At 46.7% G+C, this 121,896-nt stretch overlaps 1 protein-coding gene across 1 annotated transcript; it reads right to left on the bottom strand.

Annotated features, from left to right (window-relative positions):
* Positions 1-206: 206 nt before the first annotated feature.
* Positions 207-86,324, bottom strand: GLMP (glycosylated lysosomal membrane protein). Its single transcript, XM_085639438.1, has 6 exons — positions 86,118-86,324; positions 77,766-78,023; positions 61,043-61,243; positions 47,803-48,021; positions 33,230-33,510; positions 207-3,901 (listed from the first exon to the last, which is right to left on the bottom strand). The coding sequence occupies exons 1-6, from the start codon at positions 86,205-86,207 to the stop codon at positions 3,733-3,735; spliced, it is 1,218 nt and encodes a 405-aa protein (XP_085495564.1). The 5' UTR covers positions 86,208-86,324; the 3' UTR covers positions 207-3,732.
* Between the last annotated feature and the right edge of the window lie 35,572 nt (positions 86,325-121,896).

Raw genomic sequence — 121,896 nt, 5'->3', positions numbered from 1 at the left:
TCCAAACTTGCATTCATTAAGAAAAACATAAAGCACATGCTTCAGTCTCAGTCTTTATATCGTCTTAGAAAATATCCTATCTAATGACTGCATCATGGCCATCCACTCCCTGTGACTGTTCTATAATGGTATATGTACACACAAACATGAGACGTCAACTGATTCTGCATCTCTCCATAAGAACAGACTCCCAACATAACAGTCTGTTTTGAATGTGTGTAACATGTTTTTATTTTTATTTTTGGTAACATACAAAGAGATTTCCAATGATATTTGTATTTTTTTAACATACAAAGAGATTTCCAATGCTAGTATACAAACTTAAATCAGTAATCCTTTTAATCAATAAAAACAAACATTGTGATTGGCAACCAGGGCAATTCTTGGTAGTACAGCCTCCTCTATCCTTTAGCCTTCAAACAGAAACATTACAGAACAGAACATAAAGGCACCTCTGTAAATATTTAATTTTAAGTTCTTGGCAATTTTACCTGTTTCTTAAAATACTGATTTAATGCTTACCAAGGAATTCACTACATCAGTACTACCCACTGGTCACAAAATATGCACAGACCCTGATGACCTGTTCTAAAGTTTGTAGATAAATTGGGTTATGCTAAATGAGTAGGGATGCATGCAAATCTTGAGGGGGCTGCAAAGAAAATGGCATGGGAAGAAAGAGTGGTGTACAGAGAAGAGGAGGAATGTATATACTTATAGAGAATTCAAACATGTGAAAGGGATCAGTACTAATAAGGGAGGGCTGGAACATTAAGGGATCTGCTCAACATGTGAGAAGAGAGATTAAAGCAAATAGACAACAGGCGTCTTCCCAGGACACTAAGGAGTGTGCTGAGAAACAAGACACAGGCATTTAAAGACATAAGGCGCGTACAGACAGATAGTATCAAAACATTGGTTAAATACATACAAGTACAAAGAGAGCTGGGGTTGTGCATAATGACATTCACAGCTTGTTTTCTAAGGAAGCTCCAGTGTATTAAGGAAAATGCAATGAAATCCTACCTGAGACAAGTCCCTGTCAAAAAAGGTCCCAATAAGAAACATAACTTATATTTTGAAGAAAATAAACAATCAACACTATGTTAATGACAAACATCCTAAACAAAACGTGAGGAATGTGGACTGCGTTGCCTACACTGCCACCGATAATACCATGTTTTATTAGAACAATAACATGAACAGTCAATGATTAAACACAATTATTCAGACTCTGCCCCGGATAAATCAGCTGCCTAGCCTCAAAATCCAACATAGTTGAATCCTCCAAAAAAGCACTGGATTCACTGATGGGTTTACCAATCAGAATTATCTCCCCAAGATGTGCGCATGTGTATCCTAAAACCCACTGAATGCTAGCAATGCTAGGCCTCTCTTCACAAAATAGATCTTTCAAACAGTCCCATTCTCAACCAATCATTTGGCCTACAGAAATGTGGCTAAACTGAAGATTCACAATTTGTTACACGTCTATCTTTTTACACTTTGCTATACATTGATTGGCACAATAACTATACTGCTCCAGCCCTACTAAAATGAAGAAACCTTTGAAATTTCCTGTAGACCAGGATGCTTCTAAGGTCATGCAACAATTTAGCCTGATAATGAAGACTATAGAATTAACAAATTACACTTGTCAACTCTTAACTTGAATACAATGGATACCCAGTGCAGACATGAAGAAGCACAAAAGAATTAGATGAGAAGGAGCCTGGTTAGGTTGTGCTGGTTGCAGAAATAGAAAAAAAGATAGTTAATGTACATTGGTTGAAAGAAAAGGGCAGTCCATGTCATTTATGCAGTTAGCTAGGAGTGATAGAAATCTACATAGAATGTGGGAATCCTTCTAAAATTCATGAGTACAGAATATTGAGCACAATCTGGAAACAAGGGGGAATATTCAAATCATGTGAACCTCTGAAAGACCCCTACCAGGTCATCTTTATTTCCTTCACTCAAGTAAATTTTTAGTCCAAGCTTCCCAAGTACTGCATATTGTGGGCCCCTAAATTATATTGCACACAGGGCAATAATGCTAGCCGACCAAAAACAAAGCAGCTTTTGTCGAATTACAGCCACTTGGGAGTTGGACCCCAGAACAAGATTTGTTTGGTGCTTCTCAATGAAGATGGATTGCACCTTCAGCATGACCTGACCATAAAGGGTTTAACAGCAGTTTTCTTATTAAAATAATCTAATTTTGAGGCTAGTTTAGATTATAACCGTTTCCTAAGGAAGGATGCCTTTAAAATGAGCAGGAGGCACGTCATTTATAGTGGCAGTCCCCTCTTGAGGCATAGGAGCCTGAATCTAATACCTTATCTTCACCACCCTGCATGTTCCCGAAAGTCGAGCTTCTGTAAACACTCAGCATAGCTACTGAATATGAATGACTTGAGTGCACTGTTTTAACTTCAGAAACTTCCTCGCCCATTTCCTCGTAGGCCAAGTCGCATAAAAATACAAAACTACAGCTGTCCCAAAATTGTAAACAAAGGGGTATAAGTGCAAATGCAGGGTTTTAAGTGTCAAAGCAAAAAGTACCAGGACAGTGAGAGCAGCCACAAACCTTACTTTCCGCAAGCCGGTGTTCACTGCAACTGTATTATTAAACATGGGTTTCTTTATTCCAAACACAGGGTGATAACACCCACCTTATAAAAACCGATATTCCAATATGTAACAAAAGAGTCACTAGTATGAATAAAAGCTGCCCTATATTTCTTTTGTGACTAAACAGGAGTTGCTACGTCAGAGGTGAACATTGCAAAGGAATATGCAGCAGCAGACTGTTTTGCTGCTTCGTGGAGCAGAGAAGAGAGAATGTTCAACATGCAATGAGATGCAGCAGAAATGATGCACTTGTGCTCAAAGGGAAGACCAATCAGTCTGCACCTTGACCCCCAAAGGACAACGGTTAATCAGTGCTCAGCAGCCAAGTGGGCAAGCAGAGGCATACTGCCTTCTGCTTCTCCTGGGGCTGGGAGTCTCTAAACAAAAGAGCAGCCTATATGTGCACACATTGAAAATATATACATTTTTAACAAGGAGGATTGCCACTGGATTTTATCCTGGTCATGTGCAACCATTGCAAGACACCTTAAAGGCCACTAGTGAATCTAGGAATGAATGTATTAATAAAGCAGTGTGGGACTTTCATCCAGAGTTCTTTACTGCAGGGAGGGGAAGAAACATTTTAAGGCAGGCTGCGCGCGCAAGATCACCCTCTGTCCCCGATACAGAAGGTGCTCCTTTAATTAGCAACAAACAAATAAACAACTCTACAGAAAAAGGGTTTTCACTGTCCACCGGAGGACAGTTTTTATCCTGATGATGGCTACGCCACTCTTGGTGCCAGGCACTCAACAATCCACTTTCATGTCCATTTTCTAGCTCTCACTTTATGAAGATAAGCATTTCACCTTTTGGCTTTGTTACAGATCCATCATGTATCGTTTGTGCTTGGAGAAGAGGAGAGGCTTTATGGATTTAATGCCAACGAGCTTAGAAACCAAATTAAGACTGGAGTAAAACACCAATACAATAGGAAACCGGTGATGTGGCGAGGGCGATGGATTCAGCTGCTGAGACCTTGAACACCTTTTTTGGATACTAACAAGATGAAGGCCCCTGCGCCTCTGAAAGCCATTTCTAGCCCCTGCTTGCAAAGGCGACTTGTTTGTCTTGGGGTTTGGCTTTCTTTACACCAGCTTAGTTTATTGGCTCATAGTCAGAGTAGTGTTTTTTCTTCCAGATGAACACAACAAGGCCTCCGGCCAGAAGCAGCAGTACCGGTGTCCCCAGGGCGACTGCCATGATACAGATGACCAAGATGGAGAAGGACTCCTCGGGTGGGGACCCAACGCCTACTAGAGTTGACCTGCAGAGAAGCAAAACCCATACCCATTAGAAAACTGCGGCATCAGCAGAAGTTCATGCACAAAATATTGATCCGACATACTGGAAAAGGTCTCCACTGCATTCTGAGAACAGAAGCGTTCTGAATAAAGCACAATCTTCAACAAAACTGAAAGAACTGAAACTCTTACATTTTTACTCTAACCTTATACGAGGGTATTTATTGAATTCGAGAAGAAACAGGATTATCTTAGGAGTGAAAAGGTGGCAAAGAATCCATTTTGTAACTTTTCCTGAGTTTGTTCTAAAATCTGAATGAACTGTCCTTTTCAGCTCTCTGCACATCAGGGGTACTCACCTTCCTTCCAAAATCTTAAGAAATGCCCCCTCTAAAGAATACTGTTCTCAACCACAAGAATTAGGAGTGGAAATTGAATTAAAAGAAATTTAGATTAAATAATAAGGTCAATGTTATTTTTCCCCTGCCAATCCTTGTCCTTGGGCACCGTCCAATTCGACTCTGGGTATCACAAAACGGAGTGGCGCGGCTCGAAATGATTTAATTAACTAGTTATGCAAGCATTTTAAGACTGTACCCTGCATTAGGACACCGGTCCTACCCGGGGATGCTAACGTTTGCAGCACTGGTTAAAGCCCTTGCCAGTTCACTTATTTAGCAAGCATAGGAAAAGTCAATACCATTTGCATACGAATGAGAGATATTGGTTTTGTCAATGTTTTTAGCCATGGAGTGAGGCATGCCATACAGATGATGCAGGGGGCGGGTGCATGGGGCAAGCCACACAGCTGAGGCAGGAAGGGCAGGTGGGTGGGGCAAGCCGCACAGATGAGGCAGGAAAGGCGTGCGGGTGCAAGGGGCAAGCCACACAGATGAGGCAGGAAGGGCGGACGGGTGGGTGAAGCCACACAGATGAGAAAGGAAGGGCAGACGGGTGAATGGGGCAAGCCACACAGATGACGCTGGGAGGGCGGGCGAGGGGGTGGGACAAGCCACAGATATGAGGCAGGGAGGCTGGGCGAGTAGGGAAATTCACACAGATGAGGAAGGCAGAGAGGGTGAGTGGGGTGAGCCACACAGATGATGCAGGGCAGGTGGGTGGGGCAAGCAACACAGATGAGGCAGGGTGGGTGGCGCAAACAACACAGCAGAGGCGTTGGTGCAAGCAACACAGATGAGGCTGCAAGCAACACAGATGAGGCGAGATGGGTGGGGCAAGCAACACATGAGGCAGGAAGGGCGGGTGGGGCAAGCAACAGATGAGGCAGGGTGGGTGGGTGGGTGGGGCAAGCAACACAGATGAGGCAGGATGGGGGTGGGTGGGGCAAGCAACACAGATGAGGCAGGAAGGGCGGGTGGGTGGGGCAAACGACACATGAGGCAGGAAGGGCGGGTGGGTGGGGCAAACAACACAGATGAGGCAGGAAGGGCGGGTGGGTGGGTGGGGCAAACAACACAGATGAGGCAGGAAGGGCGGGTGGGTGGGGCAAACAACACAGATGAGGCAGGAAGGGCGGGTGGGTGGGGCAAACAACACAGATGAGGCAGGAAGGGCGGGTGGGTGGGGCAAACAACACAGATGAGGCAGGAAGGGCGGGTGGGTGGGGCAAACAACACAGATGAGGCAGGAAGGGCGGGTGGGTGGGGCAAACGACACAGATGAGGCAGGGCAATTAACACAGATGAAGCAGACCAGGTGGGACAAGCAAAACAGATGAGGGAGGGCAGGTGGGGCAAGCAACACAGTTGAGGCAGCAAAGGTGGGACATGCAACACAGATGGGTCAGGGAGGGTGGGACATGCAACACAGATGCAGCAGGGAGGATAGGTGGCTGAGGCATGCAATGCAGATGAGGCGTGGTGAGAGGGAAGCAATGCAGAGGAGGCGGGGTGAGTGGGGGAAGCAACGCAGATGGGGTGGGGAGAGTGGGTGTTAGAAGCAATGCAGATGGGTTGGGGAGGGGGGGTGGAGGAAGCAACGCAGATGGGGTAGGGAGGGAGGAAGCAATGCAGATGGGGCAGGGAGGGAGGGATGAAGCAACGCAGATGTGGTGGGAGGGGGGAGGCAACGCAGATGGGACGGGAGAGGGGGAAGCAATGCATGTGGGGCGGGAGGGATTGGGGAACAACGCAGATCGGGAGGGAGGGGGGAAACAACGCAGATCGGGAGGGAGGGGGGAAGCAACGCAGATCGGGAGGGGCCAAGCAACGCAGATGGAGCGGGATGCAACGCAGATGGGGCAGGAGGGTGGGTGCAGGAAGCAATGCAGATGGGGCAGGAGGGTGGGGGCGGGAGGCAACGCAGATAGGGCGGGAGGGTGGGAGGAAGCAATGCAGGTGGAGCGGGAGGGTGAGGGAAGCAACGCAGATGGGGCGGGAGGGTGGGAGGGAAGCAACGCAGATGGGGCGGGAGGGTGGGGGAGAAGCAACGCGGATGTTGGGGAAGCAATGCAGGGTGGGATGCAACGCAGATGGGGCAGGAGGGTGGGTGCAGGAAGCAACGCAGATGGGGCAGGAGGGTGGGTGCAGGAAGCAACGCAGATGGGGCGGGAGGGTGGGGGAAGCAATGCAGGTGGAGCGGGAGGGTGAGGGAAGCAACGCAGATGGGGCGGGAGGGTGGGAGGGAAGCAACGCAGATGGGGCGGGAGGGTGGGGGAGAAGCAACGCGGATGTTGGGGAAGCAATGCAGGGTGGGATGCAACGCAGATGGGGCAGGAGGGTGGGTGCAGGAAGCAACGCAGATGGGGCAGGAGGGTGGGTGCAGGAAGCAACGCAGATGGGGCGGGAGGGTGGGGGAAGCAATGCAGGTGGAGCGGGAGGGTGAGGGAAGGCAACGTAGATGGGGCGGGAGGGTGGGAGGGAAGGCAACGTAGATGGGGCGGGAGGGTGGGGGGGAAGGCAACGTAGATGGGGCGGGAGGGTGGGGGGAAAGGCAACGTAGATGGGGCGGGAGGGTGGGGGGGAAGCAACGCAGATGGGGCTGGTGGGTGGGGGGGAAGCAACGCAGATGGGGCGGGAGGGTGGGGGGAAGCAACGCAGATGGGGCGGGAGGGTGGGGGGAAGCAACGCAGATGGGGCGGGAGGGTGGGGGGAAGCAACGCAGATGGGGCGGGAGGGTGAGGGGAAGCAACGCAGATGGGGCGGGAGGGTGGGGGGAAGCAACGCAGATGGGGCGGGAGGGTGGGGGGAAGCAACGCAGATGGGGCGGGAGGGTGGGGGGAAGCAACACAGATGGGGAGGGTGGGGGGAAAGCAACACAGATGGGGCGGGAGGGTGGGGGGAAGCAACACAGATGGGGCGGGAGGGTGAGGGGAAGCAACGCAGATGGGGCGGGAGGGTGAGGGGAAGCAACAGATGGGCGGGAGGGTGGGGGGGAAGCAACGCAGATGGGGGAAGCAACACAGATGGGGCGGGAGCGTGGGGGGAAGCAACGCAGATGGGGCGGGAGGGGAGGAAGCAACGCAGATGGGGCGGGAGGGTGGGGAGGAAGCAACGCAGATGGGGCGGGAGGTTGGGGAGGAAGCAACGCAGATGGGGCGGGAGGGTGGGGGAAAGCAACGCAGATGGGGCGGGAGGGTGAGGGGAAAGCAACGCAGATGGGGTGGGAGGGTGGGCTGGAGAAGCAACGCAGATGGGGCGGGAGGGTGGGGGGGAGAAGCAACGCAGATTTAGGGCAAGCAACACAGATGAGGCAGGGAGGGTGGGGCGAGCAACTCAGATGAGGCAGAGAGGGTGGGCGGGGCAAGCAACACAGTTTAGGCAGCGAAGGTAGGACATGCAACACAGATAGGTCAGTGAGGGTGGGACATGCAACAGAGATGCAGCAGGGAGGACAGGTGACTGGGGTATGCAACACAAAAGAGGCATGTGCATGCAGCGCACAGGAGGCGGGGTGGGTGGATGAAGCAACACAGATGGGACGGGGAGGGTGGATGGGGGAAGCAACGCAGATGAGGCGGGGAGGGTGGGTGGGGAAGCAAAGCAGATGGGGCAGGGAGGGTTGGTGGGGAAAGCAACGCAGATGGGGCAGGGTGGGTGAATTAACACAGATGGGGCAGGGTGGGTGAGTGGGGGAAGCAACGCAGATCGGGATGGAGGGAGGAGGGAAGCAACGTAGATGGTGAGGGATTGAGGGATGGAGGGAGGGGGGAAGCAACACAGATGGGGCGGGAGGGTGGGGGGAAGCAACACAAATGGGGCGGGAGGGTGGGGGGAAGCAACACAAATGGGGCGGGAGGGTGGGGGGAAGCAACGCAGACGGGGCAGGGTGGGTGGGTGGGGGAAGCAACGTAGACGGGGAGGGAGGGAGGAGGGAAGCAACGTAGATGGGGAGGGATGGAGGGAGGGGGAAGCAACACAGATGTGGCGGGAGGGTGGGGGAGGCAACACAGATGTGGCGGGAGGGTGGGGGAGGCAACACAGATGCAGCAGGGAGGATAGGTGGCTGAGGCATGCAATGCAGATGAGGCGTGGTGAGTGAGGGAAGCAATGCAGAGGAGGCGGGGTGAGTGGGGGAAGCAACGCAGATGGGGTGGGGAGAGTGGGTGTTAGAAGCAATGCAGATGGGGTGGGGAGGGTGGGTGGAGGAAGCAACGCAGATGGGGCAGGGAGGGAGGGAGGAAGCAATGCAGATGGGGGAGGGAGGGATGAAGCAACGCAGATGTGGTGGGAGGGTGGGGGGAAGCAACGCAGATGGGGCGGGAGGGTGGGGGGAAGCAACGCAGATGGGGCGGGAGGGTGGGGGGAAGCAACGCAGATGTGGTGGGAGGGTGGGGGGAAGCAACGCAGATGGGTCGGGAGGGTGGGGGGAAGCAACGCAGATGGGGCGGGAGGGTGGGGGGGAAGCAACGCAGATGGGGCGGGAGGGTGGGGGGGAAGCAACGCAGATGGGGCGGGAGGGTGGGGGGGAAGCAACGCAGATGGGGCGGGAGGGTGGGGGAAGCAACGCAGATGGGGCGGGAGGGTGGGGGGAAGCAACGCAGATGGGGCGGGAGGGTGGGGGGAAGCAACGCAGATGGGGCGGGAGGGTGGGGGGAAGCAACGCAGATGGGGCGGGAGGGTGGGGGAAGCAACGCAGATGGGGCGGGAGGGTGGGGGAAGCAACGCAGATGGGGCGGGAGGGTGGGGGAAGCAACGCAGATGGGGCGGGAGGGTGGGGGAAGCAACGCAGATGGGGCGGGAGGGTGGGGGAAGCAGCGCAGATGGGGCGGGAGGGTGGGGGAAGCAGCGCAGATGGGGCGGGAGGGTGGGCGGAAGCAGCGCAGATGGGGCGGGAGGGTGGGGGGAAGCAGCGCAGATGGGGCGGGAGGAAGCAGCGCAGATGGGGCGGGAGGGTGGGGGGAAGCAGCGCAGATGGGGCGGGAGGGTGGGGGGGAAGCAGCGCAGATGGGGCGGGAGGGTGGGGGGAAGCAGCGCAGATGGGGCGGGAGGGTGGGGGGAAGCAGCGCAGATGGGGCGGGAGGGTGGGGGGAAGCAGCGCAGAAGGGTGGGGGGAAACAGCGCAGATGGGGCGGGAGGGTGGGGGGAAGCAACGCGGACGGGAGGGTGGGGGGAAGCAACGCAGATGGGGCGGGGAGGGTGGATGGGGGAAGCAACGCAGATGAGGTGGGGAGGGTGGGTGGGTGGGGGAAGCCATGCAGATGAGGTGGGGAGCGTGGGTGGGGGAAGCAACGCAGATGAGGTGGGGAGGGTGGGTGGGGGAAGCAACGCAGATGAGGTGGGGAGGGTGGGTGGGGTAAGCAACTCAGATGAGGTGGGGAGGGTGGGTGGGGTAAGCAACTCAGATGAGGTGGGGAGGGTGGGTGGGGGAAGCAATGCAGATGGGGCAGGGATGGTCGGTGGGGGAAGCAATGCAGATGGGGCGGGAGGGCGGGGGGAAGCAATGCAGATGGGGCGGGAGGGCGGGGGGAAGCAATGCAGATGGGGCGGGAGGGCGGGGGGAAGCAACGCAGATGGGGCAGGAGGGCGGGGGGAAGCAACGCAGATGGGGCAGGAGGGCGGGGGGAAGCAACGCAGATGGGGCAGGAGGGCGGGGGGAAGCAACGCAGATGGGGCAGGAGGGCGGGGGGAAGCAACGCAGATGGGGCGGGTGGGGCAGGAAGGTGGGTGAAGCAACGCAGATGGGGCGGGTGGGGCAGGAAGGTGGGTGAAGTAACGCAGATGGGGAGGGTGGATGGGGAAGCAACGCAGATGAGGTGGGGAGGGTGGGTGGGGGATGCAACGCAGATGGGGAGGGTGGGTGGGGGAAGCAACGCGGGTGGGTGGGTGGGGGAAGCAACGCGGGTGGGGCAGGGAGGGTGGGTGGGGGGGAAGCAACACCGATGGGGAGGGAGGGTGGGGGGAAGCAACACCGATGGGGAGGGAGGGTGGGGGGAAGCAACACCGATGGGGAGGGAGGGTGGGGGGAAGCAACACCGATGGGGAGGGAGGGTGGGGGAAGTAACGCAGATGGGGCATGAGGGAGGAGGGAACCAACGTAGATGGGGCATGAGGGAGGAGGGAACCAACGTAGATGGGGTGGGAGGGAGGAGGGAAGCAACGTAGATGGGCCAGGGAGGGGAGGGGGGGGGAAATAACACAGGGTGGAAGGGTGGATGGGGAAGCAACGCAGATGGGGCAGGGAGGGTGGGGGAAGAAACGCAGATGGGGCGGGAGGGTGGGGGGGAAGCAACGCGGATGGGGCGGGAGGGTGGGGGGAAGCAACGCGGATGGGGCGGGAGGGTGGGGGAAGCAACGCGGATGGGGCGGGAGGGTGGGGGAAGCAACGCGGATGGGGCGGGAGGGTGGGGGAAGCAACGCAGATGGGGCGGGAGGGTGGGGGAAGCAACGCAGATGGGGCGGGAGGGTGGGAGAAGCAACGCAGATGGGGAGGGAGGGTGGGGGGAAGCAACGCAGATGGGGAGGGAGGGTGGGGGGAAGCAACGCAGATGGGGAGGGAGGGTGGGGGGAAGCAACGCAGATGGGGCGGGAGGGTGGCGGGAAGCAACGCAGATGGGGCGGGAGGGAGGGGGAAGCAACGCAGATGGGGCGGGAGGGAGGGGGAAGCAACGCAGATGGGGCGGGAGGGTGGGGGGAAGCAACGCAGATGGGGCGGGAGGGTGGGGGGAAGCAACGCAGATGGGGCGGGAGGGTGGGGGAAGCAACGCAGATGGGGCGGGAGGGTGGGGGGAAGCAACGCAGATGGGGCGGGAGGGTGGGGGGAAGCAACGCAGATGGGGCGGGAGGGTGGGGGGAAGCAACGCAGATGGGGCGGGAGGGTGGCGGGAAGCAACGCAGATGGGGCGGGAGGGAGGGGGAAGCAACGCAGATGGGGCGGGAGGGTGGGGGGAAGCAACGCAGATGGGGCGGGAGGGTGGGGGGAAGCAACGCAGATGGGGCGGGAGGGTGGGGGGAAGCAACGCAGATGGGGCGGGAGGGTGGGGGGAAGCAACGCAGATGGGGCGGGAGGGTGGGGGGAAGCAACGCAGATGGGGCGGGAGGGTGGGGGGAAGCAACGCAGATGGGGCGGGAGGGTGGGGGAAGCAACGCAGATGGGGCGGGAGGGTGAGGGAAGCAATACAGATGGGGCGGGAGGGTGGGGGGAAGCAACGCAGATAGGGCAGGAGGGTGGATGGAAGCAATTCAGATTCGGGTCAAGCAACACAGATGAGGCAGGGCAATTAACACAGATGAGGGAGGGCGGGCGGGGCAAGCAACACAGATGAGGCAGGGAGGGCGGGTGGGGCAAGCAACACAGATGAGGCAGGGCGGGTGGGGCAAACAACACAGATGAGGCAGGGAGGGTGGGCGGGGCAAGCGACACAGTTGAGGCAGCGAAGGTAGGACAAGCAACACAGATAGGTCAGGGAGGGTGGGACATGCAACAAAGATGCAGCAGGGAGGACAGGTGGCTGGGCTATGCAACACAGAAGAGGCATGAGCTTGCAGCGCAGAGGAGGTGGGGTATGTGGGTGCAACGCAGATGAGGCAGAGAGGGTGGATAGGGAAGCAACGCAGATGAGGCGGGGTGGGTGGGGGAAGCAACGCAGATGAGGCGGGGAGGGTGGGGGAAGCAACGCAGATAAGGCGGGAAGCAACGCAGATAAGGTGGGAAGCAACGCAGATAAGGTGGGAAGCAACGCAGATGAGGCGGGGAGGGTGGGTGGGGGAAGCAACGCAGATGGGGAGGGTCATGGGGGAAGCAACGCAGATGAGGCGGGAGGGTGGGTGGGGGAAGCAACGCAGATGAGGCGGGAGGGTGGGTGGGGGAAGCAACGCAGATGAGGCGCTGTAAGCAACACCGATGGGGCGGGAGGGTGGGGAGAAGCAACACCGATGGGGCGGGAGGGTGGGGGGGGAGCAACACCGATGGGGCGGGAGGGTGGGGGGGGAGCAACACCGATGGGGCGGGAGGGTGGGGGGGAGCAACACCGATGGGGCGGGAGGGTGGGGGGGAGCAACACCGATGGGGCGGGAGGGTGGGGGGGAGCAACACCGATGGGGCGGGAGGGTGGGGGGGGAGCAACACCGATGGGGCGGGAGGGTGGGGGGGGAGCAACACCGATGGGGCGGGAGGGTGGGGGGGAGCAACACCGATGGGGCGGGAGGGTGGAGGGGGAGCAACACCGATGGGGCGGGAGGGTGGGGGGGGAGCAACACCGATGGGGCGGGAGGGTGGGGGGGGAGCAACACCAATGGGGCGGGAGGGTGGGGGGGAGCAACACCGATGGGGCGGGAGGGTGGGGGGGAGCAACACCGATGGGGCGGGAGGGTGGGGGGGAGCAACACCGATGGGGCGGGAGGGTGGGGGGGAGCAACACCGATGGGGCGGGAGGGTGGGGGGGAGCAACACCGATGGGGCGGGAGGGTGGGGGGGAGCAACACCGATGGGGCGGGAGGGTGGGGGGGGAGCAACACCGATGGGGCGGGAGGGTGGGGGGGGAGCAACACCGATGGGGTGGGAGGGTGGGGGGGGAGCAACACCGATGGGGTGGGAGGGTGGGGGGGGAGCAACACCGATGGGGTGGGAGGGTGGGGGGGGAGCAACACCGATGGGGCGGGAGGGTGGGGGGGGAGCAACACTGATTGGGGTGGGGGGAAGCAACACCGATTGGGGTGGGAGGGTGCGATTGGGGCGGGAGGGTGGGGGGAAGCAACACCGATTGGGGCGGGAGGGTGGGGGGAAGCAACACCGATTGGGGCAGGAGGGTGGGGGGAAGCAACACAGATAAGGCGGGGAGAGGGTGGGGAAGCAACACAGATGAGGCGGGTGGGAGGTTGGTTGAAGAAAGCACCACAGTTGAGGCTGGGATGGAAGCAGCACAGATGAGGTGTGGAGGGTGGATGGGGGGAAATCAATACAGATGAGGTGTTGCGTAAGGAAGCAACACAGATGAGGTGGGAAGGCAATACAGATGAGGCAGGATGAAGCAACACAGATGAGACTGGGATGGCGGATGGATGGGGGAAGCAACACAGATGAGGCAGGGAGGGTGGTGGGTGGGAAAATCAACACAGATAAGGCTTGCAGGAAGCAACACAGATAAAGCAGGATTGAAGCAACACAGATGAGGCGTATAGAAGCAACATGGATGAGGGAGCAAGGGTGGGAGGTCAGTAGCAACACAGATGACGCAGGGTGGGTGGGCAGAAGCAACATATGACACAGGGAGGGTGGGTGGGGAGATGCAACACAGATGAAGCAGGGAGGGTGAGTGGGGCTAAGCAACACAGATGACGCTTGGTTGGGAAGAAGCAACACAGATGATGCCTGGGGAGAAACAACACAGATGACGCAGGGAGGTTGGGTGGGTGAGTGGGGAAAAACAACACAGATGAAGCCGAATGTGGGTGGGGGAAGCATCACAGATGAGGCAGAGAGGGTGGGGGGCAGGTAGGCAACACATATGAGGCAGTAGGGGAACCAACACAGAAGAGGCAGGGTGGGTGGGGGAACCAACACGTGGGTGAATGAAGCAACACAGATAAGGCCTTAGGGGAAGCAACCTAGATGAGACAAGAATGGTGGGTAGGGGAAGCAATACAAGAGACAGTGAGGGAGGTTGGTGGGGAAGCTCCGCATAAGACAGAGAGGGAGGGTAGGAGCAACACATGACGCTAGGAGCAATGGTGGGTGGGGGAAAGCAACATAGAAGAGGCTTGGGAGGGAAGCAACACAGATGAGACAGGGATGAACTAACACAGAGGAGGAATGATTGAAACAACACAGAAAAGGTGGGGAATGGGTGGGTGAAGCAACACATATGAGGGAGAGAGAGTGAATGGAAGCAACATAGATGAGGCTGGGAGTGTCGGTGGGTGGGAAAAGCAACACAGGAGGGCAGGTGGGTGGGTGGAAGCAACATAGATGAGGCTGGGAGTGTCAGTGGGTGGGTTAAGCAACACAGAGGAGGAAAGGTGGGGGTTAAAGGAGGGAAGCAACATGGATGAGGCAGGGATGAGCCAACACAGATAAGGCATAATTGAGCCAACACAGATAGGGCAGTGAGTGGGGGGGTAGCAAAACAGATGAGGCAGAGAGGGTTGTGGGGGGTTTGAAGCAACACAGGTGAGTCATGGGGAAAGCAACACAGATGACACTTGGGAGGGTGGGTGGACGGAATCAACATAGATAAGGCAGGCATAGAAGCAATACAGATGAGGTAGGCTTGGAAGGAACACAGATGAGGCTTGGGGAGAAGCAACACGGATAGAGCAGGGATGGTGGGAGGAAGCAACACAGATGAAACCGGGAGGGTGCATGGGTTTTGGGAAGCAACACAGATGAGGCAGGGAGGGTAGGTGGGTGGGGGTAAGCAACACAGATGAGGCAAGGAGGGTAGGTGGGTGGGGAAAGCAACTTAGATGAGGTATGGGCGCAAGAAACACAAGTGAGGGAGGAATGAGAGATGGGGCAAGCAACACATACGAGTCGGGGAGGAAGGGCATGAAGCACACCGAGTGTGGAGAAGTACATGAGGTAGCCAGCTGGTAAAGATACACTCTGGTAGAGTGCTGAAACACAAAGAAAAAGTAGTGCCTAAAATAAAGAGAAGCAGATGAACAAGTAATGTGTCCAAGCTAGCAGGAGGGAAAACCATGTGGAGAGGAATGAAGACTACAAGCAACTGACCAATAAGAAGCAATCAAATTACAGTGAAGTCAACCAATTGGGGCCTCTAAGCCCAATGTTAGAAAATAAAAAGGTTTGAAGAGGCAACACTTGCACTGTCTAGGTAAGACCTAAAAATGGACTCCAAGGAATATTTTTGTAGCAAATAGCAGAGGGAATGGCGTCTAGTTTTAATACTGGGGTACAGGCTTCGAAGTAGGAGTCAAAGTCAACATAAAATGAATTTTAGATTTCTTTTAAACTCAGTTTCTATCTATAGGCAAAGTCCTTAACAATGGAGAGCAGAAGAACAAGTTACTTACCTTCGGTAAAGTCTTATCTAGTAGAGTCTCGATCTAGATTGTTACCTTTGAATAATCCTCAGACGTCAGACTTGGATCTGAAAATTTTTGTGCAGTACCCATGCGTGGCGGTAGGGGGCGTTGTCTGCTGCGCCGGAAGTGACGTGCACGGTGCCTATAGAGGTGCCAACCCAGCGCACTGATGTCTGTTACTTTTTGCGACTTTCCACGGCAGAAGCATGGAGCCACAAAGTACACTGTCCACTGGTGTGGAATACCAGGTTGCTGAAAGGAGAAAGCCCTGTCCCTAGGAATCCGTTTGGAGAGCGGGGAGGATGAGTGGGTCAGTAACAAATCTGTGTCTAGATAGAGTCTCTACCAGATAAGGCCTTACCGAAGGTAAGTAACTTGTTCATCTGATAGAGACTTCTAGCTGCAGACTCCTTACCTGAGAATAGATACCCAAGCAATACCTGCCCAGAGGTGGGTCTGCGGGCCAATTTCACACAAGGCAGTTCTGCAGGACCAAACGGGCAAAATGCCCATCCCTACTGACCGGTCTGTGCAGGCAGTCGTGCTTGGTAAACGTGTGCAGGGAAGCCCTTGTTGCTATTTGGCAGATGTCCAGGTTTGGAACTCTATGTGCTAACACAGTGGTAGCAGCTTTAGCTCTGGTGGAATGAGAATGCAAACCCTCAGTGGGTTGTTTCTTAGCCAATGCACAGCCGATTTTGATACAGAGAATGATCCATCATGAGATGGTTCTCTGACCCTCCGTGCAGATGTTACAGCCACGAGAAAGGCTGTCTTGATCGTAAAGAGCCTGAGTGGACAATTGTGCAGGGGCTTAAAGGGAGCACACACAAGGAAAGTGACAATGAGATTGAAGTCCCACAGGGGCATAATAAAGGGAGGAGGTGGAAACAAATGTAAACCTTTCAGAAACCTACTTGCAATAGGAGATTTGAAGAGGGATGGCTGATCAGGCAACCACATAAAAGATGAAGTAGCCTCGAAAAATCTACTTACCCAATTTTATCAGGTCGAGCTATTTTTAGCACCTACCAGCCCCATCTTGTGAGTGAGGTTAGGCTGGAAAGGAACAGGTGTTCTGTTTATTCAGAAAGTGAATAAGCAATAAAGATGCCATTAAATCTTGTTTTTAATCTTTACACATTTGCTGTCTGAGGTCAAATGTCAGTTTGTCTTTTAACTAATAGTTGCTTGGAAAATTAAATTTATTTTTCTCTCTCTTATTAGAGTTAGAGGTTTTTGTCAAGTGTGCTGTCTGAAGAGGTCAGTTATTCTATAACACATAACATTTATATAAATAGCCTGTAAATCAATATTAATATTACAAATATTTCAAAATATATCAGGAATTACAATAGCACACTTTTTTTGTAATTAAGATTTGTGACGAGTTGAATAGGAGCAAAACAAACCAGAACACAAGCCAGAACACTTTACTTGGCGATGTGCACATGACACATATTTGCAGAAACTATTTCCAAACATTATTGTTTGTACACTATATAGTTTTATCAGTAAAGCTGCATGTCAGTATGAATGTTTGTAGCCATTTCAATGTAAAATATTCTGATTACAAATGACAGTGTGCTACCACTTCATGCTTCAGTTATGTATTTAAAAGTGAGTTTTAAACATAAAACAATCCTGCCCCCACCCTGATGACAATGCGGTTAATGAACTAAGAGGCAAGTCAGGGGTCATGTGTATCCTATATGTGGCTAGATTTTTATTATATATGGAAAAAAAGTTTAGTCTATTAAATCAAACAAAAGAGTTTTTTGTACAGCAGACATGCTGAACTCGCACATCTGATGGTGCTCTCATATGAGATAATGAAAAAAATGGAGGCTCAATGAATTAAAATATTTGCCCACGATTACATCATTTGAAACCAGTTTATGGGTCAAGAACATTACAAAAGGTCAAGTAGATTATTTAAGTCAGTAGACCTGCAGGTCTAGTAACATTTTTATGATTTTTCGAGGCCTGCTCAGAGTGCCCAGAGCAGAGTCCTGCTGGGCAAGAAAAAGGATGAAAAGGAGAACATGAGAAAGGGGGGCAGAAAGGGGATCTATCTGTCTTTCTGTACACCATGCCACAAATTTTCCCCAACGACTGGTGTTTACCGTCTTGGTGAAGGGAAGCCTGGCTGCCAAGATAGCGTTACAGACTTCGGGAGGAAGCTGTCAACTGTCACCGCTCAATCTCGATGCAAGAAGGCAGAGCGTTTACAGGTTTGGGTTTAGAACCCTCCACTGCTGATCCTCCCGAAGGGGCTACCTGACCGGAGGACCGATGGTCAAGCTCAACAGCTCGAAATACCAGACTCTCCGTGCCAAGTCTGTAAGCACAAGGATGAGGCCGGTCATTCCTGATCATCTTAAGGACTCTGGGCAGGAGTGGGATGGGCAGAAAGTCACACAGGAGGCCGGAGCTCCACTCGAGATAAAAAGACGTCTCTGGGCGAAAGCTGTCTTGGAAACTCCAGCACGCAGAACTACTGACATTTCATGTTCTGGGTGGTGGCGAATAGATTTGACCAAAGATATCCCCACTAGTGAAAGAGACATTGCACAACCTCCGGTTGAAGATGCCATCCATGATCCACTAGGCAGCTGCTCTGACATTCAGAAAGTCCACCAGATGTTGAGCCACCAGGAAAATGCCCTGATGTTCCAGCCATGTCCAGACATGCAGGGCCGCTTGATAAAGGATCCGCAACCCCACCCCGCTCTTTTTGTTGCAGTGCCACGTGGCAGTGGTGCGGTCCATGAACACCTGCACTAGCCTTCCCTTGTTGAAGGAAGAAAGGCTTTCGATTCCAGCCATATCACTTGGAGCTCTAACAGGTTGATTTGGAGTCCGGATTACACCGGAGACCAAAGGCCTCTGATCTCGACCGCTCCCAGCCGCCCCATCCCAGGAGTGACATCTGTCACTACAGTCAGATCTGGTTGGGGAAGGGATAGTGGTCAGTCACCTGACCCAATTGTGGTTTGTTAACCACCACTGCAGATCCTTTACAATTGCCTCTGAGATATGAACCAGGTCGGAGAGATTCCCCTGATGCTGCGCCCATGGAACTTCAGGTCCCACTGCAGAGCCCGCATATGTCAATGGGCATGTGTCACAAGCAGGATGCAGGAGGCCATGACGCCTAGCAGCCTCAGAGTCATTCTCACAACAAGCGTTGGCATAGCCAATAGGTCTCGCTTTTGGGACCTTATAAGTATTTAGTTATGCAGCACAATATCCTTGGTGCAACAACATCAACTGTTGCATGGGTAAACACTTATAAGGTCCCAAAAGAGAGACATATTGGCTATGCCAATGCTTGTTTACATAGTAACTGTTGAGTATCAGCTACGTCCTACTCCCAAATAGACAGCTAGCATGTCAACCGATCAGAGTGAGAGAAAGAGAGTGAGAGAAAGAGAGTGAGAGAAAGAGTGAGAGAAAGAGAGCGAGAGTGTGAGAGAAAGAGAGCGAGAGTGTGAGAGAAAGAGAGCAAGAGTGTGAGAGAAAGAGAGCAAGAGTGTGAGAGAAAGAGAGCGAGAGCGAGAGTGTGAGAAAGAGAGCGAGAGCGAGAGTGAGAGAAAGAGAGCGAGAGCGTGAGAGAAAGAGAGCGAGAGTGTGAGAGAAAGAGCAAGAGCGAGAGTGTGAGAGAAAGAGAGCGAGAGCGAGAGTGTGAGAAAGAGAGCGAGAGCGAGAGTGTGAGAGAAAGAGAGCGAGAGTGTGAGAGAAAGAGAAAGAGAGCGAGAGTGTGAGAGAAAGATAGCGAGAGCGAGAGCGAGAGAGAAAGAGAGCGAGAGCGAGAGAGAAAGAGAGCGAGAGCGAGAGAGAAAGAGAGCGAGAGCGAGAGAGAAAGAGAGCGAGAGCGAGAAAGAGAGCGAGAGCGAGAGCGAGAAAGAGAGCGAGAGCGAGAGAGAAAGAGAGCGAGAGCGAGAGAGAAAGAGAGCGAGAGCGTGAGAGAAAGAGAGCGAGAGCGTGAGAGAAAGAGAGCGAGAGCGTGAGAGAAAGAGAGCGAGAGCGAGAGAGAAAGAGAGCGAGAGCGTGAGAGAAAGAGAGCGAGAGCGTGAGAGAAAGAGAGCGAGAGCGTGAGAGAAAGAGAGCGAGAGCGTGAGAGAAAGAGAGCGAGAGTGTGAGAGAAAGAGCGAGAGTGTGAGAGAAAGAGAGCGAGAGCGAGAGAGAAAGAGAGCGAGAGCGTGAGAGAAAGAGAGCGAGAGCGTGAGAGAAAGAGAGCGAGAGAGAAAGAGAGCGAGAGCGTGAGAGAAAGAGAGCGAGAGCGAAAGAGAGCGAGAGCGAGAGCGAAAGAGAGCGAGAGCGTGAGAGAAAGAGAGCGAGAGCGTGAGAGAAAGAGAGCGAGAGCGTGAGAGAAAGAGAGAGAGCGTGAGAGAAAGAGAGCGAGAGCGTGAGAGAAAGAGCGAGAGCGTGAGAGAAAGAGCGAGAGCGTGAGAGAAAGAGAGCGAGAGCGTGAGAAAGAGTGTGAGAGAAAGAGAGCGAGAGAGCGAGAGAGAGCGAGAGAGAGCGAGAGAGAGAGCGAGAGAGAGAGCGAGAGAGCGAGAGAGAGAGCGAGAGAGAGAGAGCGAGAGAGAGAGCGAGCGAGAGAGAGAGAGCGAGAGAGCGCGAGAGAGAGAGAGAGCGAGAGAGCGAGAGAGCGCGAGAGAGAGAGCGAGAGAGCGAGAGAGATTTAGAAAGAGATTTAGAATGAGAGCGAGATTTAGAGAGAGATTTAGAGAGCAATAGATTTAGAGAGCAATAGATTTAGAGAGAGAGGCTTAGAGAGAGAGGTTTAGAGAGATATTTAGAAAGATTTAGGGAGAGGGAGAGAGAGAGAGAGAGAGATTTAGAGAGAGAGAGATTTAGACAGAGAAATTTAAAGAGTGAGATTTAGAGAGAGAGTGCTTACGTGCCGGGGCGGAGCTATATTTGGTGCATCAGGTGCAGTGGCACCGGGTAGCAGGAGTCTTAGGCGACACCTGAACTGCAGTTATGGTTTTATTTTTATAGCCCACTAGCAGAGTGGGTGTCCATTTTGTCTGCTTGTACAAGGGTGCCTGCCAGCCTTACTGCCCTACCGACTCCTGCCTGAAATAAAACACAGTTTATTGAATGCCGTGGCTGACTCAGGGAACTGTGCCTTGATGTTCTGTTCTGATCATTTCTATGTGGAAGTGCTTGGGTTATCAGACATGAAGAATTATGTCATGACAGTCGTGTGTGAATCATTAAAAATGTGTAAGCCCGACGTCCTCCCGGACACGTCACCATCATTACACCGTTTTCAATTGGACCCCCAGCGGTCCTCACGAAACCCGAGACTCGCACTTCCTGAATCGTACTCGCTGGGATAAACTCCTGCTAACCATTAGGGTGTCCATGTAGGAAGGAAATACGCGGACATTGGGTCTGTCTGATTTACAAAAAGAATACATCAGCGCTCGTAGTGACTTTCCTACGGACGGAGGCATAGCCAATAGGTCTCGCCTTTGGGACCATATAAGTTTTTAGCCATGCAGTACATTATTCTGGGTGCTTAACACTTACACGTTTTACTACATGTAGCACTGGGTGGGATACAGAAGTTTATGGGGTCCGTCATTGGAATTTGCAGGGGAGCCCCATCATTTTGAGTTATGCAACTGAGGGTAGTAACTTAAAAGTTGCTCCCCTGTCACTGGAGCAGTTCTGCCCCACTGAGAGCACGCAGCCAGGGGCAGCTATGCTAAGATAGGCCACCCTTATGTGCTCCTTCTGTAGGAGTCGCTATGCTACCACTCACATGTTCACAAGAACACGCGCACACAAGCTGAAACACTCACCTTCTGAGCGCGGAGACTTAAAAAGAACAAGCGCAGCCTGGCTGAAGCAGGGGGGTGGGTAAAACAACAGAGCAGGGAGAAGGACGTGGTGGGTCAAAAGCAGCTGGGGTGTTGTCTGTAAACAACAAGCTCTCTGCATTGCGCAGATTGTTAAACCCCTGTCCCGGCTGCGTACGTCGGGAGGGACCAAGGAATGCAGATTTAAAATGGAGCGGCTGGAATGAGAACCCATGCGCGTCCCTTGTGATGGTTACTGGATGACTAGCGGCGGTGAAAGTGAAACCTAACGCGCTGACACGATAGGAAAATAAGCCCCCACTGACCCCGTAGTTTGGAAGGGGGGGCTCAAATTTTGTTATGCCACTGCAGGGAGCAGGATGAGGTGGTGTTTTAAAAGCAGGGGGGCTTGTTAAAAACCATGGCGGCAAGCAGGTCAGGGGCTAGTGGGTCAACACAACGAGTGCACGTCTAAGGTAGAGCTGCTGACCCTGGAACTGGGTTCAACTCTCGGCGTTGGCTCGCTATGCCGTGATCTTGGGCAAATCACTTAATCACCCCAGTGTAATTGAAAACAAGCGTAATTTATTTAAAAAGAATTACGATTAGAGTCTGTAAATAAAAGAAAAATAGTAACTAAATAAAGGTACTATGGTACCATGTAAAGTGATTGAACAGCGCTTTTTGCTTGCTTGCGTGAGGAAGAGAAGTAAGAGGGGAACTTAGCATCTCACAAAACTCTTCCGTGCAGTAAGGGAGGGGGAGGAGCGGGTGAGAGAGGGGGAGGAAAGCCAGCCATGCGAGGAAAGAAATGCCTGCTAAAGTGCTTCATTCATGCTAAACGTTGCATGGACAAGCGTAATTTATTTAAAAAGAATTACGATTAGAGTCTGTAAATAAAAGTAAAATAGTAACTAAATAAAGGTACTATGGTACCATGTAAAGTGATTGACCAGCGCTTTTTGCTTGCTTGCGTGAGGAAGAGAAGTAAGAGGGGAACTTAGCATCTCACTAAACTCTTCCGTGCAGTAAGGGAGGGGGAGGAGCGGGTGAGAGAGGGGGAGGACAGCTGGCCATGCGAGGAAAGGAATGCTAGAAACCAGGATAGCAGCTGTGCGCGTGCACGACATCGCGAACTCAAGGTGGAGGCCTGAAAAAAGCCACTAGGTTAGCACTTCCAAAACCCGCTTACTAAAACTCTCGCCAGAGCAGCGCTATAAGCGCTGGCTCAGGCGAGACCTAAAAATGCAAGATAGAGGTTGAAACATCGGTATTGTAGCCTGAATATCCTGGACTTGCCGTTCAGGAGGATGGGCCTGAAACAGCACCGTGTCCAGAATAGCCCAATGAAAGGAAGCGTCTGAGGAGTCAGGTCTGACTTAGATACGTTGATAGTGAACCACAGCGAATGCAGGAAGTCCGTCATAGTCTGGAGGTGGGAGACAACAGTTTGGGCGAGTCGACCTTCAACAGCCAGTCGTTGAGAAAGGGGAATACTGGCAACCATGCTCTACGCAGACGAGTTGCAACCACCGCCATCACCTAAGTGAACACCCAAGGAATGCTGCTAAGGCCAAAGGGGAGCACGTCAAACTGAAGGTGCTTGTTATTTACCGTGAACTGCAAGTAACTAACGTCTGTGGATGGGCAGGACGGGGATGTGAAAAAACGCATCCTGTAAGCCCAAATCTACCATCCAGTCTCCTGGGTCCAGGGCAAGCAGGACCTGAGCAAGAGTGCCCATTTTGAACTTCTTTTTGAGGAAAAAATTGAGAGAGCACAAGTCAAGGACAGGACGAACACCTCCGTCCTTCTTGGGCACCAAAAAGTAGCGTGAACAGCAACCACGACCCACTTCTGACGTCAGCACTCTCTCACTGGCTCCCTTGGCCAAGAGAGCCGTCACTTCCTGGCGGAGAAAGGATAGGTGGTCCTCCATCTCCTGTAGCAAGTAGGTGCCATGTTGGGAGGGGTAGACATGAAGGGGGAGAGTAGCCCCTTCGGACAGTCTGTGAAACTCACCTGTCCGATGTTATGAACTTCCAGTTGGGAAGGCGATGGCGAATCCTGCCGTCCACTGGGTGCCCATGATGGTAATAGGGCAGATTAGGATGGATTGGAGGCTGCGGCTGACGAGGTGGTTGTGGACTAACCCGACAGCTGGGTGCTCAACCCACGGAGCCGGTCGGCACCATGTCCTTGGCTGCGTAGAGGCTGAGAAGCTTGTGCACCAAGTAGCTGGGCGGGTACAGGCTTAGCTCAAAGCCCCTTACATGGCCACAAAAGGAGTGAAAAGCAGATTGGTGTTGGTGAGGGGCCATGGAAAGGACTTAGGACCTGGCTGTAGCCCTGCTGTCCTTAAAGCAGTCCACCACTGAATCTGCTTCGTCTCAGAAGAGGTGGGAGCCATCAAAGGGCATGTCCATAAGTGATGCTTGGACATCAGAGCATGGGAATAGCAGCCCAAAAGGTCTGAGGTATTCATGGACCACAGTGCCAGGATGGTGGAAGAAAACATTTTCTTGCCAGAGCTATCCAGCCTCTTGGATTCCCGATCCATCAGTGTGGTTGGGAATGTGCCAGGATTTATGTGGGAGGTGGTAGCTTGGATCACCAAGCTCACTAGGGTGGGGTGTTGGGTGAACAAGTTTGGGTCCCCAGGTTCAGGGCAGTGGTGGTGGGCAATCGTCCTGTTAACATAAGCCCCTGTCTTGGACTTGGACCAAGTCCCAAGCAGGACACCAGTAAGTGCCTCATTAAAAAGGCAGAAGCGGTTCTGATCGGGACACTCCCGGCTGAAGCACTTCGGTCAAGACATTCGTCTTGACTGCCAGCGAGGACAAGCTGAGGTCCAGGACTTCTGCTGCCCTCCTCACCACCATTGCTAATGAAGCTTCCCTCCTCCGTAGCCACAAGAGGGGAAAAAAAGCATGCCAGATCCTCACACCAGTCCTAAGTCTCACAAAGCTGGTATTCTTCAGGGTCCAGCGACCCCTTTCATTCCTCCTCGTGCCCTAGCCCATAAAAATAATGCTCAGGCTCCGGCCTGGCTCAATCGGTGCCAGAGTCTGCGTCAGACGCCGTCTCTTCGGCTCCCTGTCGTAATCAGGCATATCAAAGGGGATGGCGGCCCCAGCTGTGCCGGAAGTGTCGGCCTCAGGACCAGCTCCGTGGACGGCCCAAAATCTATCATAAAAAAGTTATCCCCAAGACCATCAATCTAATAATGTTCAGCTAGAAAACAAAAATGGTTTCTCCAAACGTCAATGACTTGACTTGTTCTAATTTAAAAAGTACTTCAATGGTGTACACAAAATGAGATCGTGCCAATAGAAATAATCATAACAGTGCTCTTAAAATAAATAAATGAGTGGGAATATACAAGGTATCATGTTTCTTATTCCAAACATTTTTTGTTGTTGTGGTTGTTAACAAGACAAACATTTTACATGTACTGTTTTACACACCCTCGAAAAGAGGTTACACTTCTGACCACATTAATTTGAAATCACATAAATCATTAAACTTAGAGGAATTAATCATAAAACATCGACAGATTTAAGTGTCTCGTGTCCAACACTATCATATTGCTGGGGCAAGTCTCAATTTGCACCCTCGTATCTACAGTTCAAACTGGTACTGCTCAGCCCTATTTTGAAAGGTGGTCAGAGGTTATTATGCACATGGAATCATGAATTCCATCATTGACAGTACACACATATATGAACAAATTTATACATCAAATGACAGCTCTTGGCCACTCTCTTAAATACGCCATACGCCGAAGCGTTTCGACCTTCACGGTGGGCCGGTGGTGCGTTTAAAAGAAGGTCTTCCTCAGGGCTGTGAACTTTGTGGACACTGTGTGAAATATTAAATCAAATAATGAATATCTGGAAAGTGGCCTTGTATTCCCTATAATGTCGGTATATAGCATGTATCAACCAACTTGTATGGAGACAAACCGTGAAAACAGTTGGTTTCGGCTACTTTTCTAGAAAATCAGAACTTCCTTTGTTGGTGGGTCATTCCATATTTAGTTTCAGCGTTTGGCTCTGCATTAGAAAGGAGCAGATAACAGTGTTGAGTCCTGTTACCGAAAAGCTTTTTCAAGCCAAATGTCGGTACCAAAAATCCTCAGTTTCCGAGAGGAGGATATTGTGGAACTTCTGAGATGACCTTCTACACTTAACATTGAAAATAAAAAAAATAATCCAAGACAGCAATCTGAAGTCGAAAAAATCACCAGATTGAAGAAAAAACAGATAAGAACGGTACTCCATGGAGAGGTGCTCTTGGAACATTAAGAGCAGGCACAATGCTGGTAGGACTGCAAGTAAAAAACATACCAGTCATCTTTGTAGACCACCCGGAAAATTTGGATGACTTCACCATATTGGAACAAAATATTCACGATTGGATGTTTTTATCCATCAAGACAGCAGAAAAATTAAGCATCAAGGAATTGGAACTCCTCAAGGAACTTGAAGAAGCTTTACTATCTAACGAGGCCATTGAAAATGCCCAAACACTTTTGAACAAACTGAAAAAGATAACGCGGTGTTTAAGAAAAACACTGAAGACTTAAAGAGAGCTAAACTGCAGAAAGACTTCATTACTTTCAGTGAGAAGAAAGCACATCCATATCTGGACAAAGACTTTTACAAGCAACCAGAGCACACGGGAGCTTTGAGACAATTCTCAGGAAGAAGTAGAAAGAAATGCATTACTTTTTCAGACACTTCATCATACTCAGACAGTTCAAACGAATCCAAGCCCCCAACCAGCGCCAGATACCATCAACAGGGCCAATCCTTTCAAGTACAGGAGCCTTTTTTAGAAAGAGGCCGAAGACGCCCCCGGGGACGCAACAGAGGCAAACAATGGTTCAACCCAAAATCAATACCAGGGCGAAATCACCACGAGGAGGTAGACGTACAGATGGTAACAGCAGAGATGATTCCCATTTACAACTTATCGAATCGGAACCTAGACCATGATGAGACCACATTACTATGTAAAGGTCTGACATTTATTCCAACTACTAGCCCTGATTTTATTCAGACAAGACTATAGATGTTACAATTATTTCACAAGATGCAATTGCAAATATTATTTTCTGAACATACCAGTCAACCAGAAATCAATTACGCTGGACTGAAAGAATCCTCCACTTTCTATCCACCAACTAGTAGTATGCTGATTGAACTTCAAACATTTGATTTTTTTTTTTAATGAGGGACATAGATGAATAAGAAAGAAAAAAAAGACATACGTGAACTGGAACTTGACAAAAAATGAAAAAGATGCATTGACAAGAATCAAGGATGACCATGATAGAATTATCAAGCCCGCCGATAAAGGCGGAGGAATAGTGATCATGGAAAGGAACAACTATGAGAGAGAGGTGCTCCGTCAACTTGATAACCAAGATCATTATAAAAAAAATCTGTTACAATCCCAGTAGTATGGTCACAACAAATCTACTCCACTCAAGAAAATGGTTGGCTCTCTAAAAAGAAAGCAAAATATTTACTGAACAAAAATCCAAGAATGCCTTTAATACACACTCTTCCCAAAATCCACCAAGATCCTATGAACCCACCAGGGAGACCAATAATCTCGGGGTGAATTCCATTTTAGAAAGACCAGCTAAGTACATCGATACATTCCTGAAACCTCTCATCTCCTCCATTCCGAGTTACTTAAAAGATACCATTCAAGTGATTAACATCTTGGAAGGCATGCCATTTGATCCAATCACAGATTATTTTGTAACTCTAGACATGGTCAGCCTCTACATGAACATTCCACAAGATACAGGTTTAGAAGCATTGGAGATCTTTCTTAACAAAAAGGGCCCACCCACACCAAGTCCCCACATGGTTTCTATTGTAAATAGCTGAAGTATGTCTAAAAGTCTAAAATACAATTTTTTCAAATCCAATGACAGCTGTTATTTCCAAATCAAAGTGACAAAGATGGGATGTCCCTTCATCCCAGAGATGGCCTTTATGTTTATGGCATTATACGAACAAAAATGGATTCATAGCAATCCATATGAGGAACACATCGTCACATGGAAACGCTATATTGATGACGTTTTCATGGTTTGGGGAGGTCCTACAGAAAAGATCAGCCAGTGTTGGAATTCTGTGACTGGTAGATGCAGTGATATTCAATGATATTCAATTTTCCTTATACTTCAGAAAAAAGAAATCAACTTCTTATATATCACAGTGAAGCATGAAGACTCTAATTTTCACAACACTGTATACCAAAAACACAGACAGAAACACCCTTGCACTACTCTAGATTCCGCCAAAGGAATCTACGCAGCAACCTCCCGTACAGTCAGTTCCACAGGATTAGGAGGAATTGTTCCAAACGAGAAGATTATTTCAGCAATGCAAAAACCTTGTTGAATAAAATACAACAGTGTAATTACTCATGGAAACTTTTGAGAGCTTTCAAAAGGGCCTGGTACATGCCCCGAGAATCACTGTTGGTTTCCAACTAGCTCAACAGAAATAACCCCTCTGGTTTGTGTGACCACATTCTCCTGTGTAACAAATTATATAAAAAAGATTGTAAGAACTGGACAACCGTGAAAAGCCATGAAAAATTGAAGGAAGTTCCCCTTTTTGCTCTTAAACGCAATAAAAATCTGAGAGACAATTTGGTGAGAGCTAATACAAACCACATGACAGAAATGCCCTCCTTACGTACTATGCTTGGTTAACTCCCTCTTAAAGGTCATCACAAATGTGGGAATTGTACATAATGTTGCGAGTACTGTAGAGGGAGAATATTTCTCCTACCGTGGCACCACGATTAAACATTCTGAATTTATCAACTACAATACTCAAAATGTGATATATTGCGTGACATGCCCACACCACTTGGCGTATGTTGGAAAAACATCTCAGGCCATCAAGAAAAGGATCACCCACGCGAGGCTCGGTGCTGAGCGGCTGGTGGGTGCGGCGCTCCCTCTCCCCGCTGGGGTACGCTGGGGATAACGGATACAGCGCTCATCTACTGGGGCCCTGACTTTAACTTCCTTCTATGTTGAGTGCACCTTTGTGGCCTGCGAGGAGGGGCTGACTGCGGGGTCGCATTCTGTTCCTGAGGTGGAGTGCCTGGAACTGTGTAGGCCCTACCACCCCTTGGTGCCGCTGTGTGAGGAAGTGTCTGTCCTGCAGTGTCTATTAGCGGCCTGTCGTGGGGAACTGACTCTGTGGCTACACTACCCGATTGCATGCCCCTGCTCCCTCTACCCAGATGCTTGGACCGGGCCTGATCTTGACTGTGGGGGCACACGGGCTGCAAACCATTTGAGAGTGCCAGGGGGAGCTCACTTTGTTCATACCTTGCTGTCTTGCCAAAAAACCTACCCCTTGCTTACTGTCTGGCAACCTGTGTCACCTGGCCTCCAGGGAGTAGTTGCTTTGTGGTAGGAGCACATCCGGGACATATACCGTTGAGCTGTCATTCTTGAGCCTCTGGAACATGGGGATGTGTCCATTGCACGGACATCAGTATCTGCTGGGAGCCATAACTCAGTTGTAGGGTTGCGGCTCTGCCTTGCACAGTCACATTTTTCATGATTTTTAGCGCTGGCTTGGTTCTGATTGACGGCGTGCCTGGGTAGCCATATGGCTCCTGTATTGTAAGGAAAGTTAGCTGTACTTTTTGAACTCTACACCGAGCCTATTGTTGGATATTGTGTCTGTAGGGAGCGGCTACACAGCTGTGGTGGTTGTTCAGTACCTATATTCTCCGTCACTAACTATGGGGAAGCCGAACAAGTCACAGCCCCGCCTCACGCTTGAGGCATGAAAGTTAGGCAGGGTCCACTAAAAAGCCTGCTGCAAGTTTCAGTATGGTCCACAATATGTCTTTAACATTACAAAGGTCGCAAAAGTAATCATGGTGGCTCTGTCAGGTGAAGGAGTAGGGAGCACGTATGAAGTTTTTCATGGGTAACTACCTCAAGGCAAGAAAGAAGCCTTGCATTTGAAAACCACAATTTTGGCCATTGTCAGGAAATGAAGCCCTCAGAGGGCATTCTGAGTCTTTACTTGTACAGAATGATAATCTTCATTTATATGTAGTGCAGATTCCGGTAAAAATATGTATTTTTTTTTTACCTTTTTCAGTTTTTAGGTCAAGTCTGGGAAGTGCATGTGCTGCCCTGCGAGGCATGCTGTAATCTAGACTGTGGCTTGTAGCACCTCCCATCTTTTCTATTTGTTCCTGTTCGTGCATAAATGCATGCTTTTAGTTGGTCAGCATGCTTAATTAGTCCTACCTTTTTGTGTTTAAAACCCTCCCAGGAGACTGCCCCTGTTGCACGTGGTCCTACACTTTTATTTTTACAGGTTCCGTTGTGTGCACTATTTGTTTTTTCTTGGTTGCCTCAGCTTATGTATTAGCACAGTGCCCCCTTAACAGATGATGTGCTTCATGTTTCGGCTGGCATTTGCATCGCAGGTTTCATTTTGGTTTTACTTTGGAGGCCGTGCTCCTTTTAACAAAGTGCCACTTTCATTTTCGCCATCCCGTCTTGTTTCCTGCTCGTCCTGTGCCGTGTCTCCCTTCACTCCACCCACACCACCCCTCCGAGAGCGCTGCTTGTATTTCAATTGATTTGCCCAAATCACAGGATGTTGATCCCAGAGTCTGCAGCTCTGACCGCACACCCTTCACAGCATGTTTGATGCCATTTCATTGCTCTTTTGAGAAAAAAAAAGTCACCAGATGGAATCATTTATAAGCTCAAATACTGTTCCAGTCACATTGTGCAATCTCTCTCCAACCCCTCACTGCTTTCATTTTCACAATTGCGTCTTGTTTCCTGCTCTCCCTGTGCCGTCTCTCCCTACCCCTTCACTCCTCACCCACCACCCCTGTCAATCAGCATCCACCCTTCGGTTCTGGGAAGGAATCTCAAGTGTTGTGGTGTCCTTGCAGTCTGCAGCAATGCTACAGTCTACAGCGTTTCGCTGCAGAGCAGCTGTAGTGTGTATGCAGAAAAGGAGCGCAGGAAGCACTCCTTCCTCTATTGTTTAGGCTCAGCGTGTGCAAAGCACTTTGACTTTTTCATTTAAGGATATAATAAAGAAAAAGATAAGTGCTGGATGTGCTCCCCCTTTTACTGCTAGGAAAAGCACGTGGAGTGTGCTCCGACAGTTTCTCTTTCAACTTTGTGCTTGTAAAAGGAAATTCAATGCGCTAGAACGCTTGCCTCAACATTACCGGAAAACAGCGCGTGAATACACTTGCCCTTTTTTTATGTTTAATGAAATTCAACAAGAAAAAAGCACTATAAGCGCTCGACGCAACCTATTTAAACCAGTGCCTAAAGTCAAGTTGGATATTATTTGGAAAGCAAAGAGCCCTGCTGACAAAAGACCTTTCGTACTAATCCTTAATCTTTTGAGTGCACATATATTCATTCTTCCTTACAGCCTTGCTTGTGGTATATATGGAGGTTCTGGGATTCTAGTCCACATTTTCTGTTTCTGGAATGAACACACTGATATTAGCATTCTCTATGTTCCTTTGTGTATTCAATAGTGCAGGTTTCATCCTTTCCTGGAACTTGTGAGAGAGACCTATGGTGTTAAGCTCTGCCTATAGACACTTCTACTCTTCAGATGTGACAGCCTGCAGGGTGTTAGGTAATACGAAGGATTTAGTGGGGAGTAGATTTTTTTTTAAAGTTACAAACACCTTGAATAATTATTCCTTTTTTCCTTATAAGTCTCACTGCTTGCTGTTCCTTCCCTACAGCCCTTTCTCTCGCTTGATCACCCTAACCTTTATGGTAAGCAGAATTGAGGATATCGACGGGTGGACTATATTTACAGTTGTACTTATCCTAAGAAGCACTCATTCCATCAAAGATTCTGGACAGCCATATGGCGGATGGTCCAGTGCAATTACACTGTGCTGAACAGCTCCACACTTCATTTCTGAGGTAGTATGTTTTTCATAGCCAGCAGGCTCATATCCGGAGTTCCTTTGCAAGGGCGCTACATGATTCTGTAAGTGGTTTGATCAGAAGCAGAATACATGACTGTTAATAGATGGGTTCACTTAAATTGCTACACAATTCAACAATGGTGACTAATGTTGCCATGTCCATGCTACAACATTACTAACAGGTGTTTTCAGCTAATGATATAGGTAAAGTATGCAGGACTTTTTATTGGCATCACAGTTGGGGGAGGCTACTTATCGAGACACCTTGGTAAATCTGTCTTCTCTTCCATGGAAAGGTGTGAGAGAACAATGGTTTGGTGTGTGATGTGGCTTTAGCATTTAAGTGTGGTACCTCAGGCTGGCCAAGGTCAGCTGTAAGAAGGTGGACTAGCATGAGACAGCGTTGGTATTGATTGAACGGTTTCCTCTTAACTCCTCAATGTTCCTGCACAGCTCTTCCAATCCCGCACTGCTCTCCCATCCCCACGCTGTGCAAGCCCCTGTAGCCAGCTTGCTGTGTGACTGGATTTGATTCTCTAAAGTCTTAATCGGACAGAGGACAATCATTTGTACTCATCACACTGCTTCAAACCAATTTGGCAGGCGAGTCAGCTTCTTTAGAGGAATCATCATCTTCTCAAACTCTTAAAACATTATAGGATGTTCATTTCCAAGAATCCATACTGCACTTGAACCTATTTGAATCCTCCAAATTCTAGTACTACACCTGTTCAGAGTGTTTACCCTAACTGCTACTCTGGTGGTGTAATTTGGTATTGTATGCCAGGAAACGTCTGCTAACTATGACTGCCAACAGAAACTCTGCGTCCAGCTCTAGAAAGAATGCCCCAGGGCTTATTATGTCCTCCACCTTAAGTGCATGCAAAAGTGAAAGAGGGAGCAGGTAACAATATTTGTGCTCGTCACTTACAATGTTGGTAATTAGCTACCCCCATGTAAAGAGCAAACCGTATCCCTTGCAGAGGGCGGCTTTCAGAAAAAAACACAAACACTTTTCAAAAGTCCTGGTATGGATTTCCATAAAAATATTTGTTTTTAATTCGAATTAAAATATAAATACCTATGGTTAGAAATGACATGACCTGCCAGCAGATTTTAATAAATAACATCTAAAGTTGCAAACACACTAATAATGAAGTAATATCACCTGAAAAATGTGAATCTGATGTAACAGCAATGCAAAGGGATAGGTATGAACACACTATTACCCTGACCTGCGTATGATCACTGTTAACTCAACCTGCTCTTTTTTTCCCTCCTGATTTCATCCATTTCCGACGAGGAACTTCTTTATTGCCTCAGCCATAAAGCTCCCCATAGTGATCAGGTATCAGGTAAAGGCCAATGAAAGAATAGCTCATCTTCACATAAACAATTTTACATCAACATATTTTTTAGACAGTACTTTAGAATGACTTGGGAGAGTAACTACTGGTCTAAAATGAATCCTAGCGTACTCACGACTCCACTACAAAACTGTGTGAAACCAATTCATGATGGACGCAATTTCCTACAACTATAAACATTTCCATGAGCATTGTAGCAAAGGAGGGCAAATTGTTTATGTGGTCGAAGGCCTACAGAGCAGTGTAACTATTGGGTAGAGTCGCAGCCTACATTAGAAATAATTTGTGGGTAAAGATGTAGCTTAAAGCTACAAACATTTTTCTTGTTATTATAAGCTCGCAATTGTGATAAATAAGAAGCACGAGGTATAGGATGATTAAGTAATTTGACAATATTAAGTAGGGTAGTATAGCGATTAATCTACTGTTGCTTCAACGGTTTAGGCACTAGATAAAAAGTGGATGGCTGCTAATCTCATCAACCAAATATTACTTAACGAACATTAAAAGCAATGATTTCATTGTAATTAAAGGTTTAATGCTAGACTTTTAGGGCATATAGTCTTGGATCTGATGCAGATTGTTCTTGAGAGTCCGCTGCTGTATCTCTCCTGATTTTCAGATAGATAAGATGGCACACTGAAAATGTCTTATACTACGTTCCAAAGAACACTCTTGCACCATTTTAAAGACTTACTGTCTGACTTGTCACATCACAGCCATTTACTCACCAACTTAAGAAGTGGGTATTATTATAGAAGTCCCCATCAGCAATCCCAAAGGAAATGTTAAGAGCTTGGATTATGTAGTGCTCTTGCAGGTTCTCCCCAAAGTAGGCTTGGGCAATCGTTCTGGCCACGTTTAGAGTACCATTCTGGTCCCGGAGGTCGTAAAACTGGCATGGCAAAGCCTCTTCCCGTCTAGCTATGGGTGAGTTGTAGGCCACCGACTTCCACTGCATAAAACTCTGGGTGTGGCTCTTGTTTTCTGCATGCGACAACATCTGGGCCATCTATCCAAAAATGAAAGGCGCAGAGTCAGAATATAAACCGTAAGACAACACACACTAATAGAGGCTCTCTAGAATTGGTGTACTTGTTGTCCTTGGCACATAATGCTTCAATCAACCAATCCTTCTCCTGCCTCAAATGACCAAAAGTGTGACTTGCTGAGCATTTGTGCTAATATTTCAGATGTTGCAAAACACTTTTAGCTTAACAAAAGGTAACACTTGCGAAGAAGCACTGAACAGCAGAGAAGACCCTCAAAGATTCCTATACACGAGTACTATGCAGCTGTTCAAAGAGTGAAACTCAATTACATTTTATGTGAAAGACCTAAACCAAGATGAGTAATGGCAACTATAGTTCCTTACAATGATTTGTAAGCCTGTCAAGCTTGAATCCAGTGGCACAGCGAGTAAGGGACCCACGTCTTGGCAATCCCTGGGCCACTTAGGGCGAGCATAGTAAACACAACATGATGGACGTAGTGCTGAAACGTTTCAACCACTTACCCCCCATTCAAGAGATCTGGGCTTTATACATCGTTCTTTTGCTCACTATGCTACCCCAGTTTGGACCCAGCCATATGTAAATCAGTCTTGACCCTGCTCCTCATGGGACAGTCCAGCCCGAACTGTCAGGCCAGGTCCTCCCTGGACGGAAACAAGCAGCCTGGGACTGGTTTTGGGTTATCACCCCCCCCCCCCCCATCAGCCACACTAACTTGAATCCAGTGGCACAGCGAGCAAGCGACCCATGTCTTGGCATCCCCACGGCGAACATAGTAAATACAACAAGATACTGAAACTTTTCAACCACTCACCCACAGTCAAGAGATCGGGGTTTAATCCATTGTTCTTTTGCTCACTATGCCACCCCAGTTTGGACCCAGCCATATGCAAATCAGTCTTGACCCTGGTCCTCATGGATCAGATCTGTGACTGGGGGAGAGTGTTTGAAAAGTTTCAACAATCCGTCCATCATTTTATTTTGTGACGTAAGTAGTTGTGTACAATTCGCAGCAAGAAGCTTCAATGTTCATACTCAGCTCTGGGATAAACTCCTCTTTCAAATGATAGGAAAATGTGTCCTTAGCATTAAAACCTATTGTCTCATATGACAAGGTACTACCAACATTCTCCCAGAACTCATTCATTTCCATAGCTTTATTTGATCTAATTCGAAGGCATAGATCATCAAAGTATACATTTTAAAAACGATAAAACAATGTCATTCTTCTCTGTGCAATACAGTTCAATACACAAAAGTTTTAAAAAACTAACAATTTAAAATCAGAAGAAAAAAAAAAGCAATGTACAAGTTCAAACCCCAAAACAATGAGGGTATAAGACTGTGCAAATTACACAATTCAGTTGCTATTATTTGTGCAAGGAACATAGTACACAGGTAGGTGCTGAACTGCAGGTTCCCGGTTACATCATAGATACATAGGTTTAAACAAAAAACACAAAAAAAGATGGATTCAAATAACAGTTATTAAAAACTAACAGTTTAAAAAGGCCAGGAAATGAGCATAGGTAATGTACAAACCCCAAAGTGTCATAGTGTCTTGTTCAAGGAGACAAATGAGTTTATGTCTAAGGGTTAACATCGCTTTCCAATTCTAATAAATATCTCCTACGCTTACAAGCCCAAAGGAATGAGGCTACACAGAAACATACAAAAGGATCATGAAGCTTTTTAAGATAGAACATAGCGACGTAGCACTGCTTAAAACCATGGCACATTAAAAGTGGTTTAATATATCTGCCTCTGCTCCTTATAACAAGCATTTGCAATGCAATAGGTCTCGCATTATTAAAGTTTGAGCTATTGGCATTGCTAATAATAATGCAAAACCAATAGCTCAAACATTCAGTAATGCAAGACCTATTGCATTGCAAATGCTTGTTATAAGCAGGCATGTGGGATGCAGAATTCCATGAAAAGCATAATGGAAGGAAATAGGGCCGGCCTCTCCCGTGAAAGGTGGAGGAGGGACAGAGAAATATGCGGCTGGATGTTAGGGGATCAAGAGTGAAAACTGAGGGGAGATTATGATTAATTGAGATGCCGAGCTCTTATGTTCCAAATTGCCTGCATGAAAGCTAGTACCGTGGAGCTGCTGTTTGACTGCACTGAATGGAAACAAGCACTGGCCAAGTTAATAGGTCTGGCAATAGCAGGCAAGTGGGATAGTTAATTTTTAACCTCTTCAGTGCCCATGACGAGATAGTCTCGTCATGGAGCACTGTCGCGCTGTGCCCATGACGAGACTATCTCGTCATGAACCCCACCCACTAATAAAACGCCCGGCACAGGAGGGGGAAAGGGCGTGGCACAGAAGGGGTTAAGCACAGGTCACAAAATGAAAATGAAGACATTAAAAACAAGCCAGATATTTACGATTGCTGCTGGAGACAGTCAATCCAAGGTTTGGTGGGGTGGCGAGCGACAAAAGGCCACAGCTATGTTTGGTGGGAAGAATCCTAATAGTGTTGAGTCATCAAAGTCATCATTCAAGACCGACTTTTGAGAAGTAACGGCCAATAGTCCTGAGTCATCAAAGGCATCATTCAAGACTGACTCTTGAGAAGTACCAGCCCCAGGCACATTCTGCATACTTGTCTGTTTGAAAGGAGTGTCCTGGCATCTTGCACGGTAAGCCATGATCGGTGCCTATTTTACTTCTTTTATGCTCAGTGCCAGTTCCACAGACCACTTGAACCGGCTTTGGGCAACTCCTGACTGTCGCTTGTTACAAAAAAATCATGCGCTTGTCGACTGTCGAAATGACGGCCTCCTTGACCCTCGAAGAGCCTTATAAACTTCCTACCAAGTGAATGTGCAACAATGACTGCTGGCAAAGAAGGTGGCATGTTAGACAGCACCTAGAGGTGCGCCTTGCATCACCCCATCATGTTTGAGCCCAGGTTGCAGCAACATGACCGTAGTATGTCTCCTCGCACATCACATCACACCCACACACACCATGCACACCCCAAGGGCCTCCAAGGAGCCTGGCGATACTCTGAGCGCCTCGCACGTCATCAGCGCAATGAAGCACTATACAAACCCAGCGGAGCAATACAAATCTAGGTCTGTTCATTAGAGGGTAGGCGCTTTGAAGTGCCCTGACATCCTCAGTCTCCTGCTTGGGACTCCAGCGAGTTCACTGGGCGCAGATGCTGCCTAAACTGAGGGGTTTATGTATAGATTCGAAAAATCAATGTCCTTCGAAAAAATAAGATGTTAATTAAGAGCAGTTAAGTGAGAGAAGCGAAAATGATCAATCGCAGTAAGAAGCAGGGCTGGCGGTGTGAACATAACATCGCGGTAATTAATGAACCACTGCGCGGCTCGGAGATGTGACACGTTATTTTGGATACTATGTATATCAAGGTACAGAATATCGCATTAAACACCGATTACAATTTGACACGGCTGTTACTTCTAATATTCACCTTTTGCTCTTGGCCCACTGACGGCATTAGCAGTTGTGTTATACAAGCGTCATTATGTACTCATTCATTCACTCAAGGGGAGAGGCTGGTTTAATTCATTGGGTACACTGGACTTGCGTCTGGGAAACACAGGGTCAGCCTATGTGCGAGACATAAGAGTTTAGTGCTCAAGGCCTGCTACAGCTGAGCTGTGTGTGCACGGGGACAGCAGGGTGAGGAAAGGACGAGCAGGAGCCAAAGGTGAAGGTTAAGTGCAGTCATGGCGAGCAGCTTGTACAGGCTGCGGGCACTTACCAGCTTGAGTGACAGCCTCAATGTGGCACACTAGTCGCTGCCGGCATGACGTGCGGGTGATGAGGTGGGAGGGGGGGTCCCGCGGCTTCTGGATAGCGCAGCGGACATGAAGCAGCTCCAGCGCTCAGACAGTGACGTAGCTGGAGGGGGGAGGTCTTCCTCAGTCATGACTTTTTGGAGGGCGGCAGAGAATACGGAAGAAGTCAAACGAGTGCAATGCGTCGCTGACAACGATAAAACACAAACACTTACAAGAAATGCTCGTCCTAACTAGCTGCAGGGATTCCGTGTTGCTGCAGATGATGCGGAGCCTGGGCAGTGAGCGCGGCATCTGTTGCTAACTTTTCACTTGAGGATCCTGAGCCTCCCCCCATCCGAGCTCCTTGCAGCTCTCCCGCTGCACACACTCCGCAATGCTCAGGCTAGAGTTGCCTATGGAAAGTACCGTGGCTGCTTTTAAAACCAGTCCGAAAAATATTACAGCGTTACAACAGCACGGGCAAGCTCGGACATAAAATTAATGTCCTGTTACGTAAATGCACACATGGATCTTTCTGCACACCTAGCCTAAGCCGTACAGGACACCAGAACCGGAAATGCTGCTGTCAAGTGCCCACTTCTCTATCCCATCCGTGAATGTTGGAGTGCGCCAGCCATCACTGCCAGCTTAACTGCTCTTTGCTGTCCTTACCCAACAGGAAATTGCCGCTTAAACACCTCATACAGAACAGATCAGAGCTGTATCAAGTAGGGTCGCTTTCATTCATATGCTGTACATAGACCTCACCAAATTCATTTAAAACGTCTCGGTAACGCGTGTCTATCTCCCGCAACAGAGAGACGCTGCGCTGAATATCAAGAGGCAGCGACTCGACGCAGTCCAGGTATTGCTCCACGTACGAAGCAAGTATGGTGCTATCTTCCTCTACGCCAACTGGGCTGCTGCCACCGCCACCCCCGGGGGAGCCTTGCTAACACAGGGCAGGCTCAAACTAAAACCGCGGCGACGGACCGGGCAGTCTATGGAAAATATACATACTTTTCATTTTGAAAGCAAAACTGTACTTTTTAGAAACTGAAGTAAAAACACCGTAAAATGTTAATGAAACGTCAGTAAGGAATGTTAACGGAAAGAGCTCATTCAGACTGAAAATAATATATTACAGGTTCATTCACTCAGCACACGTAAACTGAACTGCCTCTCCGCTCTTCCTTAGCCAGTACAATTATTAAACTGAATGACACTTATTTTATCCATACTGAAATGATAAAAAGCTGAGACAAAGCTGGTGGAATTATGGGCCTGGCATTACCAGGTCTCTGCAGCAGGCGCACAGCCCACCGACCTAGTCAACAAGTTATATGTTCGCTTTAATCTATAGTGCACATATATACCCCAAGAGAACACCCAACCGCACGCTCTCAAAAACAGGAGGCAGGTGCTCCTGTCACACTGGACTCCAACTCACATAGGGAGGCCTCCTGTCTACTCTGAAAGTGAACACAAGAAGCACAAGACTAAATAGAAGACTATTATATTTTTTTAAAAATAAAATGTGGTTTGTCCCGCTTTTAGCCCATTTATGGTCAAAGTCCTTAACTTCCATTATATGTATCAGCTCAAAAATACCAGGATGCAAAATGTAAGCGAGAAAAAAGTACTGACTGGTGGAGGGCGTTATACGTCATATGAGGCACTTGGGAGCTAAACTGAATACGAATAATTATAGTCTGGAAAAGCCACTAACCGGCACAACCTCAGCTTGATTAAAAACAACCTAAAAAGGAGTGCGATCATATGCAAGGGCCTCTAAATGAAGTACAGTCTGAAAAAAGGGTGCCCCTGTTTAATACAGTGCACGCACAGACTCCATATAGGTTTGGAAGGACAGTTTTAAAGGCACTGAGATGAATATATATATCGAAACGCGTCTGAGGCGGACACTTGTCTGATCTATTACAATGAATTAAAGATGGATAATTGGCATCTTGAAACCGCTTGTGGTGTATTTTCTGGGCATACAACAAAGACTGCTGTCCGTACCGGTTAAAGAATCCATCTTTGACTATGGATATATATATATATATATATATATATCAAAGTCCACATGTACCCAAGGTGCGGGGTGCACTCACGATCAGCGCGTTCAAATTGCAGGGGAGAACCAAGGTGCCACCGGCGTCAGCAGAGCCTGACGCGTTTCAGGAATTCTCCCTTTCTCAAAGGCTTATCTGCTCCTGAATGAAATGCCAGCAAACAGGTACCAGTCTTATTTCCCTTTTTATTCAACTCAATAACTCTCAGGTGAGTAGCAAATCAGCAAAGAATTATGGGACTGGTAGTCTGTAAAAATACCTTGGGTACATGTGGACTTTGATAAATACGGCCGACCCGGCCGGGGGATGCACCGCCGCGGACTTTGGCGGTTCCGCTGCTGGTCTTTGATCGGCGCTATGGAACTTTCTGGCGTTATTTGGAAAGGGGGAGCAACAGAAGGGTGCACCCGTGATGTAACTTTAATTTCCGGATGTCTGCCATCAGCCCACTGGGGTATTATCTTTACAGACTACCAGTCCCATAATTCTTTGCTGATTTGCTACTCACCTGAGAGTTATTGAGTTGAATAAAAAGGGAAATAAGACTGGTACCTGTTTGCTGGCATTTCATTCAGGAGCAGATAAGCCTTTGAGAAAGGGAGAATTCCTGAAACGCGTCAGGCTCTGCTGACGCCGGTGGCACCTTGGTTCTCCCCTGCAATTTGAACGCGCTGATCGTGAGTGCACCCCGCACCTTGGGTACATGTGGACTTTGATAAATACGGCCGACCCGGCCGGGGGATGCACCGCCGCGGACTTTGGCGGTTCCGCTGCTGGTCTTTGATCGGCGCTATGGAACTTTCTGGCGTTATTTGGAAAGGGGGAGCAACAGAAGGGTGCACCCGTGATGTAACTTTAATTTCCGGATGTCTGCCATCAGCCCACTGGGGTATTATTTTTACAGACTACCAGTCCCATAATTCTTTGCTGATTTGCTACTCACCTGAGAGTTATTGAGTTGAATAAAAAGGGAAATAAGACTGGTACCTGTTTGCTGGCATTTCATTCAGGAGCAGATAAGCCTTTGAGAAAGGGAGAATTCCTGAAACGCGTCAGGCTCTGCTGACGCCGGTGGCACCTTGGTTCTCCCCTGCAATTTGAACGCGCTGATCGTGAGTGCACCCCGCACCTTGGGTACATGTGGACTTTGATAAATACGGCCGACCCGGCCGGGGGATGCACCGCCGCGGACTTTGGCGGTTCCGCTGCTGGTCTTTGATCGGCGCTATGGAACTTTCTGGCGTTATTTGGAAAGGGGGAGCAACAGAAGGGTGCACCCGTGATGTAACTTTAATTTCCGGATGTCTGCCATCAGCCCACTGGGGTATTATTTTTACAGACTACCAGTCCCATAATTCTTTGCTGATTTGCTACTCACCTGAGAGTTATTGAGTTGAATAAAAAGGGAAATAAGACTGGTACCTGTTTGCTGGCATTTCATTCAGGAGCAGATAAGCCTTTGAGAAAGGGAGAATTCCTGAAACGCGTCAGGCTCTGCTGACGCCGGTGGCACCTTGGTTCTCCCCTGCAATTTGAACGCGCTGATCGTGAGTGCACCCCGCACCTTGGGTACATGTGGACTTTGATAAATACGGCCGACCCGGCCGGGGGATGCACCGCCGCGGACTTTGGCGGTTCCGCTGCTGGTCTTTGATCGGCGCTATGGAACTTTCTGGCGTTATTTGGAAAGGGGGAGCAACAGAAGGGTGCACCCGTGATGTAACTTTAATTTCCGGATGTCTGCCATCAGCCCACTGGGGTATTATTTTTACAGACTACCAGTCCCATAATTCTTTGCTGATTTGCTACTCACCTGAGAGTTATTGAGTTGAATAAAAAGGGAAATAAGACTGGTACCTGTTTGCTGGCATTTCATTCAGGAGCAGATAAGCCTTTGAGAAAGGGAGAATTCCTGAAACGCGTCAGGCTCTGCTGACGCCGGTGGCACCTTGGTTCTCCCCTGCAATTTGAACGCGCTGATCGTGAGTGCACCCCGCACCTTGGGTACATGTGGACTTTGATATATATATATATATATATATATTTTTTTTTTTTATCTACTGGCAGGCGCCAGTAGATAGTTATAGTTAGGATCGTGTTTCCATAGGAAATTCGCAACATTCTATTTGGAATAACTTTGGCGCCGATTGACGAATCCTCGCGAAATTTTCAAAATCGGTGGGGCGCTCCGCTCCTTCCCTGAAAGTCTCGGGGGGATTCGTCAAGCGGGGGCTGAGAAAACGGGGGGGTCCCAAAACGCGTTTTCCCCATGCATTTTTCCATAGGACCTTTAGTCCAAGCTACAGCCCGAACGGCTGAACAGAATTACTTGAAATTTGGCAGAGAGGTAGTCCTCAGGTCAGGGATGTGCCTTTTGCAGGTCTGGTGTAAATCTGTTCGGTATTTCCTGAGAAAATTGCATTTAAAAGCATATATATATATATCTATAAGCGCGCACCGTGCGCGTACGGTAAAACTTACCGTACGCGCACGCTGCCGTGCGCGAGTGCGATTCTGATTGGTTGTTAGATCTAAGTAAACATTCGAATCGGTCGAAACCAGGAAGTGTCGGCCGCCATTTTGTCTCTCGCAGTCTCAGGGGGTGAAAAACAAAGGTGGAGAACGTGAAAAGGGGGCAGGGTGGACAGTTCCTGACCCCCTAGCCTTTGTCAGGGGGTCCCAGAAGGACCCCCAAGGTCCAAAATTTCCTTTTATTTTTTTTTGTGAAAAATCGCCGAGTACGCGTAGCGTGCGCGTACGGTAGAAACGGAAAAATTCCGCGAACTGCGTAACGTGGGCGCGCCGGGCGCGAAGCGCACCGTGCGCCCACAGCGCGCGCACGGTGCACGCACGGTGAAAAACCTTAAAAAGATAAAATAAAATACATAACTTAGCATTTAAAAAACCGTACTAATTCACTGAAAAAACCATAGGTTTCACACACGTTATAGTTAGGAATTAGCATTTAAAAAACCTTGCAAATTCACGTAAAAAAACATAGGTTTCACACATGTTATAGTTAGCTGGACATTTCACTCTTGAAAAACCATTGAAATTCCCCCGTTATAGTTAGTGCAGGCAACTATAACTCACGCGTCCGCAATCCTCTGCTGATGACGTCAGATATTACATAACTGATGACATATGTGTCTTTCTGAAAAAAAAAAAAATTGTAATATATGTATAGCTAAAAATTAATGGAAGAAGACATGGGTAAATAAGTGTCTAAATACAGTGATGTAATATCTGACGTCATCAGCAGAGGATTGCGGTCGTGTGAGTTATAGTTGCCTGCACTAACTATAACGGGGGAATTTCAATGGTTTTTCACGAGTGAAATGTCCAGCTAACTATAACATGTGTGAAACCTATGGTTTTTTAAGTGAATATATATATATATATATATATATATATATATATATATATATGAACGTCTCACCATGTGTATACCATACACGAATGCACTCCTCCCCAAGAAAGACACAGCATTTCCAAAATTCAATCACGAAGATTTAATGTGCTTTTAAGCCAAAAAATACCCAACGCGTTTCGACGAACATATCGTCTTGGTCACGGGTAAGTATCTGTTTAAATTCAACAGTTAAATACATTCACCACAAAAGAAAAAGAGGCATCGGCACCACGCACAGGTCTGGCGTAAAGTAACATAAAGAGAGGACAAAAGTTTGCATGTACTCCTGGTTGGCGGTTTGGCGGCCATCTTGGAACGGTAAAGGCATTCTGTCATGTTTACCAAAATTTATACCTCAATAAAGTTATACAATCAACAGGGAACAGAGGCGAGAACAAAAATAATATTAATTAATATTCCTGCATGAATTGCAATGTGCCAATAACATTTAAGTCTGCTTAGTCATATGCTCTATTATAAACTCTATAGATCGATACTATTTTTTATAAAATTGGTGCAGCTGCAAATTAATCCAACATTGTTCTCGAACTCAATACAATGCCCCCAATTACCTCAAAACATTGTTATAGGTATAAAGCCTAAGAGTTCACAAAGTCTCCACATCCTACCCAAGTGGGTAAATGTAAGGTAATTAATGAAAAAGATATCCTATCCAAGTGGATAAACGTAACCAAATTCCTGAAAGGGGAATATCCATGTAATTATAACTTTTCAACATTGCATGATATGCTTATGTATCCAATTTTCATAATGGTCAGTTTGAATACTTCATCTTACTTTAATTCACAAGAGTCTAAGAAATATAAAGAAATGAATCAAATTCAAAATGGCGAAATCTGCAAAATTATTCAAAATATGTATTTATCCACACATACATGTGTATGTAACTAGCCCAAGTGGGCCAGCAGTATTTTATACTTCTTGATCTGACTCTTGTGCTTATACTTCTTTCTCTGACTCTTAATCTTGATCGTTGCCTCTTTCATCCTTTATTCTACTTCTTGGATCACCTAAACATGGCAAAGTGGAGATAGCAAACAGAACAACCGTCAATCAGACTAGTCCTCTTATATCAAAGTGTAGCACCGATGCTGAACAACTAGAAAGGATTAATACAGATTCAAGGGAGGAAAACATTAGAGCTAACTCACTAGTACATAATTTTATACTAAAATGTGTGGCGGCCTAACATAACAACAAAGAGAAACAGAATGGAGATGGGACAATAAGGTTCAGAACATTCGCATAGAAGTCAGAGAAAGAAGTATAAGCACAAGAGTCAGATCAAGAAGTATAAAATACTGCTGGCCCACTTGGGCTAGTTACATACACATGTATGTGTGGATAATACATATTTTGAATAATTTTGCAGATTTCGCCATTTTGAATTTGATTCATTTCTTTATATTTCTTAGACTCTTGTGAATTAAAGTAAGATGAAGTATTCAACTGACCATTATGAAAATTGGATACATAAGCATATCATGCAATGTTGAAAAGTTATAATTACATGGATATTCCCCTTTCAGGAATTTGGTTACGTTTATCCACTTGGATAGGATATCTTTTTCATTAATTACCTTACATTTACCCACTTGGGTAGGATGTGGAGACTTTGTGAACTCTTAGGCTTTATACCTATAACAATGTTTTGAGGTAATTGGGGGCATTGTATTGAGTTCGAGAACAATGTTGGATTAATTTGCAGCTGCACCAATTTTATAAAAAATAGTATCGATCTATAGAGTTTATAATAGAGCATATGACTAAGCAGACTTAAATGTTATTGGCACATTGCAATTCATGCAGGAATATGAATTAATATTATTTTTGTTCTCGCCTCTGTTCCCTGTTGATTGTATAACTTTATTGAGGTATAAATTTTGGTAAACATGACAGAATGCCTTTACCGTTCCAAGATGGCCACCAAACCGCCAACCAGGAGTACATGCAAACTTTTGTCCTCTCTTTATGTTACTTTACGCCAGACCTGTGCGTGGTGCCGATGCCTCTTTTTCTTTTGTGGTGAATGTATTTAACTGTTGAATTTAAACAGATACTTACCCGTGACCAAGACGATATGTTCGTCGAAACGCGTTGGGTATTTTTTGGCTTAAAAGCACATTAAATCTTCGTGATTGAATTTTGGAAATGCTGTGTCTTTCTTGGGGAGGAGTGCATTCGTGTATGGTATACACATGGTGAGACGTTCATAAATACAGGACTTCCTCGGACCCTGTTCGTGCACCGCCGCATTTTGTGTCCCGGAATACTGAGGATGTGGACAGTATATATATATATATATATATATATATATATATATATATATATATATATATATATATATATATATATATAAAATATATATAATTTATATAATATATATTCAAGGTGTCCTGGTAAAGGTCAATCTGGTGTTGGAGCACTCCCCGCTCCCTAAAAATGTTGCATTTTTCGTGCATGGTCGTGAACCTGCATCCTTACTCGCCTAATGGGAATGCTGGCTCCTCTGGGTGCAACTTACCCTTGTATTTCCGTGAATACGTCATCATTTGAAAAGGTGCTTTCTGGATCGAGTCCGCGGACAATACATACTTGGTCTGCAGCCTTCCCTTGGGTGCACTATGCATGCATATAGATGTTGTCTTCGTCACTCCTGTGGGGGGAGTGGGGCTGGGGGAGGGTGTCCCAGACATTCATGCGTTTGGTTATTTTTTGTTAGCAGCTGTGCCCAAAGAAGTCAGTAACGCGGTTAATGCACCTGCTGAGGTTATCTCAGTGCACTGATGAGTTCATGAGAAAAGAGATGCACTCCTCTTTATCCTTAGTTTAATCGATGTTCTTCAACCGTAATGTTTTATCGGCGTGCAAAAACCTGCTTCGCGCTTCGTCTCTGTGCACTGTGACTTGAACTATATTACCACAAGGAACCCCTTTTCTGATTCCACCAGGCTGCACTGCCACGCACGTGGTTTGAGTCCAATGTATCAATTTCTTGAATTTACATATTTAATCCTTATTTCATCATACTTTTTAAACCTTTTACTCTTCGTTCATTATCAATAAATTTTACTCAATCTTGTGAGTGTAGTTGTTCCAAAAAAGCACAGAGTTCCATGTGGGGTTCCACTTGCCATGATTTTAATAAAATAGCCCAATGCATTTCGGAAAATCATTTCCCTTCATCAGGGGCATCTATAAATACAAGGATACATCATTATAAAACTTGTTCAAAACAGGAAGCTTCATTAGCAATCTAACAACAACAGTTTACTAAATGCTGTACGTTAAGGTACGTTGTTATGCTCTATTTCATTACATCATTAGAACTAAGCTCACAGATTTCTCAATCCGTTTACCCCTATTTATACTGCTCAATGTGACAATTTGTAACAAAGACGTCATGGTAAGCCTACAATGGTTCACGTTTGTGGTTACGTCTTTGTTACAAATTGTCACATTGAGCAGTATAAATAGTTTTATAATGATGTATCCTTGTATTTATAGATGCCCCTGATGAAGGGAAATGGAACCCCACATGGAACTCTGTGCTTTTTTGGAACAACTACACTCACAAGATTGAGTAAAATTTATTGATAATGAACGAAGAGTAAAAGGGTTAAAAAGTATGATGAAATAAGGATTAAATATGTAAATTCAAGAAATTGATACGTTGGACTCAAACCACGTGCGTGGCAGTGCAGCCTGGTGGAATCAGAAAAGGGGTTCCTTGTGGTAATATAGTTATCTCAGTGCACACCACAGGTCACCAGTTCAAGCAGCAGTGGCGCCGGCTCAGCCTTTCACCTTCCTGCGCGGAGAGGTTGTTGTGAAGCTAGTTATTTATAGCACTTAGAAGTCCCTGGGCAACTAGCGCTATATAACACCAATAGTACTTAATCGCTTTCATCCTCTCACTCTACCTTTGTCACACCCGTAGCACCATGCACGCGACTTTTAGGCGCTGGACCAAAGTCTCTTCTCGTCCGGACCATCGCTCACTATTGGAATCAGTCGGGCCCTCGCTCCTGGAACTTTAGGCGCGTTAGACACTCGTCATGTGCCCTGGTGCAAGACCTCCCCACCGAAGAGGCACGTGCACTGTACACCCCTTCTCCCGAGGAGAGCCGGCTGCGCTCCGGCTTTGCCACATCAGACCTGAGCACACAAGCGCTGTATGGGTGCACTAAGCTCTGTCTTGCCTGGCCGAGGACGTCGTGAGCCACACTTGAGCAGCCTGCGGTGGTACCGGCCAGCCTTTGAGCGCTGCCAGCTTTTATGTACAAGATCAAACTAGAGTTGTTGTTACTTGGCATTTGTGTGGCACAGAAAGTTTCCACTCTTTACTCGCGGCCAGACACGGGGACCGCGGGTTATACCAAAAGTAAAGAAATAGAAAAAAACATCTATTTCTTTACTTTTGGTATAATCGCTGCACCCGCACTTTACTTTTAATGTTAAAAGTAAAGTGCAGGTGCCTCATTTAAGCCATCGTGTCGCGATCGCTACTGCCAACAACTAGTGGTGCGCGCACACCACAGAGGAGCGGGGGGGGGGAGGAAGCGCGGCAGCAAGACAAACACACACTGCTGCGCATGCTAGCCACTGTCGAGGTATGGGCGTTTTAAAGGCGGGACATTGTCCCGCCTTTGCCCAATCGCGTGCAGTATTTTTTTTTTTTTTTTTAAAAGCACGCGCAAGCCAATGCTACACGAGGTAAGCAAAACCACACGCACGAGCATGTGGGTAGCTTTCTAAACCCCGTAAAAGAGGTCTCGCGCTGCGCGAGCAGTGCTCCGAACTGCAACGCTAGGCACGGGACCTAAAACTGGCAAAAGAAGAAAAGGTGGAGGTCAGACTCAGAAACTCAAAACGGAGTACAACAAGAGACATGACAACATCTTCATCCTTACACACACACAAACATCACAATCACACATTTAAAAAGTAATATACAAAACACTACAACTATGCATTGTGCTTCTTGGCTTGTGTCAGCGCTGCCACACTACCTCAAAAATTGTGGGTGTATACTCATCATCAATCGTCCGCACGGTCTTCATAGTCTTGAGGCCTCCCTTTTGCTCCAGCATGACCATCTCCAACCCAAAGCGTGAAAAGTTCCCTCTGGGGGTCACACCTTCAATCCGAAACTCAAGCTTAGAGCAGTTGGCAGTATGAAGGAGGCTTGGAGGGATATTTTCTCGGCCGGTACTGTCAAAAGCAGTAACCTAAGAAGCAGATATAACAATTATTTAACAGATCTGAAATAAGAATCACCTACCTCAAATTAAGATACACACTCCAAACATATTTAAAATACCTACAGTCTACAGCTAACAAGTACAAAACTGTGTATTGGTTCTTTAATGGCAATACCTAGTTTCCTTTCATCAAACTCTATATTTTCAAAGGCATCTCCTTTTACTGTTGCAAACCTGAAACCCTCAACTTACAAAAATATTTAAACTCTACATAGCCAGCACCTGTTTCCAACAAATCTAGAAGTGTGTCAATAAACATATGTACTAACGTCATGCTACAACTATGTAGATCTATAGCATCAGAAAGGAGAAACTTGCTGCCCTTTTAGTATAACGAGGAATCCGAAGCCCCCATTCAGTAAAGCCTAAAAATTAATTTGTGATAATATACTTAATTAAAAGGTTTCTATACTTACCATGATGTATGCCACTTTAAATGTAAACCACGTTTTAAAAATATTCATCTCTACTATCATGCTATATAATGCAACTGAAAAACAACCCTAAGTGTTTCCAAGAGAAATGATTCAGTCTATGAAAACTAGTATGTTTCTAGAGTAAGGGCTGGAATTGAACACAATGTATTTAACAGGTTTTTAAACAAAATAATGCACAGCTCCAAGCACCTTAAGCCCCATGTTTAATAGGTACTTAAAGGATATTGTGAAATTTTAAATCGGGAAGCAGTAGTACCCTGACGCAGACATTATTTTAAGACCTAAAAATGTCTATCAATTTGGGGAGAAGGAAAATGTCACTTTGTAAGCATCTGTTCATAGCATGTAGCGCTGTAGATTCACATGCTCTGCATCCTCTTGACATCTTGTGTTTGGCTCGGGCGTTTGCAAGTTGTTTTTTTCAAATAAGTCTTTGGAATCACAAGATATACTGACACATCCCTTAATTGGTAAAGTGTATGGGCATCAACTCCATGTTAGATTGTTTTACGCACAGCTGGTGAGAGTAGTATGGAGTTGTGGGTTAACACTATATGGTGCACTTGTGTATTCACAAATAAGAAAGAAAGAAGAGATCTTTCACCAGGCCCACGCGTGTCCAGGGGAGGAGGGTGGGCTCATGTGAATCTACCACACTACACACTTCAAACAGATACTTACAGGGTAACATTTTCTGATCGTAGCAGGTGTTGCTGTAAATACACATGCTCTGCATAGATGCTAAGGCAATACCTTTCTATAACTGGTGGCTAGTGTATGGATGATGCAGACCTCTAAAACAAGGACCTTAAAGCTGTCTGGCCAACCATAGTCTGTTGTCTGGATAGAATAGCAACACAATAGTGCTTAGTTAACACATGTGGGATTCACCATGTAGCTGCTTTACACATGTCGGCTAGGGGGATGTTTCCTAAGAAGGCCATAGTTGCAGCCTTCTTACAAGTAGATTGAACTCTGGATATAATCAAGAGGGTTTTCTTGGCTTGTTGATAGCACTTGGCTATCCATCTAGCAATTCCTGCTTTACACATAGGTTACTGCTATTAGGCTTTGTAAAGGCTACAAACAACTGTTCTGTCTTGCGAAAATGTTTTGTCTAATACATGACAGCATGCTTAATATCTACTGCATGAAGCACCATCTCTGTTAAAGAGTCTGACGGAAGAAGTCTATGGTCGGTGTAAGGAGATGCCTCTTTTTGCATGTTCATCCCCACATTTTTTGACTAATGCTGTTGGTTTATTGACTCAAAGTGCACAGAGGCCTGCTAACCAGAACTCAGTCCCAGTGTTCTAGCACCTTACAAAGTGTATGTCAAATTGGCTACCCCAATTGACAGAGACGGACTTACTGAGGTACCCAGGACATGCGAGGCAGTGTCTCGACCCAGATCTGCAGCACTGATTGCACTACCTTGTGTGCGACAAAGTACAAAATGGTTCCCAGCCTGCCACTACAGACTGGAAATGCTAACGAGTCTTGCCCTAAGGAAGGCCTATCATGCCCTAAGGCAGATAGCTGTACATTATTTAGGAGGAGATGTATTTTTAATATATGTCCTAACAGCAACACTTCAAAATTGTTGTTTTGCTGTGGGGTAGAGTAAGTGGCCCGATTAGATAGCACAGGGTTACTGGCTGACATCTCAGCCTGGATATCTTCTTAATGGGACTTCTTAGATTGGTACAGTAAGGTGTCAAATTAATTGTGGCATTAAACTCAACTTGATGCTCAAGTCGAACCCAATGTCACTATTAAAGAAATTCAACTTTTAGAAGGTTGCCACTCTGTGACCCAGTTTGTCGAGTGGCTTTAGACAGTCACTGGCCACCAGACTGCTTTCTGCCCTTCTGAAGAGTAGTACGAATGACTCCTAGGCTCAGGAACAATAGCAGCCTGATACAGGGTGAGGCTTCACCTCCCCTTCACAGGAAGCCACTCAGGGTGTTAGCTCAAATGGCGTGCTTCAAGGGTGAAACTGCCATTGGTGGGCAAGTAGCATCACACTCCTGAGAGGCTGCCCTTTGTTCAGGTAGGCGGGATGGCGGTGGGAACAGACAGGGGAGACCCATGCCCAAACCGGTTTTCCGGTATGCGTGTAGCCCACAGGTAGCCACACCTCTAGGTTGGCCAACCAAGCTCCTAACATCCAAAGACGAGTTCTGACATCTTGATAGTGAGCAGAATAGTGCACTCTGGGATTGTTAGATGCCACACAGCTGGAAAGCTGTCGCCAAGAAGGAATGGACCTGGAAGCCATTGGCTAGTGACCACATCAAGTCGCCCCCCAGACACTTTCTGGGCAAAAATATGGCACCCCTGGCACCCTGAACCTCAAATCACACCTGAACTTGAAAGAGGACCGAAGAAAGACTGCCCTGAAGACCTCTGGACTTGGCAAAGAGAGGAAGCACTATCTGCCTAACCCGTCCCTGTCGCACCTTGGGTAGTGAAAAGAGGACTGTGCCTGTGGCTCCTGGCTTTGGGAAAAGTTGCTCGAAAACCCCAGACCAAAGTAGTGACTCCAAGGGACAGTAGGCAGCCCCCCCCCCCTTCCCCCCCCACGGGGAACCAGCCAGAGGACCATGAAGGGTGAAGTAGCCGACTACAGTAAGTCAGTAGCCACTCCAGAAGAATCGTAGCTGACTGCCGCTGGGTGCCCATAGAGACTGAACCTCGACAGTCAAAAGCTGCCCCCAATTCAGCCAGACCCAGGAGTGTCACCTGAATCCAGATTGGTCAGCTAGGAGGGACACAAGCCTCCACTAAGGGATATCACTGGGACCACTGTGGACAGAGACCGGTAGTCTAGCCGTAGCTAGCCTTCTACTGTCTCAAAGAGGACTTTGAGGGACCCCAATCTCTGTCGAGGAATAACTGCAAACACACCCCCATCGACTGTAAATCACCTAGAGCATCCTTGAGCATCTTCCATCTACTGCATCCGCAGCATCATGACCACTCCATTGAAATCTATGGCAGTCGCGCTGTAAAGTTTGGAACTGGACTAGATAGCACTTTGGTGGCCATGTAACTGTCCAAATACTTCTTATTGACCCCCAGAACTTCCCCCTGTCGGATTTGGTCGCCAAAGTCAGGCCAAAGTAGTCGAACTCAACTCTTACAAACTTTTCAAACGTTTTCAAACTTTACAGTTGCCAATGCTTGTTTGCGGTTGAACTTAGTTTTCCATTTTCTTCAAAAATCGGAATGTCACTGTGGCAGTAATGTCTGGGCGCCTTTTCCATTACAGTGCATGTATTCTTCATGACAAAGTCTTGGAGGCAAGACCCAGGTGGTGAGGTGCAGATGGGAGGCTGGCATCTATGAAATGACATATGGAGAATGAAGCAAAGTTGAAGATCTGTCACTGAGCCAATTTTCTTCCATTAATACCGAAGTCGAAACAACAAACCAGGTCTGAAGGGAAGTTCTGCAAGACGCCGAACACGATGCCCTGTTGGTACACGTCTGCACCTTATGGCAGAAAGAAACCAATCTAACATGGAGTTGATGCATAGGTACATTGCCAACTAATGGAGAAGTCACTAAACCTTGTGGCTCAAAAGGCTTTTTCAAAAGAAAACACCTCGTAAACATCCAAGCCCAACACTAGATGGCAAGAGTATGCACAACATGTGTATCTACAGCAACACATGCTATGAAAAGGAACATTTTTATTGACATGAGCTAGGGCAGGCAAACAACAGCCTGAGAGGGTTCTCTGAAACAACGAAAACCAATGTGGGGGTACTAACTATATGTTTTGCACAATGGAACAAAGTGAAGAAACATCACGTTTGCCAAATAACATTTACTTTAAACAAATATACATAAATTACATTATGAAATTGGGTAAAAACAATTATAAGAACTGCAGAATGCACACAAGAGAAATACTAGGTTGGTACCAATAATATCCAATAATTCATTTTAAGAGAACAGTATTCAAGAACCATAAAAATACCGCAGTTCTCTCTTCACTGAACTCAACATATAAATTATAGGACTCTTCTTCTATCCTGGTTTTGACAAACTTTGCCACTCTTTCAACATTCCACCATCGATCCCTAACTTTCCTTTCAGCATTACCCAATGCCTCGTCCCCCCGAACCAGACACCAAAACATGAGTGCCTTCTTTGTGAAAATGGGTTCTATAAAGGGACATACACACACACCAACAGCAGATAAATGATGACATCTCATTTCTAGTCTTCAATCTAAACGTCCTACTAACTTCGACTTTATCGCCATCACAAGCTCCTTTCCACAACGTCCTAGCGACCTCCCTCTTTGCTAAAAGAGATGCCATCTAGAACTGATAACTGTAAAATACCCTACACCGCTTGTCGGCTCAAACACAATTTCCACAAAGCCAGATTTGGAGTACACCTACATGACCATTTCTCCGACAGCTTCAACTACATTGACACTACATTCATAAGTAAATCAAAATGATGTGAATGGCAGGCCAAATGGCATTCTGCAAAACTGCAAAGTATCATCAGATTTGATAAAAGTCCTAAAATGCTTGCAAGTTGGCATCCAATTCAACCTGATGTTACGCTGCCCCAAGATCCAGTTTGGCAAACTGCTTGGCATGATCCGCCACAGCCATCTAATCTTGATTCCTGAGAGGAGGATAACATTCCACCCAACTTAAGTTTTGTAGGTCTATGCCTCAACAAACAATGCCTGGCTCTCTGCATGCCAGAGCAATTAGAGACAACCATAATCTTTTGCTACCACTCGGACTGATTAACTTTATTCATGAACCATCACTACATCTTTGTATTTATTTATTTATTTTTTTAAGAGTTTTATATAGCGCAAACTAGACCCGAGAAATCGGGTATCAGAGCGCTTTACATGAGCACCAGTTTAGTTACAGAAGGACACATTCATTTTTGTTAGGCACGGGGAGATTAAGTGATTTGCCCAGAATCACAGGATGTTGAGCGTCGTTGCCGAGACTCGAAACCGGTTCCCCAGCTTCGAGGTCGACTGCTCTAGCGTAAGGCTACATCCTCTCCCATGTAGAACTTATTAGTTCAAGCCTTAATAACACATCTATTAAAGGATTTGACAGATGGTGCCATAACAATCCGGTCCATGAAAACTTGAAAAAAGTTGGAAACATTTTCGTTTGGGTCAAGGAAGGTAAATGGATTATTGCACAATAACATAGAATGCAAGACAGTGCTCCAAATATAGCAGAGCATATGGTTAGATGTGGTATTGCTACAGGATACGTCATACCTCCTACACACAAACTGGGCAACCATTGCATATGGATGTGTAAGAAAGTGCCCTCTTTGATGTGTAAGAAATTACCCTCTTTTTGCATGGTTGCCCCCACTTTTTGCTAAACTGCAAATGCGCTTTGACTTAGTGTGCCCTGGGCTCCTGCCAAACAGGTAACCAGGGCCTATGTTCTTTCCCTAAACTGCATTGAAAACAAAACCCAATTGGCACTCTTTGGCCACAGGTCAGTCCCTTGTAAATTGTACCACAGGTACCAAGGGCACTGTGGCCAGGGAAGCCCTCTAAGGGCTGCAGCACTTATTGTGCCACCCTTAGAGGCCCTGTACCTAAACACACACACACACACCTACCTACCTACCTACACACACACACGCACCCCCCCCCCCCCCCCCCATGATTCCACCATCCAAGTGCAGCGAAATACTTCTGCTCTACGTATATGCTTCCTCTTATCTTGCTGGATTTAAAAAATACACTTCTACACTGAATTCACCCTGTACATCAGTTCCACCACCCTTCATAAAACGAGTTCCATTTATCACAGTTTGGCTGCCTAACACGGCAGACAAGCTCTTGTAGAGCTCCCACAAGGGCTACCATCATCCTGCCTAATCAAATACAGTTGGCTCAATATATTACATTTTGCACAGCAAGAAGATGATTATTAGGTTATTACCTCTGAGGCATCTAGGATGATCAGGAGATGGACCAGGCCGGGGAAGACCTGATGGGGGAGCTGCACAAGCTCACAAGCCTTTGATCACTGGAGACATTAGTGTCCAGGCAGTGAAGAGTAAGACACATCCTGATTAAGACTTGAATTAAGTGCTGCTTTGCCATGCACTCAGAGAGGTAGAAAGAAGCAACATGCAGGGTGTAGCCACAGTTGTGGAAGCATTGAGCTGATTGCCTGTCTCTCGAAGGGTCGTGGCTAATGTAGCATTCCCTTCACTCCCTGAGAAAGGCGAGGGAGAAATATCCTGGCTAGCACTGGAAGTTCCACATTTCGCCAAATACCTGAAGTTAGTGAGATGTGGCAGGGAAAGAGCTGCTGTGCCACTGTAAAGTAGCAATGATCAGATCAAATATGGCACGTTTCCAGGGAAGATAATTCATATGCAACAGCACTGATTCACGTTGCAATGAAACAGCCCACCAGTCTGACTGCTGGATCAACATGCAGGAAGCACAAGGATGACTGAAAATGCTGAGCAGCATCTGGGGACACTCTTCAGCCCAGAACACAACATCAAGGTGAAGGGCATACATAATTTGCGAGGGACTAACTCAACAACACTTCAAGTGGCTGCCTAGAAGTGAATACTGACCCATCCACTCTTCTCAACATTAACATTGGATAATCAAACATGACCTGAGATGCTTGAGTAGTCTAGATAAATCACAAGAACTTCTATTTTTCAAATAATGACCAAAAGCTAGGGCAGACATGCACAGAAGTAGGCCAAAATTGACATACCGAAAGCTCTCTGAAGAAAGAATACACACCCCTAACGAAAAGACTGCTCAGACCAATCCCGAGACAGGGCCCCTATATCATGCGGGCACAACAGGATACCTCCAAACCATTAAAGAGCACCAAATTAGCATTGGAATCTAAGCTAGGCAAGGTGGGGATAGATGTGTCCAATTTGGACCTAGATCTATGGAACTTGAACACAGTGAAGAACAGTAAATGGCCAGTTGACTGTCTAATCTCCACCTCCAAAATGTTATAAGAATGTGCAGAACACGGTGAAGGGCGGGCATGTGATCTGTAGGATTTCCTGAAAGGATAGAGGACACACAACATAAATATTTTTTAGACGAGTGGATTCATTCATGGGTCCCCTAATCCGACACGTCCACTCGTTTTGACATTTAGGCTCACTGACCCCTAATGGCGAGGTCTCCCCCAGGAGCTCAAATGCACTCTGTTATAACCAGAGAAGATGCAAACTGAACAGAGCCATTCCAGAGACCTCCTAACTATATAGATGAGCAAGAATTGCTCTATTTTCCTGCAAATCTATGCCCGGCTGTTCCACTTGCATCATACTAAAAAAAGCAGTTATTGAATTAGCTTCATTTAAGACCAAACGTTTTACTAATGATCCTGACTGAATACAATCTCATGACCTGATAACACATTTGTTAACAGATTAGCTCATTTGGCCTCTTTTCCCTCAGCTTGGTTAACAACAAGGCCTTGAGGTATTATTCTTAAAATTATTCGAAGGTATCCTTGGTTACATATTTTTGTTACTCCTTATTGTTTACATTTAAGAGTAATGGGCACAGATGGAATTTTTTCTGGGAGTGTTCAGAAAATGCTTTTCGGACCTAGTTGACAGGTGGTTCTTATCCTGAAGTATTAGATGGGGGATTTGGTAGTTTCATTCTTGGGTTTCCTGGTTCAAGTGGATTCCATTCTCTCAGCTAAGCACAGAAAAGCATGCTAGGATAGCTCTAAAAACATGGCTATGGGTTTGGAACATCAATGGCTTCTTGGAGAAAATTAAGATTGTGTCGGTGATAAAGGAGGCTAAAAGACATCCTTTTCTACAAGAGACACATCTGATGGAAGCCAAGTACAGTTTCTTAGCACAATATGGATTTTTTACAGTTCTATATGTTGGGGTCACACATGGCTCAAAAGGACTGGACATCCAACTCATATTCTCCTATCCCAATCGGTATGATATGTTGGGTCCTGTTGGGGGTGATTTATTGCCTCATCTGAACTCTTCCACATCACACCTCTGACTAACATATATGCCTCGACTGCTAAACACAGCAAACACAAGGAGGTGATGGACGGAGCGCTGAAACTTTTCAGACACTCACCCCCAGTCACAGATCTGGGTTGAATCCATCATCGTTGTGAGAAGTTGGCCTGGCATATGCTGGTCACTAGTTATAGTGGCCACCTTGCACCAGTCCAATTCGACTCTTGGTAGATAGGTTTAAAGACAACCTTTTAAAGAAAGCTATCCTAGTGGTAGCTGTGGAGAGCAGCCTTCAGGCTAAGTCTCTGAGGAATGTAAAGCAGCTTGTTTTACCTTATAATCTCTTGAATTACCAAATGAAAAGACACCACACAGGTATATATATCAAATATATATGTATTTATTTCTAAACATACTCTACTAATCTCTTTATGAGATTAGAGCCAGGTAAACATTCAAAAGATCAACAGTTCTCAAATTAAGCACAAATATGGCTGTAGCCCTAGGGGCGTACCAGACCATATACTAAAATAGTGGTTTAACAAACTCGACTTGCAAAAGTAAGAGGCCTAGGGCCTTGGGAATCGCTGGGGCTTCACTTCTGCAGTGTTAGCAGGTAAGTAATCAGCCCACAGGAGACGCGTGCAGTGTCTAAACACACACGCGGGTTTTCAATGCGTTTCAACGGCAAATGTCGCGGTTTGTATTTTACAGTTCTAGGGCACTTCGCAAAAGTCAACAAGCAAGAAACTTACAGGGTAAGTATTTCGAGAGCCAACACACACTTGGGCACCGGAGTGCACGAGTTACCTCACCCAGGGAAGCCGGGTGCATAGGTGTCCTTTGGTGTCGGGTCGCGATGCTGTTTTCAATGGAGATCCTTGAAGACTTGCTGCTTGTGACGACTGGAGAGGTGTCCGTTCGAATCAGACGATGGATTGGAGTTGCAGAAGACCTAGAAATTGAGGGGACAGAGTTCAGAGTCACTTGCCAGTGACCGGTGGCCAGCGAGATGGATGACCACAGCTGTCGCGTCTCTTCAGGTCGGTGATGGTGTTTTGTCTCTTCGCTCACGAGGTCCAGGAAGGCTCGACGATGACCAGCAGCTGGATTCGGGAGGTCCCACGACGTCTGCAGCTGTCGACGGTGTCGGCACCCAGATTGGAGCCAACAAGCCTTGGCAGCCGCAAGTCTTGTGTAGAGTGAAGATTGGCATTGGTGCAGACCAGCAAGGTCTGATGGACTTACCCAGCGAGGGTAAGTGAGGGCAGGCCCAGAGCAACCAGGCGAGCCCTTGAAATCGATGTGGAGGTCTTCAGGTGAGTTACTAGCCAACGGGCAAGCAACCGCGAAGACGCCTTTGCAGGAAAAGTTTAACAACAGCCCACGGTCACTCGGGACGGGGTAGGCCGCTGAAATTCGGTACTAGACCTGCTAGGGACTTGGACAACAAGTGGTCCAAAGCACAACTTCGTTGGACGTAGTTTAGGGCTTGCACTCGAAATCAGTGCACGGTTCCCTGGTATTGCTGTTCCTCATCACTCGTGGGGTCCAGATGCCACAGCTTCGCTGGGGACTCAAAATGGCCGTCGAGAGGTCAGGAAATCCGCTTCAGGGGACGCAGGGACTTCGGGCTCCGGCGGGAGCGGTAAAGTTTGCAACCGTTGTAGAGAGTTTTGGTGCCTGCCAAGCAGGAGAGTCACTCCTTGACTCCAAGTGAGATTCTTCAGTCTTCCAGAGATAGTGGAACGTCAAAGGGCCAGGATTCTTCTTAGTTGAGCGTCGTCCAGGTGTAATCTAAATTGCATTGGCAATGTGTGGTATCTTATAGTGAAAAGATGGGAGGGACTAGCTCTATGACCACTCCTCTAGGAGGGTCAGGGTAGTGGGTGGTTACACCCACTTCCCTTTGTCCAGTTTCACGCCAGAGCAGGGGCAGGTAGCCCCTGAACCGGTTTGAGCTGGCATATGCACAGAGGAGCCTACTGCTCCCCCAGTGCAGGACTTCAAAGCATTCTAGGAGTGCACCCACCCAGCTCCAATACACTAAATCCTGTCTGGGAGGTGGTGACACCTCCCTGTGACAGGAAACCCTTTGTTGGGCTCCCTCCACTGCGAGTTTCGGTCAGCAGCAGGAGGGCAGCCCGGTGTCTGTGCTGGTGGCATCCATTTTGTGATGGTTGTTTACCACAAGAAGCCGCTCCTAGTGTGATAACCCAAACGAGTTACAGGAACGTCGTAGGTGTGGGCATCTCACAAAAAGTTACGGACTGGTCTCACACACCACCTGGTGTCATGCTTCATCATTGACCAGTCCTCGCCCTCTAAAACCTTCGTTTGATAGAGGACGGGCATACACTTGACGACAAGGATGCACTTTCTAAATGGTTAAGTGGGGGCCCGTGAAACTGTGAGTGGGGTTAAAAATCATTATAGTGGTCAAAAAGTGATTTTTAATGTGTTTGACAACTATATGATATTAAAAATTATGTGTGACGGTGTATGGGGTATTTAGTGTCCCCTAACCGTCCTATGTGTGGTCAACATGTTTCTGCCGGAATGGCCCTGTTGGGTCCGTGGCATTCATCAGGACCAAATTATGAGTGAGGGCTCCGTTCTTACCAGGTGTTGGTAAGACACTACCACTGTGTGAGTGTAGCATAGGCCACACTTCACTTCCTATGGTGCTTCCAAAGGTGAAGCCCTAATTGGTTGGACAACTTGTCCCAAGGGGGGAGGAGGGACGGGGGTAATCCACCGTTATGTTACTTTGTAACACGGAGCAGAATGTGCCTGTGTCCTAGGCGTCCGCTCGAACCTCCCGTGTGATGCCAGGGCTCTAGAAGATTTCTACCGTGTAGTACAGTGGGTACATGTCGTCCCCTCTAGAAGGGTGGGATCCTACTCCCACACCAGTTACTGGTGTGGGGGTAGGATTCCAAGTTGTTTGACACCAAACACAACATGTTTTGATGCAGTCATTCCAAAGTTAGCATTTACCGCGAGGTTATAATGCACTTAAGAGTATATGGTTTAACTGCATCCACAAACAGCAGCAGAGAATAGACTCTGCTAGCTGCAGAGGGGTCCTGCTCAGGCAGAAGCACCCCCTCACATAGTAAACCAAGCACCCTGCCCTCAGGATTGTTAGGGCCTGATAGAGGGGTGACTGATAGGTTTATATGTGTGTGTATGGTGAGATATAGGAACCTATACCTAAGTGAGGAGTGCTAACACTACCTCACACAGGCTGCAGTAGCAGGCCTGTGGTGTCAGATTGTGAATGCTTCCCAGGGGTGGCATAATACATGCTGCAGCCCCTGGTAGGCCTGTGAAGTACCAACGCCCTAGGTACCTAAGGTACCATATACTAGGGGCTCATAAGGTACCACAGTATCCAATCACTAGTGCATCTAATATGCACACCAATCATTTAAGGGAGTAAGCAGATAGGCTGGGGTCCTGGATAGCAGGATCCCAGCCAGACTAGTCAAAAACCATTCAAACACCAGGAAAAAAGTGGGGGCAACCACATAGTCAGATTCCACCTTCCTACAATCGTTCTTTAGCTCACTTCGCCACCTCAGTTCAGACCCAGCTATATGCAAATCAGTCTTGGCCCTGTGCTTCATGGAACAGTCCAGCCCGAACTGCCAAGCCAGGTCTTCCCTGAACCGGAAACAAGCATCCTGGGACCTGTTTGTGGGTAACGCCCTTCATCAGCCAGGCTAGCTTGACTTCAGTGGCATGGAGAGCACGGGTTCCACGTCTGGGCATACCCATTCCTAGTGCTCACTGTACCACTGGATTCATAAGGAACAGGGTCAAGACTGATTTGCATGTGCCAGAGTCCAAACTGGGGTGGCATGGTGAGCAAAAGAACGATGGATTAAACCCAGATCTTTGTGGCTGGGGTGAATGTTTGCATTGTTCGGCAATCCATCCGTCATTTGTTCCTTTTGCATATGTCAGAAGCTCAGCATTGCAATCAGCTTTAAGCTGATGTGCTTTGCCCCTTCTCTTAGTGAAAGTGTTTTATTGCAGTAGGTTTCGGAGCAATTCACTTACAATCCTATCCTGCCTACACCATTTCGTCAGAGTGTGGCAGGGGAATTGCCTAAATGCTGGGAATCGTACTGTACCAAACAGTAGTATCTATCTATAAAGACTGAAATCTATTGCCCATTAAAAATCTCTAAAGATCCCGAATGCTACAAGAGCCTAAGAGAGCTAAGCAAAGTCTTCTTCTGTAACATTACTCAACAGGAGGCAGATTTAAATGTGATCCGTGAAAAGACTACATAAACAACTTTATAAAACAACATGAGTGGTGATTAAGTAGTAGGACTGTGAAATATAATTCAATAGTACGTAAATAGAAGGGTACATAAACGCATAAAGGCAATCATCAAAGTACTATTTGTTTCTTTCCCTACTAGCCAACTTTGCATACCCAAGTCTGGGAGCATACATGTTTTCTGACACAATAGTTTGTTATTCAATGAACCTTGAATAGCTGTTTACAAAAATATTCTTACCCTAAAAGAGATGCTGCCATTCTGGAAGTGGCTAGAGTCGGAAGCATTGGAACCACGGAACACTGCTGTTTGAGTCCCTGCATTGAAGATCCAGACCCCATGCTCCCAAACAAGGTCCTCCAGATCGTAGGCAGGGTAGAAATAGGACTTTGAGATGTGAGTGAAGTCCGCAGTGTTGTTCCCATCATAATACTCAAAGACCTACAACAATAACACATAATTGTACATTACAAAAGCATTGATGCAACAACGAAAATATTACTTATCTTCGATAACAATCAATCTGGTGGATACTCCCTATACTCCATCAAACTGCAAATTCCTCACCTGTTATATTATCCTTTGGAGCCGCACTGAATCTGGAAATTTACAATAGCTCTGCTTTGCAAGTAGGGAGTGCGGGCTCTGTCACAGTGCGAGAAGAATTACCCACATGACATGACTGGAACCGTATGGCACCACAGTCCATTCCCCTCTATTTTTTCCATGTCCTTGGAGGAGGAGGAGGAGAGGAGGAAAAAAAATCAATTTGGGACCGTGCGGTGTAACAATTTAGGCTGGAAACTCTTCAAATGTGGCTTATAGCCATTCTTCAGAAAGTGGAGTGGGTGGGATTGGGGAGGATTCCTTACCTGTTGAACAGATTTTGATGTAGACACCCTTAAACAGGCGCGGTTGTTGTGAAAGGCAGAGAAAAGCAGAAAAGGTGGCAATAAATCCTTTGATGATGCTCACTGCACAGCCCTCCTGGACCAGAGATAGAGAGAAACAAAGAACCTCCAATAGACATTCCTTCACGGGATGCATTGTCTGCACACCAGCATATGAACCCATCTACTTCCATAGTGGACTCACTTGGTGGACAGGCACCAGCCTGAGAGTGCTTCATGGACCACTTCCGTTGGCAACTAGAAAAAGCTCAGGTACCCCAGCTCAATCTGCACACAATAAGGAGCTACAGAGGGAAAAAGACCTAGGTCGCCCTCCTCTCAATCAATATTTATCTACACAGGCCTAGGTCTTGGAAGGTATAATGGCCATAAGCTGTGGTTCAAGCCCTATCACTTTAGGTATCTTGTACTCCCCGTATTTCAAATTTGAGGTAGTCACCAACAAGCTAGCCACCTTCAGTTTTTGATTTATAAAGGATTTTACTTCAGGCAGTCTCCCCAATGAGCCTCACGGTGTAAGGGCTCATGTAAAATACACCGGGTATTTTTCCAGTTATGGAAAAATGTGTGTAAGAAAAAAATGTGTGTAAGAAAAAATGTGAGCGAGGCGAGATGGCACCTCACGTGCGCAACACCAATTGAGCCTGCTGATTGGTACTCATCAGCTCTGCCCACTTTTGTCATCATCGGTTGCCATCACGCTCCAAAAAATATTAAACAAAGTGTCCACAAAGATAAACCCAAAAATGTGAAGGTAAGTGGTGAAGAAATCACATACCAAAGTACGACTGAATAGTGAGGATAAAGAATGAAAGTAAAAAATGAAGCAGATGCACCCTCTATAGGTTCAAACTTGATTCTTCCTTAGATGTGCACCCAATTCAAAGCTTAAAAAGGTTGCTTAATATGCATACCATTATGTAGTGCCAACATGTTTCATCGCCAAATGTGTTTGTAGCGATTTCGTCAGGGCAAATACAGTCGCTTGGCACACGTCAGGGACACTTCTTAGAGTTTCATTCGGGGACTGCCAAAAGTAAAAAGACACATAACACTCAACCATTTCGACATCCCATTCTACATGGATGGATATATATCTCTCATTTGGATCCATCAATTACCCTTATTGAGCCATGGCCTCGCGTACCAGCTCGTTCCTATAGATCACCCTCGGGCTCCTTGTGTGAGTCCTCGTGGTGGTTCAGCATTCAGCTGTAATGCCAATCTATAGATGGGCAGTTTCGATATAGTCAAATTTCTCTTGTTTTCATAATCATACCGGCACCATAAGACCTCTCACGGATACAGCGGGCCCCTTGTTATTATTGTTGCTCTTATGGAACCCTCTCCTTTTGTTGTTTCACTACATACTAATCAGCGCTGGAATTAAAAGTGCCCGGTATGCATTCATACAGACTGGAGATATATATCCATCCATGTAGAATGGGATGTCGAAATGGTTGAGTGTTATGTGTCTTTTACTTTTGGCAGTCCCCGACGTGTGCCAAGCGACTGTATTTGCCCTGACGAAATCGCTACAAACACATTTGGCGATGAAACATGTTGGCACTACATAATGGTATGCATATTAAGCAACCTTTTTAAGCTTTGAATTGGGTGCACATCTAAGGAAGAATAAAGTTTGAAGCTATAGAGGGTGCATCTGCTTCATTTTTTACTTTCATTCTTTATCCTCACTATTCAGTCGTACTTTGGTATGTGATTTCTTCACCACTTACCTTCACATTTTTGGGTTTATCTGTGTGGACACTTTGTTTAATATTTTTTGGAGCGTGATGGCAACCGATGATGACAAAAGTGGGCAGAGCTGATGAGTACCAATCAGCAGGCTCAATTGGTGTTGCGCACGTGAGGTGCCATCTCGCCTCGCTCACATTTTTTCTTACACACATTTTTTTCTTACACACATTTTTCCATAACTGGAAAAATACCCGGTGTATTTTACATGAGCCCTTACACCGTGAGGCTCATTGGGGAGACTGCCTGAAGTAAAATCCTTTATAAATCAAAAACTGAAGGTGGCTAGCTTGTTGGTGACTACCTCAAATTTGAAATACGGGGAGTACAAGATACCTAAAGTGATAGGGCTTGAACCACAGCTTATGGCCATTATACCTTCTAAGACCTAGGCCTGTGTAGATAAATACCCCAGCTCAATCAACAGACAAAGGTGAAGGTTCAGAAAGTTGGGGTACAGCACCGACATGCCCTGAAGCAGGCCTTTGGAAGTAGACGCAGCAGGAGACACGGGCAGAAGTGTATAAAGCCTGCATACCACATTCTCCTTGGTCAGTCTGTAGTGATGAAAATGATTTGGACCTGGTCCTGGCAAATCTTTCTTATACCCCACAAAAGGAAAAAGTGAAAAGGTTCCACCTCAACTGATACGTGACCCACAAAGTTCCTTGTAGCAGATACTGGGGGCACAGAACTACAAGCAATGGGCATTCTCATCAGTGGCAAAGAGATCCACCAGATTACTGGACCACCTATGGGTGGAGACACCACTGGTGGTAGGCCTGGATCCTCTGGGGAGGAGTTGGAGTTCAAAAGGGAGGATGTGTCCATTACTGGCTCTATGAACATGAGGCACTAAGAGGGTTCTAGCTGAGACTTCGGCAATAAAATGGACAAGCCCAAGTTGAACATCAGGAATTCAGTCACCTGAAAGTGATCTCACACCATTTTCAGACAGGCCTGTAGAAAGGAGGATACCCTGTCCTCCCACCAGCCACACATGCTCCTTCAATGGGAGAGAAAGTAGCTTTCAAAGGGATGCCGGAAAAGAAGATGAAGAGTGTTGCTGGGCCCGATGAACCCTGCCTTTGCCTCTGCACTGACAGAGAAGCTGGATTTGTTGCTCTGGAGGTTAGGAGAACTGAAATTAAATTGGTTTGAGAACCTTCAAAATGTCTGACACTACCTATAATCCTTCAAAGGTGAGTAGAGGCCCAAAGATTGGGCTGCAGATGTTCCCTCCTTAAACCTTTTCAGGGGAGCGTCCTCTTTGTCTCCAAAGAGCGGGGCTCAGTTGAAAGGCATATCCAGCTATGCCGCTTGGACATCACCTGAAAAGCCTGTTGATCAGAGCCAAGCATGCCTACATAATGACACTTATGAACCTAGCCACAAAATATTTGGTGTCTCGTCCTGCCCCGATATGTATAGAAGTGTACTGTCCATGACAGACTAGCGCACCAAAATACTGAGTCTGGCAAGTTTGAGAAAACCATTGCTTCAAAATCTCACATAGCCTGCTTATATATCTTCAAAGGAGACAGGCAGCATTAGGCAGACACAGGGCCAGGTTGCTTGTTGAAAAGAAAAATTTCTCCACTGCATCCAATTTCTTAGATTTACCATTAGGTAGGTTTACTTGGAATGTTTCAAGGTTTTGTTTTGAGCAAAATGATGGGAGTGCCACTGGGCTCTTGGGGGAAGGATGCATCAGCAGTACAGCTGGGTTATTCCGACCCAACTTTTATCTCTGTGCTACTAGACGGATTACTGCAGGAACTGATGTGGACTTTTCCTTTACCTCATTCTATGGTTTGTATCTCTGGTATGAACTTACGAAGCATTAGGTGCTTCCTTTGATTAAATCACGTCTGGAGAAACTGATAACCGTCCCAGCTTTGCCCTTTTAACATGGTCTGTATGGCATTTGCAGCTGTAACTGATGATGATGCTGATGGACTGAGTGGTTCAAGGATTGCTGGATAGGCAAACTTCGTTGGCAAAATGGACTTGTGGCAGGTTGGGGAAGAGGTGGGCATTGTAGAAGTTGTGGAAAGGGACTATGTATGTAACTGTATGGTATTTATAAACTGCAAACATAGCCGGAAGTTAGCAGAACATTGTACAGGCTCCAAGGAAAATAAACAATCAGTGTGTGACTGGAAGGGAGTTGGCGACTATGAGCAAAGGTAGACTGTTATTGCATCATGATGTAGTGTTCTTTAAAAAGGTTCACCTTCAGCTCTTTCCTAAATTGCAGAAAAGTTGGGGCAGTTCTGATCGATACATGAATGTTATTCCATAGCTGGTCTGCTTAAATGGAGAAGGTGTTTGCCTCGTAATTTCGAGCACTTCTTAATTTCCAATCTAATGTTGTCCTAGCTGGAGGTGAACCAATAGACCACTGAATGGGAGCTTTTCAGCCAGATGGACAGGAGTACCAAGAGTACCATCATGATGGGTTTGTAGAGGATGCAGCTGGTTTTGATAATTGAGTGGACTGGAAAGGGCATTTAGTAAAGTACCAACAGGGGGAAGGTGATGTGGTCATATTTCTTTAGGCCCTTGATTAAGTGTGCTGTGATGTGTGGAATGATTTCACTTTGAATAGCAAGGGCCATTATGATTTATTTTAATGCAGAGAACTGTCCATCTTGATCCAGTCCTTTTCTGCAATGCCTTGCCTTTGTTCGCCTCAGAGAACTGGACAAAAAGCTGATCGTCCAACCAATGGTCTTTGGGATGATCGATATAGAAGCTCAAAGCTCTTCTGAGGTCCAGCCAATTGAGTTTATCCATCTTTGGTGCTGAGGACTAGGATGATCATTCTGATACATTGTCTGGGGAAAGAGTTGAGTTCACTCAAGCAAACAGAAGTTAATGCAGCCAGGAACACAGATTCAGAATCAGGATATGTAATGAATACATGTGCATTGGTTCGTAGGAAGTTCATAAGAAAAGTTAGGACCAAATTAAGATCACACAGGGGCATCACAAAGGGTTTACAGAGTAACAGGTGTCAAGCCTTCGTGAAACTTCATCACAAAAGGTGATTTGAAGAAGGATAGCCAGTCTGGCAAACGTAAAAAGGCAGACTGCGCTGGTCCGGGAGCAGGAGATCCTCCCGAAGCGGTAGCCTGATTCGAAGGACAGATGCTCATGCCTAGAAGTTCTGGGTACCACACTCTCCTGGCTCAATCCAGAGTTGCTAGAATAACTTGAACCTGGTCATCCCAGACTTCTTCAGAACTCTGGCAGAAGAGGAAGAGGTGGAAAGACATACTGGAGTTCCATGCTCCAATCTATCTGGAATGCCTCCAAGAGACAGAATTCTTTGAAACTCCAGCGTGCAAAATATGACACAGCACGTTCTTGGTGGTGGCGAAAAGATCTAGTCACGGCTCTCCACATTGTTGGAATATGCCCTGTACCACCTTCAGGTGTAACCACCATTTGTGAACCGCCAGGTGTCGCTAGTTGAATTTGTCTGCCTGGCTCCACCAGTTGGGTTACGATCAGGGAAATGCCCTGATGCTCTAGTCTGCTCCAGAAGAGAAGGGCCTCTTGGCACAGGCCTCACGACACCACCTTGCCTTCTTGATTCAGTACCACAAAACAACCTCAACCTGCTCTCTTTGATGCATAGTAGGAAGGCTTTCAGCAGCAGGCAGATGGTTGCAACTTCAATACATTGATATGGAGTCATGTCTCAGCTGGAAACCAGTCCTTTGATCTCCGCTCTCCGAGATGACCTGCTCATCCCCTTAGAGAAGCATCTGTCACCATTTGTCAGCTCTGGGTGGGGCAGGGAGAGGGGTCTGCCAAAGGTCCAACTGCTGCAGAATCAGCATTGCAGGTCTTTTTTTGCAGTTCTTTCTGAAATTTGGATGGAATCAAGACAGGTTCCTCGGGTGCTGGGCCCACTGAGTCTTCAGGTTCTAATGCAGGGCCCGCATCGGCCATCTGGCATAGTCAATTATAGAATGAAGGACTCCCAAGAGGTCCAGAAGCCTCAAAGCCACTCTCACTAAAAAGCCCCAGCAGACTGAGACTGAAACATCAGGATCATAGCCTGAATGTCCTGGACTAATAAAGTAGGGAAGTCCCAAAACTGTACCGTATCCTGGATCGCTGCAACGAAAGGGAGCCTCTGCGAGGGAGTCATGCGTGACTTCGGCAAGTTGATAGTCAACTCCAGCTAAGTCAGGAGGTTCGCAGTAATCTGGAGGTGGTCCGCGGCTCTTTGTGGCGAGTCTGCCTTCAACAGACAGTCGCTATGAAAACTGGAATGCCCCAACTACAAAGGTGTGCTGTGACCAGTGAATCACTTTCGTAAACATCTGAGGGGCACTTGTGAGGCAGAAGGAAAGGACGGCAAATTGCAAATGTTCCTGGCTCACCCTAAACTGCAAGTAGAGTCTGTCAGACTGCAGTATGGATACACAAAAGTAGGCGTCCTGCAAGTCCAATATAAGATCATGACCTCTGTCATACTTTGGCATGAGTAAATTGCGGGAGTGACAGCCAGTCCCTATTTCCCAGGCAAAGACTATTTCTATGGCTCTTTAGGCCAAAAGAGCCTGCACTTCTTGGATCAAAATGGACAGATGCTCCTCTGCAAGATGTTCTGATGTGGGTGGAAGATGGAGCCAGTCGGAAAGGTGGCAGGACATAGCCTTGTTGGACGATATGAAGGACCCAAAGTTGGATGTTATATTTTGCCAAACTTGAAAGAAATTTCTGATCCTGGCTCCAACAGGGTGGTATGCCATTATGAGCAAACTAAAATGGCTTTGAGGCAAAAGCCGGCGGAGATAGGAAGTTCACGGTCCTTGGTGGCCTAGATGTTGTCAACATGACCACATTCCTGACCATGAAAGGACTGGGTGCTTGCTGTCGGGGCAGTGGGGTAGCCGGTATGCCAACCCTCAGTAGGAGCATGAAAAGGGGTAGCCGGTATGCCAACCCTCAGTAGGAGCATCAAAAGGGGCAGAACTATTTAGGGTACTATCTTGCAGGGGTATACTTTCCCAAGGAAAGAGCCATGGCCTGGATTTCCTTTAAGCAAACCAATGCTGCATCAGCTTTCTCACCAAACAGGCAAGATCTGTTGAATCCATCAAAAGAGGCATTTATGTCACCACAGAAGCCCATAGATCTAATCAGAGCACCACGCTAGTGTCAACTTGCCTGCCCAAGCAGTTGGTGGTGTCTAGTTCTGAATGTATGGTGTATTTTGTCACGTCCTGACCATCCTGGTTGGTTTGAGCGAGGTTGGCTTGAAATTCCTAAGGGAATGCCGGGAAGATCTCACCAACCATATGCATGCCATAACGCATGGTAATACATCCACAGCAAACAGCTGGCATTGACTGACCCGAGGTTTAGATTGGCTGAGGAAAACATACTTTTCTCAAAAGCTTCTTTATGGTTAGACTCTGTCTGGGGAGTCATAGGGAATGATTTAGGGTTCACCCTGCTGGTAGAAGCCTAAACCACCATTCTTTCTAGTGTTGGGTGCTGTGTCAAAAAGTCAGGATAAACAGGAAGCCTGCCAATTAAAGGTGGGCAGGAGCAAGGTCTATATCATATGCTCATTCGGATGTAAGGCAGGGTTTAATTAAATGAAAGTAAGGGCTGAGAAGAAGTTTTCCCACATTGTAAAACTTTAGTTAATACACTAGCTTTTGTCTTCTATAGTTGGCGTGTGCAAATCTAATACTTCCTCTGTCCATCTCATCACTACAGCAAAGGAGGTACTCTCTTCCATTGATGGACCAAGGGGAGAATACAACCAAGTGTGCAGAGAAGCGGCCAACCCATTGGCCTCCTGCAAGTCCATGTACAAATTGTCATCATCATAGTGTCAGAAAAAATAATCCCCTTCATCTCCATTTTCATTTCCAAAGGCTGGTTGTGTCTGAGACAAACTTGACACAGAGTCAGAAAGGACTATAGAGGCAGGGTCTTCCTCCAGCCCTGGTGGTGTCGGGGACTGTGCCGATGTCAAAGAGAGCAGCGAGGATTTTGGTGCCAGATTAGAAATTGGCCCATGCATCAGAGGGGAGAGGAACCAGAGATGGGTTTACAAAATAGCCTCTCTAAAGGCCTCAATCTTTTGCAACATCACTGACAGCCTCAGAAACTCAAAGTGCATTGGATCAGTTGCGAAATCAGATCCTCAGTGGGGGGCTGGGAGCAAGACAGAGAGGCACCCAGATGTCCATGTGACTTCTAAGGCTGAGAGTGTCGGTACTGGGACAGATCTCGCTTGGCCTTCTTGTGCTTTCGTTTCAACTTACCGGAAGACTTGGACTGTGACAAAGTAAACAAAACATTTAATAAGCACCGGGCAAAGATGTCACAAAGTAATGCATTAAGAGATGCTACATTGAAAGTATTGAAGAGTGCAGCGCTTCACAGGACACTGGCGTAGCTAGGGGGGGGCGGTCCGCCCCAGGCGGCACTATTTTTGGGGCGGCGCCGGCACGCATCGGTGCCCGGCGCATTATTCACTTAGCAGCGCCATTTGCATGTCACAAAAGCGACCCCGAAGCAAAATGATGGGTGGGCCGGGCCCGGAGAAAGCCTGCTGGTCGCAGAAAGCGCAATCCTAGAAGCATGTTTCAAGTACAAGGTGTGTTTTCTTACACCTTTTGCCCCTGGAGGAGGAAGCGGGTGATGATGTCAGTTTAAATGAGCTCTGTGTTGCTGACCTTAGCTTCACCCCGGGCGCGCGCTGGTAAAAAAAGGGAGGACCCGGGCGGTGCGGCCATTTGTCTTCATTAGTGCCCAGGCCAGACCCTCAGATCACAACATTGTATTTCCGAAGGATGGCAGGGAGTGGGGATGACGGGGGAGGGAGGGTCCGAAATACGACCCTGCTTCTTACTGCCTTACTTCCTGCTAGCCGAAACTGCCCACATCCAGGGATATACGTGCGTTTATTTCATTGCAGGTGAGATTAAATAGAATGAAGGTGTGAAAATAATCCTGCAAATGAACCCTCAGAGGCTGTAGTTAGATTTAAAACCAATAGGTTGACAATTACACTTAGGAGTGAACAAGCACTGAATGACCTCTCTAGAAAGCATTTTTCACATGTTTATATAGCGCAAACTTGGCCAACCGCTACGCGCTTTCGTTGAGAGTGGAATCGAGTCTGGGAGACTGAAAAGACTGCGCAGGCTGGCATCAGACGGCAGCCCACGGCGCGCTTCAGTTGCAGCAGGAGTTGTTGCGGCCACGAGGCGGCACGGCCCGGAACCGGATTGCTGCAAGCCTCGCAAAGTAAGTGCGTGACAGTGCCACCCTGAAGTCTGTATAATTTATCGGCTATTTCGCTGGCTATGGTATTGGTTTTTATAAATTAGCAGCAGTTGTGGCGCTTTCACGATCACCTGCCTTTTATTTTTTTGCATATTTATATAGCGCGAACTCGACCCGAAGGTATTGGAGCACTTTACATAGTACCGTATTTACATTACACATTCAGGCACGGGTACATTAACTGACCTCGAGGCTCGAACCCTGGTTTCCTGCACCAGAGGCAGCAGCGCAGCCGACGGACCACAGCCTGTGCCCTGTAGATGTTTCACCCAGGTTGCTCCGTTTCCCTCCAAACCCCTGCAGAGAGGCGGCTCCATGCCCTCCCCTGTTTCTCGGTTTGCTAATGAATAACCCTTTGGTGTGTGTTGAACTTACCACCACCCAGTGCAGACATGCCAACCCTCCCAATTCAGGTGGGAGACTACCGGTTTCAAGGCTAGTCTCCCGCCTCCCGATTCCTGCAAGCAAAAACCCGATTCCTCGGGGTTTCAACAGACAGGGCTTGGTATTGTGTAACGTGCTAATTCTTCCGGAAATAGTCTGAGTGGGGATGCAGGGGTTCTAGAAGGGGTGAAAAATCAACAAAGCCTCATTTACAAGCGAATGGTCTTTAAAGACCTGTGAAGTACTCGGGCGGCTATGTGTGTGCCTGGGAAGCGGTTTCAGCCCGGGCTGCCACACACGAGCTGGGGGTGGTGTATGCACTGCCAGGCCAGTGCACAACACTTGCATCACCCTCCCTCTTCCTGCCATTGCGCTCCATGCTTCTGAAATGTAAGAAAAAAACGTGCATGTGTGCTTCAAATGTCCAGTCCTACAGCAGCACACTTCCAAAGCCCATACATGACAGTAACGCCATTCAAGGCCCCAGTCTCCCGAATTTTTTTTTTTTAAATCTCCCACTTTGCTCTTCTGAAATGTTGGCATGTATGCCAGCCCTGAAAGCTCCGCATCGGCTCCCAGGGAATGCAAGGATCAAATTCAACGCCCTCCACTGTCCACATAGCCTACTGGCTCAAGGGGCCAGCCAGGATACTTTCAAAAATCCATACCCCAAAATGCTTTGCAGCACCTTGGCAATGGCATGTCAGAATATATTCGCATCCTTCCAAAACTCGCTTTAGTAGTAGATTGACAGTTTTTTTATGAACACAAAATGGCAATTTTTTATTTATTTTTCTGAGCCTATTTGAACCTGTAGCTTTAAAACATAATGGGCTTTGATAAATCCTTTTGTAGGTGTTGCTGGGTTACTTATTCCCTGTGCTCATTTGACGCGCTGAATAAATATAAAATGTAGAGAGGTCATGTTTTTCAGAGCAGCAGTGCTTTGATGCCAGGCCTCTATGTGCTGCTTTTGTCTGTGGCTGTAAAGCTGTCAGTAGGCAGTCAGGGGAGAGTGCTTTGTTTGGTGTCACACCTGGGGCTCTGCAGTGGCAGACTGCAGGACACAGCAGGAAGGTGGCTGAGACAGGTGAAGAAGGGAGGCTTTAAGACCCCCGCATGTCATGTGACACTCGGAGAGTGCAGGGTTGTGCCACTATGCAGGAAACTGAACCCTGTAGTCTTCAGTGACACACCTCATTATCCAGTGTACCTGAAAATGGAGAAGATGATTGGTGATCTAGAGCTTCATGATGTGATGTAACACTACATCTATCAGGCTCTGGTGCCTGTGTAGACTAATGTATCCTCTACACAGATCAGTGTTTGACCTCATAGTCACACGTTTGTATCCTAGCGGGTACGCTTAGCCGGTCTATTAAATGAGAACCACTGAGTTGGATAACAATAAAGATTTGCTGTTCAGTGCGTAGATGTTCCAAGGTGTGATCATGCACTTGCTATGTTATAACCTTGATGACTGGAATCATGCCTTTCTGTGGCTGCAACATTTCCACATAATTATGGATTTACCATCCTTGCCACATAATCCAACTTCTGCTTTATAATTTTCAGATTTTAACAAAAATAATTTTGACCGTAGTTCAAACGGATTAAAAGCTTTTTACAGCACCACATGTGGTAGACTATGCAATTGTTACCTGTTCGCTTTTCATTTACTGAGTTCTGTATTTAGGTGTTAAATTGGTGCTAATGAGGTGAAACGTTTTCCCCGATAGAATACATGTCTGTTAAACACTAGCGTAGCTAGTGGGGGGGCGGTGGGGTTTAGAACCACCACTGAACATTACCCCAAAAGAGTTCTTTTCACAGGGCTCCATTCCCAACTACCTCAGACCAAGTGTCTCTGGGTTCAGCAGCAGCAAAATCGAGAATAGGTTTGGTTGGTATCTTTAGTTGCAGCAGTTTGCTCCTGTCATCGCTTGACTCTGTATGGTTTGAAGAGGACAGTGTTCTGCTTCCCCATTCCCAAGATATTAATGGGCGTTTAGTCATATAACAAAGTATTAAACCTTCCTTCATACACAAGTCCTCATTCACTTCTTCTGTTCTGATGATGGTCCCGTTCATTGGTTGAACGTGGAAACAAATCCTTTACACCTAAAAGTCGAATATTATTAAAGCGGATTTAAGAATAAAGCAATAATTCTTTGGGAAACCCATCGAAAGAGTAACATCATCATAGTGAGAGTATAAAAGAGCGTGGGCTATTCCCTGAAAGAGGACATGTAGAATAAAAGCAAAAAATTGGTCATAGGCTATCTGAATCCATTTTGTTATATATTAAAGGAAAGTAATAGAAACAAACCAAAGATTCTGTGGTAGAAATGCGGTTGGCCCATTACCATCACGGATAAGGCCGGGAGTGGAGTTTGATTGAGTAAAGTATACATCCTGTAGGTTGGTAAACAAATTCTAGAGCAAATACGTACCCCCCCCCCACCCCCGCTACCTGCCATGGGCGTCAATCTGAGGGATAGCCCCGGGCGCCAGAAGCTCTAGCTACGGTGACAGTCAAGAACGCAAGTAAAGTAAATGCTAGGGCAAATACAACTATACATTCACTGAAACAATTTAATTACATTGCTGCAAATTAAATAATAAAATACATGCTAAACGAAAGCAACATCAAAATAGGGCATATTCCCTGCATCTACTTAAATATTATCTAGAAGTATACAGGTTATGTAAGACCACTGCAAATTTTTCAAAGTCCGTTGAAGATATTACAGACAATACCTACATGCTGACATGGCAGCCTCTGAAAATGCTAACTCACCCAATTAAAAAATGAAATACTGACAACACGAATCGTACAGAGGTTGAGTGGAAATGGAACATGCGTGCGGGTATTGCTCAGGAGGGGTGTGGAGGAGTACACACAGGAAACAGATGTAAAACACATGAACTCTTTTGAGTGCCTAAGTAAAAAGAAAAAAAGCAGTACCCTAAACTTTGAAGACGAAAAGCCAGTCATTCTGAGAGATAGTGAAGAGGCTAAACAAGAAGGACAAGCTGGAATTAAGGAAGTCATCAAATAAGAAGCAAGCAAATGAGTGATCATAAAGCCAACCAATTGTAAGCAAAGCTGTAAGTCCAGCTAAGCCTATAATAAGTCTTTTACAACCAGACCACTGGTAAGAGACCTAAAAACCTCTTATGAGAAGAACATTTCAAAAAGCTGCAACTGGGTCATGGTCGAATTGCCCAGATAAGTGTCCAATTATGGGCGGCGTGGCAGGCAGGAGGTTGCACTACGTTTTTGAGGATCCAGAGAATAAAGAAGTAAGAAGAAATAAATTAGTGTTAGGACACAGTGAAGTGTTGAGCAGGTCTCATCTTAGAGAGGTTGGTACACTTTTAATGTGAGATGAATTGTACTATGTTTTAACTGTGCACTTGTATAATTAATTATTTAAATCTAATAAATTATCGTTTGATTTGATTAGTGAGCTTGGTGATCAAAGAACTGCTGAAAACGCTTATTATAATATCAAAGCATGACTTTCCTTTAAGTGTTTTCTCTGTTTCTACTGTGAATGATCTGTCTAATGTTGTATGGTATGCATCTCATTCGGAAGTCTAGTGGCTCAACATCAACTATCTTGACTGTGTTCTTCATCTTTATTAAACCTATTTTCTACTTATAATCTGCATTGCTTTACTACGCATTTCTTCAATGATCCAAGTCTGCCAGCTATGCTTACTAGAGATTCCTTCACCAATAAATAACAGGAACTTCTAGGGAAAGCGAGCATAGAAATCCCTAAAGCATCTCTCTTAGATGCTATCCAATAGTATACTAGAGTCTGCAGATGACTCACAGTATAGTGGTATTATAATGCTCGAAGCAAGAACTGAAGCAAATAAGCAGAGACATGTGTAAAAAGCTTTTATAAACCAGGATTCCCACAGAAACTCACAGTTATGTAAATATTCTTAAGATTATGTGATCATGGATAGATACGACAGGCTTTGAGAAGAATCCTTTCTTTCTATGTCCAAGTTTGAGTTTTATACACGGAGGAGGAAAGAGGTTGTAACATAGCCTCCTGTGTATGTGCCTATTCTGCTTTGGAACACTGATGCATATTGGAATGCATAGAGAAATAATCTGGAGGGACTTGTAGGTGCTGGGTTATATGCAGGTTCATTGTATGCTTCCTTGATTTGCTGAGCACTCGCGGTGCAATTTCTGAACTCCTGTAGAGACACTGTTCCTCTTACCTTTAGTCTTTTGGAGTGCCTCATAACTGTCACAACCTAGAAACGCTATGTTGAAATAAAAGAGCTTAGCTTGCATAGGAGACAAGAGTACATCTGTCACCGAAAAAGGGTTTTTGGCTGATTGTAGCAAACGGAGAGTGCCTTTGTGTGCCTGGGGCACACAAGACAAAGACAGATTATGACCGGTGAGTGCAAAAAGAGCCTGAAGTGGGCTATGGCAGAAAGCGTAGGGGCAAGCAAGACCTTGCCTCAATTTATACGAAGAAAAACCACACACCGAGTCTATGAGCCAAAAATGTGTGTTCAAGGACTAAAGGGACTTGCTGGAGCGAGGAGAAACAGTACAAACATTCCTGCTTGGAAAAATTAGGGCAAACAACCTTTCCAAGCAGAACGAGAATGAAAAGATATGTACCTATGATTATATCACTAATAGGAGCAACAGGTACCTTTGTAACCAACATTATTTGTTTGTGCTCAGAGTTCTTGGGCCAATGTATTTTACTTCATTGCAAAAAGTTCAGGTGGCAACCGTTTTGTTGCTGCTTGTACTACCACAAGGAAATACTTTTTGGAAGGAAACCTCAGAGTCCAGTATTTGTATTGCATAACATCCAAAGTTCATAAAAGATACTCTACGCAAGCATTGTTAGAAAGCTTGCAGACTAGGTTAACATATTCCGCTGTCACCAATGATCTCTTACTGGTTGAAAAAGCAGAATGCAGACTGTTCCCGCGACTCTTCAGGAAATAGTGAATTTACATCCGTGCTTGAAACGCAGCTTACTCTTTGGAAGACATAAGCCAAAATAGATAAACAGCCACTGTAAGGAACCAACATTTCAATAATTGCGCACAATATCGTGCATATCCCCATTAAAGTTTGAATGTTACGTTCTGCTACCCAAAGCAATAAATGGGTTGAGAGACATTTATGACAGGAATCAGCTAAATATGATTCAGGAGAGAAATGCCAAAGTTCACCTAGCTGGAATTATCTAAAGTCATCTGTGAAATCCAGCCTTGTTCATAATTCAGGAAAGCCAGGTTGATCAGAATGTCAAACAATCACAGCACAGCAAGAACATACAGCTTGGGTATTAGTGGCAAGTTAATAAAGTATTCTAATCATGAGCCCATGCTGCAGCTCTTAGCATGGACAAACCTCTATATCGCTTTAGGAAGATGGTAAATCTCACTTGAAAGCAAATATCAAAGGTTACCTCTGAATGGCTCATAAGATGTGCATGTTTAATTATCAAGTGCACTCGAGGTTCTGTTCCTAAAAGAGTTAATTGCTATATTTCAGATTTTTGCACAGTTTTTGGGCAAACCAAAGCTGGAATCCTTGGTAAGGTGCTTGAATCAGAATGCGCTCTAATTCCATAGGAACTCTGTCCTACCATGTTGCAACTGCCCCTTGCTTGTCTGAACTGGGTTTGTCAAAAGTTTTATTTTCTGCCACCCTGCAAAGTCTTTCTAATTGTTCTCGATGAATCTCCTTTGCCTACCTTAGGACACATTGCTAGGTTATACAAGAGCTCAGGTTGTGCTTACAATTCAGGTTAGGTTTCAAAGCTTATTGTAGGGAACAGATGATCCACTTCCTTTGTTAGTAATTCAGCATCATATTTTGTTGCAGTTACCTGCTACCATTATTAGCACTAGTTAATCTGACGTAGCACCGCTGATTGATTGTAGATAATCTTGCCACTACTAGTGCATGCAGGACTTTAGAATTAATTATTTTAATGAACTTGTCATACAACAGACTTGCTTACCCTTTATGTGGCTGTAGGTAGAAACAACCATACCCAACTGGTGCCCATTTTCTTCAATTGTTAATATTACTCCTTAAGCTCACAATTGTGTTATTTCACTTGAATGCATTATGATCGGAAATAGTACAGGCAAATTAGAGTAATCGGGACATAAGTATTACACAGATGACATGGACAGAAACCATGAAGGTAAAAGAGGAGCTGTGAGGTGGCTAGCACAATAAGCTAATGATGTCTTGGTAAAGCTACGTTTTAGCTTTTGGGTATCAATCCATTCACCCAAATACAGATTGATGCCCCGTAAGACTAATACATTATGCTGTAATGCTAGATATCATTACAAAGGCAGCAGTGAAAATTAACACCCTCTGTACATACCCAAAAAGATCTATTTTTCTGCTTACTGAGTGGTATGCTCTCAGACCAAAAACGGACAACCAGATGACTTACATACTCGAGTATCTCATCCTTGTGAATTAATTCACATTTGATGCACATAAAACATTTGTTCTGCTTCTTGGTCTGATGGAACTCAACCTTCTCAGGACTTACCCTGGTAAACATTAGAGCTGTGGAGTGTTGAACACTTGTGGCAGGTTCAATCTGAATCGCCTCGAAGGGGCTGGATGATACCAGTTTGGTCCAATTCAAATTCAGTCTGCTATGTGCACTATTTGTATGCACAAGAAGCATGGTAGGGGCTCCCATGGTGCTCCACACATAGTGCACGGTGTCCTCCAGTCCCACAGCCCTTATATGTAGGAGATTCACTGTTGTTCCTTTGTATGTGGAATTGAATTCGATGTGAATCTGCAGGAGAAAATCAAATGTTTTCAACATTTCTTTTTCTGAACACAAACACTTTCTCAAACAACTACTTTTTTGGAGCTCATATAAAAAATTATGCTATCATTTCATGGAGGGCCAATAGAATGCTGAGCTTCCCATACAGTGATATGATTAGCCAAAATCCGAATCTAGTGAGAGGCATTTTCAGGAGGGAAGTGGGGAGCTTGTCTCAGGGAGGTTAGTGCTGTGACTTAACAATCAACAGTGCCACTTACAAAAGAGCAACATTTCTAACATACAAAGGCATGTCTTATACAATCAACTGTGATACTGCCAATCATGAGCGATAAATGATCGCAAAGGATAAACTTTACAACAAAAATGCTTGCAAATTTTGCACCACAAACAGCTAAAAGCTCATCTTGCTAATATCCGTAAGTACCCAGACCAAAGTGTCCACAAACAAAAAAAGAAATGATGCATTTGCTGGAAGAAGCAGTGGCCAAAAGGTGAGGGTTGGGTGGCAACACCTTTAATAAAAAATAATAGGTTGGCAAAACCAATATGTCTGGGTTATATATGCTACCACATGCAGCTTCAACACATTAGAGCAAGACATTAGAGCAAGACACACAGAAGGGAGCCAGTAAGAGCAGACACAGAGGACTATGGTTTTATAATACTTCCTCATGCAGCTCAATGTAGGCACTCGAGTGGAGGGGGAAGTACACACTTATAAAGCCAATAGCATTAGTTGAGATATGAATACTCCATTGAGCTGAGCCAACAAATGATTGACAAAGTTTCAAGTAAACAGACAAAGGTCGAAAGCGGTGGACCCAAAGTCCACTCCATTTTATTGTTGGCAATAGGACAACTTGACATCCGCGTATGAAACTTCAGACCTAAAACTGACTCACTTTAGGCTTTCCTCATGCATTTCATTGTTAAACTGCTCTTTGGCAATTTGAGGAATAAATGAATTACTGGCAAATTCAACGATAGCCTGTGTGGGCGACAGCTCTAGGGGTCATGCTTCAGAAGGTTTCAATCCTGTGCCAAAGCCTCCAAGCTGCCAACCAACTATCCTGATAAGCCACTGATTGGGACTGAAAAAGCCATTACAGAACAACTCTCTGCTATAAGCAGCCGTAAGAATTCACAGGGATTCCAGACACTATACCGCAGACCAAAAATATGTATATGGCAGAAACTCTTATGTCTTTAATAGAAATGGATGAGAGAAACATTTGTCAGAATGAACGCCCCTTTAAAGAGATATTTTGGATTAGACTGCATCACTACTAGGTATAGTGCTGAAGAGGGCTAGAGAGAATTGAGGTGAATTCACCAGCTGTGGCAGCCAAAACGTAGGCTGGGGAACAACTTTACAGATCAGAACAAATGCTTCATGACACAATTTAGCATGGACAAATCAAATAAGATGATCAAGTGAGAACATCAATATGTGACATTAAAGCAGTGTGTTTCTGCAGCAACTGATCCATTTAGATGATTTATATTTTTAGACCAACTATAAACCAACGCCCAAAAGCTGTTCTGTGGCATGCACAACATTTGAAACTATCAGTGCATTTCTTCAAAGGGCGGTGACAAAAAAAGTTGAGGTCAGAGCACATGCAGCATGACATGAATAATTTCCTGTTTGTGGGTGCTGCAAAAAAAAAAAAAAAGCAGAAGACTAGAAGAGGATGCTGAGGGGATGTGAAGAGGTTGGAGGTGCAACAAATGACCTTGAACTTCCTGGGCACTGAAATGGACTAATTAGCTAGCTTGCCCGTACACCAACTACTGACACAGAGGGTTCATACATGATGTAAAAAGCAATTTCAGATGTCGCTTATTAAAGAAAAGCCAGTGTTAGACTTTCTTTTCAGGTAGTCTGGGCCTGCCTGATGGGTTAGCTTGAAAGGGCCAGTGTAGGGGTTATTATTTTGGTCCAGTCGCGGCTCATGGGACCAAAACAAAATGGCCAACATAGAGGCCCTTTCAAGCTGGCCCATTTGTCAGTATTGACGGCCTAAAACGCCAGTCCAACACCAAGTATAACACATCACATATTAGGACAGATTAGTTCTGCATGCAAGCCAGTAACACCAGAGACAGAGCTTTGTAGACAGGTAGGAATTAAATGAGTGTTGAACCTCAATATATAGTTAAAGTGACTAGGGTACATGTCATTGGCAGCACACTTTCTTGGACGGATACCATGGTTAGACAGCGTGGCTATCATCAGACCAGTAGCGGGGGTGTGGCAATGGTTGATTAAACAGTTTTGGGTAGGTGAATGGTAGAAAGAGAATTAGCCAGAATAGTGGTAAGAGAACTGAAATATTGTATCCTCAGGTGAAATTCCAGGCATAATGATAGGAGCAACTGTAGAGCAGAGATAAGTAAAAACAAAAAATGCAAGTATTCATAGTCCTTGGACCAGATATAATGCAGCACCACCAGACACCAGAATCCAGTTCTCAGTCAGACCATCAACTTACAGCCAATGAGTGGAGCAAGCTATACAGAGAAGAGGGCAGGTACTACTACTTTTACCACTATTGCTACTAAGTATACAATAGGGCAGTGTCTAGGGGAAAAAATGAATGCCTTTTTACCCAATCTGTTTAGGAATACAATTCATACTTTTGTGGTCAACTATGATAATGCACTTTCTTTCTCAGACATTACGTAATCTATGCATGTATTTCCCTTTCCTCTGGGCAGAAACAAATCCCTTACAATGTTGCATGATGTTTCCCAACCGATTTCTTTTTGCCACGAGTACAAAAGCAGTTCAGTTTTGAAGAAATGCTTGGCATCACTGACTCTTGCATTTAGCTCAATCAGGTAGGCTACACTTCCACTGTAAAAGGAGCGCTTCTGTGCAATATTTATTGCTGGAATGCCTAGTCAGGTAAGTCGCTGATCAGAATGCTCCTCTTGTTGTGGAAGATATTTGTGCCATCTAAAGCAGCTGGATAGAGACTGGTTTAGCCCCCAACGCTACCCATGTTTACTATAAGGGACGAGACTTTTAAGCTGCAGTTGATTGTTCCTTGTGTCCCCAAATTGCAACTGCTGCAAACAATTTGGTGTATTATTTCCTAGGATGGCCATCTGTAAATTCTGTGCAAAGAAATGGCCAAGTGAAGTGAACTTGTAGTCAGATAACTCAATAACTGGTCAGATAAATTGTGATGATGACATGCCTCACCTGAGCAGTCTGGTATTAAATATAAAGTAGGGGCAGCAGATTTAGAAATATTGAGTGATTGCACCGCAGAAGCATTTTGTGAAGTTGCACTGCCACAGACTAATTCACCAACAGTTCTTGTGCAACAAACACCAGTTTTCAGGGTAGCAAGAGAACACTTGGAATCACAGTGGCACCAAACCAACCACACAAAAGTACAGTGTGACTTCAAATCATTTAACAGTCACAAACTAAGAAAAATCACATTCTGCATTCAAGGAAGACTGTTCCAGGATGTTCCATGCCTGCACTACAGCGGGGGTGGCAGGAGTGATTGCTTTCACTGTCTTAAAGCTAAATAACTGAATTTAACCAAGCTCGCACATGAAGCATTTTGCATTGTACTTTATACCAAATGGAGGAATGAAAAAGAAATGTTCAAAAAGCACTAGAACTGTTGTGATAATTCACATGCAAGAAGCTAACTGGTAGATTACTATGGATGACAACCAATCAATTTATCAGTTACCAAAGCAATTTCAACAACAGCAAGAAAACGGGCTTTGTCTTCAATTAATACATACCACTGCTCTTGTGGCAAAACAAATCTTTACACTTCCATGTCATGATGACAGCAATAGGAATTTCTATACATTTTTCAATGCACAAGCAGGGGATGTATCTTCTTTGAAACAGTAGATTACAGCGAATCAAGCAAAATATCTCAGTTCAGACATACAAAATAAGATTCTTCAGTTATCCCCATATGATTTTGCAACAAATTCATAAAAATATATTTGCGACAATCCATATGCAGTATTTGCTGATGGTATATCTGGTCAGGAACAAGAAAGCTTTTGTATTTATGACACTAACCAAGACCTGTGCACACATGAGGACTTTATCAGCCTGATAATACCACTGGGACCGCAACTGCTATAGATATAAAATAGGTTATGTCCTGTCATGGTCTTTTCTTTGCAAAGCTGAGAGCATAAAGATCGGTGGGTATAACAAATGTGTGCCCAAGAAATGCTATGGTGAACAAGCGTTAATACACCGAGAACAACCAATTGCCCAAGAGCTGGGACTACCTAATCGAACGCCTGGCCACGCAGAATTGTGAACCCCACCCAGTTCATCAGTTATGTGAAACAGCTTTGCACCTCACTTACAGCGAGAGTCTGCATCAGAAACACCAAGTCCGAGCCATTTTCGTTAGAGGTGGGAGGGATGCATAAGACAGGGATGCACACAGTCTCCCCTGTTGTTCGCACTAGCGATAGAAATACTTGTGAACAGCCTGAAGGTGGATGCCCAGGTCAAAGGGTTTGAATGTGCACCGGGAGTCGGGATAGGGCCTAGCTCTATGCGGACGAAGTCCTCATTTACCTGGGCGACCACCATCCATGGTCCAGGCCCCACTCCCTACAGATCCTGCTGATCTTTGGAAACTTTACAAGCCTCCAGGTGAATGAAGTCAAATCATCCACCTACCCAATAGGCACTAAGCCATTAGATCAATCCTGGTTGACCGGTTGGCACTCCATTTCTGACAGGTTCCATTACCTGAGGATCTACATGACCACTGACCCGTAAAAGGCATTGGACTAAAATTTACAACCCCGTCTAGATAGGGTGGTTAAAGATCCCAGTCTTTGGGGTTCCCTACTAGAGTCCTTTTTTGGGGTGGTCAGCCATTTTTTAAATGGAGACACTTCCACGTCTACTGTATCAATTTAAGAACTATCCCTACCCCCATTCAATAGGCCTTCTTCAATCGCCTCCACGCCCTTCTGTAAGACTTTCTGTGGCACCACTGCCCCCTCGGATTCCATTCTACAAATGCTTCAAGTCGACCTATGACAGGGGACTTGTGATGCCAGATATGGTCTCTTACTACTCAGCCACACAACTGGCGATATTAAACATCTTGTGGTTCAGTGGGTTCAGCAACCCGGCCTATGCATCAGAGGGCTGGGCACCAATAGGAATGCAGTGCTCCCACTTCCTGCATGGACGAACCTTCAGACATCTCTCCCGCCAGCAACACAACCGGTGTTCCAGGTCTGGAACAACATGGCCCAGACCCTTGGCTGGTCCAGTTGCTTGGCCCAGGGAACCACCCTGTAGTTCAGTACCTGGCTCCACATTAGTAGGATTCAGGAGGTAAGAGTTATCAGCATTTTCAGGCTAGGGGACCCGCTACATTATTCTTTGGTAAAATCATTTGCTGACTTGCAAGTGCAATTCTATTTTCACCGCTCTCAGTTTTATCAATACCTTCAAGTCAAGCATGCAGTGACGGCAGCCCCACCCCACCGACAACATCTGAAACCTACATCTCATTCCCGACTACGACCCGCTGGGGGCCAAAATATTGCTCACACATCTCAAACACCATCACATCTCTCTACTCTACTCTGATGCCCTATACTCCAGACACATTCATCCACTTTCTGGCAGCATGGTCGGTACACCTGGGCACGCTAGACGTTGACGACTGGAGAGAGGAACTGGCTTACCCTTGGGAATCAGCAATAGCTTCCCAATTGCAGGCCATTCAATTAAAGCATTAACACCGAGTCTATTACACTGGAAAGAGGCTTTGGCAGATGGGGTGGCACTATCACATCACCGGTGTGCCTTAGGTGCTTCCATTCCTCCGGGGATTTTCTACATACCTTCTGCTCCTGGAATGCTTCAATACTGAAGTGCAAAGACAATAGCAAACAATATTGGTAATACTAGCTGCTGTGAATGTACAAAAGGTGCAATCGTTTTGCCAATCTGCTCAAATCCAATTAAGCACATGCCTGCTAAATACCGTCTTAATGTCACTAAAATATCTTCCCTTAGCGGATGATGGACCAGCAGAAATGGTAATTCTCCCTCACTATTTTGCACTTTAAGATACCGTTTCTCTTGATTTTAATCAGTATATTTACCAGTAAGGAATTCAAACACAAGAAAAACTTGATCAGCTGCTTTTACCAAATAATGGCATTGCTAAAAACCGAGAAACTGACCCTCAGCTCAATTAACTAGGTTATCAAATGTTCAAGTACTCCCCATTCCCAGAACAGGCATACATACTCAAAAAAATGCTTCTGATAAGACGAGCATTCTTTACATAAATTAAAAAAGCTACAATAGATTCTCTTTGTTATGCCAATATCTTCTTTTGAGGCCGAGAAAAGCTTCAGTGGTCTCCGCTGAATATAAACTTGGTTATGGTCAACTATATCCCAGATAACATACATAAAGAAACAATGAGGTCCACTGACCTATAGATAATAAGCAAAAGAATTGAACTGTGCAAGAAAATATTTCGTTTATCAAACTAAAGTTTGAATTTTATTATGGATGCCAGCAGCAAGAAAGAATGATTTCAGTTTATTCCAGTTCCAGTTTAGGTTTAAGAACGTGGCTAACAACATTTTATTCATCCTCCCTTTTTTCCCCTCCAACCATTTGCTGGGACAATGAAGATGCTTCAGAATAATGTTCTTTCTGATTTTTTATCTTATTACTTTGCAGAATGTAAATAACGAAAAAGCAATGCAGCTAGAAATAAATCTGACCAAGGCAATGGCGCTGGTTAATAGGTAAAAAGATATCAAAATGCAACTTGGGAGGAACTCAGTTGGAAACAATTACTGAATATAAGTATCTAGGGACCCTGTTTGACAACAAAGATTTGTTCACCTCACATGTGTATCAATTTAGAACTAAAGGCTTGGGGATGTGGTCACAAGAAGTGCGAAGTCAGCATTAATAGTGCATTGATAGTCATGAACTACTATTTGGTCCTTGTGGTATTTTATTTGTACCATTCTTTAATGAGTTTAAATATATGTGCAATATATTTATGTCATCATGCCTACAGATGGGGTTCGTACCTATAAAGTTAGGACATAGTAGAAAGGCGCATTTTAAAGATCTTATCCACCGGATCCAACAGAACTAGGCACTTTACTTATAAAAGGGCAGTACCTTCTTACCAGCAGCTTGGAACTGACGTGAAATTTTTTTTTTATGCATAGAGCACCTTGCCAATTGCAGGCGTTTACGTGCTTTAATATTTTTTTTCCCTTTTCATATTAAAATTACTTATGTAAAGGTTTTAACTATGCAATGAAATTAATTCCTATTCTTAACAAAGCATGCTTGCAAACCTGCCGCAATGTTTCACTTCAAAACTCTATGATTATGCACGTTTGCGTTACTTTTACTATAGCCTGCAGCATGTAAAGACTATCCCTGCTGCATGTAGTGTCACCTACACCCCTCTGTGTGATGATCTCTTGCTATCAAAATAGCGAGAAGTCGCGGTTCAGGATTGGGAGTCGTTGCCAGAGCTGCGGGTTGATCCAAGTACTCGAGAAGCGAGGATTCACTTCAAAAGTCAAGCCGGAAGCTGGGGGTTGAGGCGCACTGGTGGAAATACATTTGGGCAAAGTAACCACACTTACTAGGGGCAGTAGATGCGGACTGAGGGGTATTGGCGCAGCTGGATATAAAGCCTGGGCACTTGCTACCCCAGGGGGTGGGCTTGGGCTCGACGGGTCGAACTGGTAGTACGGGGTTGAAGGGAACTAAAACAGCTGAGCACGCAGATGGGGTTAACTTCCGCCATTGTCATAGCACCCTCCAACAGGCAATTTAACTGCCCCTTGGTTTGAGGTTTATCGCCCTCTCATAATTCTGCTAGGGGCTTCCACCAAAACGCCCCAGCCGATGGAAAAAGTCTCTCCCTGGATCTGCTCTCAGCCAGGGAAGCAGACCAAGTTTTGCCTCCCGGCTTCTGCCCATCATTCTCTCTACCTCTCGCAGTTTCCCCGAGTTACATGTTGGTCTTCGGTCCCTCTTCCGCCCTACCTCACCCTCGCAACGCATTAACTCACCTTTCTCTTGTAGCCTTCCTCTTCGGCGCCCCCCAGCTTGAGGAAGACCCCCAGGATACCGGGTAAACAGAGCAGCCACCGCCGCATCATCTTCTCTGAACACCCTGCCGGGTTCGAAGCACGTGATCCGAAGCCAAACTAGTTGCACGTGACCGCGCGCGAGCAGCTGAGCAGCAAAACATCCAGACAGGTCGGACGACTTCGGACTAGAGAAGACAGAGGACGCGCCACAGAGTTTACATGAAAGAACTAGAACGCAAACTTTCCGTTGAATGCGCAGACCATGCGAGGATGCCTTTGACGCCATGCTGCAAGAGTAGGAGCTGTGAGTTTATAGCTCTTCTTATGAATTAGAACGATGAAAATGTGAAAAACATGATTTCTAATTGTACCGTTTTAGTATGTTCCCTGTGATCATAGGCAGATGAATAAAGCGCATGAAAAGATCAAATTACGTGGCAGGGTTGACTAAGATATGCAGCAAGAAAAGGAAAATTATGTGGCATAATGCAGTACTTTTTTGTTACTATACTACTAGTTAGACATGTTTACGCTCGGCTTGTTACACTTGTTTACATTGTACAAGCAAAAGTTACTTACCTTATATAACCTCGTGGTTACTCAATTCAATTCAAATAACTTTATTCGATTGTAAATTTAACAATCATAAAAGCACAATACATATACAAACATTTCACAAATAAATTGCATATAAAACTTCACTTTAAAAGGAGCAGTCCAATACTTTTGTATTATAGGTAAACTAAGTAACCAATAAGAAAAAGATCAACAAGCAGGTATTAACAGGTTAAGAATATAAATAATTTATACAAAGTTAAAAATCGTTAGGGAGTAGAACAATAATAGCAGCAAAGTTATCCCTCCATACTTTTCCTAAAAGTAATAGCTAGTTTTAGAAAGCTGCATACATATAAAGTGCAGTCACAATTCAAAAGTTGAAGGAAATAAAGTGCTGGTTTAATCTGTGTAAATTTTAATTTCTTTAAACAGGGCTTTAAGTATAGCCTTCGAGGTACTGAGTAATATGAACAAACAAATAAAAAGTGCGCCAAATCTTGCAGAGACTTTCCGTCGCAGCCGCAAGCAGGCAGCACTTGTCCACGATGGGACCCTCTTGGTACTGCCAGTAGGAGGTGGAACAGATCAAAGCGGAACCTTGTCAACAAAAAACGATCATAGCCAGATATAGGCCATGAGAGATAAGGTTCCAAATGTAAACATGTTTTAAGTAGGGCGTGTTTCCTAACACTGCCTTTCGCAAGCTCGCCCTCCTCCCGGGCAAGGTACCTGGTTGTAAAAAATGCTTTTTTCACGAATGTGACATCAGCTTTGGTTATAGTGGATGGAAAAAGAAACAGGTCTGTCCGTCCAAGTTCGGTGAGGCAATCTTTTATATATTTCAGCCATGGGACCTTAAGTCTACCATCCCAAGTTAGGGCTTCTCTTAATATCTCGTGTGTAAGAGGTATGTCGTTATTCAACCAAGAGTTCAACCAACAAAGTATGGGATTTGCAGCTAGTCTGTCGCTAAGAAAGGGCACACCTAGCTCCTCGTGAACCGAGAAGTTTCCAGTGCCCCTGGGCAGCCTTAAAATCTTCTTCAGGAAATTATTTTCTGTTAGCTCTAGGTCACGTGTCTGGCTGTAGCCCCAGAGCTCGCTACCATAACAAGCAACGGCGATGCTCTTTGCTTGATATAATTTAAGCAGGGCCGCCACCGGGCTATTGCCCATTTTTCTCGCAAAACCAAGTATGGCTGCGTTAACACAAGTCATTTCGCCCTTTTTTTTTTGAACTGCAGGACCCCAAGATAATTGGTCATCGAGAAGGACGCCGAGGTACGAGAAAGTTTTAGTTATTGGAATTTTTTCCCCATTTATAGTAAAAAAGTTTGGTTTTCAAGAACCATGGCCAATTTTCATAACAAAGGACTTGGAGTTATTGATGCTAAGGCCTCGAGACTCCATAAAAAGATAAAAAGAATTTAGTAGTGTCTGGAGACCATTTGCTGTCCTTGAAATCAGGACAGCATCATCTGCATAAAGCAGAACCGGAACTCCTCTTCGTCCTACATAGGGGTAATCCGTACCTGTTCTCAGCAGGTAGACCTCTAGCTCGTTAATATACAGGTTAAAAAGGAATGGGGCCAAGATACACCCTTGTCTGACACCCCAATTAATTCTTATGTCTCCGGTCACTTTCAAGTCTTGGGTGTAGCGAACATTTGCTCTTGTATCTGAGTGCAAATCAGCCAATAGATGGATTAGGTTTTGCTCAACACCCATCTTTAGCATGATGTCCCATAATTTGCCCCTATCCACGCAGTCAAAAGCGGATGATAGGTCCATGAAGGCCATATGAATAGTTCCCTTCCTTGCCAAAGTGTATTTACCTGTAATCAGATATAGATTCAGGCATTGGGTTACTGTTGAGTGTCCAGGTCTGAATCCATATTGTATTGGGGATAAAATTTTATTCTCGTGAGCCCATGTTGTTAATCTGGACAGGATTACACCCCCAACTACCTTTGCTACAGAATTTATCAATGAAATAGGTCTGTAGCATGATGGATTACTACGGTCGCCCTTTTTAAACACGGGAACCATAGTTGAGTGCCCCCATGACTTCGGACAACCCAAAATTGTAGCAGCATTTATTACGTTGGTAAGTACAGGGGCCCAAAGTGAAGTGCAAGATTTAAAAAGGTCCGGAGGTAAACCATCCGGGCCTGGTGCCTTATTTCCTGTTAGCCCTTGGATAGCCTTTTCTACCTCGTTGGCCAAAAAACACAGAGGGTTCTCCCTTGTCATTAAAAATTCATAATCTGCTTGTTGCTTATTACTTTTAAAAATTGCACTAAAATGATTAATCCAATCCTCCTCTGGGATATTAGTTCCTAAGGCAGTATCATTGGGGTTGTCAAAAAGAAGTTTGTTAATGATTTCCCAGAATTTACTGCTATTACCCAGAGTTGAGGGGTCAAGCAAAGATTCCCAGGTAAGGGCCTTAATTTCCTTTTTGCGACTGGCAAGTGCTCTTTTATATGTCGCACGAAGATTTTTGATTAGGCCTAAATCTCTAGGTTTAATTTTCAATGCTTTTCTTAAGTCTTTGCTAGCCTGGGAGCAGGTGTAGTCAAACCATTTAGGGTTATTTCTGGTTTGTCCTTTCGCTGGAACTAGCAGCATAGAACCTACGGTGGACACCACAACCTCAAACATGGCTATGGATTCTTCAGGGGAGGTGGATGTTGATGCACAAACCGCAAGTTCCTGGCCACATAACTTATTGATATCATTATACAGGTTTTCATGATTTACTAAATTCCATTTCAAACGACGTTTTCCATTAATACATTTTAGGGTTCCCCGATCTTCACAGTGCCTACGCATTTCAAAGACTCCACCTCCCAGCTTAATAGTTAAGGGATTATGATCACTATAGATATTCGATTGAATAGTAAAACTAGAAGCCTGGGTGGTGAGGTCTACAGATAAAAATATATGGTCTATAAAAGACCCGTAGGCAGAGCCTTTAAATGTTGGTACATCATAAACCTTGTCCTCCGATACCAAAGACATAGCTACGGACAGATTATTTTCATTTAGTAGATCATTTAGGAGAAGTCCGCACCTAGTGTGGTTGAAATGAAAACCGTTCACATTATTGCATCCCAGAGACCCCATAGGGGTCTCACGAGGGTTACCACAAGGGTGCACGTTAAAATCTCCAGCTATTAATAAATTACAAGACATTACACCTGTACCTTCTGCCAACATTTCTTTCAAAGACAGTATATTACAATCCCCTTGACTGGATGTAGCATTATAAAAATTAATCAAAGTCAGGTCACGTTTACCTTTCTTTAAGTCGAGTATTTGGACGTTTCTATTTGCGTGCTGTCGGTTACATATAAGACAGGAAAGAGCCAAGTTTATAAAAATAGCCAAACCCCCTTTAGCCCTTCCGCTAGCTGAGGGAATTGCTGGACTAATAAAGCTTTGATAACCTTCAATGTAAGCACTATTATCTTCCAACCATGTTTCTTGGAGACATATGATAGTGTACTTTTTAACAAATGCCAACCAGGTAGGATCACTTATTTTATCAGCCAGACCTGCTATATTCCAGGAGACTAAAGACACGTTATGAGCATCATGTGACTCAGAGCCTAGGATAACATCATTAGAAGAAGGTTCGAGTGAGCAATTTAATTTATCAACATGTATAACTCCCGGATTTTCCATAGTGGAAGAATTTGATTCGACAAAATTTGGATTAAAGGTTTCAGTCAGATGGTGTGATATATTATTGTGCTCATATTCGACTGATGCAGGGCTGTCTCTTGGAAGAACTATGTCAGGCATAACAAAGCTAATAGTAACTAGTTCAGCAGTTAAAGGGGGAAGGGTTTCTGCTTGTAGTAACCTGGTTTTATCGTGAATAGACGTATTATGCTTAAAATCGATGTATCTGGGTGTGACCGTCGTATCATACTGTCAATCAACCTCCTCCATGTCATTCTGCTCATAAAAAACATCAAATCTATTTGAAATAGGTACATTGTATCCAGTGTCAAGATGTTTATTATGAGAATAATTACGGTGATAATGCATACCGTGTGGGGCCTCCCAATTTTAAAAATTAGGTGTTAAATAGTCACTCTGTCCAAGCTCCCCCAATGCATTGGACGTGGACTGATTATAGTTTCTTGTTGTATAGGGAGCGTAACTCATGGAAATTATATCATTATGGTATAAGTTACGGGTTCCATGATTTGACTCCTGAACTCTAGTAGGATTAGGATGTAGTTTATTAGAGCTGAGAACACATGGGGGATAGAAATAACTTAGATCCTTAGTGCGGATCAGGCTATTAATCGAGCCTGCCCTCCAGCTGGTGATGTGCTTTACTACACGAGTATCCATAAAAGTGACAACAATACAGTCGCCCTCGGTAGATTTGTATCTTTGACCCACCCAATCAACCCTCCTAACATTAGTGATTTTACCACTAATATGGCGAGGGATCGGTCTATGTGCAGTAAGCCAATGGCTAACTTTATTTTTCAGATCCCCGTATCTCTCAACCTTGCCCTTTTCTAGTTGTGGGACACCAATCATTATTATGGTATATGGGTGAAATTCTGGGGGGAGATTAATATGTATTGGTATTTTATTTTGTTGACGCATCGGTGAAGGTTGCACTAGTCGAGTATTAATGGCTGCGTTTTCTATTAATATAGGATGTTCAGATCCAGCCAAGACAGCAGGTAGGGCAGAAGGTAAACCTTCCGTCGCCCATTCACTGTCTTCACTGCCCGCTGATGGGTCGACTAGATCAGTAGATATATTCGAGGCCACTAATATTCCATTGTTTTCACTTAACTGTAAATTTGGTTCAGCGTGGCCTATTTCGCCCATGAAAGCGGGAGGTGGCAAAATAGGATCGCAGATTTCTACGTTGGCAACCTGTATGGATGTTGTCAGAGGATTAGGTAAGCTTATGGATTCCTTACCCAAGGATTTCTCGAGCTTCACAAAGAGTTGTTCAAAGCTACATAATTTGTTTCTTATGGGTTGGAGAAGGGAACAAAATAACTGCTCCAAATCCGTTAACTGTAAATCCTTTGATATACCCATCCTATCAGTTTGACTTGACTGGTCTGTATGGGTTTCAATGTTCTCGTGTTGTTTTACCTTAGGATGTAAAGCATCTTGTTTAGAAGAGTTTGGGCTTATATTAGGGGTATTTTTAATTAATTTGGCCAATCTAAAGTTATGCCAAACATCTTTTGCTGAGGGCTTGTAATTTCCTAACGGCCTGAGCGTTTTCCGCACAATTGATTTGGTTTTTTTACCGTAGCGCCGTTTCAACTTTTTAGGGGGAGGTGAGGTGACTACAGGTACGCTATTAGTTAAGGGAGGGCTATCTAGAAGTGGTTCCCCAGGAGAGTTTAATGGTAAGATGCCTGAATGGAATGAGCATAAGTTTTCTCCACTACTAATGACTGGTACAGGACTTCCATCTGAACCAATCAGTGGCAAAGGTGAGTTTGATAGTGTGTTGTTTAAACGACTTTTAGTAGTAGGTAGTCCAGAGAAAGAATGTGCTAAGAGTGAGTCCTCAGTATCTGAGGAGGACTCCACAGTTATGTTATTTGCAGTTGTGTGTAAATCAAGATTTGGAAAGCATAAATCAGGTGTTAATGAAAGACGTCTCTCCGTATTATGAATGGCGTCAGCAACTACACCTATAGTTTTCTGTAACATTACATCTATTGCGGTAAGTGTTGGTAGAGGTGTGGAGGATACATTTGTATTTCTAGTGATTGATCTAGTTGCTACCGGGGTCTTTCTTGCTTTAGACATTTTGTGCATGAACACCGAAGAAATATCAGACACACTAAACAAATAGAAAAGTATAGCACCCCTTTAAACAAATGTACTGGCCTTCAATAAACGTCCTTTGACCTATCAAAGAATTACCACAGTCACCTCAAGGACTCGGTCCACACAGAAAGGATCGTTACAGGGGGGGTGGCCCGTCCCGTCTCCTTTGGTCCCCTGAGGGCCACAGAGGGCCCGCCCTTGTCCCGGGCTTCTCCCGGCGCTGCCCGCGCGCGTCCCGCGACGCGGAGGAAGCCGCGGCCTTTTAGTGCGCCTCCGGGCGCGTGGACGGCGTCAGACGGGCGCTGGGGCGCTTGGGAAGTGTAGTCTCCCCGTTCTCCGGCCGCTGGGTAGAATGACGGCAACGAGGGAGACCCGATGCACAGAGAGCCCAGGAGCAGCTGCAGCAGGGCAGGCGTTCAAATGCGCCAGCAGCAGGGACCCAACAAACAGCCTCAGGTCAGTTTCAAAGATTACCCGCTCCCCCGAGGGAGCCGCGGCCTTTTAGTGCGCCTCCGGGCGCGTGGACGGCGTCAGACGGGCGCTGGGGCGCCTGGGAAGTGTAGTCTCCCCGTTCTCCGGCCGCTGGGTAGAATGGCAGCAACGAGGGAGACCCGATGCACAGAGAGCCCAGGAGCCCAGGAGCAGCTGCAGCAGGGCAGGCGTTCAAATGCGCCAGCAGCAGGGACCCAACAAACAGCCTCAGGTCAGTTTCAAAGATTACCCGCTACCCCGAGGGAGCCGCGGCCTTTTAGTGCGCCTCCGGGCGCGTGGACGGCGTCAGACGGGTGCTGGGGCGCCTGGGAAGTGTAGTCTCCCCGTTCTCCGGCCGCTGGGTAGAATGGCGGCAACGAGGGAGACCCGATGCACAGAGAGCCCAGGAGCAGCTGCAGCAGGGCAGGCGTTCAAATGCACCAGCAGCAGGGACCCAACAAACAGCCTCAGGTCAGTTTCAAAGATTACCCGCTCCCCCGAGGGAGCCGCGGCCTTTTAGTGCGCCTCCGGGCGCGTGGACGGCGTCAGACGGGCGCTGGGGCGCCTGGGAAGTGTAGTCTCCCCGTTCTCCGGCCGCTGGGTAGAATGGCAGCAACGAGGGAGACCCGATGCACAGAGAGCCCAGGAGCCCAGGAGCAGCTGCAGCAGGGCAGGCATTCAAATGCGCCAGCAGCAGGGACCCAACAAACAGCCTCAGGTCAGTTTCAAAGATTACCCGCTACCCCGAGGGAGCCGCGGCCTTTTAGTGCGCCTCCGGGCGCGTGGACGGCGTCAGACGGGCGCTGGGGCGCCTGGGAAGTGTAGTCTCCCCGTTCTCCGGCCGCTGGGTAGAATGGCGGCAACGAGGGAGACCCGATGCACAGAGAGCCCAGGAGCCCAGGAGCAGCTGCAGCAGGGCAGGCGTTCAAATGCGCCAGCAGCAGGGACCCAACAAACAGCCTCAGGTCAGTTTCAAAGATTACCCTACTCTATCTAACCGCAGATCGAAATATGGCCAGGCTCCAAACCGTGCCATGTTTCCAAAGTCCATGTGTTATGTGCTCATCCAGTCTAGATGGATTCTGAAAGTTGTAGTCTTGAGCTGGGATTGGAAAAATATGACTCCTGGAACCCATACATTGCGTGTCAATGTGTGGCAGAGAAAAGAGGTTGGAGTTAGAGGAGCAGAACTTGAAAAGCAGAGAATAACAGTGAATTTATACATTTATTAAAAAAGATATGCAGCAAAGAAGTTGGCGATAAGGACATATGTGAACGTAAATCTGCTCCAGATTACTTAATTGGTCACAAGTGGCAGCATTTTAAAATATCTTAAAAGGTAAGACACCTGCTTCAGATATCATTGTGTGCCCAACAATTCTGAAGGAATTATAATAGCGGTAAGATAACCTCCGTAGTTAACACAGTACTAGGAAAGTTCTGTGTTTTGTCAGCCACAGTTTTGACTCAAAAAGTAGCATAGAGGGTTAATTTGCCTGCTTCAAAGCACATTGTGTAACATGCATGTGAGAAGCTGTCCTGGAATATGATGTCCACTAATGTAAGTGGGCACCTTGAACCAGTCCAGACAACCCTTATCGTGATTTAAGAGGTCTTAGACAATCTTAGAAAGCTCTCTAAGTGGTAGCTGTGGAGAGCAGCCTGCAGGCTTAGTCCAGAAGGAGTGTAAAGCAGCTTGTTTTACCAGAATGCAATCTTATAGTATAAATTAAGTGAAAAAGAACCACACAAGGTATTTATAAAAATATGTATTTATTATATAATACTCTCTAACACGTTAAGATATCTCCTACCCCGAGATAATCACAATGCACACAATACTTTGCATAGAAATACAGTAAATTGCCCGAAATGCACAGTGGACCCCGGGGGGGACCAAACCATATACTAAGAAAGGGAATAAGAACCATGACTCGGGTCAAGACAGTGTCGAGAGGACGTAGAAGTGCTGGGGACTCAAGGGACCACCCAAGGTGAGTGACTAGGAACCCCATGGAGAGCGTGTCCTGTGTGGGAACATGACTGTGTGCTCCGTACAAGTCTATGTGTAAGTCGTGGTTGGATTTTTAAAGATTAAGGACCATTCCCAGTGGACCCTGAAGAAACCCTGTGGAAGACAGAAGGTTAGAGAGCCACGCCACCCGTGGATACCCTAGTATCCACATTATCTACACTAGGGAACCCGGGGGCATCCGTTCGAAGTGGTGTCGGAAACCGCAGTTGAACCCAATGGAGTACTTCAGGAAAGTGTTGCTGCTGAAGAAGGAGAAAGTGTCTGGTGGAATCTGAAGGTGGATTCTAGATGAGAAGTACCTGTAAGCAGAGGGGACAGAGTCTATGTCACTCAGGAGTGAAGATGAATGCCCTCCGATGTCGGGTGTTGCAGGATGAGTGACGATGACCTTGACTCTGCAGCTGTGAGGACTAGGCGATGCGGAGGAAGACCAGGAGCCATGCACGAGCTGTCCCACGAAGGATAACAAGTGCTGGGGGGTCGGTGTCTGGCAGGAGCACCAGCAATACTTGGCAAATGCAACCAATGCAGGAGTTGAAGGAGTAACGTCCAGACCAGCAAGGTCCAGGGGACTCACCACAAGCAGGGGAGTCAGGGCAGACCCGAGCAATCAGGGGAGCCCAAAACAAACAAAGGTGACCCTCAAATGGACCTACAAGCAGGAGGCACTAGAGTCGTGAGAGGACCTCGAGCAGCTCACCAAAAGGTGCACACGATGCAGTGTGGCTGAAGATTCTGGTCACTGGAGGTGGTTGAGCCCAAAGATCTTCTTGGAAGGAAGCCAACAAGCCTTTGCAATTCCAAGTTGACTCGGTGCACAGGGGTCCGGTTATTGCAACCCCCACAGGGGATACTGGCCTCATACTTAGTGAGAGGGCAGGGCAGGCCTCGGGAGCTGTGGAAAACCACCACCTGTGTTGCAAAACCTTACGGAGTCCGGAGGAGCTCAGGATCAGCAGACCGGTCGACTTAGTTGCGGTGCCTGCAAATGCAGGGGAGTGACTCCTTCACTCCAAGTGAAATTCCTTCAGGTGTCTTTGAAGCCCAAAGGCTTTGAGAGGTTCCTGTATGGTGCACAGGCACAGACGATGCAACAGACTGGAAGGGAGACTAAGTCAGGCCCAAACAAAGTCCAGCGAAGTCCAGAGTGCCCAGACAGTAGAAGAAGAAGTGGTGTCTGATCTGAATCTTGTCCCACGACGAATCTAGGGACCTACACCCAGGTAAGCCCTTAAGTACCCTAAGGAAAGGGTTGGGACGATTCAGGAGACGGTCCCAGGGAGGGTATGGACAGGGGGGAGGTTACTCCCATGTCCTTTGTCCAGTTTCGCGCCAGAGCGGAAGCCAAAGGCTCCCAGGACTGGTTTGAACTGGACTAATGTGCCCCTCATGCAAACTTAATGGCGCTGGCTACTAAAAATGTTTTATTGCAATTTTTATTCTGTATTTGAATTATGATGTTTTCATCATGGTGGTATGTTCCACTCTTTTTATGATTTTAACAAATCAAATAAAAGTATTATTATCATCATAGTGGCGCTGGCAAGCCCATTCACCCTACCCCAATACACTAAATCCTGTCTGGGAGGTGGTCACACCTCCCTATGACAGGATATCTATTGTTCTGCCTTCAACTGCTCGAGCTTGGCTCAGCAGCAGGATGGCTGAATCATGTCTCTGGTCGGCAGCAACCATTTTGTGCTGTCAGGGTCAAGAAGGCTGGTACCAGGAACACTATGAGCCTAACGGAGGGCTCTTCCAGTGCTTGAAATCATACCTCCCACACCGTTTACAGAGTGTGGGTATGATTCCAACATGTTTGATACCAAACATGATGGGATTCATTGCAGCCAGTTTCGAGATGGTCCTCGCGTACTTACACGGTGCCCCTCTATACGGTATATGGCTGCTTTACTGACAACCCAGGAGAATGGACTCCATAGGCTGTAGGGGTGTCCTGCTCGTGCAGGGGCACCCTCTCACTTAGAACCAAGCGCCCTGCCTTCAGGATTGCAAAGGCCTGCTATAGGAGGGACTTATAGGTTTTGAAAGCAGTGACCCTAGATATAGGAAACCTATATCTTTAGTAATTGGTGCTAGCACCAGCATATACAGGCTGCAATGGCAGGCCTGTAGTTCCATTTTGAATGGTCTCCCCTTGGAAGACATAATGCATACTTCAGCTCATGGGAGACCTCTGGGGTACCTATGCCCTGCGTACCTTATTACCATATATAAGGGTCTGATAAGGGTACCCCAATATCTAATCTGGTATGTACCTAAGTACTAACCACAACAATTTAAGGGAGAAAGCAGATAGACTGGGGTCCTGATTAGCAGGATCCCTGTCAGACTAGTCAATAACAGCTTAGCACCAGGCACAAAGTGGGGGTAACCATAGAAGCAGATACTACTTTCCTACAAAGCAGATCACAGATTTGTTTTTTGATTTACATTGGTAAGTGGGCTACTCCTTTTGACACCAAGATCATTTGGTTACTCCCAATTCATAAGTTGCAAGCCTTCTAATATAGCACAGGGCTCTATTTAGCAGCATCAAGGCACTGTATGCAAACTGTAAGTTATGGGTTTAGATCTGTATTGTTTTTCTCAATCTGTTATTATTGTAATATTGCAGCTAAGGCCCATTTGGGAAGTAATAAATCCTTATTAGTAAAGACAACAACTATCATTGCATTAGGTTTTATAGCCTAACTTTGTATTTCTCCTGAATGTTCACTCCTAACATATAATGGCTACACTTTTGGATGATATGTGATTCCTACACCTTATAAGTTATGACCCTCTTTGTTTTTTTTATCATTTCCTGTACATTTACATACATGTACGATTTATGTTTGTGTGTGGGATGTAAAGCGTTGTGACACCATACACTGGGATCAAAAGCGCTATAAAAGAATTAGACAAACAAATATTAGGAGCCATATACATCAACATTTGTGTAATTACTCATACAGATTGATAAATGTTGCATTGTTACAGTGCAAGCACAACTCTTACATGGGAGTTGAACAAAGTTCAAAACCTGCCTCCAAGTCGTAGTTTATCTTCAGTACGTGTGAAGTGATAACATGCTGTGCGCCTTGTTTGCTGCCATTGCTTTAGCGTCTAGGTGTTAGGCTCCAGAAAACTCAGATCCTGTACTATACTCAAACAAAAAGAGGGCTGATAGCCCTTTAAACCAGGCACTTGTTTTGGGCCCAGCTGGAAGGGTAAATAGGAAATTCCCCTGCTGTTTGCTGCTCCAAACAGAATGAAGACAATGTGCAGGCGCTGCTGAAATGAGTCTTGGTATCGGAAAATGACACCAGGACAAATTGAGCATGTTTTCCTGGGTCAGCCGGATCCCAGATCAAGCCAGAAATAGCTTTCAGAACCGGGATCCTGCTCAATCACCCAACTTTCCAGCACTGTTTATTCCATTATAAATCACAACTACAAGTCTCAGAACTCCTTAAAATCCTGTGGATCGCATCCACACATGGAGACAAAGCGTCACACTGATGCTAACTGCTCTTCCAATCAATCGATTGTATAGCTAGATTATGTATTTAGCCCCTTCCTGACTATCCTGAATGGTTTGGACTAGAGAGGCCTAAATTTCTCTGGAACTGCTGTCACATCCAAGACAGAGTGCTTATATCTGCCTAAAAGGCAAATGGCATTGATCAACGTCAAAACCTGGCTCAACCAAATAATTCTTTTCCCCAAAATGCCTCAGTCTTCTTCGGGTCCATGCCCACAGGGGGTCATATGGAAAGAATAGTTGTTCACCATGCTGGAGGAAGCCTGGACCACAAAACTCTCTGGAGTAGGATGCTGTGTCAGGTAATCAGGGTCAGTCTGTGGTGTCCCGCCACCTATCTGTTTAGAGGTGAACAAGAGCAAGGATTAGATCAGATGCCCATCACAGTATCATTTAGGACTTTGTTAAATGGAAGTGAGGGCTCAAAGTAAGCCGGCCCAAGATGCTGGACGTCCTTAAAGACATTTGTTTTTACCTCAATAGAAGGTAGTTGGAAGCCCAAGAATTCAGCAGCACATTGAACTTCTACAACAATTAAAGTACTCACTTTTGCTGGGAGCTCAATAGGGGGCAGCAACCCTATATCTGGAGAAGGACCTAGCCCATTGAACTTCTAAAGGCTCATTTATAAACTGTCATCATCATAATCCTGGGGCCAATCATATCCATCATCACCATTGTCTTCTCTGGGAGGTAAACTCTGGTCCATATCGGAACAAAAAAGGTGATGGCCCTCAGAGGATGCTCCATGGTAGTGACGTTATTTTGTCAGAATCAGGTTGTGAAGGAAACGGATGCACTGGAGTGAAATCAGAGTGCGACCTCAGTCAGGGTCAAGATTGATTCGGGTCAGGGTTGGACTTCGAAGTTGGCACCAGATTCCCGCTGGCGCCATTGATGTCGGTGTCGGCATCAATGAAAGCGGGACTACCTCAGTTGTTAGAAGCAGAAGAGAATCAGGTACCAGTGTTAGTGCTGAACCCATGGCGGATTCTAGGGGCTTAGATTACACCAAGGACATTTCCATCAGCAGTAACCTGACTGGAGGCCACAATGGATCTTTGTGGCCTGAAGGTGCACCAGAGGGAGCCGGTAGAGTGCAGTAATTACACAGCATGGCCCCCTTAGAGGCCTGACTTATGTGGTGGCACTGATGGCCCGGAAAAAACATGGTGCATCGGGATCAATTGCGGAATCAGTCAATCAAGTGGAGATTGTGAGCAAGCCCAATTGGCACCTAGACGCCCTTGCAACTTCTCTTTCAGAGAGAGTGGCGCATTGGGGTCAAGTACCGCTTCACCTTTTAAAGTTTTGATTGGGCTTCGACTTACCTGCATATTTAGGGTCTGGAGAAGATCGGTCCCTAGATGACCTAAAAAGCAGGAACAGGTCAGCACCCACGGCTTTGAGCGGGGCATATGCAAGGTCCATGACTTCTTTCAATACTCAGCAACATGCAGCTTGGGCACACTTATCACACAAGTTGGAGTCATGCCTTGTGCCTAGATTCCAAAGGCACACCTTGTCTGGTCCCTTACTGAAATCTGCTTCCGACAGGCACGGCATGGGTTGGGTTCTGTCGTTATTTCAGGCCCTCATTCCCTTGCACAGTGGATCTGGATAGAAAAACTGTCAAAAAAACAATGAAAAGGGGAGTGTAGCTCTGGGTACAAGTTTGATGGCAGAGAGGGGTAACCATGAAAATGGATCCTACTTTTCTACAATGATGAAGCTAGATTTTTAATAAATATTAAGGAAAAGTAACTTTTAGAAAGTTACCTTCTCCCTCCCTGAATTCCCTGGTCGCTAAATTTGCATTTACTCTCCCACTTCTGCCAGCCACTAACCTGAATGGGCAGATATGACTCCTCTGAACCTCCCAGAATAGGTATGGTGGGAGCTGTAAGCATTCTTTTTTTACATTACAATGTCAAATCCTGCATGACAGGCTTGCTGCCCTTATGTGTAACACTTTTGGGAACACCTGAAAGGAAGAGAAACAGGATGTCAAAACAAATCTTGTGCATATCCACTGTCTAGTTGCCAGAAAACCCCACTTATATTCTACTAGGCTTTTGTCTACAAGTTTATTGTGGGTACAGTGGCAGTCCCAAACTGGATTTTAGTGTCCAATGTGAGTGGACATGAGGATTATCATGGTAACCTCCCCACACACATTCTCAGCTTTCAGAGCCCAAATTTAGTGTAGCAGAAGACTTTTGTATCTTGAAAATACCTAAAGTGGCTAGGGTTGGCCCGGGAGCATTACCTCATCAGTTATGGTGTGCCCAGGAGTCATTCCCACAAACTAGACCTTCCCAGGCATATATATGACACCTCCATGTGCCCATTATAGAATTGTGCTGGACCAGAGGAAGATCAGAAGAGGAGAGCCCGTAAGGACTGGGCCCTCTCTCTCTTGTACCCAAAACAAGGACATGGAATCCAAGGGTCAGAAGGTTGACCTTATGTTAAAGCTGCAGAGACACAACAAAAAGCTACAAGAGACCTTCTCCAGGAAGTACCCAGCTGACTACTGGACACTTGACCCTACAGTTAATGTCTGCCTGAAACCCAGTGATTTTCTAAATGCATCCCCTGAGGTTTGTGGGGTTATTGAAGTATACTTCTGTGGTGGATTGGGACTGAAAGAACTAAGGCCGAAGGCAAAATCTTTGACCAGGACGAACCTTATTAGTGTATCCATCCCACAATCAATCGTGGACAGCATCAAATTGCAACTAGGTCCCAGTCTACTGTGACCATTGATTATCATTTACACTTTATGCTTCTTGGAGCTATTCCTACTAACAGCCTTAAGTAATCATGTCTCTCCTTTCCCTTATTGTTTTTTTTTCCATTTTGGCTATTAAAGTTCAGTATATTTTTCAAATTCAGTTTGGGATTTTTATTGTTTTGCATTTCAACTTTATTACTGTTCTGGTACTGTATATAAATACTTTACACATTTGCTAAGTTAAGCCTGTCTGCTTTGTGCCATAGCAACCAGGGTCTTGAGTACAGGTCAATTTAATGTCTTTGAGCGTTCACCCAGACAAGACTTGTGATTGTGATTCTTCTTTTACGTGGGTAGTCACCCACCCCCAAATAATCCTCCAGTTTTTGCAGGGATGCAGGATGCACTGCATCAGTGCAAGCTTCTCTACCACAAAGAATGGGTTTAGGGCAGGTGGCAGTAGAAGCAGGGAAAGGTACTGTCTCACAGAGCAAGTTACCTTCGGTAATGATGTATCTGGCAGAGACATATTCTAGTTGTAGATTGCTTACCTTAGAATTTCCCCCAGGTGTCCGTCTGGATCCAGAGATTTTCAGCAGTACCCCTGTGCGTCCCCAGGTGACGTAGGTCGGCTTCGCCTCCGTCGTCTGCATTGTGCCCACCAGAAATGACATCACGGAACCTACAAAGATACTGCCCAGGCGGGCTGATGTCAATTCTTAACACGACTATCCACGCCAGAAGCGCAGAGCCATGAAAGACACTGACCCTGGTGCATCAAAACTAGGGTCCTTGAGGAGAGTACCTAACCCTAGAAATCAGTTCGCAGAGCGGGGAGGATGAGTTGGGCGGTAAGGAATCTACAACTAGAATATGTCTCTACCAGATACATTGTTACCTAAGGCAAGTAACTTACTCATCTGATAGAGACTTCTAGTTGTAGATTCCTTACCTTAGAATAGATACCCCAGCAATACCAACTCCAGAGGAGGGTCTGTGAACCAAGTTCACATGAGGAATCCTGGAGGACCGAACAGCAGATAAACCGAATCCCTCCGGACTTGGCTGTCCAGGCCATAGTGTCTGGTAAACGTGTGCAGAGATGCCAACATTGCCGCCTGACCGATATCCAGAATTGGGCCTCCGAGTTTTAATGCAGTGGTTGCCTCTGTTGCTATAGTAGAATGAGGATGTAATCCCACAGGAGGTTCCTTCTTTGCCAATGCGTAGCAAAATGTAATGCAGAGGACAACTGACTTAGTATATGTTGCACACTTGTTTAAGTGAAGCACCTTGCACTAATCCAGCTCTCAATGTGGTAGCTGTGAAGAGCAGCCTTCATGCTTATCTTGAAGGAGTGTTAAGCAGCTTGTTTTACCAGTTTAATCATGCAGTGTAGGTTAAATGAAAACAAATATACTGTGTATATATGTCAATATGTCTATTTATTACACAACACTCACTAACACATTGGTATATGTCCTACCCAGAGATATCAACACAAATACACAACAATACTTCAATTACAAATGAGCTAAGTAGCACAAAATACAGTCTTCTCCAGGGGGAGACCAAACCATATACCAAAAAAGTGGAATGCGAACTGCGACTGAAGTCAGGACTTGGATCAGGGACTCAGAGGAGCTAGGAACATAAGGAACCACCCAAGGTAAGTACCCAGGAACCCCATGCAGGCTGTGTGCAGAGTGGAAACACATCCGTGTGTCCAATAGAAGTCAATTGGGAAGTCGCGGTTGTAGTTTTAGATAAGAAGGACCCTTTGTAAGATAGTGGCTCTGTATATACTGTTCCCAAATAAGTACAGTGTGCACAGAGTCCACAGTCCCCAGAGGTTTGGCAGAGGCTAAAGTTAGATATAACCTTACTCTCTAAAGTGGTAGCTTGGTCGAGCAGTAAGGCAGTATCAGCGGACAGTGTAAAGCATTTTTTGTACACACTCAGTCAGCAAACGGTCTCACCCACTCAAGAACTGAACTCTAGGCCAATGGTTTTTGTATAAAAATATGTAGTTGTTTTATTTTAGAACCAACAATAGGTATCAAAATATACTTTCTCAGATTGAGATGCTTTAGATAAATACTTTTCAATAGGCAATAGAATTTTGAGTATAATAGTTACAGTGGTTGCAATAGGCAACACAATTTCAAACACAATAATACATTGAGCTCAATGGGAATTTCTAGTTAAATGCAATTAGTTACTTTAAGGATTACTTTTCTAACCACAGGACTGGATCCTGGATTCAGTCCTGGGACATTTCCTGTAAACAATTGAGTAAAAGTGTTTTGGTTACAGTAGTGGTTTTTAAGCAATATTTTGGTATTTTAAAAGTTGACACTTAGAAACTTTATCTCATAGAATCACCAATGTTATCCTATGGGAGGAAATTCACTTAGTAGGTAAGTGGGGTTATTGTTACTTTTACTAACTCAGTGTTGGATCCTGGATCCAGCACTGGTGCATCACCTGTAAACAGTTGAAAGAATGTGTTTTGGTTATACAGGCGATTTTTAACGAATATTTGTACGTTTGCAAAATCGACACTTAGAAACTTTTTCAGCAAAAACCAGGGAATGTTATCCTATGGAAGGAAATTCAAATTATAGGTAAAGTATGTTCTCGTTACTTTTGTAATCCAGTGCTGGGCTCCTAGGTTCAGCACTGGGACGTCTATCTAAGACAGGTAAGTAATTACGTTTTCACAGTTGGTGCGATTTTTAAAGACTATTTGTAGTTTGCAAAAATCAACAAGAAATGTACGTTTGCAAAATCGACACTTAGAAACTTTTTCAGCAAAAACCAGGGAATGTTATCCTATGGAAGGAAATTCAAATTATAGGTAAAGTATGTTCTCGTTACTTTTGTAATCCAGTGCTGGGCTCCTAGGTTCAGCACTGGGACGTCTATCTAAGACAGGTAAGTAATTAAGTTTTCACAGTTGGTGCGATTTTTAAAGACTATTTGTAGTTTGCAAAAATCAACAAGAAATTTCACAGAAAAACAGTCAATGGTTTCCTATGGAAGAAAATTGGGTTAGCGGTAAGTATGGTTGTAATTACCTTTCAGGGTCAGTGCTGGGCACCAAGATCCAGCACTGGGATCTCTCCTGATAGCAGGTGAGTATTTTCGTTTTCGTTGCTCGGTTGATTTTAGGTGAATATTTTAAAGTTTAGAAACTCCACACACAGAAGAATTTCCAAGTGAAAGCAGCCAATGTTACCCTATGGAAGAAAAGAGTGTTTTCGGCTTTTGGGTAAGTACTCGACTGGCAGAGTTAAGGTTCTGGGCATAGGCTCAGGGGTCTCCCAGGGTCAGGTAAGTACAGTTGTTACACCCTCAGCGGCACAGGGGCAGCCGGGTGCAGAGTGAGTTAGGCCCAATGTTATCCTATGGGAGACAGGGGGCCCTTGGTTGGTGGCTGCTGGCTAGCAGGCCACGCGGCTGTGGGAGCTGGGCTCCTGGTCACTTGCTCAGGGCAAATGGGGAAGTAGAGTAGAGTAGAGTAGAGATTGCACTGCCAGGGGCACTCGGGCGGCTGGGTGCAGGGTGCTTTTGAGCCGTCGGGCGCTCAATGGATTGCAATGGAGAAGCTCAAGAACGAACAAAGGCTGCAAGCTCGGGGACGAAGATTCTTCAGGTACGACCACCACTTTGAGAGGTAAGTTGGGTAGTTGGAGGATAGGTAGGCACCCAGGAGTTGGGCACAGGGGGCCGCAGGGTGCCGGGTGCAGGGGTGCCTTTTGGTGTTGGGAAATCGTACCCTCTGCTGGTCGCGGTTGAAGGGGTCCCTGGTTGTGAGGCTGCAGGCGTCGTCAGGAGCGTCGAGGTGCGTCCTTGGGTGCCAGATTCGATGTCACAGTCACCGGGGGACGTCCTCGTGGTCTTTGTCCACTCCAGCACAGGCCAGGCTTGGCGGGTGCAGAGTGTGCAGGGTTCGCGGTTCCTGGCTGATGCCAGGGGTCAGTTACTTGCTTTGAGCAGTACCACTGCTCGTGAGAGTGCCAGTTGCTTAGAGTCACAAGGTAGCCAGGTCCTCCGGGGTTTGTGCGGTTGCTGGCCACTGAAGATGCCGGGGTTTAGCAGGAGCAGGTTCGAAGGTCGACAGGCCGGTAGGGCTGGGGCCAACGCAGTAGGTGTCTTCCTCTTGTTAGCAGCTGCACGGCAGGTCTTCTTGTTTCTTGATCTTCTTTGCTGTTTCGGAATCTGGATCTGAGGAAGTAAGGTTCAGGGTGCCCCTAAATACTAAATTTAGGGGTTTACAGGTAGGTAAATGGCAGGGACCACTGGGTCCCTGCCCTGGGGTGGGTACACCCCCTATCCTGCCACTCTCCTGTGGGAGGGGGGCAGTAGCCTATTCCTGATTGGGAAGGGCTTCCCATCTTCAAGATGGCGAGAGCCCGGAGATGTGCTTCACCTCGCCTCCCCCACCTGAGGGGTGGGGTTGGCAGAGGCTGGCACACCCCCTTTCCTTCCTCGGGGGTTCCGGACAGTCTTCCCGCCAAAGTGGGGATCAGAACCGGTAGGGGCCAGTTGCTGAGTACAGCAAGTGCTCTGGAGAAGCTCACAAAGGCGGCATGCCTTTGAAGCTTCCCCTGCCCATCCTGGGGAAGGAGACCTAGCACCTCACCCAGGATGTGCATTGTTGCAGGCCCAGGAGAGCGGATGGCTCTCTACCCAGGGGTCCAGCAACATGTCTGCTGTGTGGCAGCCTAGGAAGCCCCTCAGACAAGACGTGGATTGTAGGTTAGGCTCAGGGGGCATCTCTAAGATGCCCTCTGTCGTGCATTGTACATTAAATCCCACACTGGCATCAGTGCGGGTTTAATGTGCTGAGAAGTTTGATACCAAACTTCTCAATCTTCAGTGGAGCCATCATGAATGGAATGGACCTGGGTACTGTAGGGGCACAGGGCTCATGCACCTGTACCCACACCACTGGCATAGGGCACCCAGCTAGAGGGGCGGCTGATGTATGCCAGAGCAGTATGTGTTGTGGGCATGGCACACAGGGATGTGTGCCATGTCGACTCTCTGTTTTGTTCTGTACCCAGACACTCAGCCTGCAAGGGCAGTGTGTGTGCCCTGTGCCTCTAAGGGTGGCACAATAAATGCTGCAGCCCTTAGGGACCTTCCCTGGTCACAAGGCCCTGGGTACCTAGTGTACCATTTACCAGGGGCTGACATGTGGCCAGAGATGCCAATTAGGTTTAGGTTTCAGCATAGTTTTAGGGAAGGAACATATGCCCTGGGTACCTGATTGGCAGGAGCCCAGGGCACACTCAGTCAAAGTACATTCAGCAATTCAGCAAAAAGTGGGGGCATAACATGCAAGAAAGATGGCACTTTCTCACACCCTTCATAGTGGCCCCTGAAGAAATCCTGTGGAAGACAGAAGGTTTGTCAGTCACGCCACCCGTTGATACCCAAGGAACCAGAATACCTACACCAGGGAAGCCGGATACATCGGTGCGAAGTGACGTCGGAAACCACCATAGACCACAATGGAGGACTTCAGGAAAGATGCCACTGGAGAAGACTGTGCAAGAGGCCGGTGGAATCCAAGAGTGGCTTCTTGAACTGAAGTACCTGCAAGCAGAGGAGACAGAGTCTATGCCACTCGGAGGTGACCAGGATGTAAGGAAGCGCAATGCCCACTGATGTCGGATGGTTTAGGAGAGTTGACGGTGACCTAGTCGCTGCAACTGTGGGTACCAGACAATGCTGAGAAAGACCAGGAGCACTGCACGAGCTCTCCCACATCAGAAGTTGAAAACCAGGAGGTCAGTGTCCGGCAGGAACACCAACAAGCCTTGGCAGCTGCAACAGGCGTGGAAAGCGAAGAAGGAGCAACGTTTGGACCAGCATGGTCCAAGGAACTCACCACAAGCCAGGAAGTCAGAGTAGTCCACTGGAGCAGAAGAGTAGTACCCTCAGGAGGACCCACAGGCTAAAAGCACAGGAGTCGCAAAAAGACCTCGAGCAGTTCACCAATGATGAAGGCCCCCCACGGTGCAGAGGATGCAGTGGGGATGCTGTATTTGGCAGGAAGAGATGCTGGAGACTGGAGCTTCTTGTAGCCTGAAGATCTCTGGAGCGCAGAGCCAACAAGCCTTTGCAAAGTTGATGCTGTGCATAGGGGTTTGGTCCCAGCAGTTCCCATGAGGGATACTGAGCTCAAACTTGAAGAGAGGATAGGTCAGGCCTCAAGTTGCAGAAGCACCACTTGTGTTGCTGAGGCTTTGGAAGTCCTTGGGACGTCAGGAGCAGCAGACCGGTCAGCTTTGTTGCAGTGCCTGCAGATGCAGGGGAGTGACTCCTTCACTCCAAGGGAGATTACTTTGGGTGTCCTTGATGCCCACAGGTCTGTTGAACATCCTGGAAGAAGCATAGACACAGATGACAAAGACGACTTGCAGAAAAGCGAGACCAGAAGCAGCAGGATTCTTCCTTAATGCAGTCTCAGTTCCAGGCGAAGTCCATATGTCCAGACGGTCAAAGACTGATGTGGTTTCAAGCTTGAGTCTTGTCCCACGATGAATCTGAGGACCCACCCACAGGTAAGCCCTTAAATACACTGGGAAGGGGGCTAGGATGACTCAGGGGTCCCTCCCAGAGGAGGGGCTAAAAAGAGGGGAGGATGCTCCCATATCCTTTGTCCAGTTTCACGCCAGCCGGGAGCCAAGGGCTCACTGACTGGTTCAAACCAGATTATGCAAGGAGGGTACCAAATGTGCCCTCAAAGCAGTCTGATGGTGCTGGCAAGTGCCCCCACCCCAACCCAATACACTAAGTCTAGTCTGCGAGGTGCTCACATCTCCGTGTGACAGGAAACCTATTTTTCTACCTTCCCCTGCTCGAGCTCAGCAGCAGGAGTGCAGAATCGTGTCTGGGGTAGGCAGCAGCACTACCGTGCTGGCAGACCCTGAAAGGCTGTTACCAGGAGTACTGGAGGCTTCCTCCAGGAGCCCTCCAGTGCATGGAATCATACTTTCAACACTGGTAACAGTGTTGGTGTATGATTCAATCATGTTTGATACCAAACATGCCCAGGTTCTGCACACCCACTACATGGTTAGCCATCACGTAATGGCAGATGGCCACTATATGTATCAAAATGTCTGGCTGCACTTACGAAGCCTGGAGAATCGACTCCGGGATTTGTAGGGGTGTCCTGCTCATGCAGGGGCACCCTCACACTTATAACTCAGCACCGTGCCTCCAGGTCTGAAAGGCCTGCCCTAGCAGTGACTTATAGGTCTTAAGTGTAGTTACCTCAGATATAAGGAAAATTCTCTGTCGTAAGTAGTGCTAGCACCAACGTACACAGGCTGCAATGGCAGGCCTGTAGTCACAGTTTGACTAGTCTTTCATGGGTGGCACACTATATGCTGCAACCCATGGGAGATCCCTGGTGTACCTATGCTCTGGATACCTTAGTACCATATACTAGGGACTTATAGGGGTACATCAGTAGCCAATAGTGGAGGTACAGAAGTACTTACCATGGTCAATTAAGGGAGAAAACACAGTGACTTGGGTCCTGATTAGCAGGATCTCAGTCAGACTAGTCAAGGAAACATACTGACACCAGCGAAAAGTGGGGGTAACCATGAAAGCAGATCCTACTTTCCTACACAATCACCACCCCAAAGGAAAGAAGATGAGACGAACCTTGCCCAGTTGAGTCTTCATTTTCAAAGTGGAAATATCTGGAGAGTCCATCTGCGTTGGCATGGGTGTTACACAGAAAAGTCCATAACCTGTAGGGAAATGGACCACCTTAAATGTTTTGGATTTTCACCCTTCATTTGTTTTAGCCATAAGAGGGGTTTATGGTCTGTCTGAACAATGAAGTGAGTACCAAACAGGTATGGCCTGAACTTCTTCAAGGCCCAGACCACAGCAAAGGCCTCCCTCTCAATAGCTGACCAACGCTTATAAAAGCAACTGGTGGTCCTGGCCATCTCTGTTAAGTTGTGATAATGCTGAACCTACCCCTGTCTCAGAAGCATCTGTCTGGACAGTTAAGGTTTTGGAGTAATCAAGACTTTGCAGGATGGGAGCAGTGCACATAGTCTGTTTCAGGTCATCAAATGCCTTCTGACAGCTAACAATCCACTAACTTTCTTAGGCATTCTTTTGGAGGTGAGATCATTAAGGGGTGTCACTATGGATCCATAGACCTTAACAAACCTTCAGTAGTACCCAGTCAGGACCAAGAAAGCTCTGACCCGAGTCTGGGTAGTGGGAGCAACCCAGTTCATTATGGTCTGGATTTTGCTCTCCAATGGTTGAACCTGGCCTCCACCTACAAGGAGGCCCAAGTACACAACCTTGCTCTACCATGTCTGGCACGTTGTAGCCTTGATAGTGAGGCCTACCTTCTGCAGGGCCTCCAGAACATTCCTGAGGTGGACTAGGTGATCCTTCCACTTGGCGCTAAAGACAGCAATATCATCTAGATATTTTGAGTACAATGGAGCGGTGCACTCCCAAGTTAATATAACGTTAATAAAGAAGCTCGGTCAGTATCTTCGTTGCAAAAATATATAATTCTTACATTTTCATGGTGAATATGGCGAGTGGTGTGCTTGTTTAAAGAGGATCTACGGGCCCAATCTGGTCAGGACCCTGGTCTGGAATAGTGTCAAATGTTGTCGATCTTTAGACTGCACGTTATGCGTGGGCCTCCTTGATAAGGGCCTGTATAGTATTCCTGCAGTCTTTCCCCAAGGCGTCTCGGCTCACGGAACAGCTATTCACCATTTGCTACGTTTGCCCTGACGAAGTTCAACCTTTGAACGAAATGTGTTGGCTGATGCTTCGCGCAAATCCCATGGATTGTTTGAAATAAAGAATTATATATTTTTGCAACGAAGATACTGACCGAGTTTCTTTATTGACGTTATATTAACTTGGGAGTGCACCGCTCCATTGTTCTCAAAGTTCTGTATATCTGCTGGGCAGTTGGCATCCCACAACGGCGGGTGCAGGAGCAGAGTGTGCACACCGACTTTCATCATATTATTAATCCATTACTTGGGGATCACATCGAGGAAGTGCGGCAACTGGAGTCCGCCGTTGGTTCTTCACTTTCATCATCTAGATATGCTGCACTATAGGCTTCCAGACTTGTTAGGACTTTTTTAAGGCAAAAGGCATTACAAGAAATTGATAATGACCACTAGGGGGTTGAAAATGCTGTTTTTGGTGTGGCATCCTCAGAGAGTCGAATATGCCAGTACCCAGCAGTCAGGTCAAATGTACTGAGATACTTGGCAGAGGCCAGAGTATCAATCAGCTCATCTGCCCTGGGAATTGGATGGACATCAGTCCTAGTGACTGCATTGAGACCTCTATAGTCTACATATAACCTAATCTCTCTCTTACCATCTTGGGTGTGAGGTTTTGGCACTATGACTACAGGACTAGCCCAAGGGCTATGCGAAGGTTCAATGACACCCAACTCCAGCATCTTTTGGACCTCAGGTCCTGATGCGGTCTCGGACATGGTCAGCCTGACAGTAGATTTTACCCCTGACAGGCAGACTGTCACCTGTGTACACTTCATGGGTACACCAGGTAGTATGACTGGGAGTCAGAGAGAACAAGTTGGGAAACTGACTGAGGACTTGTCTACAATCAGCTTGCTGCTGGTCGGTGAGGCTGCCTGCCAACGCTACTCTATCAACTGACCCATCAACAGGATCCTTAGAGAGGAGAACAGGGAGAGGGTCGCCCTCTTCCTCCTGTTCATCATCAGTGACCATGAGCAAGCTTATGTCAGCCCTGTCAATAAAAGGCTTTAGGTGGTTCACATGAAGAAATATGTGAGGAATTCTTGGAGTGCCTAAGTTAATCAAACAGGTGGGGATTACTCCACTTATCTTGGAGAGTCGCTGGGGCCACAGGCTCCAATGCCCACACTTTCTGTCCAGGCTTTCTGAAGCTCCTGGCTGGCCTCAAGGTTTTTGCTTACCGTCTTCATGCACTCAGCCATATGTGAACGCAGGCCAAGGACATAGTCCACAATGTCCTGTTTAGGAGGTTTTAGAGGCTGCTCCCAGCCCTCCTTAACCAGACATAATGGACCCCTAACTGGATGTCCAAACAGAAGTTCAATTGGGCTGTAGCCCACCCGCTTCTGAGGAACTTCTCTGTAGGCAAAGAGAAGGCAGGGTAGTAAGACATCCCATTTTCACCTGAGCTTTTCTGGGAGTCCCATGTTCATATCCTTTAGGGTCTTGTTTAATCTTTCAACAAACTCTTTACAGTGTAGATGATAGGGTGTGGTAAACTTGTAGTTTACACCATACTCTTTCCACATTGCAGTTATGTAACTAGACATGAAGTCTGTATATCTGTCTGACAAGACCTCCTTAGGAAACCCCAATCTGGAAAAGACGCCCAGAAGGGCCCTAGCCACCACAGGCACTGTAGTGGTCCTAAGTGGAATAGCCTCTGGATACCTAGTGGCATGGTCCACAACTACTAGAATGTAACTGTGTCCAGATGCTGTTGAAGGGACCAACCACGTTTATCCCTACCCACTCCAATGGAATTAACAGGGCTTTTGTAGTGCCACCTGGCTTACTACTGGCTTGGCAAGTAACACAGGAGCGAGAAAACTCCTTGGTATCTTCAGAGATGTGGGGCTAGTGAAAGTAAGGGACAAGCCTGTCACAAGTCTTGCTTTGCCCAAGATGTCCTGCAAGGCCAATGTCATGTGCTTGGGTTTTTTATTAAAAACCTGAATTATTGAGGTATTACCAACCTCCAGGTGGCACCAGGCTTGGGGTCTCTGCACTCAGAAACCAGGAGCCCATCTTACCAATAGATCCTATGGGAGCCACTGACATTCCCTGCTTCCTCAGCAGCTGAGTTGTTCCAGAGAGGGGCTGGATTTCTGCTCCAGACTCAAGTCTGTCCTGGAAAGACCGCCTGCCTCAAAGAACTCTACTGTGTCAGGCCCAAGTTCTGTGGGGACAGTTCCTTCACAGGGGCTGAGGTCACCTCCCTCAGGAGGCTGAACTCACTGGGAGCCTGGGAGGAGGATAACACCTTACTATTCCTGCTCCTTGTCTTAGGAGCCAGCTGGTCCATTTTTCCAGGACCCAGAGCTCCCTACGTGCCTAACCATTTGGCCTGAGCCCTAGTAACAGCAAATGCACTGGCAGAAATTCCCATTATCTCTGCATGTGTCCTGAACTCCACTTCAGAGCAGGATGAAGTTCCTAAATCATTGCCTAACAGACAGTCCACAGGTAGGTCTGGGGAAAACACAGCTCTTTTAGGGCCAGTTACCTCTCCCCAGCTGAGATTTACAACTGCCAAGGAATGATCAGTTCTGACATTGCTTGCATTGGTCACTTGGTACGTTTGACCAAGTATGATCTGTTCAGGGGACCCAGGATTTTCTATCACCATAGTGACACTGGCTCCTGTGTCCCTGTATGCCACAGCTTCCTGACTATTGATCAGAGGCTGTTGCCTGTACTTGCCCAAGTTAGTGGAACTTACACGTAAAGCAGCAAGTTCAATGCCACAAGGACAGCCTGAGTGGGTGTTCTGACTAGGCCAGAACCCACTCAGAACCCAAGGTTAACCCTACTAATCTCTTGGGAGCACCAATACGGGAAACATCCATTACAACACAATCATTACAACGACCTACCTTTACAATGTAACTGTTACAACGCAAATGCATTTACATCGCATGCCATTACAATGCATGCCATTACAACGCATGTCACTACAACGCATGCCATTACAACGCATGCCATTACAACGCATTATAAGGTAAGTAATGGAGATTTTTTTTAGTATTAGGGTGGGTATGGGTGTTGCAGTACATGGGAATAGTAATTTTTACCCCTTCACTATCCAACACTTTCCCTACTGTTGCACTCACTGGAGTATGAATAGTAATTTTTACCCCTACACTATCCAACACTTACCCTACTGTTGCACTCACTGGAGTGGGAATAGTAATGTTTACCCCTCCACTATCCAAAACTTACCCTACTGTTTGCCCTAAAAGTATTATGCATTGTAATGGTATGCGATGTAATGGTATGCGTTGTAATGGTAGTTTTAAAAAATGTGTTGTAATGGCATACGTTGTAAAATCATCCAATGTAATGGTAGTTGTGATGTAAAGACTGCGTTTTAAAAGCATGTGTTGTAATTTCATGCATTGTAACGTCATATATTCCACTATTACTACTTGAACTGGTGCTAGAGGTGCAGTAGTAGCGTCTTTTGTGTTAGCTTTAGAGCAATTGGCATTACTTGTTCTATGGCCTTTCTCCTTGCACAGGTAATACCAAGGTGTCTTGCCAGAGTAAGAGGAGGTTTGGGACCCACCCCCAGAGGAAGATTTTTGGGGACCTTGTGAAGACTTCTTTTTATCTTTACTTTTCTCCACGCCCTTCTCTTGGGCCTTAGAGGAATCTTGCTTCTTCTGGTCACCACCACCACCATTGTTTTTCTGCTTTACCCTGGTGTGGACCCATTTGTCTGCCTACTTTCCCAATTCTTGGAAAGAGATCAGATCAGAGTCACCAGGTGCTGGTGCAGCTGCTGATTTCGACAATTATTAAGGATGTGCTCCCTCATCAATACATTGTACAATTCCCTCATAGTCATGTACATTACTACCATGAAGCGAGCCTTCAAATTCAACCGAGTCTTGGGTGTGTGCCTTCTGTGTGTCCCTAAACATAACCCTGTATTGCTCAGTGGTTAATTCAAACCAATCTATGAGGCACTCTTCAAGACTGGGTAGTTTTCAGCATCTTCCTCCTTGACAGTAAGAAGTTTGTCTCTGCCTTTGCTAGCAAAGGAGAGTCACAGGATAGCTGCCCACTTCCCTAGAGGGACCTTCTCTACCTATTAGGCCCTCTCTAAGAAAGTGGTCCATTTATGGATATCATCCCCCTCCTGGTAAGGAGGGACTACCCTGCTTATGTTCCTAGTATCAAAGGACTGTTCCCTGATCCCAGGCTCACTAGTGCTGCCACCATGGGACCATAGCTCCAACCTTTTGTACTTCTATAGTCTACTTATCAAAGGCCAACTGCTCCTTCTTGAGCCTGAGCTTAGCTCTCTCAAGTTTGAGCAGGTAGTATTCCCTTTCTAAGGAATCCTCCCTCTTGCTAAAGATCGAGATCCCTATGAAAGTGTTAGAGGCATTGGAATGGACAGAAGAGGACGTAGACCTTCCCTGGGCTCTTTTCACCCTCCCAGGAGGAAAAAAGGAGGACCTGCCTCTAGAGTCATCCTCTGTGTCCTGTGACCCATTCCCTGGGAGATCAGAGTTTACAGGTGTGGGGTCTTCAGACTTCTCCTGGTCATGCTCAGAATTGTGGTCACTAGAGAGAGCCACCCCTGACCCCCCTCTTCTTGAGCCCCACCCATACCAAAGTCACCCTGCCCTTCTGACCCTCCAGGCCTCTGAATGTCATACTACAGGGGTAGCTCTAGGAGTTGCTCTTTGTTAGGGTTACTACCTATCTTTAGCCTTCTAGATGCAGCTAAGGTCCTGCGTTTCTGGAACTTCAGACCACTGTACTTAGACGGTGTGGCCCCACTGGCCTCCCCAACTAAAGAGATGGTAACTAGGTGTAGTGTGGTGTTTCACCGATCTACCCCAGTGAAAACTAAGCTTCCAAAGATTGGAGAAAGGGTTGTGGTAGACCTTTGACTGCCAATCCAAAAGGTTCAGTAGAACTTACTACATACAAAAAGTATTTTATATGTGCCTATGCTAGTGATGGTTTTTGTAGGAGAGTAGGGTCTGCTATCCTATGGTCACCCCAAATTTTTGCTTTTTGCTTCACTGGTTTTTGACATATTGAGGCTGTGGGCCTGCTAATCAGACCCCCAGCCTGCTGTTCTCTCTAACTAAATTGACACTATGCACCCTAGGTGCATAACCAATTGGAATTGGATCACCCTATGAGCCCCTGTACCAGTGTACACTAGGTACCCAGGGCATTGGTGTATCTAAGGCCTACCAGGGGCTGAAGCATGTATTATGCCACCCCTGGCCTGGCTTAGCAATTTGACACAACTGGCTGATCACTCAGCTGGGGTAAGTTGGTGTAACCACCTCTTACTTAGGTGTAGTATACCTATACCATACTTAAATGGGACACCTGGTAACCTATAAGTCACTCCTATGGCAGGCCTTGACAATCCTGAAGGCAGAGTGCTTGGTTCCATGTGAGATGGTGCTCTGGCATGAGCTGAGCCTGTCTGCAGTGGTCGGAACAACTTCCTTCTACCGTTTCTAGATATCGTCATACCATATACTCTTAAGTGCATTATGAACCTCGCGGTTAAATGCTATCTTTGGTTTGGCTTTATCAAAACATGTCGAGTAAGGTGTCATACGAACTGGAATACTAACCCCTCGCCAATTCTGGCGACGAGGTTAGCATTCCACCCTTCTAGAGGGACACGACATGTACAGTACCTGAAACCCGGGTAAAATCAGACATAGCCTCAGCTCCACAAAATGGATGCTGCCACCACAGACACAAGTCTGCCCTCCTGCTGCTGGGAGTCCTTCCAGCTTGGGAGACGTGGACAAAGGGTGTCCTGCCAGGGGAGGTGCGTGCACCACCCCAGACAGGATTTTGTGTATTGGTCAGGTAGGGCTTGAATAGAATCAGACATGCCTGAGGCTCACAAGGAGCCTCGGTGCATATGCCAGTTCAAACCGGTCCTGGGGCACACCAGCCCCGGACCTGGGGCGAGCTGGACAAAGGATTGGGGGTGTAACCACCCCCCTTCCTGGTCCCACCCTTAGGGAGGGACCTAGCAGGTAGTCCGGCCCCTAGAATCCGCTTAAAGGTAGGAGCTGTGTCCTAAGACTTCAGACATCCTGGAATCAACTTAACTACAAGAAGAAGACGGGAACTTCGACGCTCTGCTGCACAGAGGACAGAAGGAAATCTCCCCTATGGTCAGGGAGTGACCATCTTGCTAACGCAAGCACCAACCAGCTACTCGACATCTGCTTTGCCGCCGCCAGAGCCCGAGCCCAGAGCCCGACAAGACCTGGACCTCCAGACCTCTCACAGCCCGATCCACAGTCCCTGCAAAGAAGGAACCCGTGGAGGCACCGAGACACGTGGAGCCAGCCATCTTGAAAGACCCACGACAAGCTGCAAGCGCGACAACAGAGGCTCCCTCCAAGTTGTGCTTTGGGTCCTGAGAAGCCCAACATACGAGCAGCATCTGCACCAAAGGTGAGCCCTCCAGCATCTCCACGATCTGCGTGGGGCCCCTCTGCACTTTGCATCTCGACGCGCCTGCCCAGTCCCTGGCCCGTTGGCTAGTGGCCATTTTGGCGACGAATCTTGAAATCTACGATGCTGGTCTGGTTGATCCAGACTGGCCCCTGCTGCTCTCCAAAGGAGCAGCCCCTCTGATCTTGCTGGTCAGAACAATCAGCTTTCTTTACTTTCCACGACTCCTGCCTTTGCCAAGGCTTGTTTGCTTCTTTTGAGTCGCCGACACCGCCGACAGCGAGAGCCTGCGTGGGACAGCTCGTGAACCGACTCCTGGACGTCGTCGACCTTCAGGGACCACGTGGCTGCGGAGACAAGCTACACCTCATCACCTGTTTGCACCCGACATCGCCTGGTACCTACCTGGTGCCACGCCGGTCACTGGCTAGTGACTGTGAACACTGTCCCCTCTGCTTTCAGGTCTTCTACAACTCTGATCCACTCTTGGATCCACCGCATCTCTTCTGGACCGACCGCCTGCAGCATCTTTGTCATCAGGCTCCATTGAATCGATAGACGAAACCCGACGCACTTCGAGACCTATGCACCCGCTTCCTGTGGGTGAGGTAAAGCTGGCACTCCGGTGCCCAAGTGTAGAGAAACATCTCTAGTGTCTGTGGTTTAAGTCTTAAGTTCGTAGTCCCTCCAGAAGACCCTTTCTGCAGTAACTTTTAAACTTTTACGCACCCATTGAAAACCTATGGGAGCCCGCGTGTAACTTTCCTCACTGCACACGCGACCCGTGGACCTCCTGGTCACTAACTGAAGTTAGCTCCTTGTAGGCCCAGCGATTCTAGAGGCCCTAGGCCTTTTCCCTTTCCTGTTCGTGGTACTTATACCACTATTTTAGTATATGGTTTGAGTGGCCACCAGGGCCCATCCATATAAAGTGCAACTTCTGTATATTGTAATACTTTCTTGTTTAACGATTTGTGCTCCTGTGCTCATAAAGAGTCTAGGGGATACTTTGAGTAATAAATACATATATATTTTGAATATATATCTGTGTGGTGTCCTTTCATTGGTATAAAAGGGGGTTACATATGGTAAAACAGCCTGCTTAACACGCTTTAACGAGTTTAGCCTCAAAGACTGCTTAGCCTACGCTACCCCTAGGGCAGCTAGTCCACACCATAAGGGTTGCTTGGCATGGTACAAGGTGGTCACTTTAACTAGTGAACATCATATACCAGGCCAACTTCTCACATTGGTGAGCAGCGGTTCGATTTGAGCTTGCTGTGTTTTACCTCTGTAATCTCTTTGTTACCAATTGAAAGATCATACAGGTACCTTTAGGTACATATAAAACAAGATTAGATATACTTAAGTTCTACTGAACTTAGTTGTTGTAGAGCAAAGGGAGTAGCACACCCTGACTACAACTACTAGATAGGTTTAGTAGGAAAACCCAAGTGTAGGTAGTTGCAACACATCCACCCACACTTAAGAGCAATGGAGGGGGCAGAGGGGTCCAATGTACCCATCTCTGTCGAGAGTGACCCCCAGAGGGCACCAACTCTCTTTGCTACCCTAAATCAAAATGAGCTCAGGCAGTTGGCAAATATCAGGGGCCTTAAACAGCCCAAGAACCCTACCTCTGCTGAACTCAGAGAACTCTTACAAGCTGATGAAGATCAGAGAGCTCTCAAGAAAGCCTCCCAGTTAGGCCCCTTAGGGACTGGAACAGGAGGCCCCCCTTCTGAAGATGCTACTGAGGTACCCCTTTCCAATAGTCACCCCTTAGATGAGAATCATACTACAGAGGATGAAAGTGATAAGGGTACTGATACAGATGGTAGTGGGGATGAAGGGAGAACTAGCCCAGTGCCAAGTGTTATACGTGGCCCAGCTAACTTAAGGCTACTGGGGACTGACAATGGGGTCACCCCATTGGATCTCCCTAGTGGACTTAACCACGGGTTTGGGAGGCAGAGGAATCACTCAGGTGACTCTAATGCTTCTCATGCCTCTAGAGGCTCTCAAGGTCGCCCTGGAAGGGGGATGACCAGCCCTCAGAGGAGGGAGCATGAGGCCAGAATGAAGGAAGCTCAGCTGAGAATCAGGAGACAGGAGCTAGAAGTAGCCCTGATGGAAGAGAAACTGAGTAAGGCTAGGCAACCTAGAGAAAGTGGGTCTATAGCCACTGGTGGCAGCATTGTCCCTAAGGACAAAGATAGGGTCTTTGACAATAGGAACCTGTCCAAGGTTGTGCCCCCCTACAAAAGTGGGGATGATATCCACAAGTGGATGACTGCTCTTGAGAGAGCCTGCAAAGTGCAGCAGGTTCCTGAAGACCAGTGGGCAGCAATCTTATGGCTCTCCTTTGAAGGAAGAGGCAGAGATAGACTCCTCACTGTTAGGGAGGAGGATGTCAGAAACTACCGAGCCCTGAAGAGTGTCCTAGTTGATGGGTTAGGCTTAACCACTGAACAGTACAGGTTAATGTTCAGAGACACCCAGAAGACACAGACTCAGGACTGGTCTGAATACATTGAATGTGCCACTAAGGCTTTGGAGGGTTGGTTGCTGGGAAGTAAGGTATCTGATTATACAGGATTGTACAATTTGATGATGAGAGAACAGATTTTAAATAACTGTCAGAACCAGCAACTGCATCAACACTTGGTTGACTCAGATCTGACCTCTCCCCAAGAATTGGGAAAGAAGGCAGACAAATGGGTTAGAACCAGGGTTAAGCAAAAGAACCAGAACCAGGGCCAAGGGGGTGATCAGAAGAAAACAGACCAAAAGGGTGGAGATCAGAAATCTAAAGACCAGAAGTCTTCAACAGGGCCCCAAACTAGTACTAACGAGGGTGGGTCCCAGCCTAAAGGGAAAAAGAAAGAAGGTCCAAAGAAACCCTGGTGCAAATCTTGCAAGAATACAACTCACTGGACTAGTGATTGTAAGAAGGGTGGAGCCCCCAACACTGTTGCCCCTAAGGCACCTGCTCCCAGTACTACTGTTAGCAGTGTTGGTCCCCAGACAAAGGGTGTAGTGGGAATCACTATGGGAACTGAAGGAGATTCTGACTTAGACAGAACCCTGACACAGGCAGTCTTGATCTGTGATGGGGACATGGATTTGTCCCTGACTGTGAGCCCCAGTAACCTGGGCAAGTACAGATAGACTCCTTTAATAAATGAAAAAGTGTCTCAAGCCTACAGGGACACATGTGCCAGTGTCACTATGGTGACACCAGGCTTTGTGGACCCTGGACAGTACATACCAGGTGAGAATTACCTGGTGACCAATGCCAGCAATGCCACTACTTCACATAGTGTGGCTGTTGTTAACTTCTCATGGGGAGGGGTAACTGGCCTCAAAAGGGTTGTGGTTAGTGCAGACCTCCCAGTAGAATGTTTGTTGGGCAATGACCTAGAGAGTTCTCTATGGTTAGAAGTGGAGTACAGGACACATGCAGAGATGTTAGGTATATCACCACATGTCCTTGCTGTGACCAGGTCACAGGCCAAAAAGTGCCTTACTGAACCACAGGTCTTGGATCCTGGAACAATGGACCAAGCACCTACCAAGAAGAAGAACAGGAGGGTTAAGGCTGTGCCTTCCCCCCTGCCTCCAAGTGATGATCAGCCTTCCCAGGAACATGATCTAGAGAACCCTGAAGGAACTGTCCCTGAAGAGCTTGAACCTGATCAGGTTGAGTTTCTGGGGACAGGGGGACCTTCCAGGGCTGACTTGGGGCAGGCTCAGTTAACCTGTCCATCTCTTGAACCCCTCAGACAGCTGGCTGCTGCTGAGGCTGCTGGGAATGCTCAAGGTACCCATAAAGTGTATTGGGATGATGGGCTCCTTTATTCAGAGGCTAGAGACCCAAAACCTGGTGCAACCAGGAGGTTGGTTATACCTCTGCAATTTAGGGGCTTCCTTCTTACCTTGGCCCATGATATTCCTCTAGCAGGACACTTAGGCCAGAACAAGACTTGGGACAGGCTTGTCCCTCACTTTCACTGGCCTCACATGAATGAAGATACCAAGGAGTTTTGTCGCTCCTGTGTGACCTGCCAAGCCAGTGGCAAATCAGGTGGCACAACAAAGGCCCCCCTAATACCACTACCTGTGGTGGGGGTCCCCTTTGAAAGAGTGGGAATAGATATAGTGGGTCCCATGGATCCTCCCACTGCATCTGGGCACAGATTTATACTGGTGGTAGTGGATCATGCCACCAGGTATCCAGAGGCAATTCCCCTTAGGACCACTACAGCTCCTGTTGTGGCCAGGGCCCTGCTGGGAGTATTCTCCAGAGTGGGGTTTCCTAAGGAGGTGGTTTCTGACAGAGGTACCAACTTCATGTCAGGATACTTGACAGCTATGTGGAAGGAATGTGGTGTCAACTACAAGTTCACCACCCCTTATCACCCACAATGCAATGGGCTTGTTGAGAGATTCAACAAGACCCTAAAGGGTATGATCAAAGGATTACCTAAAAGCTCAGGCGAAGATGGGACACCCTTCTACCCTATCTTCTGTTTGCTTACAGAGAGGTCCCACAAAAAGGAGTTGGCTACAGCCCCTTTGAATTGTTGTTTGGGCACCCTGTAAGAGGCCCACTGTGTTTGGTGAAGAAAGGATGGGAGTTACCTCTCAAAAAGCCTAAACAAGAGATAGTGGACTATGTACTTGGTCTCCGCTCCAGGATGGCTGAGTATATGGAGAAGGCATCCAAAAACCTTGAGGCAAGCCAGGCCTTACAGAAAGCTTGGCATGACCAAAAGGCTGTCTTGGTTGAGTATCAGCCAGGACAGAAGGTATGGGTGTTGGAGCCAGTGGCCCCAGCAGCACTCCAAGACAAATGGTCTGGACCCCATACAATCCTGGAAAAGAAGGGAGAGGTTACCTACTTGGTGGACCTAGGAACTCCCAGGAGTCCCCATAGGGTACTCCATGTTAACAGGTTAAAAGCATATGTTGACAGGGCAGACATGGGCTTGCTCATGGCTACAGATGAGGGACAGGAGGAAGAGAGTGACCCTCTCCCAGACTTGTTGTCTCAGAACCCTGAAGATGGTTCAGTTGAAGGAGTGACCCTTGGAGGCAACCTCACTGATCATCAGCAGCTTGAATGTAGACAGGTTCTACAAACATTTCAACATATGTTTTCATCGATACCTAGTCAAACTGACTGGTGTACCCATGTGGTGGACACTGGTAACAGTCTGCCTGTGAAGAACAAACTTTACAGACAACCTGACCACGTCAGGGACTGTATAAAGGCTGAGGTACACAAAATGCTGG

This window comes from Triturus cristatus, chromosome 12 (assembly GCF_964204655.1).
Source record: "Triturus cristatus chromosome 12, aTriCri1.1, whole genome shotgun sequence".
In the NCBI taxonomy this organism is placed as follows: domain Eukaryota; kingdom Metazoa; phylum Chordata; class Amphibia; order Caudata; family Salamandridae; genus Triturus; species Triturus cristatus.
The sequence above is the reverse complement of the archived record's forward strand: the minus strand, read 5'-3'. Positions and strand labels throughout refer to the sequence as shown.

Excerpts from the sequence above, each read along its gene's own strand:
- GLMP (XM_085639438.1), bottom strand. The coding sequence starts at position 86,207 with ATGATGCGGCGGTGGCTGCTCTGTTTACCCGGTATCCTGGGGGTCTTC. Across the intron at positions 78,024-86,117 it reads AGGAAGGCTACAAGAGAAAG|ATTCACATCGAATTCAATTC; the intron begins GTGAGTTAATGC and ends TTTCTCCTGCAG. Across the intron at positions 48,022-61,042 it reads ATGGCAGCATCTCTTTTAGG|GTTACTGCTTTTGACAGTAC; the intron begins GTAAGAATATTT and ends TCTGCTTCTTAG.